General features: G+C 45.7%; 5 protein-coding genes across 9 annotated transcripts; 2 read left to right on the plus strand and 3 right to left on the minus strand.

Annotated features, from left to right (window-relative positions):
• Nucleotides 1–13,747: 13,747 nt before the first annotated feature.
• On the minus strand, nucleotides 13,748–55,855 carry Faf2 (Fas associated factor family member 2). Of its 3 annotated transcripts, none has more exons than XM_075969578.1 (11): nucleotides 55,731–55,855; nucleotides 35,727–35,795; nucleotides 31,683–31,760; nucleotides 27,067–27,143; nucleotides 24,165–24,303; nucleotides 22,353–22,438; nucleotides 22,162–22,253; nucleotides 20,127–20,304; nucleotides 18,381–18,552; nucleotides 17,449–17,592; nucleotides 13,748–14,519 (listed from the first exon to the last, which is right to left on the minus strand). In XM_075969578.1, the coding sequence occupies exons 1-11, from the start codon at nucleotides 55,791–55,793 to the stop codon at nucleotides 14,337–14,339; spliced, it is 1,281 nt and encodes a 426-aa protein (XP_075825693.1). In that variant the 5' UTR covers nucleotides 55,794–55,855; the 3' UTR covers nucleotides 13,748–14,336. The 3 variants fall into 3 exon arrangements, with proteins under 3 accessions (XP_075825693.1, XP_075825692.1, XP_075825694.1); XM_075969577.1 differs by having other exon boundaries at nucleotides 31,626–31,760; XM_075969579.1 differs by lacking the exon at nucleotides 55,731–55,855 and adding an exon at nucleotides 48,091–48,209 and having other exon boundaries at nucleotides 31,626–31,760.
• Nucleotides 55,856–68,709: 12,854 nt separating this feature from the next.
• Cltb (clathrin light chain B) lies at nucleotides 68,710–89,492 on the plus strand. Of its 2 annotated transcripts, XM_075969580.1 has the most exons (6): nucleotides 68,710–69,001; nucleotides 73,427–73,473; nucleotides 83,518–83,635; nucleotides 83,840–83,951; nucleotides 85,613–85,666; nucleotides 89,038–89,492. In XM_075969580.1, exons 1-6 carry the CDS (start codon nucleotides 68,815–68,817, stop codon nucleotides 89,207–89,209), a joined length of 690 nt encoding a protein of 229 aa, XP_075825695.1. In that variant the 5' UTR covers nucleotides 68,710–68,814; the 3' UTR covers nucleotides 89,210–89,492. The 2 variants fall into 2 exon arrangements, with proteins under 2 accessions (XP_075825695.1, XP_075825697.1); XM_075969582.1 differs by lacking the exon at nucleotides 85,613–85,666 and having other exon boundaries at nucleotides 68,711–69,001.
• A 2,363-nt stretch (nucleotides 89,493–91,855) lies between these two features.
• Higd2a (HIG1 hypoxia inducible domain family member 2A) lies at nucleotides 91,856–92,817 on the minus strand. Its single transcript, XM_075969585.1, has 2 exons — nucleotides 92,596–92,817; nucleotides 91,856–92,281 (listed from the first exon to the last, which is right to left on the minus strand). The coding sequence occupies exons 1-2, from the start codon at nucleotides 92,747–92,749 to the stop codon at nucleotides 92,115–92,117; spliced, it is 321 nt and encodes a 106-aa protein (XP_075825700.1). The 5' UTR covers nucleotides 92,750–92,817; the 3' UTR covers nucleotides 91,856–92,114.
• A 112-nt stretch (nucleotides 92,818–92,929) lies between these two features.
• Nop16 (NOP16 nucleolar protein) lies at nucleotides 92,930–100,324 on the plus strand. Of its 2 annotated transcripts, none has more exons than XM_075969584.1 (5): nucleotides 92,930–93,156; nucleotides 93,247–93,355; nucleotides 94,467–94,536; nucleotides 96,899–97,005; nucleotides 99,844–100,019. In XM_075969584.1, exons 1-5 carry the CDS (start codon nucleotides 93,050–93,052, stop codon nucleotides 99,955–99,957), a joined length of 507 nt encoding a protein of 168 aa, XP_075825699.1. In that variant the 5' UTR covers nucleotides 92,930–93,049; the 3' UTR covers nucleotides 99,958–100,019. The 2 variants fall into 2 exon arrangements, with proteins under 2 accessions (XP_075825699.1, XP_075825698.1); XM_075969583.1 differs by having other exon boundaries at nucleotides 92,935–93,156; nucleotides 99,753–100,324.
• A 2,131-nt stretch (nucleotides 100,325–102,455) lies between these two features.
• Nucleotides 102,456–111,295, minus strand: Arl10 (ARF like GTPase 10). Its single transcript, XM_075969586.1, has 4 exons — nucleotides 111,057–111,295; nucleotides 110,436–110,634; nucleotides 106,805–106,980; nucleotides 102,456–104,431 (listed from the first exon to the last, which is right to left on the minus strand). The coding sequence occupies exons 1-4, from the start codon at nucleotides 111,237–111,239 to the stop codon at nucleotides 104,258–104,260; spliced, it is 732 nt and encodes a 243-aa protein (XP_075825701.1). The 5' UTR covers nucleotides 111,240–111,295; the 3' UTR covers nucleotides 102,456–104,257.
• Nucleotides 111,296–118,929: the final 7,634 nt, after the last annotated feature.

Genomic DNA, 118,929 nt, shown 5'->3' on the forward strand with positions numbered 1-118,929 from the left:
AAAAACAGTTCACCTCTCATGAACAAAACCAAAAAAGCTCAACTAGTCATAAGAAACGTTAGCAAGGGGGCTGGAGAGATGGCTCAGTGGTTAAGAGCATTGCGTGCTCTTCCAAAGGACCCGAGTTTGATTCCCAGCAATCACATGGTGGCTCACAATCATCTGTAATGAGGTCTGGTGTCCTCTTCTGGCCTACAGACATACGCAAACAGAATAGTGTGTCCATAATAAATAAATAGCCGGGCGGTGGTGGCGCATGCCTTTAATCCCAGCACTCGGGAGGCAGAGGCAGGCGGATCTCTGTGAGTTCGAGACCAGCCTGGTCTACAAGAGCTAGTTCCAGGACAGGCTCCAAAACCACAGAGAAACCCTGTCTCGAAAAACAAAAACAAAAAAAACATAATAAATAAATATTTAAAAAAAGAAAGAAAAACGTCAGCAAAAGACTCAGCTAAATCTCACTTAACAAAAGCCTGGGTGCTTCAAGAATCTATCACACTACTAAACAGCAACAGGAAGCCCAGGGAATTGGACAAGAAAGGGGGACATCCTGGACTTGTAGCCCAGCTAATGAAAAAACTGAAAAAACCCATGCTGAGAAACAAGGTCAGCACAACTGGAACGTGAGTGGTGCTCTGTGCCTGGAGTTGAAGCCACTCTGGGGACTGACAATGATACCGATTAGGATATAAAACCAAAAAGAGGAAGGGAAAGAAGAGGGGGAAAAAGTGTTTCTAGAAGCTAACAAATACATGAAAGGAAAAAATATATATATCCTAGGCCAGCCTCCAGCTTGCTAGATAGAGGTTGAGCTTAAACTTTTAATCCTCCTGCCTCTGGAGGGCCAGTACCAAAGGCATGTCATCTGTGTGGTGCTTCGATTATGCTGGGCACTCAACTGAGCCAACCAGCCCAACCTGGACACATGAGAATATAATGGGAAATACCACTTCTAACCAGTCAAAAATGTGGGCCTGTAAAGATGACTCAGCAGTTGAGAGTGTTCCTCTTCCAGAGGACAAGAGTTTGATTCCCACGCAAGGGGTTCAAAACTGCCTGTCACTCTAGCCTCGAAGGCCCCGTGCCTCTGGCCTCCACAAGCATCCATACACACAAATTTTTTTTTTTTTTTTTTTTGGTTTTTCAAGACAGGGTTTCTCTGTGGCTTTGGAGCCTGTCCTGGAACTAGCTCTTGTAGACCAGGCTGGTCTCGAACTCACAGAGATCCGCCTGCCTCTGCCGCCCGAGTGCTGGGATTAAAGGCGTGCACCACCATCGCCCAGCCCATACACACAAAATTTAAAGGAAAATCTAAGACTTATATGTTGGGAACCATAAAAACTGATGTATAGACAAGCACATAGCTGCTTATACACAAATCACACCCAAATAAATGAAAAGTATTCTTGGAATCCAACAGTCGGCTTCATACAATGTTGCGCTCCTCAAATCGATCTGTTTAGTGCAACTTAACCAAAATTTCAGGAAATTTTTTGGCCTTTTCTGAAATAGGAAAATAAGAAAGGGCCTAGAAAACAGCAGAAACAACTTTGCAGAACAAAAGTGGGTAGAGTCTGCCCAATGCACCACTGCATGCCAGGCTGCATCCACCAGGACCATGTAATTGGTCCTGCAAGATGGCCCCTCAAGTGAAGCCTGGCGACCTATGCTTGATCCTCAGGACTCAAAGTGGAAAGAGAGAACTCTTGAGTTCTCTGACCTCCACATTGTGTCATGTCACACATACACGTAAAAAAGCAACATTATTACAGATTACACAACAAAAGGATCCAGAAGCTGGGGCTGGAGTGATGGCTCCGTCTTCTAGAGTACAGGCTGCTCTTACAACGGGCACAGGTTTGATTCCCAGCACCCATATGGTGAGACTGAAACACCAGTCCCATAGGGATAGAACACCCTCTTCTGGCCTCTGCAGGTACCAACCAGATGTGCACATCATGGCAGCCAGACATAACCACAGTCAAAACCAAACACTTTTGCTTGTTTTTAGGCAGTCCCATTGTGTTGCCCTGGCTGTCCTGTTACCATGTAGCCCGAGCTGGCCTCAAGTTCACAGAGGTCCATTTGTTTCTGCCTCTGGACTGCAGGGTTTAAAGGCTTGCACCACCAAATTAGCTTAAAATTGAAGCAAAAAGCCACCCATAAGTCGGTCTACACAACTACAGTTGGCTTTACTAACAACAACGTTCCTCTTTGTACAGCAATAACACAGAGCAGATCATACATCTCAAGGGGAAACCAAAAAGCTAGAAAACTTTTAGCCCTAGATCTAGGGCTAAACAAAGTAGTTTTGGTTGTTACATCAAACTCAGTTATTAATATAAGACAGTAATTGGATAGCATCAAAATGGAAAAAAAAACCAAAAAACAACTTGCAAACTATATATCTGACAAAAGGACTCATTTCTCATATATAAAAGCAAAAGTTTGCCAGGCGGTAGTGACTCACACCTTTAATCCCAGCACTTGGGAGGCAGAGGCAGGCATATCTCTGAGTTCAAGGCCAGCCTGGTTTACAGAGTGAGTTCCAGGACAGCCAGGGGTACATAGAGAAGCCCTGAAAAAGAGAGAAACCAAGTTAGTGGACTTATCAAAGGGTATTTTATATGCATATGAAAAAATGTTCAATCCCATCAGCCATTACGGAAATTCAAATTAAAACATTACACTTACAAAAACAATGAAAACTAAAGGTTTCTGTCTCAAGTCAACCCCCAGAACTTCACCAGACGCTGCAGCAGGAAAACTCAACAGAAATTTGTGGCCACTCTGGAAACCTGACAGCTGTAACACACTAATAGTTAACCACCCCCCACCCCACCACCCCCGTGCTACCCAGAGCTCAGATCTGTTCTGTTTGAGTTACTCCCTTGTGCAGACCAGCTTTTCCTGTTTACAGGTGTTTACCCTGTTGAAGGTCAGTAACCCCAGTTAATAAGGTACCTGACTTGTACTTTCTTGTCTGCCAACTTCGTTCTTGGAGAGAGCCAAACAAGAACCTGGGTGAAGACAGGAGAATGGCCTTCACTGACTACTGAAGCCAATCACAAGGATTACAAGATTCATTCTGTTTATCTAGCATTACAAAACAGAGATAGCATCAGAGAAACAGCAAACAAATTAGTACAGTGTGGGGTTCGGAGTAGGAAAGAGCAGCGTGTGGAAGGCCTTCGTGGTGGCAGAATGGTTCTGTGTCTCTGTGTGGATCTACGTGGGACAAAGGGGAAAGAGTCACGAGGATGTGCATGTGTGCTGTGCACAGGGGCTCATATAAAACCTTTGAAAACTGCTGGGCAGTGGTGGCGCATGCCTTTATTCCCAGCACGCGGGAGGCAGAGGCAGGCAATTCTCTGCAAGTTCCAGACCAGTCTAGTATGCAGAGTGAGTTCCAAGACAACCAGGGCTACACAGAGAAACCCTGTTTTGAAAAACCAAAAACACTGGGACTCAAACATAAGCTTCTTGCATTTTAACGCTCCCCCAGCAGGCCTAGAGCATCCCTGGCCGCTCAGCCTGCCAGGTTCCATCAGAGAGAAGCTAGGCACACATCAGATACTTTTGATGCAATCCCTAGAACCCTGAAGTTATTTTGAAATAAGAAGCTGAGGACAGCTGAGCATGGTGGTCCAGTCTCACAGTCACCCATTTGGAAAGGTAACCCGGGAAGACTGCAGTGGGTTTGAGGCCAGGCTGGGCAGGATGAGTTCGGTCTCAAAGCCAAACAGCCTGTGAGAAACTATAAAGGCCCAGGGCAACAGGGCAAACTGGAATTACCACTTTAAGGTATGACATGGGCTTTTGGTTGCTACCTCTCAGAAGCTCTGCCTGCTTAGCAACTCCAGTTGTATCTGGCCCATGGTGAGAGCATTGTTTGTCCTGTGAGCTCATCCTGTACCTTGGCAGGAAAAACATTCGGAGTTCTTAGGTCATAAGGATCATATAAAGGCCCAGGCATTCTCTAGGGGAACTTTGATTACCCTAACTCCTGAGGGAGTCTACTGAGCACTTGGCATATCATTTGTGTCAAATAAATGTATCCAACAAAACTAGATGACTTCTGCTTCAAGCCAACCGAGGCACAAAATCCTTACCTCTAGAAGCCAGGTTCCGAAGCAGAGGTTAAAATACACAGGCAGCCGGGTGGTGGCGTCACCACACCTTAATCCCAGCACTCGGGAGGCAGACGCAGGTGGATCTCTGTGAGTTCGAGGCCAGCCTGGTCTTCAGAGTGAGTTCCAGGATAGCCAGGGCTACACAAAAACAACCCTGTCTGGAAAAACTAAAGCGCATGCACCCTTTCCCAAGTCCTGTTCCAATGGCCTCTCCTCCGTCCACTGGCTCTCACAGCACACCTGCAGAGGGCTGTCCTGTCACCTTGGCTCCTGCTGACAAGTGCCTGCCTTAGAGCTAGGCACCATAATCTCAGACCTCTAGCAAATGGGTCCAAAAAGGACAGTGTAGACATTTTCAGAACACATGGATTGAATAAACAAGCATTTTAAATGAGCCAACTACTAACCTGCCTTTAATCCCAGCACTCCGGAGGCAGAGATAGGTAGGTGGATCTCTGTGAGTTCGAGGCCAACCTGGTCTACAAGAGCTAGTTCCAGGTCAGGCTCCAAAAGTACAGAGAAACAGTTTTTTTTTAAAAAAAAAAAAAAAAACAAAAAAAACAAAAGAAAAAAACCCTGTTTTTGTTTTATTTGTTAAAAAAAAAAAAAAAAAAAAACAACCAAAACCGAGTGAACTGCTCAGAGAGAATGCACATGGGAAAGTTGACCTAGTCAGTTCCGGGGCCCCAGGGCCTTGGCCTCCTCTGTGGCTCAGGTGAAATGAGCAGTTACTTACCCATGACAATTATTACTGTTGTTTATTTGGGGTGTGATAATGTGGCAACCTGAGATAAATCTGATTGGCTGTTTCTATCCCAGATAAGAGCTCTGGTAGCAAAGTGCATTCTGGGACAGACCCTCAAAAGAAGCCAGCTCATTCCTGGGTGCTCATTCTGCACAACGACAGCACCCACATGCAGCTTACTGTATGTTACTACATTGGCTGAACAAGAACACTTATTTTTGCACACGTATAAATGCTTTCTGTGATATTTAACCACGGCATATTCGCAGGGAAAAAAACTGAATGTAGGGATGTAACTCAGAGAGCTTCCTGGTAGTAGAGTCTTGAGTTCAATTCACATACAATGTTAAAAAAAAAAAAGGCGGACCGCACACACCTTGTCCTCATAAGACCAGCCCGGGATACGCTCATAGCTGACCGGAAACGGGACATTAGAGAGGGAGTCTATGGGAAGTTTGAAAAGCAAGGTTGAAGCATTGTAAGGGAGAAAACAACAGTCCTTTCTAGAGAGAAGAGAGTTGGTTCAGAATGTCAGCTTCACATGTCCTGGAGATGTCTGGGAAGAGGGAATCTTGGCTAAAAACTTTCCTCCGTCAGCACCCTGTGACCATATCCGTGAGAGATTGTCTTGACAGTTGCTGTGGGAGGACCCAGCCCACTGTGGGCAGCACTACCGCTGGGCAGGTGAACCGGAAAAGTATAAGAAAAGCAGCTGGAGCCAGGCAGTGGTGGTGCGAGCTCTGAGTTCAAGGCCAGCTTGGTCTACAGAGTGAGTTCCAGTACAGCCAGGGCTACACAAAGTAACCCTGTCTTGGACCCCCCCAATTTAGCTAATACAGTTATTATATTGTCATTTCCATAGAAGTAGTTTTGGAAGCCGGGCGGTGGTGGCGCACGCCTTTAATCCCAGCACTCGGGAGGCAGAGGCAGGTGGATCTCTGTGAGTTCGAGACCAGCCTGGTCTACAGAGCTAGTTCCAGGACAGGCTCCAAAGCCACAGAGAAACCCTGTCTCGAAAAAAAAAAAAAGAAGTAGTTTTGGAGCAAGAGCCCACAGAAAACCAAGTCCTGAAAATTCTTCTCTGTCTTTTGTGTGTACACTTTGGCACAAGCATGTACACACACACACACACACACACACACACACACACACACACACTACAATAGAAATAAATGCTGGGGCTGGGGCTCAGAGGTTAAGAGCACTGGCTGCTCTTCCAGAGGAGCCAGCTCAATTCCCAGCACCCACAAAGTGGCTCCCAACCCCCTGTAGCTGCAGGCCCAGGGCAGCTGACCCCCTCTTCTGACCTCCACAGGCACCAGACACACGTGCAGGCAAAACACTCATGGGCTTAAAATAATAAATCTTTAAAAACTTAAAAGAATGAATGTAGTAAGAAATGTTTTGGGGCTGGAGATATGGCTCAGTGGTTAAGAGCATTGCCTGCTCTTCCAGAGGTCCTGAGTTCAATTCCCAGCAACCACATGGTGGCTCACAACCATCTGTAATGAGATCTGGCGCTCTCTTCTGGCCTGCAGGCATACATGGAGGCAGAATGTCATGTATACATAGCAAATAAATAAACTTAAAAAAAAAAAGAAATGTTTTGTTTTATTGTGTAGCACTGGCTGTCCTGGAACTAGAAATACTTTTTAAAGTCCTGGTTTTCTATGTTTTTGGTACTGGGATGGAACCCTGGCCCTTGTGCACGCCACTACTGAGCACTCTGCCACTCAGCTATAGCCTCAGCCTAAAAAAAGATTTTATGAGCAGTAAACAATTCACACAAATTATCCTCTGAGCTCCACCCACATAGTGTGGCATGATCCTCTCCATACACAAAGTAAATTAATAAATAAAATGTAATAAAATTGACTAGAATATTAACAGCAGGCATCTCTGGTGAGTATGGGCATGGTATTATTTATTTTTATTTTATGTGTATTGGTATTTTGCCTGCAAGCAGAGTGTGGATGTTTTGTTTATTTGTTTGGATTTTTGAGACAGTGTTTCTCTGTACAGACTTGGCTGTACTGAAACTCACTCTGTGAAACAGGTTGGCCTCGAACTCAGAGATCTGCCTGTCACTGCCTCCTGAATGCTGGGCTTAAAGGCATTCACAACCACATCTGGGCTTTTTTTTTTTAAGATTAATTTATTTATTATGTATACAACCTTCCTTCCATGTATGCTTGCATGCCAGAAGAGGGCACCAGATCTCATTACAGATGGTTGTGAGCCACCATGTGGTTGCTGGGAATTAAACTCAGGACCTCTGAAAGAGCAGTCAGTGCTCTTAACCTCTGAGCCATCTCTCCAGCCCCCTGGGCGCTTTATTTATTTATTTATTTTGGCCAGGCTCTATGTAGCCTAGACTGGTTTCAAATTGCCTCTGCCTCAGTCTCCCCAGTGGTGTGGTTGCACACGTATGCCATTATCTCTGACTCTCTTGTTTTTGTGTACTTCCTGAATTTAGCCATCATTAAAAAAAAGAACTAACGTGGATCTACGTTTGCCAGGCAGTGGTGGCACACACCTTTAATCCCAGCACTCGGGAGCCAGAGGCAGGAGGATCTCTGTGAGTTCAAGGCCAGTCAGGACGGCGAGGGCTACACAGAGAAACCCTGCCTGGAAAAACCAAAATAAACAAATAAATAAACGAACAAACTAAAAAACCATAATTAGAAAAACAACAATCTCTTCCTTTCCCACCTCTCCCACAGAGGCTGATAATTGTCCTGAAGGCTGAGGATGGAGTGCAATGGTACCATCACATCACAGGTTCCAAATTCAGTCATCATCAACAACACACACCACTCAAAAGCAAACAAACCAAGAGCCCACACCACTGCCTACAGAAAAAGGCAGAGTGTGGTCCTCTCTCCTATGGTGAAAAGCAGTGTGGTCTTCCCTCCTACGGTGAAAGGCAGAGTGTGGTCCTCCCTCCTATGGCGAAAGGCAGAGTGTGGTCCTCCCTCCTACGGTGAAAGGCAGAGTGTGGTCCTCCCTCCTACGGTGAAAGGCAGAGTGTGGTCCTCCCTCCTACGGTGAAAGGCAGAGTGTGGTCCTCCCTCCTACGGTGAAAGGCAGAGTGTGGTCCTCCCTCCTACGGTGAAAGGCAGAGTGTGGTCCTCCCTCCTACGGTGAAAGGCAGAGTGTGGTCCTCCCTCCTACGGTGAAAGGCAGAGTGTGGTCCTCCTTCCTACGGTGAAAGGCAGAGTGTGGTCCTCCCTCCTATGGTGAAAGGCAGAGTGTGGTCCTCCCTCCTACGGTGAAAGGCAGAGTGTGGTCCTCCTTCCTACGGTGAAAGGCAGAGTGTGGTCCTCCCTCCTATGGTGAAAGGCAGAGTGTGGTCCTCCCTCCTATGGTGAAAGGCAGAGGGAGGTCCTCTCCTAAGAGGCTACTAAGGAGCTGTACTCAAATAACATTGAGGTGACTGAAGTCCTCTAAATCTCCATTTTGGGCATATGCATCAACCTTTGTGCGGACTTAAAAATCTGGGTATTTATGCAAAGTATGTCTTATTAAAAAAATAGCCAAGGGCTGAATATTGTTTGACAGTTAAGGAGTGTTTACTATTCTTGTGTAGGACCTGGGTTTGAATCCTAGCACCCACACAGTGGCTCACAACTACCTATAATGCCTATAATTCCAGCTCCAGGTGATCTGATGTCCTCTTCTGATGTCCACAGGCTCCTGCATAAATCTTTACATACACTTTCACTCATACACACATAATACATAAAAATAAAATTATCAGGCTGGAGAGATGGCTCAGAGGTTAAGAGCACTGACTGCTCTACCAGAGGTCCTGAGTTCGATTCCCCGCAACCACATGGTGGCTCACAGCCATCTGGAATGAGGTCTGGTGCCCTCCTCTGGCACGCAAGCATACTTGGAAGGAATGTTGTATACATAATAAATAAATAAAATTAAAAAAAAAGAACATGGATTCGAATATGGATCCTCTTTGGTTTAAATATCTTAAAAAAATAAAAATAAAAAATAAAATGATCAAAAATACCAGCCAGGCATGATGCTGCATGCCTTCAATTCCAGAACTTGGGAGACTGAGGCAGAAGGATCTCTGTGAGTGTGAGGCCAGCCTGACCTACATAGGGAGCTCCAGGACAGCCTGAGCTACATAATAGAAAGCTCTTATCTCAAACAAACAAAACAACGGAAATGCCATACCTACAAGGCCTAGTATGCTTCCTTAGGTTTGATTCCCAGCATCACAAGAAGAAAAGTCATGTGCTGAAGTGATGAATCTGTGCATAGGAGCACTGGCTGCTCTAAGAGAGGACCCAGATTTGCTCTTAGCACCCACCACCCATATAGGTGAACTGTCCATAACTCCAGTTCCAAAGCACCCAACACCCTCTTGCCTTTGAGGATATCAGGCACAGAAGTAGTGCACACACCAACATGCAGGCAAACATACATACACAATCTTTAAAAAAAAAAAAGAAGCAAGAGCAAAAATTTTAGGGAGAATGGCGGGTAACAGTCAGATGGGGACAAAGTGATTCAAGTAGATGGCACGTGCCTCAGCCTTGTACTTCAGGACCATCCGTCAGATGACAGAACAGATCCTGATTCCTGCTGACCGGTCATAGGGAACCAGGAGGCTTTTAAGACAGACAGCCTGTTTCTTGAGGGTCTGTGTAGCCCAGGGTGGGCTTACCTAAACCTTCCTGCCTCAGCCTTGAAAGTGCGGGTACTGGAGAGATGGCCATGCCCAGCTTCCTACATGCAGGCTTCCTCTTACAGGGAAAGCAAGCCTAAATTGTTTATGGGGGGTGGGTTTGAGACAGGGTTTCTCTGTGTAGCCTTGGCTGTCCTGGAACTCCCTCTGTAGACCAAACTGGCCTCGAACTCAGAGATAAACTGCCTCTGCCTACTGAGTGCTGGGATTAAAGGCGTGTGCCGCCACCTCCCAGCTGCAAACCTCCATTTACAGAAAAGAAACTTGGGGGTTGTGGAGTGTTACCCTGAGTTAGCAAAAGGGATATATAAAGTATTCGGGTTGTGAAGGTTCATCAGGCATGGCAGCTGAGCTTCTAGGTGTGGAACGGGCTTCAGCAGGGCCAGGGACCTGGCTCAGCAGGTAGAGGTGCTTGCTGCCAGCCCTGACATCAGTCAATCCCTAGTATTCACATGGGAGGAGAGAACTGACTCCTTCCTTCTGCCCCTTGACCACTTTATTCCCCAAATAAATGAAAATCTAACTTGTCTGGGTTTTTTTTGTTTTTAAATATTTATTTATTATTTATACAATAGTCTATCTGTGTGTATGCCAGAAGAGGGCACCAGACCTTATTTCAGATGGTTGTGAGCCATCATGTGGTTTCTGGGAATTGAACTCAGGACCTTTGGAAGAGCAGGCAATGCTCTTAACCACTGAGCCATCTCTCCAGCCCTTGTCTTTGTTTTGAACAAACAAAGTTTGTTCAAACAGGAGTTTCAAAGGTGCTGCAAAGGAGCTATGTCAGAACCAGGCACTACCTGCCAACAAGCAAAGTCCCACTTTGCCCCAACCCCTTATTCATACTTGGTTGAGTCTCTGTCTCTATGAAGAAACCTCAGACCTCCATGCACACCGTGCCATTGTCTGCTACTGAGCTGTACTCCAGCCCACCCCAGAAAACTTTCACTGAGCAAACTACACATGCAGAAAACATTAGGGCTCTTAGCAAACACCTTCTGTACAGTATGTAGAAACTCACTCGTCAAGCTAAAATGCTACCGCCAGGCCAGGCGTGGTGGTGCAGCCTTTAATACCTGACTTGTTGATCTGAGTTCAAGGTCAGGGTTCCAGGTCAGCCAGGTGGTACACAGGGAGACCCTGTCTCAAGAAACAAAGTGCTACAGCCAGTCCACTTCATCATAGCTGCTGAAACCTCGGCCTGAGATCATATGACCAGAATTATCGCCAAAGCCAGGACTTTAAACCACTTATGTCTGGCATCAGAGTTTAAATAGTCTGTTTCTGTTATTGCCACAATTTTTATAGGCAAACTTTCAATAAATTGTGAAATGTCCATTTTTAGTATCTTCTGGCCTTAGGTGAATAAAGTCTTGCCGTCTTAGTCTGGGCACAGGTTAAATTTATACTTACCATGTACTTTAAAAAGATGGAGCCGTACACACATGTGATGCAGATATAAATGCAGGTAAAACACCCATACACATAAAAATTTTAAAGGCTAGAGAAATAAACCAACCCATCTTTGGAGGCAGAAAGGTGACAAGGATCCTGGAATTCTCGGATGAGTTCCCTGCTCCAGCAAAAGGGCAAGGAAGAGAAAGGCTGAGGCTTCAATGACAGCAGAAGCAAAAGTTGCCCCTGGAGGAGATTCTTTGCTAGACATTTCTGTGAGCAAAGCTCTGCTGGACAGGAACAGATAGCTACTCTTGCATGACAAAGCCCCTTCAAAATCCCTTCCTGTGGGACAGGGGAGCAAACATTTTTTTTTCATTTACTCTTCAAACTTCTCCCAAGGCAAGAGTCGTTAGTTTCAGATACAACTGGGGAAACTAAAGCTGCCTTTTGTCCCAGAGTTGGTAAGGAACAGCTGAAATCTGACGCAGCCCCTCTTCCTCCATTCGCTGTTCTTCACAGGGATACAGTGTATCCGTGTAAGGTCTCCCTTGATTCTTTTCCACATTGCCTTTCCCCCTTCCCTTCACACGGGAAAGTTTCTAGACGGAAAGACCCACAGCTGGTTACATATTTTTTTTTGTTATAAAACCTTTAATGTTAACTTACAATACAATGTAAACCTTTATGAAAAAAATTTAAAGTACACTAGATTTCTTCAGGAAACTACTGTTAACTACGCAGGTGCAGTACAGGACGGGGCACTGCATCTTTTGTGGACAGATTTTCTGTTGCTGTGTTCTCAAGTCAAACCCTCCCCCCGTCAAACAGAAAAAAACCCACCTAGCTGTAAGGTGGAAGTTCCCTGTTCAGCACCAGGCGACACCCTCTGATTTTGTGTTCTGGGAGTTACTTCTCAGTTTCTGAAACTCCTTTGTTGGCCTTGGCACCATTAGCAATATTCATAATAGCTGATAAGTTGGAAATTCTATACTTTTTTTTATAGACAAGAGTTCTCCTGCCATCTCTTTCTCTACTATCTTTTGGTGGAAGCAAGGAGAAAAAACAAAAACAACCCTATTTGCTGCAGACAACTCTTCAGAAGACCAGACTGGACCCACTGGGACTGCAGAATTTCAGCTCACTCAGGCATCGCTGCTTGGTCACCCCCATGGTCATTCAGCTGAGGCTACTTCCGTGGGGAGTAAGGGACAGAACTTGAAACAAGTGCTTCTATCATCCATAACTTGCCCAGAAGCAATTTAAACAAAAACAAAAGCTTGCCAGTCTCTTCAAGCTCACAGGTCTTAGGGAGTCAAAGATTCTACAGCCATGAGGGACAAAAGTCAAATTTATATTTCTTATAGAAAGGGGGGAAATGGCACCCAGACAGAACTAGGAGCAGCAAGAAAATGAACCGTCTTACAGATACCATAGAGCCACAGACCTGGGGTGGTGGTACTCACCCACTGTTTGAGAGCGTGAAGCAGGAAGGGCCCTTGCTTTAGTACTCTGGCACCTAGTTATCATTTTGTAGTTTTCAAAAGGCAAGAAGCATAGAATATATACATTACAGAATGAGATTAAGGGGGAAAATCGGAGCATCCTCAAGCAGGTGTGAGCAAGAGACTTCCACAGAACAGCTGCCTGTGTGCCAGGCAGACAGACAGTGACTACAAACTGAGAGGGAGGCCGCTCCAGGTGGAAAAGTCCCTCTGCATAGCTGTCACCAAGACAGACTTCATCTGAGGGCCATCCAGTCCCATCACTGCAGTTCTGGCATCAGGGGCGGTTTCTCACCTGCTATGGCAGACAGCAAACGGAGCTAATGTTTCCTAAGGTAGAATGTAGAGCCCTGTGCTAAGGCCACAGGACATTCTAGGGTTTTCCAGGGACTCCGCAAGCCATCCTCACCACGCCTACTCTAACAGTGGAAGCCACGGAGGGCCGTTGCTCTAGTTAGGAGGGCCTTCTGGAGGTGACAACACAAGCCATGCTTTCCCTTGACTGGAATGCCTTGTCTCGTGGTATATAACGACCACGGGGACTCCACGGGGGCTGCAGTGTGTCAGCCTGTTACCAGTGTAGCTAGCCCGCACTTAGGAATCCTTGTCAGTGCACACTGGCATGTGTTAATGCACAGCTTCACTATGTACCCACTACCACAGATGAGATGTTTAGAAGGGGGAAAAAGCTCCTGTTGCTTCACCATAGCAAAGGAGGAAGGCTAGGAGCTGCCTCTGGTAAGCAGCCTCATCAGAAAGTGAATGTGCCCTTCTTCCCACGGCTCACACAGGCTGGGAAGTCCCATTTCCCCTGTGGAGACAGGGTTTCACTTTGTAGCTCTGGCTGGACTGAAACTCAGAGATCCACCTGCCTCTGCCTCCCAGAGCTGCAGTGTTTAAATCATCACTATCACACTTGCACTGAACAGGGCGGGTGGATGCGGGTGAATGGTGGCCCGAGGATGGGTCCCACTAGTCCTTTGGAAAGGCACCAAGCTTGGTGAGTTAGGAAAACTGGGAAAGAGCAGCATGTGTCAAGGGAACCAGACCCCTCACCACCACCTGGTACAGATGCCAAAGAAGAACTGCAGTTCTGTGTAAAGGTGAGTACACACCCCACACACAGGTGTAAACGGTACACACACAGCCTCTGTGTGGGTCACAAACCCAGAATTCCTCTCATTGTTCGAAACAGGATACACAAGTGGCAGAACTGTACCAAATGACCTCTCTGGGAACATGAGAGGAGCAATGGCAGAAGTAAGCGCAAGGTAGCCCTGGGCACCTTTATTACACTACCTTGGGCTAAGGAACCCAGGGCATTGGCTCTTTACCAAATAAATTCAAGGAAAAAAAATACACCTAAGTCAGCCTCATTCCTTTGGTCATTATCATTACAAAACAAACAGAAACAGAGTTATTCATAAACTGTGGGCAGTCTGTTCCATCCTCGCTTCCCCTCGTCCTCAGGAGATGCTGCTGTAACTGGTTGGTGGAGGTTTCCATCTGTGTTTTCTATAAAAGCAAGAATGAATGAGAGGCCGTGGGAATGTCTCCTTCCCCACTCGGGACAATGGATGGGTTGAGGGAGAAGTCTCTTCTCTGGAAGGTGTGTGGTGAGGCTGCGGGAAGGCGAGTCTGCCAAGCAGGTATGTTCACTGCTGACCTTGCACACGCACACAGGTTGTGACTTTTGCAGGCAGCATGGTTTCTGATCCTTCCTTAGGATGCAGCAGTTTTCTTAAAAAAAATATTGTATTATAATAATAATATTATGAATTTATCTCTTGTTCTCTTTGTTTTTCCATTTCTTTTAGGGATTGGGGTGGGAGGGAGGAGGCATAAAAGTGTCATTCGTCTGTCAGGTCCTGAACAAAGAGAACTTCTGTGTGGCCAAGTCCTGCCTCCTGCAGTGTGGGAGGGGTGGGCCATTCCTCTGAAGGGACACACGGCAGGACCCGTCTTGGGAAATTGGCTTCAATCTGAAACTTCTCAGGGCTTTCCTTCAAGGAGAATAAGAAGTCATGGATGACCTGCAGATGCCACACAGAAAACAAGGCAGTGAGAAGACACAGTGTCAAGTCACATGTCCCCAACCTTCCCCAGATGACCCAGCCCACAGCACCGTCAAGTCACAGGTCCCCCCACCTTCCCAGGATGACCCAGCACACAGCAGTCATATCACAATGGGATTCTACTGCAAGTAGGTTTAGTTCCCTGGAAAAATATGTGATAGCTCTTTTTAAGAATTCACCAGGCCAGGTGGTGGTGGCGCACACCTTTAATCCCAGCACTCCAGAAACAGAGGCGGGCGGATCTCTGTGAGTTTGTAGCTAGCCTGGTCTACAAGAGCTAGTTCCAGGACAACAAGAGAAAACCTGTCTTGAAAAAACAAAAAGAGAGGGAGAAAGAGAGAGAGAGAGAAAGGCAAAATTCATCCAGTAATTCTATATATAGATGGCTGTATCTATAAACACTGCATTGTTATTATTTTATTATTATCTAGATTTTTATTATTTAATTTTATATCCATATTATTATATTTTGTATTATATATTTATATCATGTTATTTATTTTACTTATATATTAATTACTATTATTTTATTCATTGTTTTATTATGTTATTATTTGGGCCCCACCCAAACTGGTTTTGTTTTTCTAGGTAAACTGGTCTATGGTAGAATTGTATCGATATTTCAGTCTTGTCCCTTGAGTCTCCTTTAGCCTGGAAGCAACTCTGTTACTCTGTGGAGTTCAGAGTCAGGCATCTCTGCAGAACGTCAAGCAGATAAAGGGCATCACTCAGGGCACCCATTTGGGCGGGGCAACCTTCCCTTTGTTCTACTGTTTATGATATTCACTCTGATCATGTGACTCAGGAGGTGCCTGCCTGGTACCCCTCTATAGGCATTCTCTAGCTGGTAGTGCTTCACAGGGAAGTACTCTGAAAATGCCAAGGCATGTGGTTTTTCAGTCTTTTAAATGTGTTTATACTAATACAGGTTCCTCACTTCATATTTTAGCAAAAAAACCAGTGAGAATAGGCTGAGTAGCAGCTGGGTCTCCATGTTTGAAAGGGAGTCAAATGTTTTTGTTTTTTTAATTAATTTTATTTTTTTCTTTAATTTTTTTTTTTTTACTATGCATTGGTGTTTGACCTGCATGTCTGTGTGAGAGAAATCATATCCACTGGAACTTGTGTTATAGACAGTTGTGAGTTGCCTTGTGAGTGCTGCGAATTGAACCCAGGTCCTCTGGAAGAGCAGTCAGTGCTCTAACTGCTGAGCCATCTCTCCAGAACCCAGTCAACTGCTTTAAGAAAACAAAATCTATTTTTTAAATATTTATTTATTTATTTATTATGTATATAATATTCTGTTTTGCGTGTATGCCTGCAGGCCAGAAGAGGGCACCAGACCTCATTACAGATGGTTGTGAGCCACCATGTGGTTGCTGGGAATTGAACTCAGGACCTTTGGAAGAGCAGGCAATGCTCTTAACCTCTGAGCCATCTCTCCAGCGCCCAACAAAATCTATTTTAAAAACCACAGAGAGGGGCTGGAGAGATGGCTCAGTGGTTAAGAGCATTGCCTGCTCTTCCAAAGGTCCTGAGTTCAATTCCCAGCAACCACATGGTGGCTCACAACCATCTGTAATGGGGTCTGGTGCCCTCTCTGGCCTGCAGACATACACACAGACAGAATATTGTATACATAATAAATAAAAAAAAAAAAAAAAAAACCACAGAGAAACCCTGTCTCGAAAAACCAAAAAAAAAAAAAAAAAAACTATTTTAAAATGATGTGTATCTATGGTTGTCAGGGGGAGGGGTGGGAATACTGGATGGGTATATGCACATGAGAGCAAGGCCATGGAAGGCGAGCGCTTGAGTCACAGGTGGTTGTGAACCAAACTCAGGTCCTCTGGATGAGAAACAAGTGCTTATAATAACTGACCAGCCTCAACTGCTTTGTGACCACCCATAGGATCTAGGGATGACTTTCCCCTGTGGTTAGCCTTTTTATTTCTTTATGATAGGGTCTCATTGTGTTGGGACTGGCCTAGAATTCACCACATAGACCATGTAGATCTCAAACTCATAGAGATCAGCCTGCTTCTGGGAGGCACATTTATGTTACCTAATTAAAAATTCTAGGGCTAGAGAGATGACTTAGTAGTTAAAAGAACTGGCTGCTTCTGAGGTCTTGAGTTCAATTCCCAGCACCCACATGGTGGCTCACAACTATCTATGACTGTAGTCTCATGTAATTCTCATGGAATCTGATGTCCTCTTCTGATGTGTAAATGTACATGCAGATAAAACATACATTAATCCCAGCACTGGGAAGGCAGAGACAGGCTGATCTCTGAGTTCAAGGCCAGTCTAGTCTATAAAGTGAGTTCTAGGACAGCCAAGCCTACAGAGAAACCCTGTCTCGAAAAAACAAAACAAACACACATATACATAAAATACATTAATCTTATTTTGGAGATTAACGGCTAGAGTTGTAGCTCAATGTTGGAATGCCTGCTAGCATATGGGAGACCCTTAACTCCATCCCCAGCACTGAAAAAACACCCCCCCCAAAATGCTCTCCTCTCAATATAAATAAACACATAAATTGAGCTATTTCTTCTCTTCCAAGCCACCACCTCATTTTCACTCTGTTCTAGTCCTTTGGGTCTTGTTTTCTGTACTAACCACTTGTGTGTCTAGTTCCAAACACAATGTATAAAGTTTAAAGTTAAAGGGGTGGCTAGGCACCGTATCTAAGAGCTCAGCAGGTAAAGGTCCTTTTTCCCAAGCCAGAAGATTCCAACCCAAGAACCTACAGAGAGGAAGGGGATTGGACTCCCATAATGTGTCCTTTGATCTTCACCTGCACACCATAGCACACATGCAACAAACACACATCTACAGCCTAAAACTGCATATATCATCTGGCTTAGGTGATCCTTACTGTTAGAGACTGTGAAAAATGGAACCGTCTCTCTACTCTGGTATCATTGGGTAACTTGAAAATGATCTTGACACTTTCAGGGTCATCTGGGGATGGCTCAGGAGGCAGGCATTCCAACTTTCTTTCCTTTTCCTCCTGTAAGTTCTAGAGAAACACAAAACAAAGGTAAGGTTATGGCTTAAGTAGGGAAACAAGAAACCAGGAATACAATGGCTATGTAAGTTTACTGCACATAAGAAGAAAATCTAATGAACAATAAATGTAGGGAACTCTCCCGGGGGCTGGCAAGAGAGCTCAGCAGATAAAGGTGTGTGGGCCCTGAAGGTAGGAGCCTAAAAAGAGAGACCAAGTTCCATCCTCAGAAACTGTGTTATGGGTGGAAGGAGAGAATGACTCTCCAAAGTTGTCTTTTGACCTTCACAGAAGCACTGTGGCACTGTGTGCCAGCACTCACACATCACATATACACACCTAGACAAAATCTCATTGATTGACTGACTGACTGAAGCAGGTTCTCATGTAGCCTTGTCTGGCTTCAAACTGACAAAGATCCATCTGCTTTTGATTTCCAAGTGATGGAATTGAAGGAGTGTACCCACTACACCTGTGGATAAAAATCATAAAAGCAACCATTCCCTCTCCCCACAAAACCAACTTGGCAAGAAATGTGGAACAACGTTACTGTGCTCCCTGTATTGCTGACTGTGTCTATGCATTTCAGTATTTGGAGGGAAAAGGATCCTGGCTGTAAGCAAACGACTATACACACTAAAAACACTGTGAACGAAATGCCAGTCTGCTAACACTGATATTGAGAACAAGTATGGGAAACAATTACCCATAATGCCAACTCAACTCTGCCTTCACACACAAAGCCATGGGTGACAAAGTCTGGGCATGCTGGGAATGACAAGAACAGAGACATGGCTCACCTGCCGCCTCCTCTCCTCTGCCAGCTTCTGCTGCTGCACCTCCTCCTCCTTTCGGCGTTTCCTCTCTCGTTCCTCTCTCTTTTTCCTTTCTTTCTCCTGGTCTGCCCTGAGAGAAGCCAGGTAGGCTTCATCTTGTTGTTGTCTCAGCACTTGGGTCTGGTTCCTTTCTTCCCTATGGACAGATCAAAAACACCAAACACAACCCTTATTTGATAACTGTTTTAGTAACAAGTCTTCCTCCTCCCTCACTCCTGTCCCCCTAGGCAAGTATAGTTCTTGACTGTGTTCCTCCCACTTCCATCTTGAAGGCTAGCTGCTAGCTTGAGATCCTCCTGCTTCAACTTTTCAAGTACTGAGATTAGAGACATGCCCACATGTTTTTATTTAATTAAAAAAAATTTTTTTTTTCCTGAGACAGTGTCCTGGTTGCTACTATTTATTTACCTGTCAATTTGACTCAAGCTGGAGTTACCTGAGAAGAGGAAGACACAACTGAGAGAATGCCTGGCTTATAGGAACTCAGGAGGCAGAGGCAGGCAGATCTCTGTGAGTTTGAAGCCAGCCTGGTCTACAGAGCAAGTGCCAGGACTCCACAAAGAAACCCTGTCTCAAAAAAAAAAAAAAAGTAGGTGTGTGTGTGTGTGTGTGTGTGTGTGTGTGAGAGAGAGAGAGAGAGAGAGAGAGAGAGAGAGAGAGAGAGAGAGAGAGAGAGAGAGAGAGAACACAGGTGCCCTTGAAGGTGTTTGATCTCCTAGAGCTGCAGTCCAGTCATGAGCTGACTGGACTTAAGAGCTGGGAATTGAAATGGGGTCCTCTGTGAAACAAGTACATGTTTTTAACCGCTGAGCCATCTCTTAGCCCCTACCTTATTTCTTCTTCTTCTTTTTTTTTTTTTGTTTGTTTTTCAAGACAGGGTTTCTCTGTGTAGCCATGGCTGTCCGGTAACTTGCTCTGTAGACCAGGCTGGCCTTGAACTCACAAAGACCTGCCTGCCTCTGCCCCTCAAGGGCTGGGATTATTTATGTCTTTATCATGCTCCTGGGATGAAGTCTGCACTAGATCCTGAAAGGTCACAATTTAAACAATCTCTCTAGAGTTCAAACAAGTGAAGCTGAGTGCTTCCCCGGGTTTGCTGAACTGCGCGAGTAAATGAATCAACGTGCAAGCTCTGGGAGCCTTGAGAGACGGCTCTTAAAATACACGCGAAAGAAGGCAGGAGTCGCAATTGGAGTCTAAAGTGAAAAGGGGACAGCCTTGGAGCTTGCACTCTCAACAAAAGGGTCAGAATTGAATTGATTAGGCAGCTGTAGGTAGCTGCTGAAGAACTAAGTGCTAGTCTGGCGTGTGGGCAAAACCACTTACACATTGGGTACCAGAAGTGATCTGTTTTGAGGATGGCCAGATAAGCAGACCCTTTGTTTGTTTTCTATTATAAGGCAGACAGAGGTGTGGACAGGTGTCTACAAAATTAAAAGTACTCTAGAACTATGACTGTTTTCAATTTCCTTGACTTCCCCATTACAAATTTTCTATAATTACTGTACAAAATTCAAGCAATGGGGGAGAAGCTATAACCAGTCCACCTTTTCACATTAAATCCTTTCTATAATGTTCAGCCTTCTAAACTATTCATCAACGTGAAGCAAAAGCTTAAAGTATGTAAAACAAGGCAAAGAAGTTTGTGGAGCTCAGGTCAGTCCTTCAAACACAATATCTGTCTCCTTTTAGAAAGGAACTCCCTGATACCTTTCTAGGCGTTCTGACACCAGGTAAGTCTGGTTTGCATCCATTATGAATGTCAGCTGGTTGATGAGGTCATCAGGTTGAATGAGGCCTTCTAGCCGTCCCACCACAGTCATACGGCGATCTTTCAACATAATCATAGCCAGGAAAGGGTAGGTATTCTCTCGTAAAGCCTGTGAAACTGACAAAAAGACCCAAGGGTAAGACGTGGGGATGAAACAGATCAACCACAGACTTTGCATACTGACAGAATGCCTTAATGTTGGCTGGAGTAAAAGGTGGGTGTCATTTCTTCTCTGCCTAATTTTTTTCCTACTGGTTTCTTCTTAAAATTTTTGTAACTGCTAAAAAACACTTAAAGATTTATTTCTATTTTATGTAAAGCAGTGTTTTGTCTCCATGGATTAAAGGTGTGCACCACCATCACGCAGCTATTGGTCAGGATTTCTACACACACATATGCTGTCTTTTTGTCCTCATCTAATTTCTTCCTTACCTCATTTTCCTAACCTTTTTTCTCCCCTTAACAAGGCTAGTTTTTCTACTCCAATAGAATAAGAAGGTTGGTCTTTAAAGAACCAAGGATGTAGTATAATGCAGCTGCACCTCTGTCCTAATGTTAGAAAGAAGACATTTTATAACTTTCTACAAGTATCCTTTGTGCCATCTATCTACGAGTCCCACCGAGCTAGAGTAGAATGGTAAAACACAAGCTGCAGAACATGCCAAATGTTCACAGAACATTTAGGAGTAAAGATTTAGAATCAAGATGCAAGACCAGGTGGTGATGGCACAAAAGTCCAGCACTTGGGAAGCAGAGGCAGGTGGATCTCTGAGTTCAAAGTCAGCCTGGTTTACAGAGTGAATTTCAGAACTGTTACCCAGAGAAACCCTGTCTCAAAAAAAACCAACCAACAAACAAACAAATAGAAGAAGGGGGAAAGCACTAAGATGCAGGAGAAGCAGCTGCAGCACATTTGAACACTAGTCACAATCCTAAGGAAAAAGGTTACAGCTGGGCGGTGGTGGCGCTCGCCTTTAATCCCAGCACTCAGGAGGCAGAGGCAGGGGGATCTCTGGGAGTTCGAGGCCAGCCTGGTCTACAAGAGCTAGTTCCGGGACAGGCACCAAAGCTACAGAGAAACCCTGTCTCGAAAAACCAAAAAAAAAAAAAAAAAGGTTACAAAAGGACTGAGCTCTTTGTCTCTTCTGATGATTTCTATTTGGTTTTGTTTGTTTTTCGAGACAAGGTTTCTCTGTGTAACAATGCTGACTGTCTTGGAACTCACTCTGTAGACTAGGCTGGCCTCAAATTCACAGAGATCCCGTCTGTCTCTGCCTCTTGAGCGCTGGTATTAAAAGTGTACACCAAAAGCCAGGCAGTGGTGGCGCACATATTTAATCCCAGCACTCGAGAGGCAGAGGCAGGTGGATCTCTGTGAGTTTGAGGCCAACCTGGTCTATAAAAGCTAGTTCCAGGACAGGCTCCAAACAAACAAACAAAAAAGCGTGCACCACCACAGCTGGCTGGCTTTCTTCAGACAGTTTTTAAGAAATATTTATCTTTATTAAGAATTACTGTCAGAAAGAGCTGAACTGCCTGCATCCATGGTCAGCACTCCAGCACTCAAACAAGACTCAAGAGTGCTGAAACCACAAAGAAGACAAATGTGCAGTAAAAGGACCGCTAGGATTAGAGGTGAGCTGCTGGGCAGGACTGATTTAAAATGAAAGTGTCTGGTGATGGTTAACTGTAAAGAATGGGCCTTAAAGTCTGTTAAATCCTGATCATGCTTCAGAATGTGCTAACTGTATGTTCTTGGAACTGTATGCTAGTCTCTGAAACTGTTTCATAAAATCAAAAAAACAATACAACCTTCATCTCTTAGGACTACTGACAAAATTAAGATATAAATAAGAACTACAACCAGCATTGTATCTACCACAGAACAAACATCCAAGAAATGGCATGGCCCATTTTTCCAGACTTCCCCCAGGGTATTCTGATACTGTCAATGAGGCAAAAAACACCACTTACCCCTGTACCCCTCAGGTTTGTTTGTAGAACAAGCCCAAAAAAGCATCCTGCTGTTTATTAGTGAGACCACTTCAGGTGCACAGAGCGTGTTGCTATGGAACAGGATGAAAACAACATAAGAACATCTCACCAACTAGAAAGTGTCAGAAAAAAAGAAGGCAGAAAAGAAAGAAAATAACTCATCTACTTACCGGCAGAACTCATCGGAGTCCTGGTGATCATCTCCATGAAGATAAACCAAAAGAAACCGAAGTTCCCGCTTGGCATCATTAAGTGCCTGCGACAGACAGAAGATCACCACTCACTATTAAGATCCTGACTTTTATTTAGGTTAAACGTCCAAATGGATATAACTATGTATTAATCAACAATGGCGACCAGAAAGCTGGGGAGGGAAATGGGGGGAAAGAAAAGCAAGAGACTGAGTACTTCTCAGGCTTCTACCTTTACACCCACCCCTGGCATTTTCTCCCTATGAAAAGTCCAAGTCAACAAATTTTACTGAAAAAGGTTTTAGTGTTGTTAGATTTGCACTGCACCAGGCACAAGAGAGCAGACAAGGCAACACAGACAAGTCAGAGAAAGTCAGCTGTTTTAGGCTTAAAGATAAAAACAGGAGACTGTGACTATGTAAAAGATACTTTGCAGCTATAAAGTTCTTGTTAATAATAATAAAAAAAAAGCTGCAAAAATCATTTGGATCCAACAGGAATGCAAGCAAGAATGAAGGACCAGGGCACCAAAGGCATTCGAGAGAGTGCAGGGTTTAGAAGATCTAAGACAAAGCCAGTGTCCACGAATCTTGTGCCATACATGGTATACGCTTGAGTCCTTCCATTCCAATCTCCATTTTCTGAAGGGCTGATGGTAGTCTACCTCAAGATGATATAAAGAAGCACTTCTCCCCCTCATCCCTAAGCCCTAAGCCTGTACAACAGGTATGTAATGTTTACTGAGTGGGAGAGCAGCAGCCACCAAGAATACAAACTGTGAGAAAAAGCAGAAGCAGGGGAAAAAAAAACAGAAACAAAGTGAACCCCTTATCCTGGTAAGAATCAGAAATCCTGGACACTACTGAATAGTGTGAACTTTGAACTATGTCCACAGTGTTGATTATTTTTCTCTGACAAATTATATACACCTATCACCCAGTTTTCCTCCCTGAAAGGTTTCTGTGGCTTAGTTTGAATGAAATGAGCCACTTTAAGCCTATGGTCTACTTTTTTTTTTAAAGATTTATTTATTTATTATGTATACATCATTCTCTCTGTGTGTATGTCTGCACACCAGAAGAGGGCACCAGATCTCATTACAGATGGTTGTGAGCCACCATGTGGTGGCTGGGAATTGAACTCAGGACCTTTGGAAGAGCAGCCAGTGCTCTTAACCTCTGAGCCATCTCTCCAGCCCCCAAGCCTATGGTCTAAATTCTATTCAATTCTATAAAGGATCGAAACAAATTCAGGTTTTTTCCTTCAAGCTGCATACTGTCTAATAACAGAGCAAAGACGTGAACACAAACCACTATAAGGAGGAATGTAAAAGTGCTGCAAATTTCAAAGTAGAGGGATGGAAAACAAAGGGAAGGTCAGTACTTTAGAAAGCAAGGTAGGGCAAGACAGGGACAATGGAATGATTAGGAGAGGAAGGGCTGGTCTGAAGTGGGCGGACCCATTAGTCATGGTGTTAGAAGGACACTCCAGGTGACAGGAACGATTTGCGAGGCACTGAGGCAGGGAAGTGTTCAGGGAAGGGTGTGGTTGGAACCCAGGGCGTGGGGAAACAAGTTATGCAAAAAGACATCAAAGAAGATTGGGATTAGATCAAGGAGGGCCTAGATAAAAGGTCTGGTCCTGTCCTTTAAAAAAAATTTCTCCTATAACCAATGAAGAGTTATGTAAGTCTTTTAATATCAGAGCGACATGATCAGAGCTACACTACACTTTCCTTTGAGAACAGAATCATAGTGTTAGGTTGGCATCTATTTGGTTTGTGGCACTGACCTGGCTGTACGTTCCCTGGTAGAAGACAGGGTGTGCCCTCCCATATTTCTCTTCAAAAGAGTGCATAAATGAAACAATGTCCCCAACAGGGTCAGTGACCCGGCTGCGAGGGTCAGGCCGTATAAAACGAAGAGCAAACCTGGGGAGGAAGGAATAAATATCACATGAATTGGCTTCCTGCAGTGCATATGGAGTGGGCCAGTTTGTACAGACGTTTATCACAGAGCCAGAGCCGTGGTAGCAAAGGGACGTGAATGGTCAGTGAGTGGGCCATCAGACCTGAGGGTAGACCTGGCTCACAGCCACAAAGCTGCCAAGTGTTCCACTAACTGCTCAAGAAGAATGCACACACTAGGACTATAACATTCTAACACTGGCCTAACCCACTGTGAGTGTTTTCTGCAGAAGGGCTGGGGAAGGAAGATCACAACCTTTGATACTGTCTAACATAGCAGCCACTAACTATTTATTTATGGCTATTATATATTTAAATACACTAAATTAAATATAGGTAAGCTCAGTGCCTCAGTTACACCTCCGTGTTTCAAGTGCTCAACAGACATATGTGGTTAGTCATTTCCATTCTCAACAACAGAGACAGATAATTTGTCTTAGTCAAAAAAAGTGCACGGGACAAACATTGCTCTAAAGTAGACGCCTCTTTCTGCATCTTCCTACTTGCAGCTTCCTCTCCTTTATGTTCTTCTGGGAGTCTGATTTTCTTAACTTACACTCTCAAGTTATCAACAGGGACTTCAAATCTAAACTCAGAACTTATTTGTTCTTCAAAGGAGCAGGTAAATTTGTTTCATGTGTCTGCACTAATGGCATCCATGGAAGAAGTCCTAAAACTGATACACATGTGGGTACTTTAGATTTAGGGATGCACAGCCTAATGGGCCTATACATCTATTCCTAAAAAGCCTAAGCTATCATACTGTACCTTACCCTTTCTTTATGCTTTGGGTTCCCACAGAAGGTAGTAGGGTGGAGGATGAAGTGGTACATTTCACATTAAGTTGCCTGAATGACACCATTGCATTAAAATTAGTAAAAACATGCCATGCATATTTTTCTAAGGAAAGCAAACAATATTCATTTACTTAAATTTTTAGCAAGAAAAAATTTTTTTGTCTATTCTTGATAATTTAACAAATTCTCCATAATTTTTCCTAAGTCATCAAACCAAATTCATCAATATAAACATTCCAAGAAAATTAAAGACATAAAATGTAATTACTTCTATATATAAGGAAAAGTTACCAGTGCTTCAGAAGGCTGGTAGTTTGACTGTTTTTCTGGAAAGATTACTTTGGGTTGTTTCTTTTTAAGTATCCAAATTCTAGGAAGGGTAAAGGCTTTAAGTCTACTGTTTCTCAGCCAGGCGGTGGTGGTGCACGCCTTTAATCCCAGCACTCGGGAGGCAGAGACAGGTGGATCTTTGTGAGTTCGAGGCCTGCCTGGTCTACAAGACCTAGTTCCAGGACAGGTTCCAAAGCTACAGAGAAGTCCTATCTCCAAAAAACAAAAGAAAGGAAGAAATATTGTCCCGAGAAAGTCTACTGTTTCTCAATACAATGTATTTCCACAGCTAATGTATTTAAGACATATGTGTCAACTCAGTTTTTATTGTGACTTTATCATTCCATATGCCCATTCCTGAATAAAACAGAGATGGGAAAACTACAAAGCAGGCAGTCACGAAGTTTGCATCAGCCGGGTGGTGGCACAAGTCTTTAATCCCAGCACTCAGGAGGCAGAGGCAGGTGGGTCTTTGAGTTCAAGGCCAGCTGGTCTATAGGGAGAGTTCCAGGATGGAGCTACACAGAAGGGCCAAAAAAAATAAAAACAAGAAAAAAAAAAACAAAACACCTTTGCTATAGAAAGGATCTCATTAAATGAGAGACCAAGGGGAAACTATTATTCATTCCCTGAACATCTGCAGTGGCTAGGTCCTTATTTCCAGCCTCTGCTACTCAGAACAGAGCAAAGCCACTGAATTTGGAAAGAGGCACTTTGTATACATTGTATTTCTAGCTCCATTTGTGGGCCTACATGTCATGCTCATTCATTCATACTCTCCCCATCCCTTCCCAAACTCAAAATCCTCTTGCCTCATTTTCATCAGGAGTATAGGTACATGCTACCTCGCCCAGCCTCCAGTGAACATTTGGTCTCTCACAAAGTCTGGGCATAGCTCTAGACCATGTTCTGTGCTAAGTTTGATCTGCCAGAAGTCAGGTCACACTCAACATTTCCTAGCTCTGAACACACTATAGCTTCCCATGCTAAGTCCTATGTATGGTACACAGAGAAAACTTGCTAGTGAAGGTATGAAACAAACTGGGTGTATACACGAAAGGGTGCCAGTGTTAACAACCTAAGCATTGCCAAAAGGGCAGAGGGAAATGTACAAAACACTGCCTAGAAAGATGCCAAAAACCTATGGCAAAGTGGGTAGTCTCAGAGTAAGAAAATCTTCTGGGGCTGTGAACAGTCAGGTGGAGGAGAGGTGGTTTAGGGTAAAAGTTCCTGAGTATGAAGTTAGGAGATAGATAATGGTGGTTAGAAAGGAAAGGGCATGGTGATTAACTCAGGAATGTAGCGGTGACAAACATGGTGAGGGGAGGGAAAAGACCAACAAACACAGGCAGATTGATTTGATTCTTACAAACAATAGCCAGGACTAATTTAAAGTGATTTATAATACCTTCCACTATGCAACAATTTAAAACATTTTTTTTTACTATAGAAAAAGAGTATAGGAAGAATATTTAATCTGATAACAAACTGGCTAGTCAAAAATGATTGAGCATCAAGCTTACTCTAGTCTAAGTGGGCCTTAGACTAGACTTCAAAGCCTAGACTATGGCTAATAGCATATAAACACAGAGGTACATACCTAAATATATCAAGTATCGTGTAATAGGTAAACCGGAATGGAAGCATTATCAAGTAATAACCCCATCCGAGCAGCCCCTGAAATTCCAAAAACAAAGTTAGAGACCCCATTCTCTTCATGTCCAATACTTCAGAAAATGGCTAGTTCATATTTCCATGCCCCTCTCCCCACTATGGTGACCCTCTCTCAATAACACAGCGTCCTCTTCCTGGCAATCTCATCCTTAAATGCTACTGCTTTTGGTACTATTTCACCTAAGACTTTTGTTTTTTCCACAGAATTTCTGTTTTTAATTTCCATAACATTCTCCAGCAACTACTTACTTATACTTAACTGTCAACTTCAAGTTTCTCCCCACACAACACAATTCATTCTTTCCATCTTATATTTAAACATCGATATATGGCACACAGAAATATCAAGAGAGATAATTACTCTGGACATTTGTATACAACAGTAAGTCTATTACCACAAGGGCAAATCCTTATAGCTACTAATCTTTGTAATAACACTAGTTAATCTTATCTTATTGCTGTTATACACAGGCAGGGCTTACTGTCAGACTGTGTTAACATGTCCTATGTAATCATCGGAGTGAGATATAAACTGAACAGGGATCAGGGTCTCAATCACGAGGTGGGGCCAGTTCATGCTGAGGAAACATGGGGTATATAGAGAACTACTCCTTGAGTTATGTATTGTTCTAGGAAATCTGGAAGGGTTTTTGTTGTTGTTGTTTTGGGTTTTTTATTTGTTTGTTTTGGGACAGGGTGTCTCTATGTAGTCCTGGCTATCCCAGAACTCACTATGTAGCCCAGGCTGGCCTGCTTCAGGCAGTTGAATGCTAGTATTTCAAGCGGGTATCTTTACCTAGGAGGTCTGAGGGCTCATCTAATTTAGTCTTCCCTTTATCTATAGCTTTGTTTTCTGTAGTTTCAGTTATACTTAGACAACCGGGGTCTGAAAATATTAAAGGAAAATTCAAAAACTAAATACTTTGTAAGTTTTAAACTGCAAATTGAGCAGTGTGGTAACAGTGTGCCACGCTGTCCAGTCCCCTCAGGAAGTCTCTTCATCGTGATCTACACATGACACCTGCCTATCAGTCTCTTAGGAGCCACTCTGGTTAGATGTGTCAGGGTGTACTTGTGTTCAAGTAATCTTTATTTTACTTAAAAAGTGGCCTCTGCTAGGCATGGTGGTGCACACTTTAAAGGCCTGCACTGGAGAGGCAGAGGCAGGTGGATCTTTGGTGTACATAGCAAGGGCAGGTAGGGCTATATAGCGAGATCCTGCCTCAAAATGACAACAAAATGGCCCCAAAGTGATGATGCTGGAACTGATACGGAAAAGGGAGCCATGAAGTGATCGGCTTCAGTGAAAAGGTAAGTGAGACTGAAGCCACGGAATCATATGATGCAGTTGCTAAGATCTACAATAACAACCAATCTTTAATTCATAAAACTGTGAAAGAAGGGCTGGAGAGATGGCTCAGAGGTTAAGAGCACCGGCTGCCCTTCCAGAGGTCCTGAGTTCAATTCCCAGCAACCACATGGTGGCTCACAGCCATCTGTACTGAGATCTGGCACCCTCCTCTGGCGTGCGGGCATACATGGAGGCAGAATGTTGTATACATAATAAATAAATCTAAAAAAAATAAAATAAAATAAATAAAACTGTGAAAGAAGAGAAGTCTTTGGTGGCTCTGCTGCTGCACCTTGAACAGCAAAAGTGACAGCAAATGCTTGATGAAGATGGAAAAAGCATGAAATAATCAGGCTCAGAAGTACTGGGAGTTTGGGGGATCTACTGAAGACATTGCAAGGGTATCCTCTATGGAAAAGTATAAATTAAACTTCACATTTATCTGGAAACATAGTTGTACTACATTGCTCAGGCTGGCCTCAAAGCTTGTGATCCTCCTGCCTCAGCAATCTTTTTCTGTGTGCCAGGGACTTGTGGAGGCTGGAAGAGGGCACTGGATACCCTGGGACTGGAGCTACAGACAGTTGTGAGTTACCACATGGGTGAAGGAATCCAAGCCAAGTCCTCTGGAAGAGCAGCCAACTGCTCTTGACTGCTGAGCCATCTCAGTAGTGCAGTATTTTTTCCCTCTGAGACAATGACTCATAAATAGAGCTAGGCAGTACTTGAACTAGACATCCTCCTACCTCAGCCTCCCAAGGGCTAGGATTACAGGCATGCAGCACCATCTAAAGTAATTTTTGAAACGTTAAGTACTCCATACACACACATACAAAAGTATAATAATGGAGTAATAGTAATTGCTCTAAAATTGAAGTGTTTAAAAAGGTTTATTATTTTTATTTTGTTCTTTTGTTTGTTTTTTTTTTAATTCTAAATGCATGTTCAAGAGGGTGAGTGTCATCACTGAAGGATAAGAAGGATAAGCTCCAGAAAGTTCTCTGGAGTTCATGATCAGTTATGTATCTAATTCCCTTAACAGACCATGAGAAATTGAACTGTAAATAGGAAAGCTAAGATGAAAGGATTCAGAGTTTGATGATAACCTGGACTACATAGTGAGATCCTGCCTCAAGACAAGACAAAACAAAAAACACCAAAAAGGGAGGGAGGGAGGGAGGGAGGGAGGGAGGGAGGGAGGGAGGGAGGGAGAAAGGAAGGAAGGAAGGAAGGAAGGAAGGAAGGAAGGAAGGAAGGAAGGAAGGAAGGAAGGAAGGAAGGATGGATCAATAGGCAGAGGTACCTGCTGCCAAGCCTGACGACCTGAGTTGGATCTTTGTGACCCACAGTAGAAGGAGAGAACTGACTTTGCAAGCTGTCCTCTGACCTTCACGTACACAAAATAAATAAAATGCAATAAAACAATGTTTATAAAAAAAAAAAAGGAACAAAAAAGGAAAGGGAGGGGAGGCACAGGCAGTGAAGGAAAGGAAGGCAGGGAAAGAATGAAAGAGGGAGGGAATGAATGGAAAGGGGCCTGCTATGGGATGTCTTGCCCTATGTTATGAATGTGTGTTGCTCTCATTGGTTGATAAATAAAGCTGCTTTGGCCTATGTCAAAGCAGGACAGAGCCAGGCAGAAAATCCAAGCAGAGATACAGGAGATGCCAGTCAGCCGCCAAGGAAGAAAGACATATAGAAAATGAGGTAATGCCACATTCACGTGGCAATACTTAGATTAATAGAAATGAATTAATTTAAATGTAAGAGCTAGCTAGTAATAAACCTGAGCCATTGGCCAAATATTTATAATTATTATTAAGCCTCTGGGTGATTATTTGGAGATGGCTGTTGGATGGGGCAGGACAGAGAAAAACCTCTAGTACAGATTAGGAAAGGAGGAACTGAATAGTAAATGAGTTCTTTCTTAACCTCTATACATCTTAGTGGCAGTCAACTGGAGCATTTTGAAACGCCCAAGAAACCTAAGTGAACTACCTCTTTGCTACCAGTCCTTCAGGATCATTTTCAAAACAATGACACAGAATTACCAAGGATTCTAAGCAGTTCCTTAAAAGTAGCTGAAGTCAAGCAAACTCAAGTTACAAGTTATCAGATTTTAATTTAATGGTGGGAAGTTGCCAGCTATGGTAGGTTGTTGATGCAACAATTCCAGAACGCAAAGGAAGGCCAAGGCAGGAAGAATGTCCAAGGTTTGTGGCAGCCTGTCCTACACAGTGAGTTCCAATTCAGCCTGGGCTACAGTGAGCTGCCAATCAGTCTGAGTTATTTAGTGAGCTCCTGTCCACATGAGGCTATATAATTAATGATTTCTAGTCCAGCCTGGGCTATACTGAGTCAACAGTCTGAGCCACAGAGTAAAATCATGTCTCCAAACAAAACACACACACACACACACACACACACAGACACAGACAGAAAGAGACGGAGAGAAGGAGGGAGGGAGGGAAGGAGGGAGGAAGAGAGGGAGGGAGACAGAGAGGGAGGGAGGGATGGAGGAAGGGAGGGAGAAAGCGGGACTGAAGAGATGACTCAGTAGTCAAGAGCACTTACTGCTCTTACAAAGGACCCAGGTTTGGTTCCCAACACCCACATGGTGGCTCACAACAGCCCATCTCCAGTTCCCAGGAATGCAGAGCCTCTTCAGGCTTCCATGGGCTCCTGTAGGCATGTGGGCACAGACACAGGCTCAGAAGCAGCTCTATTCAGGCTGCAGCAAACATTTCAAAAGGAAGCTACTCAAAACAAGTAAAGAACAGAAAAATAGTTCCTATAAAAAGAATCCAGAAGCCGGGCGATGGTGGCGCACGCCTTTAATCCCAGCACTCGGGAGGCAGAGGCAGGCGGATCTCTGTGAGTTCAAGACCAGCCTGGTCTACAGAGCTAGTTCTAGGACAGGCTCCAAAGCCACTGAGAAACCCTGTCTCAAAAAAAAAAAAAAAAAAAAAAATCAGAGAAACTGATGAACCCAGTAAGTCTGCCAAGGGCCCATAGCTAACAAGTTTAGACTGTCAACATTTCTTTTGCTCTATCACACAAAGATAACAAAACCAAATGGGTGAAATCATTTTTTAAAAAAAAGAAGGGGGGGATATTCTAGCTATAAAACTTGCCCTTGGTTGTGGTCTTGAGACAACATAGCTGTAGATCCTGTGATCAGCTGTATTAACCTGTAGGGGTCGGGATGGAGGTGGATTGAAAACACTCGGTACACCCTCTTGCTCATTCAGTCTGTCCTGGACTGCAGCCTGAGACGGAAAACAGAAAAGAATACAGAATGTCAATAATGCTCAAATCCACCCAAGAGGAAACTACTGCTTGGTGACTCAAAAAAAGGGTGAACATTACATGAAGGTCACTTGATGAATACATGCCAAGAGACCTTTATCCTGCTATGCTACGGGACAATAAGAATTCTCACATGGTGTTACAGGCAACTTGTCTTGAAGCCACATTTACATAGCAAGCACATTATTACTATTAATATGTGTTATTCAGAAGGGCTGAACTATAATGTGTTTTACCTACTATCCCAGGAAAAGCAGTACACAGAATACAGTGTGGACAGCACCTCCAGAGCTGTGCAGTGGGCAGTACTGACTGTTAGTATCTAATAGTATTGGCAAAGAGTATATAGTCTGCAGCTCCACAGCCCAGAAAGAAACTAACTTATATGCTTTACATGTTTTCTCCCACCATGACCACATTCCCTCCTCTTTGGTCTCCACCCAGGAAAGGGCGGGTCTTCCATGAATATCAATAAACACAAGCTTTAGATTCTTTATGTGCAAAATTGAAGGAAACTTAATGCTTGGAATTTTTATTAAGAAAAGGATGCTTAAAAAAAAGTATAAAAGTCTCCAAAGTGGGAGGAATTTGAAAGGAGGGTCAGCTTAATCTGAAAATCTGAATATTTAGGGCTTGGGATGAAGCCCAGCTGACTGAGTGTTTGCTTACATGTATGAGGCAGAAACCATTGCTTTAATTCCAGAACTCAGGAGGTAGAGAACGGGGATCAAAAGTTTGTGGTCATCTTGGGCTATGTAAGGAGAATGAGTCTAGCTGTGGCTAGAGACTCTGTCTCAAAAACAGAACAAAACAAAATCACCAAGGGAAAAAAAATCTGAATATTTAGGCTTTTTTTAAAAACAAAACAAACTTTCATTCTCTAAATTCTGTCTCTGAAAACAGTTTTCTGTCCCAGTTTTGTGACAAATTGGCCACACATAAAGATATCTGGTTCCCCTCTCAATGCTCTACTCAGACTGATGGGAGGACCCCCTTTGTTACTATCAGTGGGCTGGCTCCACCTAACAGTCTTAGGGGAAAATGTGACAATGCCAGAGACCAGCTGTGTGACTTAGGGTTGGTACTTTGGATAACTGGGTGTTTGTCAACTTGGAGGCTGCATTTGACCATATGGGCAGCCAATCAAATCAATTATGTCTAGATTAAAAAAAAAACCCAAACCAAACCAAACAAACAAAAAAACCAAAAACCAAAACCAAAGCCAAAAATAAACCCCCAAAGTCGGGTGGCTATGGCACACGCCTTTAATCCCAGCACTCTGGAGACAGAGGCAGGCGGATCTTTGTGAGTTCGAGGCCAGTCTAGTCTACAAGAGCTAGTTTGGAACCGGACAGGTTCCAAAGCTAGGGATGCCCTGTCTCAAAAAACAAAAACAAACCAAAACAAAAAACCGACAAATCAAAAAACAAAAGAAAAAACTCAACAAAACCACAAGAAAAAAAAAAAACCTAAAAAACCAAAACCCAATCTGGACACTTCGTTAAGGCATGTATGTGCCTCACACAATCACCCATATGTACAAGAAAGGTGTGCATTCTGATTTCACAGAAGATGGATACACACATTTCTTATGTGGGAAACCTTTGAGACCCTATTCCAAGTCTTTAGCTAGTATCTTATCAGAAACTATTATGAGAAGTATGAAACCTTTCCAGTGTGTCTCTAGTGAACATTAAGCCTGAAGGTCACTGTAAAATGCCTTTGAACTCACAGCTAGTGTTGAAGAAAGAGTGGTCTTTGGGAGGGCTGTGCTGTCTTCTAAACCTGAGACCTGGATTTAACCTTTTGTTTGATTAATTCCAGGCAGTCAAATCACACTCAGTGGGAAAAAATAACCTTTCCAGTCTGGCAAAGTTGGCTCAGTGGGTTTCTTAATTAGCTTTTTTATCAACTTGATTCAAGCTAGGGTCATCTGTGAAGAGGGAACCTCTATTGAGAAAACGCCTCCATGAGACAAGTCTGAGGTGCATTTTCTTGATTAATGATTGATGTGAGTGGGCCCAACTTACTCACCCCTGGGTAGGTGGTTCTGGATAATATAGGAAAGTAGGCAGAGCAAGTAATGAGGAGCAAGCCAGTGACCAGCACTCCTTCACAGCCTCTACCTCAGTTCGGCCTTGAGTTCTCGGTCAACTTCCCTCAGTGACAGATTGTGATGTGGCACTGTAGAGCGAAATGATTTTTTTCTTCCAAATTGCTTTGCTGATGGTATTTTTATCACAGCAACAGAAACTCTAACTAAGCCAGTAAGTAAAAGAGCTTGCTGCCAAGCTTCACTTTTCTGGGTTTGATCACCAGGACTCATGTGGGAGAAGGTAAAACAGAGAAAAAGAAGAAAGTCTGGAAGGACACACACTAAAGCACTGTGCTTTTTCTAGAAAGTGTAAGAATTTTGAATTTAAACTTTTATAGACATATTTTATTTCTGTAATTGGAAAAAGACAGAGAGTACCATTAGGAAGTAAATCTTTCCAGCCACATTTAAGCTATACAAAGTAATCTCACCAAATAAGCAGGAATAAAAAAAAGGGGGTGTAAATCTTTAGCTCACAAAATATTCACTCTTTGGAGAGCACATACCTGTCAACAGCGGTTACCCCTAGGAAAGAAGGAAATAGGGAACAAGATAGGACATGCAAGCAACTTACAAACTGTTTTATTCACATCTGAGGAGCAGAAATTTGAAGCTGTATTACAGAACACTTCAGGGTTAGGAGTTGGGTGGGAGGTCCAGGACTGCCCTATTTTCTTCCTCCTTCCCTCCCTCTGAGACAAACAGGGCTTGAACTGATCTTCCTGCCTTAGCCTCCCCAGCGTTGGTATCTAGGTGTCGCCATGCCTAGTTTATCCCTCCCCCAAGTATATTTATTTTTCTTCAAGATTTATTTATTTAGTTTACAGTATTCTGTCTGCATGTATGCCTACAGGCCAGAAGAGGGCACCAGATTTTCTTACAGATGGTTGTGAGCCACCATGTGGTTGCTGAGAATTAAACTCAGAACCTCTGGAAGAACAATCAGTGCTCTTAACCTCTGAGCCATCTCTCCAGCCCTTAAAGTATCTTTATTGTTAAGATGTCAGCAGAAAATTATTAAAAAGACCCAGATACCTAAATGACTAATATGAAAAGGATAAACAAAATTATGCCAAAGAAAAAAATAAAACTTTTAATTGTGTGTGTGTGTGGACACGCTCGTGTGCATGCTGAAGTCAGCGACGACCTCCATGTCATCCTGCAGCGCTTTCCATTGTTTGAGAGGATCTCTTTTAGCCAGTATATATAAGCTGCTAATATGCTAGAAGTAGTAAGCAGATATCTATTTCTTACTAATCTACTTCTTTATTTTGAGACAGGGTTTCTCTGTGTAGTCCTGGCCATCCTGGAATTTGCTTGGTGGACCAGGCTGGTCTCAAACTCAGATCCACTGACCTCTGCCTCCCAATTGCTGGGATCAAAGGTGTGCGCCACCACAGCCTAGCATCAAGAATATAAAGGTGGGGGTGGGGTGGCGCATGCCTTTAACACCCCCCCCACACACACACACTCAGGAAGCAAAGGCAGGAGGATACCTGTGAGTTCAAGGCCAGCCTGGTCTACAGAGTGAATTCTAGGACAGGCTCTAAAGCTACAGAAAAACCCTGTCTTGAAGAAAAACAAAACAAACAACCCTGTCTTCAAAAAAGAAGTATAATGAATCTCATAGGCATGGTGGAGAGAGCACTTGCTGCCAGGATGACATAAGGAGAGGCAATAGATGAATGGAATTATTTTCATAGTTTCTATGTGTGTATTTTAAATACAAAGAAGCTATACTTCTAATATCAAAATAAACACCAGCAGACCCTCCTATAGGGAGAAGGGCGCTGTAGCAGCGGGACTGTTTTGAGGGAGTGGGTGCCCATACCTCCATATTCCAGTTATGCTGCTCCAAAGCAAGGCGACACTGCTCCATGGACTCTATGCCAGTCAGATCCTGAAGGGAAGGTGAAGCACAGGTTACTATGGGGCTGAGTAGAGTGCTTGTCTAGTTTAGCATGAAGAAACCAGGTATGGCAGCACACGCATGTACTAGCACCTGGAAGGTGCAGGAAGAAGGGTCACTGTTGGCCACAAGGGATGCTGCTGAGATAGACCATTTAGTAACACGTTTGCCCTGCACATACAAGGACGTGAGCCTATGCACCCGTGGACCACGGAGCACCAGAAAGTGCCTCTGTACAGGGAGCATACCTGGCTTTCTAAGTTCCTTTCTCACTACTTCCCTTCAGGGATCCAATACGCAGCAGTTCACATATGCACACCAAAAGCCTGAAAGTCCCACAGTGGTAAGCCCTTCAACACGCTACATACAGAAGCCACATCCCCCTTCTTCGTAGACCTTTCTTTCAGTCAACAGATGCTTTACGTCAGAGGTCCATAAAGATGAGGTAAGGTAGAATTCCTAATTAATGCAAGCACAGAGACAGTGATTTATCTCAACCAGAATGATAAGTCAAAACAAAGTTTCTTGCCTTGACTGTGTACTCTGTACCCAAGAACAAAATGTTTAATTCTAGAATTTAGTTTCCTTTATGTACAATGTTTAATCTGGATTTAATCTGGATTAGATATCCTTTCCAGACTTTTGTGTGTTTGAGTGTTCTGCCTGCATTTTGTGCAATACATGTGCAACTGTGCCCTTGGAGGCTGGAAACAGTGGAGCCATCATGTGGTGCTGGGAATCTAACTTGGCTCCTCTGGGAAAGCAGGCAGTGCTTCTAACCCGTCACCTCTCCAGTCCCCTTTCCAAATGTAACAAACGAAACTCCAAAACTTTGTTCATCCCTTTTACCTTTATTTTTTAAGACAAGTCTCAATGACCTTGAAGTGCACAGGTTGCGAGGCTCCCCCCAGCACTGCAGTTACAGGGGTTACATTAAAAGCCACCCTCTGGCTTTTACTATGGAGTTCGGGATCTGAACTCAGATTCTCATGCTTGTGCAGCAGGCATTAAGCCACCTGAGCCATCTCATCACAACCATCTGAAATACCGTATAATAGCTTCACTGGCCTAGGAAGTTATGTCTGAAGACCGCCTGGGCTATCTAACAAGTCTCCCCCCCAACACACACACAAATCTTAAACTACAGACATTTCCCCCTCAGGCAGAAGCAATGGCTAAATGGTTAAGAAGCATTTACTGCTCTTGCAGAGAACCTTAGTTCAGCTCCCAGCACCCATAAAGGTGGCAATCACCTGTAACTCCAGCCAGCTTCAGGGAGATTCAATGCCTCTGCCCTCCATGGATACTTACATTCACATGCATCTACACATTATCAAAAACAAAAATAATCTTTAAAAAGTATATATACAAGCCGGGCACAGTAGTGCACACCTTTAATCTCTGCCTCTGGAGGCAGAGGCAAGTAAATTTCTGTGAGTTCAAGGCCAGCCTGGTCTACAAAGTGAAACATGTTTCTAATAATAATATTATATTTGTGTGCACACAAATGAAATCTTATTTTTTCTTTTTGAGACAAGGTTTCTTCGTGTAGTCCTGATTGTCCTAAACTCACTCTGCCAACCAGGCTGTCCTCGAACTCAGAGATCCACCTATCTCTGCCTTCCAAGTGCTGGGATTAAAGGTGTGCACCACCACACCATGTTCAAATTAAATCTTTTAAATATATCATTATAATTAACTGTGATAAATATACCACATTAAGACTGTTAAACAGTAAACACTGTGTAGAGAACATGGGAATTTTATGTATTATCAGTGTAATTTTGTTTTTTTGTTGGTTTTTTGAGACAGGGTTTCTCTGTGGTTTTGGAGCCTGTCCTGGAACTAGCTCTTGTAGACCAGGCTGGTCTCGAACTCACAGAGATCCGCCTGCCTCTGTCTCCCGAGTGCTAGATCAGTGTAATTTTGTATAAATTTAAGTGTATTTAAAGGTAAAAGGGCTGGCAATGTAGGTCAGTGGTAGAGCACCGCCTTGGTAAGCTCAAGACCCTGGGATCACCCTAGGATGAGCTTGCAAGTTGGCAAACAAAGCAGGCATAGCAGGGTCATCTAAGGGCAGTTTTCTCAGTCTTACCCACCTTTAAGAAGCATTTTTTTGTGTTATGCTGGGGAAAGAACCCAAGAGACAAGGCTAGATAGACCACATTCCCAAAACTCAAGAGACTTTTTAAACCTACAGATGCCTAGACCTCCCACTCCAGGCAGTTTAATCAAATTCTCTGAAGGTGAGGCATAGGCAAAGGCTTCATTCATTCATTTACTCACTCATTCATTTATTTAGGAGGCGGGTCCAGTTATCCTAGAACTCACACTGTAGACCAGCCTAGCCTCAAACTCAGAGATCCATCTGTCTCTGCCTCCTAAGTGCTGGGGTTAAAGATGTGTGAGACCACTGCCAGGCTGCTTATTTATTTACTTACATGCATTTATTTATTCATTCATTTATTTATTTATGGGCAGTCTTTGTAGTCTTGTCTGACCTGTAGCTCGCTTTGTAGACCAAGATGGCCTTGAACTCCCATAGCGCCTTCCTCTGGTTGTTTTACTGTAGAGGTGGGGAGTTTCCACTAGATTCTACTGCAAAATTACTGAGAATCACTAACTCCAAAGCTTTCAATTCAGAATGCTGAGCTGGGCATAGTGGAACATGCCTTTAATCCCAGCACCCAGGAGGCAGAGGCAGGTGGATCTCTGAATTCAAGGCCAGCCTGGTCCATTGTTCCAGGACAGCTAGGGCTACATAGTTAGACCCTGTCTCGAAACAAAACAAGCAAAAACCAAAAAGCAACCCCCTTCATCTAAATGCTGTGGGTATGACGATTATATGTGCCTATGTACACCATTTAAAATTATTCTGGGGCTGGGCATGCAGCTCAGTAGAGTGCCTGCCTCATACAAAATATAAAAACCAGGTGGCACAGCTGGCAATGGCACAGCTTTTAATCCCAGCATTGGGGAGGCAGAAACAGGTGGAACTCTGTGAGTTCAAAGGTAGCACTGTCTACAGAGTGAATTCCAGTACAGTCAGGGTTACACAGAGAAACCTGTCTGAGGAGGGGGGTAACCAACCCAACCCAAACAAACAAAACAGTACTCAAATCTGGGCATAGTGGTTTAAGATTGCAAATTTAGGGCCAGACTAGGCCACTGGGTGAATTCTAGGACAACTTTAGCTACACTGTGAGACCCGATCATAAACATTTTGATCATCAGCTCTCACCCTGTGGGTCGAGGACCCCTTTGGGGAGGGAGGGTGTCAAATGATCCTTTCACAAGGGTCGCCTAAGACCATCAGAAAACACAGATATTTACATTACAATTCATAACAGCAGCAAAATTACAGTTATGAAGTAGCAACAAAAATAATTTTATAGGGGGGCTGGAGAGATGGCTCAGTGGTTAAGAGCATTGCCTCGTCTTCCAAAGGGCCTGAGTTCAATTTCCAGCAACCATATGGTGGCTCACAACCATCTGTAATGAGGTCTGGTGCCCTCTTCTGGCCTGTAGGCATACATGCAGACAGAATATTGTATACATAATAAATAAACAAATAAATATTAAAAAATAATAATAATTTAATAGTTGGGGGTCACCATAACATGAAGAACTATTATCAAAGTGTTGCAGCATTAAGAAGGTTGAGAACTCCTGACCTTGACAAGCTTTCTGCTTTTTTTCCCCTTTAGGAATATGCACATTCTAAAACCTTGAGGGATATTTCCAAAGCCAATATGAAGGCTTCATAAAGACTATTTCAGTTTACACGGTAAAGCTGGTTTCCAGGGCAAGTCAAAAGTTACCTTATTCCCATTTACTGTCAACAAGTATTTTCCAATGCCAGAGGGGAGGAGAGTTTTCCCAGAAGAGACCCCTTGGTTTTGATACCACATGTGCTGTCTTGGCAGAAACAAGCTTGGCTATCATGCATGTCATGGCCCACAGTTTGATGGTGCAGTCCATCACGGCATGAACGTGGAGAGAACAGTGTCGAGCAGCTACTCATCACATGGCAAGCACTACCAGGAAGCAGAGAGGAAGATGAACTCTCCTGCTCACCGGTCCTTCTCCTTATCCAGCCAGGACTCCAGCCCACAGGATGGTGCTGGTCACTTCTAGGGCGGGCCTTCCCATGATAATTAACCCAATCTAGATAAACCCTCACATACAAGCCCAGAAATCTGGTTCCATGGTGATTCTAAAGCTCATCAAGATGACAGTCAAGAAAACCATCACAGAAGTGAAACAGAAATAAGTAATGCTAGACTTAATAGCCTCAGAGATTTCCAGTTCCTTTCAAAGTAAATTTAAAACAAGATTATAATTTAATCTTCTAAAAAGATTTATTTTTGTCTATGTGCATGTGTCTGTAGACTCCATTTGTGTGATGGACAGAAGAGGGTGTCAGATTCCCCTGGAAGGAAGTGACAAATGGCTAGGAACTAATCTCAGGTCTTCTAGAAGAGAAGCAAGTGCCCTTAACCACTGAATCATTTCTCCAGCCCAACCTATCATTTTTGTTTTTTAAAGCAATTATTTTTTTTTAGTGATGGGGGGTTGAATCCAGGACCTCACACAGGCTCACTGTACCCTCAGCCCTGCAGTGTTTGGTGGTTGAATCCAGGACCTCACACAGGCTCACTGTACCCTCAGCCCTGCAGTGTTGGGGGGTTGAATCCAGGACCTCACACAGGCTCACTGTACCCTCAGCCCTGCAGTGTTGGGGGGTTGAATCCAGGACCTCACACAGGCTCACTGTACCCTCAGCCCTGCTTGCAGTGTAAAGTCATTCTTTAGAAAATGAATGACTCAGCCCTGTAGTAGCAGCGGAGGCAGCAGCAGCATTCATACCTTTAATCCCAACACTCACAAGATAGAGGCAGGTGGATCTCTGAGTTTAACGTCAGTCTAGTCTACAGAATGAGTTCCAGGACAGCCAGGGCTACACAGAGAAACCCTGTCTCAAAAAGCAAAAAATCAAACAAAAAGGCCAGGCAATGGTTGGTACACATCTTTAATCCCAGCACTGGGGAAGCAAAAGCAGATGGATTGTTGTAAATTCAAGGCCAGCCTGCTCTATAGAGCTAATTCCAGGACAGCCAGGATTACAAAGAGAAATCTTGTCTCGAAAAAAAAAAAACCAAAAAAAAATTAAAAAAAGGAAATAAAATTAATGACTTTTATACTACCCTGACAGCTTTCATTTCTTTTTTTCCTATTCTCATTCTCTCTGCTCATATATAGGTGTGTGTGTGTGTGTCCGTGGGAGGGGGGGCGCAGGACGAACCTAAGTATTTTCCTCAGTAGTCACTCACCTTATTTATTTGGTTGCTTTTTTGAAACAGGGTGCTAGAATTAAAGGCACGTGCCACTACAGCAAGGCTTCCTCGTTTCTTTTTTTTTTAATATTTATTTATTATGTATACAATGTTCTGTGTATGCCTGAAGGCCAGAAGAGGGCACCAGGCCTCGTTACAGATGGTTGTGAGCCACCATGTGGTTGCTGGGAATTGAACTCAGGACCTTTGGAAGAGCAGGCAATGCTCTTAACCACTGTGCCATCTCTCCAGCCCGGCTTCGTTTCTTATACATCATTCTTAATAGTTTTGTTTCTACTGTGTCAGAAACTATTTTGGCTATCTTTACTATACTGAATAATTCTATGAGAAAAATAATACCATCATGCCATGGCCACCGTGAGTTAAAAGATCTGCATATGGAGTCAGTGAACGATAGAAGCAAAATCTGCAAGTTCCTAACTGGTCTGCTCCTCAGAGTGAACCTGGCTAACATTCAGATGCACTGACATCCATGTGACTTGAGACCACACTGGAAGGAACAGGGTGCAATTGGAACAAAGGCTAATTTACATTTTTTTGTTTGTGTGCCTAGCATTTAATGGCTGAGCCACCTCTCCAGCCCACAAAGGCTAACTTTATCACTATGGTTCCTTCTCCCACTAATCTCTTGCCATAAGGCGAATGTCAGCAATTGTTGCCACACCCCTTGAGGCCGGCCCATCTGAGTATGTCTTACTCCCCTACTTCTCAGACGCAATACTCTTCCATGAAGTGACCTCCCAATGATTTAGGAGAGGCATTCAAATAGAGTAAATTTACACAAAAGCGTAACAGATGACAGCATTAGAGAGAGATGGGTAATATTTATTGTTGGGAACCCTACTACATTCCAATCACAAGTACTGTGTAGAGGGACATTAGAAGAGTGTGAACTTCTTTCCTCCATCCAACCCTATGCTAAATTCTATCTAGTCAGAAGTTAAAGGGATGCTGATCACTTGGAAAACAAATACTTATGATTGCTGATCTAGCTCTTAGAGTATAATTCAAGGAGGAAATCACAACAGGCTGAGCGTGTAACAATTTAACCAGGTGTCTTAATGAACTATTTGGATTGGATTGAGAAATCAACTGGCCTTCCTGTTTTGCTTTCCACATCGCAAGTGTTGGTAATAACACACTCAGCATCTAAGTGCTCTATGCTCCAACTGGCTTGCTAAAGCTTATATTTTAAGCTATTCCGAGAGTAAAACTTGGCAAACAAAACAAAACAAACTACTACAACAACAACCAAAACCAGGTAACCTTGGTTTTCTCCTTCCCACCAGACAAGGCAGGTTTGCTTACTTGTAATTTAAAGTGATGGCTACTAGGCTGAGCTGTAACTAAAGCTCCTAAGAGATCTATTGCCTACATTTAATTCTCATCTCCTAAATTAAACAGCAGCAATTGCCATTTACTAAGCACGGACATTAGGTGATAAGTAAACACTGTGTACGTGAAAGCCCTCATTTTTAGCAATGAGAAAGCCAAGTATCCAAAGGTCACTGACTGGTCAACAGTCCTTGATAGCAGTGAAAGCTAGAACCAACTTCCAATGTCCAGGTTCTCTTATGCAACAGTGTCTCCTAGTATTAGATTCTCATGTTTGAAAACAAGTTCCCAATTCTTAATTCAAAAAATTTAAATGTTAATTGAAAATAAAGTTTGGCTGAGTGGTGGTGGGGAAAGCCTTTAATCTCAGCAAAGGCAGAGACAGGTAGGTCTCTGAGTTCTACAAACAAGTTCCAGGACAGTTAGCACTGTTACACGGAGAAACCCTGTCTCAAAAACAACAATAACTACAAAAAAGTGTTCTTAACTGCTGAGCCACTTAACTGCTCTGCCTCTGGAGGCAGAGATCCACCTGCCTCTGCCTCCTGAGTGCTGGGACTAAACCACTGCCTGACTAAAAAACCTTTTTTAAAAAGAACACTATTAGCCAGTCATGATGGCACACACCTTTAATCCTAGAACTCAGAAGACAGAGGCAGGCAGATCTCTTGAATTGTAGGCCAGCCATAGTAATACAGTGAGATTGTGCCTCAAAAAAAAAAAACAAAAAACAAAAAACAAATCAACAACAACAACAAAACCACCATTAACATCCTCTAAGTTTTTTTTTTTTAGAATCAGATTGGAAATCACCAGTTAGTCCTTTTGATGTTAAGCCAAATGCCAAATGTCAATCAAGAAACAATTGTATGTATTCATAGTGGCTTCTTAAATATATGAGCCCAGTGGCAGCAGACACAGGTGGATCTCAATGAGTTCAAGGCCAGCTGGGTCTACAAAGCAAGTTCCAGGACAGCCAAGGACTGTTACACAGAGAAACCCCATCTCGAAAAACAAAACAAACAAAAAACAACAACAAAAATGAAGGGGCTGGGAAAATGGCTCAGCAAATGAGAACACTATCTGCTCTCAATTCTAGAGGACCCGAGTTCAATTCCCAGCACTCACACAGTGGCTCACACCTGTCTGTCCAGTTCCAGGGCTTCTGACACCCTCATAGAGACATACATGCAGGCAAAACACTAATGAGATCAAATAAAAACAATTTTTAAAAAATACTACATGAATACTGGGAGTATTGCTCAGTGTTCACTTAGCATGTATATTTCTCTCTCTCACACACACACATGCATGCACGTACATATCCAGAAATAAATCTACTCCACTCTTAATACTAGGCAGAATAAATGGTTGAACTTGTTTAGAAAGTCTGAGGACACTGGAGTCCTCAACACTTCCAACCATTTCATAGATTGGTAATTGTAGCCATCTTTTTTTATTTTTTTATTTATTTTTTAAAAAATATTTATTTATTACGTATACAATATTCTGTCAGTGTGTATGCCTGCAGGCCAGAAGAGGGCACCAGACCTCATTACAGATGGTTGTGAGCCACCATGTGGTTGCCAGGAATTGAACTCAGGACCTTTGGAAGATCAGGCAATGCTCTTAACCGCTGAGCCATCTCTCCAGCCCCTGTAGCCATCTTTTTTTAGGTTCAGCTTTCTCACTGGCAACAGATCAACAAAAAGAGACTCATCTCTGGGCTCAGAGTATAGATCAACTCAACAGTTTGAGATGGCAAAGATGTAGCATAAAGGCATTCTAAGTGTGGGGAGAGGGGCCTGGACTTGCTTAGGATGCAAGTGCTGCACACCATTTTGGGGAAAGTCAAAATTATCTTTCGCTTAATTCCTACTCTAGTATCCTTTCATTTTAGGTATTTTACCAAAATGAAAAGCAAATGCACAGTGATCTTGGCCCAATTCCTCTAAATATGGGTCTTCCGTTCAGAATCAAAAGTAACCCCAGAGCCTAGCCTACCCTACTTTCAACCTCTGCTTCTGCGAAAATATGCTTCTATGTGTTTCAAAATAAGCTTTTAAAATTAAAGTGAAAAAAACTTTTTAACCTTTAAGTAAACAGGTGTTTTGACTGCATGCCTGTCTGTGCACCATGTCTATGCAAGGCCCACAAGGGCTATAAGGTCTCAAATCCCTAGGGACAGATGGCTGTGAGCTACCTTATGGGTGCTGGGAATTAAACCCAGGTCTTCTGGAAGGCATCAGTGTTCATACCATCTCTCCTGATCCAAAACATTAATATTTAATAATGAATACTTTTAATCCTAAAACTGGGTTTAATTCTATACATGCAACAAGTATCAGCTACACCTTTGTGTTACATTCTTGTTGCTGTGACCAAACACCAGACAAAAAAACAAGGGAGTTTAATGTGTCTCATGGTTTGGTTTTTTTTTTTTTTGTCTTTTTTTTTTTTCCGAGACAGGGTTTCTCTGTGGTTTTGGAGCCTGTCCTGGAACTAGCTCTTGTAGACCAGGTTGGTCTCGAACTCACAGAGATCTGCCTGCCTCTGCCTCCCGAGTGCTGGGATTAAAGGCGTGCGCCACCACCGCCCAGCTATGTGTCTCATGGTTTGAGGGGACACAGCCCATCACGGCAAAGTCACATTGCATTGGTAGTCAGGAGAGACAAATTGATGCGCAGCTGGCTTCCTCTCTCTCTTTTCATTCGGCCTGGGACCCGTGCTATGACCCTTTCCTTCTCAGTTAAACCTCCCTGGAAATGCCTCAAGGACAAACTTTGGAGGTGTGTTTCCTAGATGATCCCAAATATAGTCAAACTGATCATAAACAGTAAGAATCACAACAGTCCATCTTTTGTCAACTTGACAGTCAAACACATCGCTTTAAATAATAATAACACTCTACTTCAGTCCCTACAGTTCATGCTTGCCTCTAATGCAAAATGCGCTTAAGAGGCTGGAGGGACGGCCCAACAGTTAAAAGCCCTCACTGTTCTCGCAGAGGACCTGAGCTCCATTACCCACAAACACATGGCAGCTCTCAATCCTGTAACTCCAGTTTTCAGAGGATCCAATGCCCTCTTCTGACCTCCATGGGCACCATGTTATGCCATAAGATGACACAATGTACAGGCTCCAGGTAGTACAGGTCTTACAAACTTGGACTTCTCAACCCTTAGGACTATAAGAAACAAATCTTTGTTCCTTATAAATAACCCATCTTGAGTATTCTGTTGTAGAACAAAATGTACTGATGCATGGTACAGTCTCAGCCTCTCTAGGGTAGCAACATCCTCTTTTATCCTTGACTTGTCTGAATATTTTCTTCACCTTCCTGGTCTAACTAAACTTTCCTTATCCAAGGACACTCATTCCTTGGAGCCTTTCTCCCACATTTTCTCTACCCTGTGGACGTGGAAATGAGACAACGGTGTTCTTTGTTATTCTTTTCTCCTCTCTTTATAAGTCTATCTTCAGGAACTTCACATGTAGGATTAGAACTCTGCTGTATTTTCTGTCTTTAAACTGCTACACAGGGATAGGGTAGCTCAGCGATGGAGCACTTGCCTGGAATGTTTAAGCCCCTGCTTCTCTATTCAGCATTGGAAGGACAAGAACACCACCCAAAACACCAAAACCCAACTTGCCACATAGCTATTTCTAACAGCCCTACTTGCCCGCAGTTTAAAACAAATAAATAGGAGCCAGAAAAGCGGTGCCAGTGACGAGCGAGCAGGATCAGAGCTAGACTCCAGGTCAAACCTCAATTACAGTTGGCTAAGTCATCTATGGAGCCTGGTCAACTAACCAACAACAGAACTTACCTCATTTGTTTAACTGGAACCTTGGTCAAAGTAAATTTAATAATGTTCAAGCAACATCATATTATACTTTTAAATCTCAAGATGTAATCAGAACATTAGTCAATTCCCTTCCATAAACTGTTGTTTACTCCAAATCATTGTCTCTAATTCTCCAAAATTTTAGATCACAGATCTCTATCACTATCTCCAACTCTATTGCTGTAATGGGATTTTTACTATTTACATAATTATTCTAATATAGTCTGTATTCTATATCTACAAGTTCAATTAGATCAAAACATTTAGGAGCCAAATATAATGGCATGTGCCTATAATCCCAGCAATCTGTGCCTGGGAAGCAGAAGCAGAAATTCTGCCAGCTAGAAGCCACCCTAGGCTACAAAGCAAGACCTTGTTACAGGAGTGAGGTGTTGCAGAATATTTGTTTAACTAAATAAAGATGTGTTGCCATTTTACATTGCTTGCCTAAGGCATCTGATTGGTCTAATAAAAAGCTGAATGGCCAATAGTGAGGAAGGAAGTATAGGCAGAACTTCTGGGCAGGGAGAGTAAGCAGGAAAAGAAATTTAGGCTCCAAGGAAGAAAGAAAAGAGACATCAGGAGCAGCCAGATAGAGGAAGCAGGAAAGTAGGACACACAGAATGAGAGGTAAAAAGCCCCAAGGCCAAACAGATGAACAGAAACAGGTTAAGTTAGGCTATAAGCACTAGTGGGACAAGACGAAGCTAAGGCCAAGCATTCACAATTGATAGTAAGTCTGTCTTCACTTGGGAGCTGGTTGGCAATCCAAAGAAAATACCAACTTCAGTGAGGGGCTGACCCCCAACACTGCACCTCCCCCCAAAAAGAAAAAAAAAACCAAACATGTACATGTAAACATTTTTGGCTCGTTATTTCTTAAACAATACAACTATCTTTGTAACATTTATTATTATATTATAGAGTATATAAGGTGTGTTTAGATTATATACCAACACTACCGTTTTATATAAGAAACTTGAGCAACTTTAGAATTTGGGGCCAGTGGGAACTCCTGAGAGCAGCCCACCTCAGGCACTAACAGACACCTGCCTATAAGGCCTCCATCCACCTCTGGGTAAGCGATCAGCTAAATTCATTTCGGGCAAGTCACAATCCTCAGCATACAATAGCCGCAAAGCTCTTCACAGTCTAGGGACTTTTACCCAAGTGAGAAATTCCCTTAAGTGAAAGCCCTCCCTCCAAGTTCCCAAATTTCTCCATTGTGCTAAACACCTAACGTTCCTCACATTTCATTTGCTGACTCCAGCAGTCTCTTCCCGGGAGGGAGGAGGGAGGATGGGGTGCCAGCAGGACTAGCACTGTGCTGACTGTGCTACTGTATCCAGTGCCTGCGACTATGGCTGTGTGCACAAGGATACATTGCAGCATTACTTGTGGTAACGGTGTGTGTGTGTGTGTGTGTGTGTGTATGTGTGATGGAGACATAATTGTCCATGTCATGTGGCACACGAAGCACTGGGAGGTGGTAGCAGGTGGCTCTCTCTAAGTCCAGGCCAGTATAGAATATACAGCCAAGTTCCAGGTCAGCCAGCTACTCTATAACATGCCGAGACCTTGTCTCAAATTGATTAATAAATTAAAAATAATGCTTAACATTCAGGTATTTAATATTTGCCAATACTTCAGCTATATTAACATTTAAATATTAAAGCAACCCTGTGAGGTGGATACATTAATCCACAAAGAACCTATGCCACAGAGACAAATTAAATGATAACTTGCCCAGAGCTGAAGGTTAGTAACTGGAGAAGGTAGAACTTGAATCCAGGCAGCCTTATTCCAGAATCAGTCCTCAAAAGAATCATTTACACACTGCTGACTGTCACAGTACACACATGTCCCTGTAAGAGAAAGACACTCTTTCGCCCAATGAGAATGGGAACTATAACCAGTCAGTTAACTGCAAGCCCACTGAACGAATCAAACATCCCATACATTGTTGTACTTCATCTTAACAAGCACACACACCCAGGCAGCAATCTTCTGATCAACAGAACAAGCCCACTGGCATTCTTGGACTTTTCCAGCAAAAGCATATTGTATTTATTTTAAGAAGAATGCAACCTTAAACATCTGGCAAACAATCAGTATATAATCCCTTATCTCAGTCACTTCCCTCATGTCATTTAGTTATTTTGTCTAAAACTAACTGAATAACAATTTTTACCTGGTAACTTGTCCCCGTAAACTTTAAAAAAGAGGGGTGCATTTTTAAAATCTATACTTGAACTGGGGAGACAGTGCCACAGTTAAAGCACTGTCATGCAAATGAGGACTGGAGCTTGGATCCCCAGAAACCTACATAAATGCCAGGTGGACACAGAGGTCACTTGTAGTTCTAGCCCCAGAAAGCATAGACAAGGACTCCCAGAGCAAGCAGCATAGCAAGACCAGCCTTATCATTGAGCTGTGAGTTTCACTGAGAGACCCTGCAACAAGGAGTTAGGTATAACAGCAACTGATAATGATTTCCAGGATCAATCAATCTCAGACCTCCACACGCATGCACACCCCCCACACACACAGGAAAAGAAAAGTATGCAATTACATGTACACACAATTAGAGAGAAAAACAAACTGGGCTGGAGCGGTGCCTTATCTACTAAGAGCATTTGTTCTCGCAGAGGACCTGGTGTGGATTTGCAGCATGCACAATTATCTATCACTCCAGTTCCAAAATACAAGAGTGAGACACGCATGTGAGCAAAACACTCATACACATAAAGTAAAATTTAAAAAGATCTAAAGAACACTTTTTTAAAAAATAGATAAGAACTAGACCTCAGAAAAGAGGCTATCTCTCACACTCAGTGAAGTGAAGAGTAAGGTAAGATCGTTTCTAAATTAAGTATTTGTATATATAAAAGGAAAAGGGACATAAAGATATACAACAATCCCCAACGTTTTATTTGATGACATGCATACTGTCTAGGATATTCCATACATTGCTTGGTAGGTTTGTTTTTTTTAAGTAAAAGTAAATCAAGTTTGGAAGGCAGAGGCAGACAGATTGCTCCAAGTTCAAGGCCTGCTTGGTGCCAGACAGGGTCTCATAGTGAGACCCAGACTCAAAAATAAAACAAAACAAGCCAGGTGGTGGTGGTGCACGCCTTTAATCCCAGCACTCAGGAAGGCAGAGACAGGTGGATCTCTGTGAGTTTGAGGCCAGATTGGTCTACAAAGTGAGTTCCAGGACAGCCACAACTACACAGAGAAACCATCTCAAAAAAAACAAACCAAAACAAAAAAACAGAAGTCCATACAACAAGTTAAATGTGGTGGTGCACGCCTATAATCCCAGCTCACTGTAGGCAGAGGCAGGATGAGTTCAAAGATGATCTGGACTATACTGTGAGACCTATCCCAAAAAGAAAATGGGGAGGTAAGGGTGGAGTGGAGGAGGGCTAAACAAAACTAAGGATGTATACAAAGTCCTTATGGAAACTCACTAGTTTATTAAGCAAACTAAAAAAATAAAATTAAAGGGGGAGGGGAAGGAGAAGAGATAGTTTCACAATTAAGATCATATACACTGCTCTTGCAGAGATCCAAAATTCAGTTCCCAGTAGCCACATCAGTCTGCTCACAACCAAGGAACTAGAGCTACAGGCAGTTGTTTTTTGTTGCCCACCAAAACTAGATAGCAAGATCCTATTGCCAAAAACACAACACGCTTTGATTACAGGACAGAGAAATAAAACTGGATTGTGGTCAGAAAACGTCCTCCTTACTGCCTATCCCCGGTGCCAGAAGATGCTATGCAGGTCACTGGGGGGTGGGGGTGGGTGGAGTGGAGTGGTCTTAACTCAGTGCTGAACTTTGTGTGCTACAATGCTAACTTGCCAGGCAGGCAAGGTATGACCACTGATGCAACAGAGGCACGACTGTTTGACGGTATCCAACTACTTCCTAATTGAGTCTGAGACCTACCCCACAGGAGGAAGGCCATCCCTGGTACTGCAAATCTGCCCAAAGCCCGCTTCAGATCACTCGCTTGAGCAGGGACCCTACTACTGTCGTTCCACTAAATGGCATGCTGTCCAACTGCCTTTAAATGTCTGTTTATATCTATAGATTGGTGCAGCTCTCAGCCCTGGCCAGGGAAGCTTCTTTCTGAAATGGGCTGGAGTTCATACAGAGACCCATAACTGTCAAAGGGTCGAGAATAATTGACTATTGAGTGCTCAGCTCTAAATAGGACATTCATATCAACTCCCCCACAGGGCTCAGGGAACACTACAGAAGGAGCTTCCACAAGGAATGTTAAGAGCTGAAGAGTGGGGGCTGGAGAGATGGCTCAGAGGTTAAGAGCACCGGCTGCTCTTCCAGAGGTTCTGAGTTCAATTCCTAGCAACCACATGGTGGCTCACAACCATCTGTAATGAGATCTGGCGCCCTCCTCTGGCGTGCGAGCATACATTGAGGCAGAATATTGCATACATAATAAATAAATCTAAAAAAAAAAAGAGCTGAAGAGTGGTGTCGTCTGGATATGACGTGGCCTTTGCACTCATAAGCTCACTTCATCTATGACTACCAGCACAAAATCAAGTTCAGCTATGTTGCTATTACAGCCAGCAGTGATAACTGAGCTTAGTGGGTTCTCACCACCAAGAAAGGGCATCAAGCTGGGAAGGGAATGTGTTTGGAGATATCTGGTTGAGATACACCCTATAGGCTAGGCAAGGTGGTACACACCTTTAATACCAGCACTCAGGAGGCAGAGGCCCTGGGATATCTGAGTTTGAGACCAGACTGTTCTACACAGTACCGAACAACCAGTGCTACATAGAGAACTTGGCTTAAAAAAAAAAAGATATTGTATACATGTATAAAACTGTCAAAGATTTTTTTAAAAAATATTTATTATGTATACAATAGTCTGTCTGTATGTCTGCAGGCCAGAAGAGGGCACCAGACTTCATTACAGATGGTTGTGAGCCACCATGTGGTTGCCAGGAATTGAACTCAGGACCTTTGGAAGAGCAGGCAATGCTCTTAACCACTGAGCCATCTCTCCAGCCCCCTCAAAGATTTTTTTTTAAAAAAATGGATACTGTACATCAGATAATATAGGGTTCCCATTTCTCCAAACACACACACTTAATGTGAGAACTCACCCAAGAGAGTAAATCTCACTAGCAGCTTCCTTGGCCACGGTTAGATGAAGGGAGAAATCACAAAAATAGATCACTATTACTTTTTGTTAAGTGGATGAATGAAAATTATCACGTACTCACCACAACCCCAATTTCCAAATGGAAATTCCTAAAAATGACCTATAAATTTGTTTCTACAGCTCAGAGTCCAGGCTTTGATCTAAATAACTTAAAGAGAATGTGAGTTATATCCTGTTATCCACTTAGTTTTTTTTTTTTTCAGCCAGGTGTGGTGGTCACCTGTCATCTCTATCCCCAAGTGGCAGCTGAGGTAAGCCTGGGCTACATAGGATACCCAGAGAAACCCTCTCTGAGAAACAAACAGGACTAAAGAGATGGCTCCGTGAGTAAACGCATTGTCTGACAAGCCTGATGACCTGGGGTCAATTCTTGGAACACAGATGGCAAAAGGTTCAAACTGCCTCTCCCAAACTGTCTTTAGACTTCCACGTTGTGTGTCATGTATGTGTAGCTCCACACTCACACAATTTAAATAAATAAAACATGACGAGTTCTTTAATTAAACAAAAAAGGGAGAAATGTTACATTCCTGTGCAAACAGAAAGGGATCACTTCCTCCTATAGGAAATGGTACATCTCCACCTTTCCTTCTGACCAGGCCATTCCTGCCTCAGTGCTAAAACACCAGCCCAGAGGCAGTAAACTAAAGCACTGGAGAAGTCTGCACATTTGGAAATTTGGGGACACTGACTTCAATAAAAGTTATTTTCAACATACCTGCATTTGCTCTTTAAGTTTATACACCTATTATTTTCCAATATAAATAACTCAAAACAGATGCCCACAGTATTTACTCAGCTGCCTCCAAAATAAACCAGAGCCATGAGAATTATACACACATACAAAACTTAAAAAAGATCAAAGGGACTGAGAAATATGATAAAATAGCCATAGAAAATTCTAATCCGGGGCTGGAGAGATGGCTCAAAGGTTAAGAGCACTGGCTGCTCTTCCAGAGGTCCTGAGTTCAATTCCCAGCAACCACATGGTGGCTCACAACCATGTACAATCTACAATGAGATCTGGTGCCCTCTTCTGGCCTGCAGGCATATATACAGACAGAACATTGTATATATAATAAATAAACCTTTAAAAAAAAAAAGAAAATTCTAATCCGATCATATGTCATACACACACAAAACCAAACATAAGAAATCTCAGATTTCCTGAAATGTTTTATTTTTACTAATTCATTTATTTAGGCTTTTTAAGATCTCACCTGTAGGATAACCTGAAACTCACTACGTAGCCCAGGCTGGCCCTGAACCTACAGCAATCCTCTTTTTTTGGGGGGGAGGGGAGGGGGTGTTCAAGATAGGGTTTCTCTGTGTATCCCTGACTTACTAGAACTCGCTCTGTAGACCAGGCTGGCCTTCAACTCAGAGATCCAAGTGCCTCTGCCTCTCGGTGCTGGGACTAAAGTGTGTGCCACCACTGCCCAGCCTATAGCAATCCTCTTAACTTCTCAAGTGCTGGCACTGGGATTACAGGTGTGAACCACCATGCCTGGCACAACTGTAATAAGTGAAATGTGAGCAAATGCTGAGAACTAGCTGTCAGCAGTGCCAACCTGTTCTACTCTGATGCCTGTGGAGACTCTAAGCACATGACCTATATTGCTAGAGAAGCAAACCCAAATCTGTGCTGTTACTCTCCCTGTTTGCAGAACTGAGCACAGTATTGATGGGTCTCCAAAATGGCTCTAGTTTACCTTTCATTCTGGAGTCTATGTATTACAACAGACACAGCCACGCTTTCCCAAATCCACATGAGCAGCCCATTTCCTCAGCTGTGAACGTTCTCCTGCCCACTAGCTGCTGGAATTCTATTCAATGCTGCAAGGCACTGTGCTAAGAGCTCACCCTGTCAGTCGAGAGCTAGACCCACCAGAGTTCCACTAACGACTTCAGTCTTGAGCAAGTAATCAACAAATCTGTCTCTACCAGATACGACAGACACACCACCATTTGTATCTATGCTCTGTGTGGATTAAACATAACGGTTAATAGTAGGTAATGGCACAGTAGGAAACAAATCTTTCCTTCAACACCAATAAGTTAACTCTTCCCTAAACTCCAATAACAAAGACACAGACAGATAGACAGACAGACACAGACATAGCTCAGAGAGCTTTCTGGGAACTCCCATTATTCATGCTATGTATCTTGACTGCAAGAATAGGATACAAACATGATACTTATGAATGAGAATTTTTTAACATATGCAAGGCATTATTTGTGAAAATTACCTGGCCTCTCACATCTATTTTCTTCAGTAATAAAAGAGCAGGAGTTAACCCCTTACAGTCCTCTGAAGAAGTTTAAGGCTGTGTCTGACATGTACAAATGTCAAGCAATAGTTAAGAGCATTTAAAATGATAAATCTGATCCAGGCTTGCTTATGGAAATACACAAAATACAAAATTCATTTTCTGAATAAATTCAACTTCATAAACCTTGACATAAACTTAATCTTACAACAATATTATTAACCTGCTAGCCACCTCTCTTCTGACGATGTCCACTGAAGACCAGGAGTTCCTTACGCATTTTATCTCACAAACACTGCCATATATTCACACACATACTGTATAACTCACATCCCATTTCACGTGGGGCTTACTCCTAAGAGGTGTGAAGTGTAATCTGCCCGAGTTTTTATAAAAACCTGAAAGGAGTGAAAGCTGGTTCTTCATTCTTTAATCTACTGTCATCAATCTCTCTATTATAAGCTCCAGTCAAATGTCAACGATGCCTATGATAGTATTTTACCATTTATACACACCCAACACATTGCTTTACACCCACACCCACACACAAGATAAAACATCACAGCAGTTAGAGCCCACAGCACACTCTAATGCAGGCTGTACAGCAGAGACTTCAAAAGCCCACGAAAGGCTCAGAAAGCCCGTGCTTCTGTGACACCACCATTTATTAGCTGTGTGGCCTAGGCATGCTGTTTCCTTTTGTTTGGGAAATGGCTGGCCTCAAACTCGGAATCCTCCTGTTCCCACCTCCTGTCCGAAGAGATTAGTCTCAGGCCACATCCTGGTGTTACTTCTTACAATCCATACCCATGCTATGAGACAGGGACTGCCACAGCACGAACACCGTATGCTGGGTGTTAGACAAGGTGACATGCTAAGTGTTAGCTAAAGTCCCACAGCATCATATTTAGGGGGTAGTATTCTAACTAGCCGTGTCTGGCACTAAGATTTTTCATTTAAAAAAAAAAACTGCTCAAAATAAATTTTTGGCACATATCCTATTAGGAAACAAGTTCTATAAACTTCAGTTCTACCTGAAGTTAAATGTTGATTAATAGCAACTGTTCAGGCGCATTTTACTGTTTACAGAGTCCTTTTAATACCTTGTAACATCCATACACTCCAGTTTACTTCCAAAACAGCCTCGAGGGAACAGACATTCTGAAGTCTGTTTAAGAACTCAGGCAACTGGCCAATAGTGCCATGGTTACCACTACGGTGGTCTCCTTCGACCAGACCCTCCACCTCGGTTAAGGGTTTAGTGCCTTTTTAAAAAAAAAAAAAAAATAACATCCACTAATTGGAAGCCGAGTCCTGCAAGTTGCCACCCTCCTCAAGCATAGTCAGCAGTTCAGGAGAAAGCCGAAGGTAACAAATCCAGTCAGCAGCCATCGATGAGACTCAATGTTGCCGTGTTTTCCGCATGTGGCGTCCTCCCACATTCTAGGGCAGGTGCCAGGTCTGTGTGTAGGAGCTTCCTTCCCTATCACAGCCCTCAACACAAGATCTAGTAACCAAGAGACCCTTGGCAAACGTCTGTGAATAGCACCGGACGATGGTCGGCGGTCCAGACCCGAGAGCCGACGCCGACTCTGCGCTGGGGATTTAGGATCTCGATGGGCGGAGAGGGTCTGGCGGGTGAGCCAGGCTGGCAAGGGCTGCGGACCCGCGCCGCTAAGGGAAACTACGGCAGCTGACCCACAGCGGGCGAGCCTGACTGGCAGCGGTGGCTGGAAGGTTGGGTACTGACAGAGCTCGGGGGCCGGGAAAATCCGGGCAGTTGGCGTCTGGGGGGAGGGGGCCGCCCGCTCTGAAAATGGGCCCAACCCCAACCTGAGGGTGATTGTGCGCTCCTCTAGGGCCCCACTCCCCATCCCGCGGCGGCCTTTGCTGCACCGAGAACTCGCTGCTACCTGAAACTGCAGCAGCTTCTCGGTCTGCTCCTGAGTTAGATCCTGCTCCTCAGGCGCCGCCATTTTGCCGCCGCCTCTACGCTCCTGACCCGTCCGCACCGTCACCCGCCGGAAGTGATCTCAGGTGCAACCACTTCCGGTCCGAACCGCCGCCGGTACTCAACTGCGTCTGCGCGCGCTGGCTCCCATGCCCCTTCCCAATCCTGCCGCCAGGGGGCGACATTCTCGAGGCTATGCCGAATGATTCCGGAAACTGCCGAGGTAGTGAATCTAGCAAAGATCTGAGATCGCTGAAAAGATGTCAGAGACCAAAGGGTCCCAATGTATCTCCAGTATCTCCGAAAAGTCCCGCAGTCTGGCTGCTTCTTAAACGGTTTCCAACCATTTCGGATATTCTTGAAGATTTCTCACGAAACTATTGCTCCGATTAAATAAAAAGGTTTGATGATTAATCCTCTTCTAAATCTGGCTGCGTTAGCAGGGAAAACTGGGGAGGTTGCGGGGTCACTTGCTAGGAGTACTTGTGACCGGGCTAATGGTCCTCCCAGACCCTCGGGTGGGAGCTTTGGCCTCAACCGCAGGGCCTAGGCCACTCGCCCTTCATCCCTTTGACAGACCAAAGATAGATACTTGGACTAGGTCCCGGAGACTTGACTGTAAGTATATTTGACACCTTTGCAAATGACAGACATCCTGGAGCAACCTACCTGGAACTCCGGGTTACTTTTTGTTGAATGTGATTAATTTACATCCCCATTATGCCTCCAGGGCCAAACAGACACACTCTCATAACTCCAGCACTTGAGAGGCTAAGGCAGAAGGATCTCGAATTCAAGGCCAACCTGGCTACATAATGAGAAATGAGATCCTGTATTAAAACAACAATAACCATGGACTGGAGAGGATGGTTCAGAGGTTAAGAGCACTGACTGTTCTTACAGAGGTCCGAGTTCAATTCCCAGCAACTACATGGTGGCTCACAACCATCTATAATGAGATCTGATGCCAGCACTATATACATAATTAATAAATAAATAAATAACAACTAAACGAACAATACCCAACCTCTGCTTCCATTTTTTCTAACCTTTAGAGCCTTCTAGAGTAATATACTGTCCAATAAAAAAATATGTGGACCACACATGCAATTTAAAACAGTAATCACTCTAGGGAGAAGTGAAATCCAGCTGATGGGAACATAAATTATTAATCATTCACTATGGAAATCCGTTGAAAGATTCCGCTCAAAATTAAAACTAGAAGTATTACATAATCCAGCCACACTAGTTCTGGTATATATCTGCAAGAATCCAAGTTAGCTTACTATAGAAATGCCCATATTCTCTGGGCAGTGGTGGTGCACACCTTTAATCCTAGCAGAGACAGGCAGATCTCTGTGAGTTCAAGGCCAGCCTCGTCTACAAGAGCTAGTTCCAGAACAGGCTCCAAAGCTACAGAGAAACCCTGTCTCGAAAAACCAAAAAAAAGAAAAAAAAAGAAGAAATGCCCATATTCCCATATTTACTGATGCACAATAAATTATGAATCAGCCATTCATCTATATACCAATATCAATTCATTTCAATATTTATCTATTGGTGGATAGATGAGTGAATAAAGCAAATTCTGTATATAGCTGGGCATGGTGGTTAACACTTTTAATCCCAGTACTTGGTTGGCAGAGGCAGGTGGATCCCTGAGTTCTGGGCCAACCTGGTCTACAGAGCAAGTTTCAGAACAGTCAGGGCTACACAGAGAAACACTGTCTCAAAAAAAAAAAAATCTGTTTTGTTTTGGTTTTTTTTTTGGTTTTCGAGACAGGGTTTCTCTGTGGCTTTGGAGCCTGTCCTGGTACTAGCTCTGTAGACCAGGCTGAAAAAATCTGTTTATATGTGTAAAATGGAATTTTATTCAGCTGTAAAGAAGAATGCACTTAAGTTGTCTGCAGGGAGAAGTGAAGGAAGCCATTTTCACAAAGTATCCTATATTTTCTGTCATATGTAGAACCTAAAGCTGAAAGGAAAAGGAAGATTAGCAGGGATGAAGGCCAGAATGTGGGGGAGGCCTTGCCAGCACTTATTCCCAGCACTTGGGAGGCAGAGGCAGTTATATCTGTGAGTTTGCAGCCAGTATGATCTACAGAGTGAGTTCCAGGACATTCAGGGCTACACAGAGAAACCTTGCCAGAAAAAGGAGGAGGGGGAAGAAGAAGGAAAAAAAAGAAAGAAAGAAAGAAAGAAAGAAAGAAAGAAAGAAAGAAAGAAAGGAGATATGGAGGGAGGGAAAAGGAAGGGAAGGAGGGAGGGAGGAAGAGAGAGAGAGAGAGAGGAAGGAAGGAAGGATGGAAGAAAGGAAGGAAGGAAGGAAGGAAGGAAGGAAGGAAGGAAGGAAGAGTACAGGCCCCACAGTGTTGGCCTGTAATACTAGCACTGAAAGGCAGAGACAGGCAGATCCCTGGAACTCATTGACCAACCAGCCTAGCCAAATTGTCTCAAATCTGGGACATAGCCCCATCAGCCTGTCCCAAAAAAAGTAAGGTAGAAGGGCTGAAGAGCTGGCTCAGTAGTTAAGAGCCTTGCTGCTCTTGCAGAGGACCAGTGTTTGGTTCCCAGCACCTACATCAGACAACTCATGAACTCTGTAACTCTGGTTTCAGGTGATCTGATGCCCTCTGGCCTGCTGCTTGGGATTACACTTCCCTTCCATGATGGACTCTTGTCCCCCAGGAACCACAAGTCAAATACACTTCTTCCTTCTGTGTGTTGCCTTGGGCATGGTATTTTATCACAGCAATGAGAACGTAACCAACATACATTTGTTAACCATGTTATTCTATAGATATTAGGAACTCATCCAAGAAATCAAGAAATAATTAGTGTTTGCTTTGAGGACAGACGTCATCAAAGGTAAATGGTGCATAGCTATTATCCTCCAAAAACACACAGATAAATAGGAAATTAAATGGATTTCATCAACTCTCTAGAACTATTTGTGGGGGGGGTGGAGAGAGAGAGACGCAGGTGTCATTACATCCTTGGTTCCAGTCCTGCCTATGCCATACCAAGTCTTGTGAATTTCGTTTGTATTTGTTTGTCTAGTAACAAGGTTTGCCAATGCCTTGCAACTTTGCTTAGTTAGTCAGTTTTGTGTGTATGGGTGTTCTGCCTGCATGTGTGTGCCGCACCACTTTCATACCCGGTGCCCTCAGAGACCAGAAGAGGATATCACACACACTGCAGTTCAATCGCAGAAGGCTATGTGCCCATACTGGGGTGCTGGGAATCAAACCAAGGTCCTCTGGAAGAGCAGCTAGTACTCTTAACTGCAGAGCCATCTCTCCAGCCTCCTGTTTTAATGTTTATGTCTTAATCTTGTGCTATCGATTTTTTACTTATTTATTTTATCTGTGCGGGTGTTTTGCCTGCATGAACGCATGTGCAGCATATTCATGCCTGGTGCTTGGGAGATCAGAAGAGGGCATCGGATTCTCTGGAGTGATGGGCGGTTACGAGTCACCACGTGGGTGCTGAGAATTGAAGCTAGATCCTCTGCAAGAGCAATGCATGTTCTTTTTTATTTTTATTTTGTTTATCAAGACAGGGTTTATCTGTGGGGCAGTCTGGGAACTTACTTTGTAGACCAGGCTGGCCTTGAACTTACTGAGAGCCAGCCATCTGCCTCTGGCTCCCAAGTGCTGGGATTAAAGGTGTTCACTACCATGCCTGGCACAATAACACATGTTCTTAAATGCTGAGCCCACCTCTCCAATCTTACTATTTGGTTCCTGATGAAGAACAAATTCTGTCCCATATAGACATGGAAATCCTAAGATAAGTCCTCATTTTTTGAGTAGCTAGAACATATGATATTTTGTATTAGGTGAGAACACAGCACTTTGACTGTTGAATACAACACATGGTGAAACGTGTGTTGTTGTGAATAACTGTGCTCCACATAGACTCGAGGAGAATGGCACCATTAGGAGGTGTGGCTGGAGGAAGTGTGACACCATGGGGGTGGGCTTTGAGGTCTCAGGAGTGCAAGTCGTTCTTTTCCCTGCTACCTGCAGACCAAGATGTAGACCGTTCAGCTCCTTCTCCAGCACTGAGTCTGCCTGCACTCCATGGTGATAATGGACTAAACCTCTGAACTGTAAGACAGCCCCAATTAAATGTTTTTCTTTGTAAGAGGTGCCATGGTCATGGTATCTCTTCACAGAACTAGAAACCCTAACTAAGACACCATGTCAGCAATAGTTTTAATTGGCTGTATGTTGAAGATCCTTAGGCTTCTGAGAAGGCTATCAGGATTGATAGAACAAATAAGGCTTGGAGGCTGAGTTCTGCTTTACGGAGGTCACAAAATCTATCTCATGATCTTCAAGAAGATCTGAGTACAAATATTGATGTCAGTCAGGTGTGGTGGCGCACACCTTTAATCCCAGGACTCTGGAGGCAGAGGCGGGAGGATCTCTGTGAGTCTGAAGCCAGCCTGATCTACACGATGAGTTCCAGGACAAACAGGGCTATGTGGAGATACTCTGTCTTAACCCCACCCACACCCACACACAGATGTCATCATTGCTTGACAGTGTGACTACAGCCAGGTAGCCAATTCCTCTAAGCCTCGGTTTGCTCACCTTCGCCTATAAGTACACTGATATTATACCTGTCACGCAAGTCTGTGACAATGCTTAAATCGGAAGGCATCTGAAGTGGCATTGGTGAGTGGGCGGGCAGATACCACACCATGCTGCTGTCACTACACATGCCACCTTTGCAGGGGTTGGCTCTGTGCCACACCAGGGAGAGGCATTGTCAAAAGGCCTTCATTACAACACCTCAGTTGCAGAAGCTGTTTCTATGGTGACCGAGGTAGGGCAGATGATGGATCCACCTTTGCAATCCTTCACTTACAGGCAGGAATTTGCTGTTCTAGCGTTTGCTCTATCCATGCCTGAGACCAAAATCTTTTATTTTTTTTTATTTTATTTTTTTTAAAGATTTATTTATTTATACAACATTCTGCCTCGATGTATGCCCGCACGTAAGAACATGGCACCAGATCTCAGTACAGATGGTTGTGAGCCACCATGTGGTTGCTGGGAATTGAACTCAGGACCTCTGGAAAGAGCATCCAGTGCTCTTAACCTCTGAGCCATCTCTCCAGCCCCTGAGACCAAAATCTACTGGAAACATTTGCTCAGGTTGTTTCTGCTATAGCTGCCGGCTCTAAGCTTCAGGTGACTTTTAACGTAATGGGAACAGGAGTAATGGGCATCAGCTGTTCAGCCTGCTCTACAAGAAAGGAAAGCCCTTGAGCCTGTTGTCTCAACCCCGCAGGAGAGTCTTTATCAAGTTATATGGAGAATGGGGACTCGGACAAGGTAGGGCATAAAAATCCTCTGTCCGAGGGATCCCCAAGAATACCTGTAGCTCCTTTATATTTACAGACATAGACTTTTGTAGAACATTTTCATTTATGATACCAACATGGTTGGGTGTCATGCATTTCTTACCAGACCATAATGCTTTGGAGAACTTTGCAGCTGTGCCTGCCTTTTCTCCACATTCCCTTAGTGCATCAGTATCTTTTAGAAGCTTTTCTAACCCATGAAATAGATGTTAACGTTGCCATCTATGTAATGAAATCTTTTTGTAGAAGTGAGCAGGAAAACATAGTCTTGAGCCAGCATCCACGGCAAACAGAGGGACCGTGACGGTGGTGACCATTCCTAATGAACGCAGACTGGTCCTGGCATCCATAGTCCTGAACCAGTATCCATGGCAACAGAGGGACCGTGACGGTGGTGACCATTCCTAATGAACGCAGACTGGTCCTGGCATCCATAGTCCTGAACCAGCATCCATGGCAACAGAGGGACCGTGACGGTGGTGACTTCCTGATGAACGCAGACTGGTCCTGGGATCCGGGAGCTAAGCAATGGTTAAAAGCACTTGTTGCTCTTGCAGAGAACTTGAATTTTGTTCCTGGCACCTGCATAGTGGCTCACAATCATCTGGAATTCCACTGCCAGGTGATTCAGTACCCTCTTCTAGTCTCCGTGGGCACCAGTCACACATGTGGTGCACATACATACTTGTGAGCAAATAATCATATATCTAAAAATAATAAATAAAATCTATTAATAAAAAAATAGCCCAGGCAGGGGTGACACACGCCTTTAATCCCAGCACTGAGGAGGCAGAGGTAGGCAGATCGCTGAGTTTGAGGCCAGCCTGGTCTATAAAGTTAGGTCTAGGACAGCCAGAGCTACACAGAGAAACCCTGTCTCAAAAAAACCAAAATAATAACAATAATATAAGGGAAGCCAGGCGGTGGTGGCACATGCCTTTAATTCCAGCACTCGTGAGGCAGAGGCAGAAGGATCTCTGTGAGTTTGAGGTCAGTCTGGTCTACCAGAGCTAGTTCTAGGATAGGCTTCAAAGCTACAGCAAAACCCTGTCTTGAAAAACCAAAATAATAATAATAATAATAATAATGGGAATATCAATAAAGCACCAGGAAGTTCTGCTCCAGCTTAGAAAGACCTGGGCCCACGAGTTGTTTGTGTCAGATGAGCAAGGTTGGGCTCAGTGCAATGGGGAGGACGACACTTGACGCTGCCTTATCTGCTCTCTGCACTCCACAGCCATTCTCTAGGTTTGGGCTGCGAGAAGAATCTCCAACTTTGCTGATGCCTTGATGGTGTCTGTTGCTCTGTCACAGCCCCCAGGCACTGTACTGTGTGAGGCTCTCAGGAGACCAAGGTGAGACGACAGCCTCAGGTTCCCAGCCATTTTGCCTATTTTATGCTCTACTATTCAGTGACATTCGGCAAACTGATATCCAGCTGTCTCTACTGACCTACTTAGTTTCCATTGTCAATTTGACACAACCTTGAGTTGCTTGAAAAGGGAGTCTCAGCTCTCAGGGACAGCCCAGATCAGATTGGCCTGTGGGTATAGCCAGTGGAAACTGTCTCTGTAGTTAATTGATAAGGAGGGCCCAGCACGTCGTGGTTAGCCCTGAGCTGTATAAGAAAGCCAGCCAGGCGGTGGTGGCGCACACCTTTAATCCCAGCACTTGGGAGGCAGAGGCTGGTGGATCTCAATGAGTTCAAGGCCAGCCTGGTCTACAAGAGCTAGTCAGGTCCCAAAGCTACAGAGAAACCCTGTCTTGAAGGGGGTAAAAAATCCTACTGTCTGGTCATCCCGAATGTAAGCCTTTTTTTTTTACAAGTTACTCACCATTTCCTGCTTTCTTAGTCATCAGGAAACATTAACTGACACTCTGTCTCTGTGAATCTGCCTATCCTGGATACTTGATATAAGTGGAATAATGCAATATGCTGGCTTTGTGCATTGCTTCTTTTACTTAACAAAATGTTTTCAAAGTTCAACTATATTGATGCATATGTCATAGCTTTTACAACTGAACAGTATTGTACTGTATGGTGGGGTCACTGTTTTCACCCGTTAATCAGTTAATGGAATCTTAACTGATTTTCATATTTGAATTACTTTGTTGTGTTTTGTTTTCTTCTTCTCTGACACAGGGGTCTTTATTGTGATAAACCAGTCTATCTTCAAACTCCTGATCCTTTAAACTCAGACCTCGGCATGCCGGCTGCACGGGTGCATGCCATGATGCCTGGCTCACTCTTGCCTATCATTAATAGCCCTCCTGCGGATATTTGGATTTAACTTTGTTTGGAATAGTTGTTTCGATTCTTGTGCAGATTTGCCCAGGACTGAAGTTGCTGGGTCATCTGGTAATTCTATTTTTAACGTTTTGAAGAGACATCAGCTACATTTTTACATTCTACAGCCTGTAGTGGATCCAAGCTTTTGGTGTCCTTGTTAACACTTTTCCCTTAAAAAACAAAATATGTGCTATCGGAAGAGTGTGAAGTGGGATCTAATTGGGGTTTTGATTTGCATTTTCTGTAATGACTAATGATGCCGGGTTTCGCTTCATGTGACTGCTGGCCATTTGCACATTTTCCTTGTTTTGATTTTAAGACAAGGTCACACCATGTGGTCCAGGCTGGTCTTCAGTTTGTTCCCACACTGCCTTTGTTCCTGGTGCGATTATAGCTACATACTTCTATGCCAACCTCATTTGTATATATCTTTTGAGAGAAAAGATGAAATCTTTTAAAATTTAATTTTAAAAAGATTTAAAATATTTTTTTTTGGGTGGAGGAGAAGCAGGGGAGTGGTGGCGCACGCCTTTAATGCCAGCACTTGGGAGGCAGAGACAGGTGGATCTCTGTGAGTTAAAGGCTTGTCTGGTCTATAGAGCAAGTTCCAGGACAGCAAGACTACAGAGAAAAGCCATGTCTTGAGAAACTAAAAATAAGTAAGTAAATAAATAAATAAATCTTTTCTTTTGGTGGGGATGACAGAATCTTGATATGTTAGCTGGTTTGGACCTCCCACAATCAAACAATCCTCCTACTTAGACTTTTGGGTAGCTGGCACTTTAGGCTCAGCCATCTCACTTAAATGCCTACTAGTTCTTATTTTGGTGATACTGTGAACCAAATTCAGGGCCTTGGACAAACCATGCAAGTGTCAAACTCTCTTAGGGTTTCTATTACTGTGAAGAGTAACAGCAACCCTTATAAAGGAAAACTTTTAATTGGGTGGCTAACAGTTTCAGAATTTAGTACATAATCATCGTGGTGTGATATGGTGGTGGCAGGCAGACATGGTGCTGGAGAAGAAGCTGGAAGTGGAGAAGGAACTACATCTTGATCCCACAGACAACAGGAAGTGATCTGAACTAGGTGTAACTTGAGCATAGGACACCTCAAAGTGTTCTGCTTGCATGTATGCCTGCATACCAGAAGAGGGCACCAGATCTCATTATAGATGGTTGTGAGTCACATGTAATTGCTGGAAATTACACGCCCCCATAGTGACACACTTCCTCCAACAAGGGCACACCTACTTTAATAAGGCCACACCTCCTAATAGTACCACTTCCTATGAGCTTACTGTGTGTGTATGTGTGGAAGGTGACAATTACATTCAAACTACCCACCAACACTGAACTGCACCCCCAGCCTTTGCCTCAAACATCTGAAGATATTGAAGAGTAGAGAAAGTTCCCTGCTTAACTCACTCATGTGTTCAGTAACCAAATACATAACAACAAAATAATAAAACTCTTGAGCCCAGCATGGTGTTACACATCTTTAACTCCAGCACTTGGGAAGCAGAGGCAGGCAGATCCCTGTGAATTTAAGGCCAATCAGAGCTACCTAGTAAGGCCTTGTTTCAATCAACTAGTGAATTCAATAAGAAATAAAATCATTTTAAATTAGAAAATAAAACCCTAGACCAATATCCCTTATTAAAATCAACGCGAGCTGGGCATAGTGGCATATGCCTTTAATCCTGGCACTCAGGAAGGCAGATCTGTATGAGTTCAAGGCCAGCTTGGTTTATATAATAAGTTCTAGGCCAACTAAGACTATGTAGTGAGATCTTGTCTCAAAACACAAAAATAATAAATAAAATCAACACAAAAAAAATCCTCCACAAAAACCCCATTTAACCAAGTTTAGCAGAACAACAAAAGGATTATACACCAGAAACAGGTGGGGGCTGCTCCTGGAATTCAAAGATGGCCCAATACATAAAAATCAACCAAGAAGTCAGGCAGAGTGGTGCACACTGGGAACCCTAGTGCTCAGAAGCCTGAAGCAGGACAGCCATGAGTTCAAATCAGACGGGACCTCACGGTGAGCACTAGACTGGTCTGGACAGAAAAGGTAAATAATGCGAATGGGTGTCTTGTCCTGACCAGAATGCTCCTCTCTGTCCCTCTGCCCCCTGCCCACCATGAAGTGACCTTTGCCACACACTCTCTGCCATGATGGTGATGTTCTATCTCATGGGCAGAGGCTCAAAAGCAATGGAGTCATGACTGAAACCACAATGGTAGTAGTTTTCTGAGTATATTATCACAGTGGCAGAAAGGAATCAAGAGAGCAGTGAAAACTTGTGCGGTGACAACCAAAAGTGATCAAGAGAGAGCTGGAGAGTTGCGCGGTGACAACCAAAAATCACTATTGATGGGAACCTCAGATCAGTGAGAGACCCTGCTTCAAAGGAGTAGACAGAGGGTACATATGAAAACACACACACACACACACACACACACGAGTGAATGCACACACATGAACGTGCACACATGCAAATAAATAATGGTTCTTTTCCCAATGGTTTTTCAAGACAGGGTTTCTCTGTAGCCTGTCCTGGAACTCGCTCTGTAGACCAGAGATCCATCTGTCTCTGCCTCGCAAGTGCTGGCATTAAAGGCGTACACCACTACTGCCCAGCTAAATAATGCTGTTTAAGTTTTGTTTTGTTTTTTTTGTTTTTCAAGATAGTGTTTCTCAGTGTAGCCTTGGCTGTTCTGGAACTCACTCTGTAGACCAGGCTGGCTTCAAACTCACAGAGATCCACCTTCCTCTGCCTCCTGAGTGCTGGGATTAAAGATGTGTGTCACCACCACGCTGCTGTTTAAAACCTTTTTTGTAGATGCTGGAGAGATGGCTCAGAGTTTAAGTGCACTGGCTGCTCTTCCAGAGGACCTAAATTCAATTTCCAGCAATTACATGGTGGCTCATGACCATCTACAATAAGATCTGGTGCCCTCTTCTGGTATGCAGGAATACATGCAGGCAGAACACTGTATACAGAACAAATAAATAAATCCATTTGTTTGTTTTGTGGGTTTTTGTTTTGTTTTTTTGAGATAGGGTTTCTCTGTGTAGCTTTGGACCCTGTCGTGGAACTCACTTCATAGACCAGGCTGGCCTGGAACTCACAGAGATCCGCCTGCCTTTGCCTCCCAAGTGCTGGGATTAAAGGTGTGAGCCACCATTATCAGGCAGCACATGCTGCTCTCGCAGGAGACCTGAGTTCAGCTCTCAGCACCCACATCTGACAGTTCCCATCCTCTTGTAACTCCAGCTCCTATGTATCTGGAGCTTATACGTCTGGCCTCTGCAGGTAACCTCCACACATGTGCGCGCACACACATAACTTAAAAAGTAATTTAAAAAAGCATTCAGGAGGCAGAAGTAGGCAGGTTTCTGTGAGTTTGAGGTAGCCTACATACCAGGCTCAAGGCCAGTCAGGGCTGCCTAGTGAGACCCTGACTCAAAGAAAAAAGAAGAAGAGGAGGAGGAGGAGGAGGAGGAGGAGGAGGAGGAGGAGAAGGAGAAGAAGAAGAAGAAGAAGAAGAAGAAGAAGAAGAAGAAGAAGAAGAAGAAGAAGAAGAAGAAGAAGAAGAAGAAGAAGAAGAAGAAAGGAACAAAGGAAGGAAGAGAAATAGTCTCGCTGGTACAATAATGGCATGAAGGCTATCAGGGTAACCAATCGCTTTTGGGTTGGATTTGAGGCCTGTCCGCAGGACAGAATTCATACCTGGTAGTGTAAACTGGTCAAGAGTCTCATGGTTCAAGAGGTCACAGGCTCTAGAGGGAATCTGCTACTGTTGTCCAACTGACTTTTAAACATTTATTTTTATAACCATAAATTAGTGTTGCTCTCAATTTTAGCCAGATAATCTTTTCTCTGCAGTAGTCAGCCGTGCATGCAGACTCATAACTAGTCAAAGTGCTGAGAATAGGTGACTGCTGGATGTCCAGCCCTATATGGGACATTTCTATAACATCGGGGCCAGGGACCACTGCAGCAGAGGAGGCAGAAGGAACGCACACACCAGGGGCCAGGGAATGCTGCAGCAGAGGAGGCAGAAGGAATGCACCCTCCAGGGGCAGGGAATGCAGCAGCAGAGGAGGTGGAGAGAAGGCAAGAACCAGAGGATGAGGATGAATGCTGTTTGGGGACTGATATTGACCATGAACTCACTGCAGCTATGATCACCTGCCCAAGATCAATAAGATCAATTAACATTCCATAAGACAGCATTAATTGAACTCAGTGGGCTATTAACACAGAAAGGAGAGGATATAAAGGGGGAGGGAGATGTGTTGGGGGTACCTGGGAGGAGTGAGATATATGAGGGGGGTGCAAATGACCAAGATGCATTATTTACATTATGAAATTATCAAAGAATAAAAAGATAGTCTATTAAAAAATAAAAAAGTCCCAGCCTGGTCTACAAGAGCTAGTTTCCAGGACAGGCTCCAAAACTACAGAGAAACCTTGTCTCGAAAAACCAAAAAAAAAAAAAAAAAAAAAGGCATGATGTGTGCAACATCTGGGAGGATGAGGCAGGAGACCAGCCTCAGCTACATAAGAGTTCGAGGTCAGCCTATGGCTATATTTTAAAAAAAAGATTGAGGTTGGACTTTGAGGCATGACATAGAATCTGCCCAGTCTCAATACATATGTTAACTATCAAGGAAAATAGCAATTTTACTATGGAGAAAGCAGGCTCCACCTTAACAGAGTAATCAACGTGAACCTAATCAATAACGGGACAAATTGGCATTCTACGCTACGAACTCGGGGTCACTATAAATCTGAATAACTATAAAGAAATGTAAGAGCTCAAATCCAGAGACAAAACAACTGGCCCACTTCATGAACACCAGTGTCACCAGACACAGAGAAAGAGGAACCATCCTGATTTCAGGGGACCGTCACGCAGATACGGGATGCGGCCAGATGGGGAGGCAGGATGTCACAGACAGTCCTGGGCCAAGTGAAGGCTCCGCTGCACGGACTGGCATGCAAGCCTTTCCGAGCCTCAGTTCCCTCCTCTCACGCAGGAAGAGGACGGTCGTGTTCCAGAAGAAACTTGTGGTGAATGGACCCGGAGTGGCCTCCGCGCAGCATCATGCCCTGGAGCAGGCGAGGCGGGGGCCGGGGGCGACGGGGGGGGAGGGGGAGACCGGGAAGGCTGCGGGGGCCTGCGGGCGGGGCGACCACCGAGCCTCGCCGGCCCCGCCCTCGGACGCTGACGTCACCACATTCCCGCGGCGGCTCCTCCCGCCGCCCCGCCGCTGCCGCCGCAGTGACAGGCGAGCCGGGCGGGTGACGAGAAGTGCGGGCCGCGGGCGCGGGCGGGAGGTGACAGCAGCCACGCGGGGAAGATGGCTGAGGATTTCGGCTTCTTCTCGTCGTCGGAGAGCGGGGCCCCCGAGGCCGCCGAGGAGGACCCGGCGGCCGCCTTTCTGGCCCAGCAGGAGAGCGAGATTGCTGGCATCGAGAATGACCCTGGTTTCGGGGCACCTGCCGGCAGCCAGGTGGCCTCTGCGCAGCCGGGACTCGCGAGCGGGGGTGAGTCAGCGCAGCGGCCTGGAACCGGGGGCTGAGGCCAGCACCGGGGGCAGGAGGCCCAGGCTCGGTCAGACCCGGCCTGGGTTCCTGCAGTAGTCTGGAGCCTGGCTATCTGGGCTGATCAGAGGCACCCCGGGGGTTGTGTGTCGGTGGGGCCTAGGAAAGCAGGGAGGAGCCAGGGAAATGGAGCCGGGGAAATGAGTTGGAGTCTGGGCTGAGACTGGATCCGCTGACTTTGGGGACAGGAATTTAGTCGTGACATTTTATCCCCAGGCCAGCTCCTCCACTCTCTGGCTTTGGAATCCTCCCCCTGCTCCGTTCTGAGAGTCATTCTCTGTCCCAGTGTCCTAGCTAAGTGGTACAGGTGTGGGACGAACGCAATCCTCCTGATCCAGGGCTTAGCGTTCATTCTGCCGGGAAGCAGGGGACTCTCCAGGAAGTCGCGGCTCTTCCTTGGGGACCGACCACCTGCTGTCCTGCAGCAGTGGAGGAGACATGTTAATTACATTTAATAATTTCACACATGTTACTGAACCCATTTCAGAACTGGCCACTGGGAGCCTCGAAAGGTACACCATTGAAACAGCTAGGAAATAGCAATCAGGAATTAGTCTCCTTCTGTCCTCACCACACAGTCTTCCGTGTAGGGCTGTAAGTCTGGACAGGAGCACAAAGGGCCACGAGTCCTACCCTTCCTGTCTATAACTGTCTGGTTAGTGGATTTACAAAGGTGGCCCAGGACCTTTGTGGATGGCTTCAGACTTAAGGGTTCAGGACCTGTTTCCTGCAAGGTTATGTTTACCATTAATACTTCTGCCTTAAGGAACGATTTTGTATAAATATTTAGTTAAAAAAAAAAAAGGACCTTACTCCTAATAGACACTGTTTCTTATTTCTGGTTGTAGTTTTAGAGCGGTTCAGTGGGCCTGCTGCTAATAAACATATGTATGTGAACACAAGGCTCTCTGACAGACATGTATTTTTCATTCAACATTTTGCTGTGTCGCCATCTCCACTGTGGACACAGAATGAAGGAACCGTATCTATGTATGGCTGAGAGGTTGAATCAATCAACTCCGACATGAGAAAAGTAGTAAGCCTTCTGTAGCATGCAAGGAATTAGGGTTTGCGGGGTTATCAGGGCGGCCCAGTGGGTGATGGTGAATCAGGGAGATGACACACGAGTTTGATTTCTGGAACCCACATATAAGAGAGAACTCACTCCCGCGTGTTCTCAGACCTGACATGTGTGTGCGCACCACAAACATACATACACACACACACACACACACAAATGAGTAAATAATAATAATGGAGAAGAAACCAGAGTTTGAGTGTCTGGCCTAGGGCTCCACAGCTGTGAGAGGTAGGCTTGGTTTCAGGCCTTCTGGATCCATACTGTTACTCCACAGACTAACTGTGTAGGTCTGCCTAGGAGATGCCCGGATGCGGCAAGGAGAAGCAGAGGCCTAACCAAGCCATACAGGTCTGAGGCAGCAGCTCTCAGTTCCTCAGCATGGGCCCTTTATGTTCCTCCGTGGAACTCACTTGTCCAATTACTCCTTGAGAATGCTCTTCCCTCATCATCAGAGGCCCCAGGTCATTAGAAAGTCATGAGAAAGACAGATGACATGCAGGGCATGCATTCAGGCTGAGGACAGCCATGAAGGCCCCGGGGGTTAACAAGCTGTGGTCTTTCCAGGGACTTACAATTGGGACCAGTCACTGACTGGCCCTAGATATGAGACGACCGGGAGACAAGCAGTAGGTGATAATCCTTGGGGAAGCTGCCAGGGACACAGCCCTCTGAGAGTCTTCCAGACTCCTACATGTGGTGTTGCAGGTGCCCAGCACAGAAGTGGAGATCAGAGGGCGTTCAGGCACAAGCAGAATGGACCTGATGCTTTTTTGTTTTTGTTTTTGGAGGCAAGGGGTTTCTTAGTCCTGGCTGTCCTGGAACTAGCTCTTGTAGACCAGGCTGGCCTAGAACTCACAGAGATCCACCTGCCTCTGCCTCCTGAGTGCTAGGATTAAAGGTGTGTGTCACCACTGCCCCTGTGGACCTAATGCTCTTAAGCCTAGCCAGTGCTAGGCAGCCTTCTCCTCTGAGTAGCAGGAGTGGGAGGAGCCTGGTAGTCTGAGGGAAAGGGCCAGGGCCTTCTGGGAGCTGGGAAGAAGCTAGCTCCAACAGCAGCCACCAAGGCACACCTCTGAGTCACCTCCCCTTATACAATGGGGTCTTCTGGCTCCATGTTGAGCTCACTAATGCTGGCTCTTAGGAGGCCCTGGGGAAAGTCCTGTGTGGTGTAGGACTGAGCCCAGAGCCCCACTGAGCCTTTCCTCTGAGCAGATGCCCCGCAGCAGGCTTGAGCCGTGGACACTTTGTTTCCACTTGTCGGCTTTGGGTAGGGCCCAGATGGTCTACTTTTTCACACCCAGTTCTCTGGGCTCTTGGCCTGACTGACTTATGGGCCAACTCTGTGTGATCTGTTGCCCCTGCTGGGCCTCAGTAAGCTCACAGGAATGTTCTGGATTCCCAAATGGGTCAGGCATCTGAGGAGGCCCCACACAGAGCGGCATATCCTTGGGACTTGTATTTACTTTGCTGTATTTGTTCTTGGGCTCTGCTGTAGACTCAGGATCATAAATGTCTAAGAGCCAGAGAACACCGTGGAATAGACACTGGAGATTCTGTGAGTGGGTGTGTATGCCATCCCAAAGAAGCTGACTATGCTCCACCTTTCTGGAGGCTGAGGTGGGCACCAGGAAACTCATGTGGCCTTGCCAAGAGAGGTAGTGCCACTTCTCCAAAGGCTCTTCCCATAGGCACACAGTATCAGGAGTGGACCCTGGCAAGGGAAAGCTAGGTAGAGAAGCTACCCAGAAGCCCTGCTGAGGAGGATGCTCATACCCATTTGGGCTCACCCTCAGTTAGCGAGCAGGCCTCCTGTGCAGTAGAAACCCTGTCTGAGTGGGTGAGGGGAGAGCTATCATAGTAGATCAGGACTAATCACTGCTTGACTCTGTAATGAAGCTAGAATTTATATCAGTGACAGGTGACTGACTGCCCTCCCCCCATGTCCTTTCAGGCTCTGGCAGAAGTACTGCTGTTTTCTCAGCCCTGTCTAACTTGTACAGGGCTAATTGTCCTTCTGTGATGACTGCATACGGCCTGCTGTGGGTCACAGCTAGTAGGCATGACAGGTTCAGAGAGGCCTTGCCAATTACAGTGAGCCCCAAAAAGCAATTGAATTGTCATTTGGCCAGTTGTGTCTGTTCGCCCATTCTATGCAGGAGCCCTTCCTGAGGAAAGGCTTTCAGAGCCTGGTTAGGAGTTTATGCCCCCAGGCATACCAAACCATTGCACAAGAGTGGGACACCCTGTGTAGTGTCATTGCACGAGAGTGGGACACCCTGTGTAGTGTCATTGCACGAGAGTGGGACACCCTGTGTAGTGTCATTGCACGAGAGTGGGACACCCTGTGTAGTGTCATTGCACGAGAGTGGGACACCCTGTGTAGTGTCATTGCACGAGAGTGGGACACCCTGCGTAGTGTTCTACAGTACCCTAGAGATGATACCTTCTTTTAGTGCCTCGGGGAAGTAGAGAAAGTAGACTAAGGCTCCCTGTAGGAGGTGACTTGTACACCATTGAAAAAAAAGAAGTCCTTTGTTTATTCAGCATCTAGTGATAACTTGTACAAAGGCCCAGGTCCCATGCATGGGCATGGCTTTGAAGAACACAGCCATGGGGCTCTTCCGGGTGCTTGCCACTAGCAGGACAGACCAACCAAAGCAGGTGTGTAGGTATGAGATGGGGGGCACAGGGTGGACTGGTATAGGAGCGAGGGAAAGGCAATTTTGAGGGTCACTGTTGCAGCAGAAGCCACAGGTAATTTGTGACTAACTGGATGTTAGACAAAGGAGTTGGGAGGAGTCACTCACTGTGAAGACAAAGTGAAACCTTGGGAGGGGTACAGAGAGAGAGAAATAGGCCAAGTGTTGCCCAGGGGGAGCTGTGAGTCCTGTTCTCCCAGGCAGAGCGGTTGCTCAAGGCTCCACCAGGACGTGCAGAGACACAGACCCTCTCTTCCTCATCCCTGGTGGCCTCTCCCTAAGCCTGCAGTACCCTTGCCTACTTACCGGGTCCCAGCTCCACAGTGTCACGCAGGTAAGGAACAGTGCACTGACTAGGTAATCTTGAGCAATCACAGAAGCCTTTTTGAGTCTCCACTTGAGAATCTGTAAAATGGGTCACTGTTTTATTACAGGGCTGTGGTAAATATTAATTATGACAGCGGGTGCACAGGGAACAGCCAGTTGTTTATATATCTATTATGTGTGTGGGGAGAGTGTCAGTATACCCATGGTTGTATGCACTTGTCAACTGGACGGTGAATGATTCTGTCTCCTTGCTCTTTCCAGCTGCTTCTGAGGACATGGGGACGACAGTCAATGGAGATGTGTTTCAGGTAAGCAAAGATGAGACTGTGCCAGGCTCAGCACCTTTAGTCTCCACTGGAGGTCACTTAGTGCTCACTGTCTGCTGCCTTGACCATTTTCTTGTCATGTTGGGGAGGGAACCATTGAAGGTGGGAGCTGATGAGTTGCTCAGGTTGTCCTCAGGAAGGAGTGGCATGGAACAAAGGAAATTAGAGCTCTGCCCAAGCAGGCACTTCTGGTGGGAGGCTGGCCTGACTGAGTACTTTAGGTGAGCTCTTCCATTGGGAGACTACATTCAGAATTTCTCCGAAAGGGTACCCAGAGTCTCTGCAGCGTGATTCCTAACACATACAAACTAAAACAGTCTGGATGTCCCAAATCAGGGGCCTAAACAGACTGGGAATCAAAGGTCCTGATATGAAGGGCTATCAGAGCTTCCTGCCCTTCCAGTCATACATGCCCTTATTAAAGCGTCCTGCGGAATGAATGACAGAACATCGTGGCACGTCACTTTCATTTTTAAGTGTCTGCATCAAATATTTGGAAAAGGCATTCCAGTTGTGAACGATGATACTGCTGAGAGTGAGGGGCCCTGTCTTCTATTGGCACCACAGGGACTGGAAGGGGGTGGATGAGGGTAGAGGGTGTTGTTGTTAAAGATAGTCTGGGGATGGAGCTCAGTGGAGAAGCTCCAAGTTAAACCCCAGCACTACAAAGACAGAACAGAACAAAAACAGACCGGGAGAGTGCAGACGCCAGTGGCACCCCCAGATCCCCACATAGGAGTGTAGAACCCCAATGTCTAGACGGAGCCTAGTCTTCACTCTGAACTTTGGTAAGACAAGGATATTGGGGCCTGCAGCTTCCTGATCTCCTGAGCCCCACCCTGTGGAGGAGTTGGCCTCTTGAATCCTGGGAGAGTAAACAATACTTTCTTATGTAAGTGGGATGGGCTGGTCCTTACACAGGAAAACTGGCCTAGCCCCATTTCTGGAAAATGACTCAACATCAGGGAGTTAAAACACTGTCTCCCTAGGACCCCTCAGCTCCATGTCCAGTTGCATACAGCAGAGCTAAGGAGTAAGTGTTATTCTTGTACTGTTAGGACTCTTGAGGGGCCACTTCTGGGCTCTAAGAACATTCATGAGGACTTTAATGGCTCAAAAGATCTCTCTGTTCTAAAGTGGCTGTGCTGGAGCAGCACTTGGAACTGCAAGATGATCTAGACCATACTGAGCAGTAGATTTGTACTTTTCAATTGACAGAAGTTTGAGATTTACAGATGTTGGAGGGACTTATATGAAGTCACAGGGTCATATCAACCATTGCTGAAGTTTTCCTCACTTGGATGATCTGGCTGTCCAGGTCTTGAGCCACCCCTAACTACCACCTCCACCCCTCACTCCAACATCACTCTGCATTTGGAGATCTGAAGAGCACAGTCTCAGACGTAGTTATTTTAATTAATTTTTTTTTTTTTTACAAACCAATCCCAGTTCCTCCTCCCTCTTCTCCTCCTGTTCTTCCCCACCTCCCCCCACCCCACCCTCTTCCACTTCTCAGAGATAGTAAGGCTTCCCCTAGGAAGTCAACTAAGTCTGTCCCATCATCTTGTTGAGACAGGATCAAGCACACACACACACACACACACCCACCTCCATGCCTATACCGAGCAAGGTATCTCTCCATAGAGAATGAACAGTCAGTTCATGCACTAGGGTTAGATCCTGGTCTCACTACCAGTAGCTCCATATACTGCCCAAGTGCCACCATTGTCACCTGCCTTCAGGGGGCCTAGTTCAGACCTATGCAGGTTCCCCAGTTGCCAGTTCAGGGTCCGTGGGCTCCCACTACTCTGGGTCAGTTGACTCTGCAGGTTCCCCATCATTATTTTGACCCCCTGTTCTTATGGCTCCTCTCTCTCTTCGATTGTACTCCAGGAGCCCAGTGGTTTGTTGTGGATCTTTGGTTCTGCTTCCATCAGTTTCTGGATGAGGGTTCTATGACGTCAAGTAAGGGAGTCTTCAATCTGATTACAGGGAAGGCCAGTTAAGGCTCCCTCTCCACTATTGCTTAGATTCTTAGCTGGGATCATCCTTGTGGAATCCTGGGAATTTCCCTAGTGCCGGGTTTCTCATTAACCCCATAATGGCTCCTTCTATCAAGATATCTCTTTCCTTGCTCTTCCTCTCTATCCTTCCCCCAACTTGACCTCAGCAGTAATTCTTATTCTCTGCTCTTAGGAGGCTTGCTGATTTGTGAATCACATCACACCCACGGTGCCCTAGAATTCCCCTGGGCAAGGGAGGGTCACAGAAGAGACGATTCCCTTAGTTTAGCAGCATAGCTCCGGCCTACCTGCATGGGCGTACACTCTGCACTGTGCTTCACTCTGTTGCTGGACCCAGAAAACTATCTTTAGGACGATCACAGCAGCATTTGGCATGTACTTTTAGGGGTGGAGACCTAGGATTGTGCAAACCCAGCACATCCAAGAGCCTCTATACCTCAGTCTTTCCTGGTAGACTCTGTGGGTGACAGCTACCAACCTCATCCCACAAACAGTTCGAGGGTTAGTGACCAGCACCTATTCCAGCTCCTCCGGACCCATGGGGACAGGGACAGGGATGGAGGACCCTTGCAGGACTCCTCCTCTCCTCTCCACCCTCCCTTGCATCTCTTCTCTTCTGTGAGCTACTGACAGGACTCAACAGCTCAGCCCAGCTTAGCTTGAGCTGCCCAATCCTGAAGGCGGATATGCCTCATCATCCTGGCCATCCCTGGAGCTTTAGCGTGCTCTTGGCCTGCAAGAAGTCCCTCAGGAGGTGGGTGGGGCAGGAGGCTGGGTGGAGATCAGCTGGCTTGTCTGTGGCCTCTTGCTTTCTGCTCCTGGCCATACCCAGCCCTTTCCTCAATGGAGCTTTGGAGGAGTTCAGAGTACGTCTTCAGCCACTAGTATGGCTATTATAGCCCTGGGCTGCTCACCTTCTGGAAGTGACCCCACCTCCTAGCCGGGAGGCTGAACCTCAGTTGTGGCCTGACACTCACTGGCACAGACAGGAAAATAAATCCAAAGTGACCAGGAGAAAAGCCAGTGAAGTATTTCTCGGACCTGCCAGCCAGCAACGCTGCTGAACTCACGCTGTCTGGTAGTGAGGACCCTAGCCACACGGTGACAGTAAGCCTCAGTAGTCATACTTCCTTACGCGAGTGGGCAGTGATTCCATGGCTGTTGCTTTGTATAAAGCATTACTAGGTTCCTTGAGTGGGATGCTGTCATTCTCCTTTCAGAGTTTGGAAATCAAAGTTGCCTAGGGAAGGGATTTTTCTCGACAGTAATCACCCAGTGCGTGGCAGAACAGGCACTTTAAGCCAGGCCTCTGATACAATGTTCAGTGTCTTTCCAGGGCCCTCCCCTGGCTTTATAATCAACCATTTGTTCATTCATTTCTCAACTCACATTCTTTGTGGGCCAGGCCTGCGCTGCGGCGGTGGATGTGAAGGCAAAGCCAATGGAATGTTTGTCCCCAAAGCTCATTTCTAATGGAGTACAGAGACCTGGAAAGAAGTCACGATAGCCCAGGAGCTTGGATTTGAGAGTAATGCTGAGACAGGAGGTCATAAGTTCAAGGCTAGCATGGGGCACATTTTGAGGCCTTAAAAAAATCTAACAACTTGAGTGTTTTGTGTCTAAAACCAGCTGAGAGCTTTACAGGGATTAACCTACTTAATCCCAATTCCCCCTTACGCAGCTTCTTTTAATACCCTTTTTCTCTCAAGGAGATTCAATAGCTGTGCTAGTTACATGGCTTCAGTAACTTCAGGAGCTCAAGTCTGGGAGCCCAACAGGGAAGTAACACAAGAAGTGGGTTTCAAGGCCGCCTAGGGAGGCCTTGTGGTCCTGGCTGAGGGAACAGAAGGTAATACGACATTTGGCTTGGGCTCATCCAGAGCGCCTGTGGGGTCTGCTGCATAGAGGAACGTGTCAGGAAAGCCCTTAGAGGCCACAGACCCAGGGCTGATATGACTGCCTAAAGAGGAGTCACACGTAACTCTCAGCCACAGCACGACAGCTGCCTCCTGTGTGGTGTAGGAAGTGGTCCCAGCTTGAGCAGATCTCATATCCTGGCCCTGGAACAAGGCCAGATCTACCTCAAGGTATGGGAGGTGTTTGGAACCGAGACTCATGTGCCCTGGGTGTGTAGGAGAATTCCTCCAAGGGCTGCTCAGGCCTCACACCCAGACCACAGACAGCAGTGGAAGCCAACAATTCATTTTCTGGCTTTTCCCAGCTGGATGACATTAGATTAATAACCTTTCAAGGCCTGGTTTCTCATTTGTAGCCGGTGTCCCCACAGGGTTGTTGGGAAAAGTACTCTGTGACCAAGACAGCGTCTTATAAATTACTGACTTGTCCACTAAGTGAGCTGAGAAGTAGCCCGGAGGTAGCAGTACAGGAGCCACAGAACAGAAGCAGCAGTGTTTCTGTCAGCTGTCTTGTGCCAAGGATGTTCACACCCAGTTATTCAGTTTGAACCTGGCTCTGTCACTTGCTTGCCAAGGGTGACCGTGGCACTTTGGAACTAGAGTTCCCTTACCTATAAAACAAGGGCAATCAAACCTTCTCAGAGGAACTGTAAAGATCAAAGACATCTGTTTAGTTACAAGTGCTCAGGAATCCTAACTTCTTCTTTTTTACATGATTTATTTATTTCTAAGTTATGTGTATTGGTATTCTGCCTGTATGCAAGTCTGTGTCAGGGTGTCAAATTCCCTAGAACTGTAGTTACAGACAGTTGTGAGCTGCCCTGTGCTGCTATGTGGGTGCTGGGGATTGAACCTGGGTCATCTGGAAAAGTAGACAGTGCTTTTAACGGCTGAGCCATCTCTCCAGCCTGGTAGATCATACTTTCTTAGGTGGCTAGAGGGCTGGGGAAGGGCATAAAGTATCCATGTAAACAGCCATTTCAGAAGCAACAAGTGCTCTGCAGACAATAAATACAGCTGTCCCCGGGTTCCAAAAGGAACTGGTCCAGAACCCTGAAAGTATAAAAATCCGTATTGGAATAAAATGGTAAAGTATTGAGGCTGTGGTGTGGCTTAGCAGAACACTTACAAGGCCCCAGGTCCAATCCCAGCAGTGGGTGTGAGGGAAATGGCGTGGTATTTGCACGTAACCCATCCACATCCTCCTGTGCACATTAAATTAGCTCTAGATTAGGTGTGATCCCTAATACAATGTAACTGCTTTGCAAAGAGTTGTCAGAGGATACTATTTAGGAAATAATGACAAGAAACAAAACTGCATATATTTAATTACAGAGGCCACTGTTGTGGAAATAACTTCATAGCTGAGGGTCAGTGACCGATGAGCAGACACAGAAGAGAGGCTGACTGTGGAGAAATTATTTGGAAAGTGGCCACAGCTCGGGGTGGGGCAAGGCCTGTAAACTCAGCTACCTGGGGGCTGAGGCAGGAGGATCAAAAATTCACCGCCAAACTGGGTAACTCAACAAGACCCTGTCTCAAAACAGGAAGGAAGGGAGGGAGGGGAGGAGGGAGAGAGGAAGGAAGGAGCAATATAGCTCACCCATAAGAAGCTTGCTCTCAATCCTGATGACCTGAGTTTGATCCCTGGGACCTGCATGGTGGAAGGAGAGAACTGATTCCTGCAAGTTGTCCTCTGACCTCCATACTTACATGGTGTGTGCATACACACACAATAAATAAATGTAATTTGAAAAGAAAGCAGGAGGGGCAGGCCTGGGATATAGCTCAGTGGATCTGAGTTTATTCTATTACTAAGAAAACAAAACAAACAATGGTCGTCATGGGAGGGCACTGGGTTGAATTAAACAGGAAGAGTGGTGAAGATGGAAGCCCTAGACCTAAGGGAAGAGAGCTCCAGACTAGGACACTTAGGGATGGGGAGGGACAGTGTGTCAAGTGTTCACTGACCACCAAATCAGGGGGCAGGAGAGAGCAGGACACTTGGATTTTTATTCAAATTGCAGTAGAAAGCCTTTGGGTTTGTTGTTGTTGTGTGTGTGTATGTGTGTGTGTTTAAGATTTATTAATTATGTATAGTGTTTCATCTGCATTTCTGCCTGCGGGCCAGAAGAGGGCACCAGATTACATTACGGATGGTTGTGAGACACCATATATATGGTAAATGGGATGGGAATTGAACTCAGGACCCCTGGAAGAGCAGCCAGTGCTCTTAACCACTGAGCCATATCTACAGCCCTGTGTCTAGTCTTTTTTTTTTTTTGGTTTTTTTTTTTTGAGACAGGGTTTCTCTGTGTGGCTCTGGCTGTCCTGGAACACTCTGTAGACCAGGCTGGCCTTGAGCTCAGAGGTCCTCCTGAGTGCTGGGATTAAGGGCGTGCACCATCATGCTCAGCTTTTGGGACATTTTAAAACTGGACAGGACATTATTTTTGTTAGGCTTTGCGTGGGTCACTTTATTTTGCATCTGGGGATTGAATCCAGAACAAAGTCATCAGGGGTTGAAAGGGAAGAAAATGGGAAGTAATCTGATTGGGGACATACCTTAGGAGAGTACCAACAGAGCTTCCAGTTAGACTGAACTTGGGGTAGATAAGGGGAAAAAAATCAAGGACACACACAAGGTTTAGGCTTCAACAGGGCCTGATGAGGTGTGGTTCTGTGTTGGAAAGTGTGTCCTAGGTGCAAGGCTGGGCATGTTTGGACCTGGCATGTGGCCCAGGGCTGGCCCTGCCCTCACTGCTCAGACACCTGCCATGGAGCCCTGCTGCTTCACAGAGTGCTTACCAAGCTCCTCCCCACAGCTGATACTGCCAGCTCTGGGGTCTTGGCTCATTTAGCTACAGCTCACTGAGCACCTATTGTATGGTTGGATTAGTGGTGAGACAGAAGGCTCCCAGATACTGTCCTGTATGGGGGGGGGAGGGGGGAAGACATTAAACAACAGCAATACCTACAATTGTGCAAATGCATGAAGGGGGACAGGGAACCAGGATCTGGGGGAGTATAGAGGGCTGTAATGTAAGGAGGCCCTGCCCTGCCCACTGGGAACTTTGAGTAGATAGGAGAGGTGGAGAAGACTGTGACAGGGCACCTGGGATGGAGATGCCTGGAATGTAAGGGCCTGGAGCATGCTGGGAGGAAGTGGAAATGCCTACGGTGGAGGAAGGAGGCAGGGCACATAGCAGTCAGAGCCCTGGGGGTCAGTGCCCACAGGAAAAGTGGAGGGCAAGGCACCAGCCAGGCACAGTGGCAGGACCTACTGAAGTACACAACCCCCAACACTTCTGTCTCAAGCTCTAGCAACTTTGTCACCAGATCTGAACCCCACTACATCTCCTATCCACTTCTTGGCCTTGGTGTTCTCTTCTGTACAATGGGAATGAAAGATGAAAGTGATGGGCTGGTGAGATGGCAAAGTAGCAAAGACACTTGTTGCCAAGCCTGAGGACCCGGGTTCAATCCCAGAACTCACAGAGTGGAAGGAGAGGACCAACTCCCTTAACCTGCCCCCAGACCTCCACACTTAGGTCCTCTCTCGCACATACCAATAAATAAATAGAATGATTCTACTACAACCCTCTGGGCCACCGTTCTGCGCAGGCACTGTCTGTCTTCCAAAGGGTTCTGAGTGTAGCTCAGTTGGTAGTGCTTGCTTAGCTAGCACAACACTCTGAGTTTCATCCCCAACACTGAATAAAGCTGGAACAGTGGCACAACCTGATTCCTACACTCTGGAGGTGGAGGCAGGATAATCACAAGTTCAAGATTATCTTCATTAGAACAAGTTCTAGGCCATCCTGGGCGACATGAGGCCCTGTCTCTATGCAAAGAAATAAATGTCTTACAAATCCTGTTGTATCAAACCCCAGCACCAAGTCTGAGAGGCCGTCTTACTACGAGTCCCATTCTTAGCGAGGAAAACAGGCTGGATATGTCCAGGAACTCACTCAGCCAAACACACATCTTCCAGCTTTCAGCACTGGGATCGTATGGCTTTAGAGTCCAAGTCTGCCACAGCAAGGTTTTAGTATTTTATGTGTATGGGTATTTTGCTTGTGTCTTAAGTTACTTTCCTATTGCTGTAATAAGACACCACGGCCAAGGCAGCTTAGAGAAGAAAGTTTATTTGGAGATTACTGTTTCAGAGGGTCAGAGTCCACTACCATCATGGTGGGGAGCACGGACGGCAGCAGACGGGCAGGCGTGGTGATGGAGCAGTAGCCGAGAGTTGGCTTCTTGAGCCACTAGCACGAGACAGAGAGAGCTAACTAGCCATGGGTGAGCTCTGAAAGCTCCAAGCCAGCCCCCAGTGACACAGCTCTTCCAACAAGCTACACCTTCTAACCCTTCCTAAACAGTTTTACCAACTGGGGACCAAGCATTTAAATATATAATATAAAGACTGTTCCCATTCAAACTTCCAAAGCCTGCGTGTATGTCTATGCCTGGAGCCTACAGGCTCTATGTCTATGTCAGACCCTCTGGAGCTGAAGTGACAGATGGTTGTGAGCTGCCATGTGGGTGCTGGGAACCACATCTGGGTCCCCTGAAAAAGCAGTCATGCTCTTAACTGTCACAAGTCTTTTTCTGTCCTGCCACCCAACTCCCAAATAATGACACAGAAGCTTCTTATTAATTATGAAAGCTCGGTCTATAGCTTAGGCTTGTTCCTAACTAGCTCTTACAACTTTTATATTAATCTATGTTCTATCACGTGGTGCTATCTCTCTTCCATCTTGCACCTCCTCTTTCCTCTCTGTGTCTCCTGGCTTTTCCTGCACGCCTCAATTTCTCCTCTTCCTTTCTCTCCCTGGAAATCCTGCCCATACTATTGGCCATTCAGCTTTTTATCACACCAATCACAACAAATACACCTTTACCCAGTGACCAAAGATCCCACGACACTTAGCTGCTTAGCCAACTCCCCAGCTGTTCCCACCCCTGCCATGGCAAAGTTTTAGTATGGTGGTTCTGCCTGTCTCTGGGCTGCATGCTCACTCAGCAAATGTCTGTAGTCTCCTGTGTGCCAGGCACTGTGGAGGGCTCTGCACACAAAGTGATGGAACATAACAGACCAGGTCCCTGCTGTTACAAAGGTGACACTCTGATGACAGATGAATACATTAGTAGGCTGTATAAATAAGTTTTACCATGTAATACAACAGTAACAGATTTTAATAATGGTAGCACAAGGGACTCATTGTGTGCAAGACAAATGACGTCTATAGCTTTTTTTGTTTGTTTGTTTTTGAGACAGGGTTTCTTTGTAGCTTTGGAACCTGTCCTGGAACTAGCTCTTGTAGACCAGGCTGGCCTCGAACTCACAGAGATCCACCTGCCTCTGCCTCCTGAGTGACAGCTTTAAAAAAAAAGATTTATTTTATGTGTGTTTTGCTTGTATGTATGTATGTGTACCACCAGCATGCAAATGCCTATAGAGGCCAGAAGAGGGCAACCGATCCCTTAGAACTGGAGTTACAGACAGGTGTGAGCCACCATGTAGGTGCTTGGAACTGAACCCAGGTCCTCTGCAAAAGGAAAAAGCCTCCTTAATGATGGAGTCATCTCTTCAACCCCAAATTTAGTTTTAAAACTCATTTTTTTGTTTGTTTTTTGTTTTTTTCGAGACAGAGTTTCTCTGTAGCTTTTGGAGCCTGTCCTGAAACTAGCTCTTGTAGACCAGGCTGGCCTCAAACTCACAGAGATCTGCCTGCTGAGTGCTGGGATTAAAGGTGTGCACCACCACCGCCTGGCTCAAAATTCACTTCATGTATCAACTCTACGGGAGTGGGTGCTATCACTTATCCTGTTTTCTGATGAACAAAAGGGAGTATAAAAGAGTTGGCTGGGCTTGAGACAATGATCAGGCACAGAGAGGTTGAGTGCCCTGCCTGGGGCCACAGGAGAGCAGAGCTGCTGGCAGAGGGAACACAGAGAGTCAAGTCACTGGGTGGTGGAAATGGGCTGGCTGGCCTGATGGGGGGCGCTATCTTGGTTGCAGTAGAGGAGCACAAACAGCAGGGCAGCCGTGATGGGCCGGGAACACTGTGCTTATGTTGTAGGAGGCTAACGGGCCTGCCGATGGCTATGCTGCAATTGCCCAGGCGGACAGGTTGACTCAGGAGCCTGAGAGCATCCGAAAGTGGAGAGAGGAACAGAAGAAGAGGCTGCAGGAGCTGGGTGAGGGCATAGCTGGGAGAACTGATTCCAGCAGGGATGGCTGGAGCCCGGTGGGTGGGACAAGGTGAGGCAGCCTTGGAGTCTGTACAGGCCCACTTGGCTGAGGGTGGGTGCTGGGGCTGCTGCCTGGGGGCCAAGGGTGGGGCATCCAGGGTGGCTGTTCCCCACGGAAAAGTTGTGCTCATTCTTCCGCTGGGCTCACAGACGCTGCCTCTAAGGTGACTGAACAGGAGTGGCGGGAGAAGGCCAAGAAGGACCTAGAGGAGTGGAACCAGCGCCAAAGCGAGCAGGTTGAGAAGAACAAGATCAACAACAGGTGAGTGACCCTGGGGACCCGAGGGGAGCTGAGGAGACTGAGGGCAGTCATGGCAGCACGAGGGGTGGCTGTGAGGAGATGAGGTGAGCCATGAGCACCTGAGGGGTCTGAGGAGATAATGAAGGCACCATGGAGGCAATGAAGGGCATGGTGGTGTTGGGGGCTGTCTTGAGATAGGTGATGTAGTAAAGACATGGAGGAAAGAGCTGCTGGAAGCCTGGGGTTCCTCAGCACGCCCACTCCTGAGCCCTCTCTGTGACTGACAGGCAGCAGAACGGTGCCACAATGGAGTGTGACTAGACTCTCCAGGACCCTGAGCCCTTTGTAGGTAACTCAGAGAGGCACAGGCCTGGTAGGGAGTATTTGATTTTACTTTTTATAGAAATGACAGTACTTCATCCCAGTGTGGCTAAGGGATGAGCATTAGTGGCCCGTATAAACGAAAAGGCCAGAACAGTGGCATTGGGGCACAAACAAAGTCAGTCAGCAGTCTCCCTGCTGCTCAGCTGAGCTTCCTTCTGCTCTGGGCTTCCTGTTGGACGTACACTGTGTATGGGAGCAGCAGCTTCAGTTTTCTGCTCTACTGGGTTGGCAAGCTCGGTGAAAACAGCAAGCATCTAGCAGCTCCTGCCAGAGTTGGCTCGGGCTATGTGCCCAGGCCAGGCCCCTGACTGTAGACAGGAGGGGGGCACTCCAATGGGACCCAGCCAGGGTGAAAGTCTCATTCACTGGGCTGCACAAGGGGGCCAGTGGACTGCAGGGTGAGCAGCTGATCCTGTAAAGCACAGGCCAAATAGGGGCGTGGGTGCAAACCAGAGAACATGTTTGTGGACATGGATGCTCTCCTGCTTTGGATGCTGTGCCCTTCAAGATACAAGATCTGCCTGGGAGGGAGATATAACCAAAATGCTGCGTGCCAAGTTGGATACTGGGTGTCAGATGAGGACCCTTCTGTGTCCTCTAGGAGTTCAGAGGAGTGAATCACACGTGTGCAGCCAAACTTGGATCTATTGGGACTCTATGCGTGAAGATCATAGAAGCAAAGAAACAATTAGCATGCCAGAGAAGAACCAGTGTCTAGACCAGTGTTTCTCAACCTGTGGGCCACAACACCCCCCTCAGGGTCACTTATCCATATCTCACATATCAGATATTTTCATTATGATTCATAACAGTAGCAAAATTACAGTTGTGAAGTAGCAACAAAATAACTTTATGGTCGAGGGTTAGTACAGCATGAGTGTTAAAGGATCTCTGCATTAGGTTGAGAACCACTGGTCTAGAAACTTGTCTTTGAGGGGTGACAATGGTTCATCAGGAAAAGGATTAATATAAGGAAGAACATTCTAGAGCTGGGAGCATATAGTGTGTTGTTGGTCTACAGGGAGTCAAGGTATAGAGGGAATGGTTTTAGGAAGTAGGTGGCTTATGGGAATGGCATTGGAAGGGTCTTGGGAAGAGACCTCATTGAGCAGTAGGAAGTCATCAAAGGTACAGCACTCCCCACTCTTATGGGTAATTGTTAGCTTTTAAATTGTACTTCCTAACATGTCTCCTATGGAGGTACTAACACATGTTTCTCTTTCTCTTTAACCCTGTGCCTGCCTGTCTTGCTGTCTGTCTTCCCCCACCTAACTCCTTCTCCTAACTTTCTCCTCAAGGATCGCTGACAAAGCGTTCTACCAGCAGCCAGATGCTGATGTCATTGGCTATGTGTACGTGTCTCTGCTCTCTGCAGGCAGCTGTGGAGGGCAGCCCAGCGGTTTTTCAGAGTCTCTTGTCTGTGTGGTATAAATGCATGTGGCTGGGCTCAGAGCAATGACCAGAGCAGCAGGCGAACTCCAGGGCCAGTGCAGCCCTTGCCTTTCACCCTTCCATTTCTGTCCCTCCACCAAACTGGAGGCAGCTTTGCCCATTAGAGTTCCCAAGTGGGGGCGGAGGAGGGCGTGCACTACCTAGCGTCACATGGGAGGGCAGGAGTCACAGCAGCCTAGTTCTTCTCTGAGATGCTTCTTGTGGATGGGTAGGTGAGAAGGGGAGTTTCATTGGACAAACACCAAGCATAGAGTGCTGAAGGCATAAACAGTAAGGGATGTCTTTGTGTCTACCCTGCCCCGACCCAAGCGCACTGACTTGACCGTGATGCCTGGCTCACTCCACAGCAGCCCCTCTCCTGTGTATCTGAGTTTGGAATCTGGCTGGCACTGTGCTGCTCTGGATTTGGAATGGCAAGCGGGTTTTCTCTCATACCAGCCCCAGGCGTAGGCAGTGCGCTCTGGACAGCAGTGCTGTTTACTCATTTCACACATGTCTTTACTGTTCCTGCTGGAGCCAGGCCTGCTGAACCACATGCCACTGCAGCCTCTGCTGCCATCTGCACTGTTCCTCCCTTACACAGCATGGGCACAGCAGGTAGCAGCCTTCCTTTCCTTCTGCCCACCCCCTCCTTCGCCCATCTGGCCCTTACCTGCTGGTACTAATCCCATGCCAGTCACTGGTCAAACACAGAGAAGAGACACATAGCCCTCACTCTGCGAGTTGCTCATGGATGGGAACACATTTATATTATGAGCTCTGGAAGCCGCCCTCTCTGCTGGGGACCCAGTGCTTCAGGCTCATGACTCTTGGCTGCACCTTAAGATTTAAAGATGAACTGTTGGGTAGTAAGGGTTGAGAAGGGCACTCTAGATGGGAGAAGCAGCTGGGGCAGAGGCCTGGAGAGGACTGAGGGGTGGGGCTTATGGGGATGGATGAACACTGAGGCTAGGAGGTCCCGGCAGGACTCTCTGTTGTGCTAGGCTAAGAAACGTAGATTTAACCTCAAGGCAGTGGTGAGCCATGGAGGCTTCTAACAGGGAAAGGGACACCTGGCAGGAGTGGGTGCTGTAGAACACTGCTGGATTCAGTGCTCCTCATGGACCCAGGGAAATGGTCCAGAGGACCCAAGGAGGCTACGAAGGAGACAGAATTGGAATCAAGACTTCTCAGCCTTCTACCTGCCCACGCATTTCCAAGGGAACTTGAGCAAAGCAGATTCTGGTTCTGCAGGACTGAGGTGAGCTCAGCCTGTTTCTAATAAGCTCCATGGGGATGCCCATGCTGCCGGCCATGGCCCACAGATCAGCAGTAAAGACAGAGGGCAACCTCTTGACCCTGATGGGCAGCTCCAAGGATAAATCCTTCATCACACCCGCTGTCCAGCCACACACAGCATAGACCCGTCACCATGGCTGCTCAGGTCAGAGAACAGCTCAGAAGAGTGGAAACCATGCTTCTCCCTGCACAGGTTAGCCGAGTACACTGCAGAAAGACAAGATCATGACAGACGGCCACGTCATTGAACCTGGGCCAGCTCTTCTAGTAGGTGTAACACAGTGGGGTCACCTGGAGAGCTCTGCTAACATCCAGGCCCACTTCCCAACTGCCCCCCAACTTTGTATCCTTTCTTCCCCCTCCCAAATAACTGAGTCCAATTGGTGCTGTTCATCAACTCCTCAGTATGGACCTATGGGGAGCCACACCAATAAACAAAACTGACTTCCCCTCCCCCAGAAGCCATAGGCTGTCTATACAGCTCCTCAGTTACGGGTGAGGGCTCGTGAACCCTTCCCACTCCATGCTAGAATGCTGACTGGTTTGCTCTTGTACAGGTAATGAGCTCCTGTGAGTTCATGCCTGCCAGTGTCCTGTCATGACAGAAGACACTTGCTCTCCATCCCTCTTGACCGCTGGCTCTATAAGATCTTTCTGTCCCCTTTCCACTATGGTCACTGAACCCTGGTGTGTGTTACAATTACAGCTGAGCACTCTAAGTCAGTGACTTTCAAAACTATCAACCAGAAATTCTGAAGTGTGGTAGAGTTCTTGCCTGTCATACCTACAGACAGAAATTCAACACCCGGCACCATCTAAACAAGCAGAGACTCCTGAAGCAGAGATCACCCCAGTTTTTATTCTAGCATGATTCCAACTGGAGCAAAGTTTCCAATAGAGCCTTCCCCAGGCTGTGACTCCATTCACACAGAACTTTCGAGCTCAGGTTTCTGTAGTCAGATATGCTTGGAGGCAATCCTACAGCCATTACATAGTTGGTTAGGGGGTTAGTCAGTGTTCTCTCTTGGTGAAGGTCTTGGAGGTGTTGCAAACAGTTGAGGTAGAGGTAGAGACATAGCTTAGTGGTAGACTTACCCAAAATATCTGAGGCCCAGGTTCAATCCCTAGTACTGAAAAAGAAGGACAGAAAGGCAGGGGGAAGCTGGTGGCTTTTACCAGGAACCCCAGTGCGGGAACTAATATGGAAAGATACTGAGTGAGCCCGGTGTGATGGCACACACTGAGCTCTCAGCAAGGTCAGGAGTTCAAGGTCAGTCTTGGCCATGCACCTAGCCTGGCCTATGTGAGACCCATGTAAACAAAGACAAACAAAAAGGAAGGGGTAGGAAGGGAGAGACAGAAAACAGAATACCCAGACTAGGAAGGCCTTTCTGAGGAGGTGAAGCCCACCCTGGGAATGAAATGTTAAGCAATGTGCTAGCCGGGTGCAGTGGTACACACCTGTAATCTCAGTACTGGGGAGCTAAGGCAAGAGGACCCCCTGAGCTCAAGAGTGAAAGAGCAGGGCTGGAGAGATGGCTCAGAGGTTAAGAGCATTGTCTGCTCTTCCAAAGGTCCTGAGTTCAATTCCCAGCAACCACATGGTGGCTCACAACCATCTGTAATGAGATCTGGTGCCCTCTTCTGGCCTGCACACAGACAGAATATTGTATACCTAGTAAATAAATAAATATTTGAAAAAAAAGAGTGAAAGAGCAGCTTGGGCTCTAACAAAAAGCAATAGGCATGAGCCAGTGAAAAACCCTCTCAGAAGGAGGTGACAGTAAGTTCAAAAGCCCTAGTCTAGATGATTTAGGCTTCCACACTTAGGCCTAGGTTTTTTTCCAGATGGCTGAAATCATAGGGCGCAGGGCCGGGGAGACTTCTGGCTAATGCCCCAGAGTAGGCTGCACACCACAGACTGATGGGAGCAGAACATTAGTTACCCAGGAGAAGACAACCATGAAAACGCCTGTCCTTTCTCCACCTTCAGGGCATCCGAAGAGGCCTTTGTGAAGGAATCCAAGGAGGAGACCCCAGGCACGGAGTGGGAGAAGGTAGCCCAGCTGTGTGACTTCAACCCCAAGAGCAGCAAGCAGTGCAAAGATGTGTCCCGCCTGCGCTCGGTGCTCATGTCCCTGAAGCAGACACCACTGTCCCGCTAGGTGCCTGCCGTTAAGAATGGCCACAGAGCATGGGCCTTGCTGGGGCAGAGGAGCAGCTGCTTCAGCCAGGGTGGAACTTCCTCTGGCAGCTGCCACACACATCCTGTTCTGTTCCTCTGCTTCTCTGGGAGCTGGGAAGTGGGACCCTTACCCCTTTGAACCCCCACTCCCTCCTGGCCCCATGTTCCAGCCCCTCAAGACTCCTGAGTTCACTCAATTGTGACTGTCCCTCCTGATGTATTTTTTCTTGGCTTAAAGGGTATGTTAACTCTTTTTACACTTATTTATTATTATCCTCTTTCTCTGGAAGCTGCAACTGGTGTCAGGGCTCGGTTTGTGCTTACAACTTTCCCAGCTTCATGCCCTCAAGAGGTGAGGATGTACTCTTGAAGACTCAGGAGCTGCCAACTGGAAGCAGGAACCCCAAACTCTGTGTGCTGTCTCCCCCAACAAGAGGAAAGACAAGCTTTCACAGAACACTTTTGCAACCTTGCCCTTTATGATTCTTTAACAAGCCTGAAGGTAGGGTCTCTGCTAAGAAAACTATGGCTCCCAGAGCAGAATCAGCTTGCAGTGTAGAAAGCAGGTGAGGCCAGTGACCTCTGTGGTGTCTGAGACTGAGCACATCAACTGCCAGACCTTCTTTCTTGGGAGTGACCGGGACCCTCTAAGATGTGGCAGGCCTGCTGCACCTCCTCTCCTCAGTTGTTCCCGCCTGTGGACCTGGGGTAAACAACAGTGACCACACCTCCTTCCCTTCAGCTGAGGCTGTAAACAGGACATTTAAGCCATTATTCTCTCCATGTGTTTAAAAAGATCTGAGTAATTGCCAACAGTATTTGTGCCCTAAGACTGCTATAACAAAGTGCTAAAACCTGGGTGTCATAGAGCATCAGATATTTGTTCTCACAGTTCTGGAGGCTAAATTCCCAAATCAGAGACCCATGAAGCCACTCCCTTTGTAGCTGCTAAGGCAAGATCTGTGCCTCTTTCTAAGTTCCAGCAGCTCAGGCATCCCTTGGCTTGCAGAAACAGCCCAACCCTCTGGTTTTGCCTACACCCTCATACGGCTGTCTTCATCCTCCTCCCATATATGTCTTGTCCATATGGAACAATGGGCATAATTGTCCAAGTTTTGTTAAAAATATGGATACTAGTCTTACTGGACCAAAGTCTACCTTAAAGACTTTAATTATTGCCGGGCGATGGTGGCGCACGCCTTTAATCCCAGCACTCGGGAGGCAGAGGCAGGTGGATCTCTGTGAGTTCGAGACCAGACTGGTCTACAAGAGCTAGTTGCAGGACAGGCTCCAAAGCCACAGAGAAACCCTGTCTCAAAAAACCAAAAAAAAAAAAAAAAAAAATACTTTAATTATTAATGACTATAAAGTTTCTGTTGCTAAAATAATACCTAAAGAATTGAGAGTTGGAATCCAACTCTCCCGTGTATTTTAGGGGGTGGGCATCGTAACAGGAACACAGTGGACATGACCTTGAAAAGGAGTGCCATCTTCAGTTCTTTATGCTCTGCCCTTGCATCTTGCACTGGGCTTCACAATGCAGTGTTCAACGCTGGCAATCTGCCTCCCAGCTAAGACCATGAAGGAGGTGCAAACGCCTGGCTCTAGTCATGGACCTTCCACTCAGATCTAAGTCATGTCAAGCACAAGAAATGTACCTTCACTTTTGTCCCATTTCCCAGCTTGAAGCAGGTGTTGAGAGGGTAAGAGTCACACATGAGAGGAGCTCAGCTCCTCAAGTCAACACAGTGCTGACCACAGACCCACAAATGCCTGCTGAGACTTTTGCGTCAAAAGCTGGGTGGTATAGATCAGCAGAGCCTGTGGGCCTCTGAAGAGACAGAACAGGAGTAAAAGAAGTAGACAAAGGATGGTGGTGGTGTGGGTGTTGGACATCCCAACTCAAACAGGACTATGATAGGCCTCATCTAAAGGCTATAGAAACTTGAAGATTGGGGCTGGAGAGATGGCTCAGCGGTTAAGAGCATTGCCTGCTCTTCCAAAGGTCCTAAGTTCAATTCCCAGCAACCACATGGTGGCTCACAACCATCTGTAATGGGGTCTGGTGCCCTCTTCTGGCCTGCAGGCATACACACAGACAGAATATTGTATACATAACAAATAAATAAATACATATAATAAAAAGAAACTTGAAGATTGCTGGCAAAGTTCCCCCTATTCCACCAAAAGGAACAAATTTTGGCCCACTGAACTAGAATCCTAAGGATGAACATTTGGGACACTCTACTTTTAACTAATGGCCAAGTGACTTGACAGTTACCAGGAAAGTTCGGGTGGCACTAGGATCTATGTTTCTCTCTCATGACTGGAGGTTGAACATAGGGCCTCACAAGGACCACATGCTGTACAACTGAGTTGTATCCCCAGACCATTTAAAATTTTGATATTAGGTCTCACTAAGTTACTCCTCTAGCTGATCTTGAACTCTTGAAATTACAGGTGAGAGTCTTCTCCCTCAATCCGCAGAGTAGTTGAGGCTATAGGCACTATCAGGCCCCACTGATTTCTACAGGCCAATCCTACCAACAGCCTCCTGTTCCTTCCTAAAAACATGGACCAAAAATCAGGGCTTTGACCATAGGTATGAGACTAAGAATTTATCACATTACCAGTGTATTAAGGCTTTATTAAGTAAGTAGTTAAGGGGACGCATCACAGATTTTTAGTGTGCAACCCAGCTGAAGTGAACCTGGGATTTCGGGGGAGAGGAGGACAGACATCAGTCACAAAAACCGGTCACTTCCTCATCCAAATGATGACAACAGAGTACAGTCAGAAACGGAGGGAATACGTCTGACAGGACTGTTTGTAGCTCCTGGCTTTTACAATGATTTCCATGGAGCTCTCAAGGCTCGGCCAGACACTCAGGGTCGAGACTTCATAGCAGATGCCGCTAACCCCAACAAGATGGCTACGACCGTGAAACCCTGGGCAGCGATCCGGGTGCGCATCATTATCTGGGAGCGGTGGCTCTGGCCGCGGTGGAAGCAGTAAAGGCCATAGGAGAGGGCAGCCGCCGTACCCAGACAGCCTGGGGAGAGGACAACACAAACAGGGGGCAGCAGGTTGGGTCCTGCACATTCTTTGAGGATGTAGCCCACCTCCACTCTCCCAGAGCCTCGTTTTGTAGACGACAACAGGAGGGCGAGAGTGGGTAGGTCTAGAGTTCTCTTCTTCAAGCCCGCAACACGCTCCGGTCCGTTTCAGTTCTCCCCGCCCTACCCTTTCGTCACATCTTCCGCACACTCCCTTTCCCTCACCCAAGGCGTACCTGGTCCGCCCCTATTTCATTCCCCAAGGAAATCTCTGACGCCTCGGTCTTCGGTTCCTAAAGCACACACTTACCTATGGGGACCATTGGGTTCTCACGGGTCTTGCGAATAAATTTCTCCTTGAAGCTCTCTGGGTTGCTGTAGACCGTGGGACTGAAGCCCTCGATGACTGGAGCCTGGGACGGATCGAAGGGCGCCTCTGAACTGACAGGACGGGGAGCCGCCATAGCCACAGGCACAGAAACAGGTAGGACAAAAATCCGGACGCCGAACCCCGCCTTCTGATGAGGTCACCACGAGGGCGGGGAAAGAACCTGCTGAGGGTAGTACGCAGGCGCTATTGCCAACTTTATTCTGGGAGTTGTAGTAAATCAATGTGGAGGCGCTACTAGAAAGACTACATTTCCCGAGAATCCCTGCGCGCTTGCTTGCGCGCAGAGCCTGTTAACACGCGGTTCTGGTAGTGTGGTCAAGAGTTAGAGCTGCTGCTTCTGAGTTTGAGCTCCTGGTGCGGCAGTCTGCAAGAGATGCCCAAGGCCAAGGGAAAAACTCGGAGGCAGAAATTCGGTTACAATGTCAACCGAAAGCGTCTGAACCGGAATGCTCGTCGGAAGGCAGCTCCACGGATCGAGTGGTGAGGGGCCAGTTCGGAGGCAGGCAGGGGCCTCGGCTGGGATCGACGGCGAGGTGACAAGAGTCTCCATCTCTCTTTCTTTGCCGTTAGCTCTCACATTCGACATGCCTGGGACCACACCAAATCCGTGCGGCAGAACCTGGCGGAGATGGGGTTGGCCATGGACCCCAACAAGGCGGTTCCCCTCCGAAAGAGAAAGGTACTGATAAAGCAAGGTTCAGGAATGTTCCTCATCTCCACCCTAGCCCTTCCCTATTTTTCTTCATCACCTTCCATCATTGAGCTGAGTTTCAGAATTTGATCTCCCCGTACATCCTTCCCATAATTTCCACAAAGTCATTTGCTTGCACTAATTCTGGCCAAAGCCCCTTAACGACTCACACTTCCTCCTCAGGACACGTAGGGGCTTGGTTTGTAGTGTCATTCCTCCTCCGCCTACCATTTCTTCTCGGGCCTGTTTGGGAGTTCAGTGGAATTTTCTAGACTATGTCTTTTTTCTGTCCTTGACTGTCCAGAGCTTGAGACTGCCTTCCGTTATCCTTCACGTGAGGTATCTAGTTATTTCCCAACAAATCTATCAGGATTACCCTTTGAGCCTTTCAAAAATAGCACCCCACTTTGCCCAATATCCTCTTTCCTGCTTTAATTCACAGTAATTGTAAGCACGTAATGGTATGTTATTCATTTGCACATCTGTATATTCAATGTGCATCTTCATCCCTTAACATAATCTTGAGTTTTGTTCTCTACTAAATTCTCAGGAAGCTAAGTTGTGACAGGTTAGTTAACCTAATAAATGGGCTTGCTGAGTGAATTTGGTGCATTGACTTTAGGCAAGTTTCTCTCTGTTCCTTCAGGCAAGTGAAAATGGCACAGCGGTTCTTTAAAGCAAACCTTAAGGTGTAACTGACATGAAGAAGCGATCCAACATTGCTACCTGTGCAGTGTTTCACCGGGTTACCACACAGCAGAGTAGGAAAGATGAAGGGCTTGCTAAATTGCTTGAGTGTGGGCGTGAGCCTTCGGTGGGGCTTAGCGGGTCAGAGGTCAGCTTTCAGGAGTTGGTTCTCTTTCCATTTCGGGTTTTAGGGATTGAACTCTGGTGGGCCATCTTGATAGCCCTGCTTGTGTTTCTCTTGATAACTTTGCTGGGACTTCAGGGGTTAGTCTGTTATCTAGTTCTGCCTGACCTCAGGCAGGGATTTTCTTACACTATAGTTGTGTTGTGGACAGTATCCTTGCTTAGTCCTATCAGACTTTCTCTGATCAAAGGTGCCTGTTTGTTGGTCTCACAGGCTTTGTTCTTACAGGTAAAGGGCATGGAGGTAGACATGGAGGAGAGACCCAAGGACCTTGTACGGAAGCCCTACGTGGTAAATGGTGAGTGTGGGCTGTGTTCTAGGCCACCATCCTGCCTGTCAAAGGTGGAGAGGCACTCGGTCCCTTTACTACGGTGGGAGACGACGCTGTCTGATCGAGGGCTCGGAAATAGCACTATGTCATAGCTGAGACGTTTTCCGGCTAAGATAGATGAGATTTAAATGTATGAACTCAGGTAAGACAGAGACATTAACAGAAGAGAAAATTGGGTATGAAAGGATGAAGAAGAAACCAATAAGTCTCAGGTTTGTTCCCAGTTTTACACGAACTTAAGATGAGCTGATTTGTAGAGAGTCTGCTATTGTTTAATCTTTCCAGTGACAAATCTAAATTCCCTGTGAGTTTGACCCTGCAGGAAAGAAAGAATATTCTGGAATTCTTACCTACTTACCCTTGCCTATTGTGGGTTTATTTTTAACTTTGTATTTGGGAGTTGAACACAGGGCCTCATAAATGCCAAGTATACATTCAACCTTTTTTTTTTTTTTTTTTTGGAGCCTGTTCTGGAACTAGCTCTTGTAGACCAGGCTGGCCTTGAACTCACAAATATCCACCCGCCTCTGCCTCCCGAGTGCTGTACCACCACCACCCCAGGCTCAACCTTTTAACTATACCTCCATTCAGGTGGTTTTTTTGTTTGTTTTTCTTACCATATCTTCTGATTTGAATCTCCTGACTTGAATTGACAGATGTTTGATATGAAATTACCTGAGTCTTATCTTTAGCTTATCTTTGTGATTCACAGGAGAATTTTTTACACTGTTCAGGGGCTGGAGACGTGACTCAGAGGTTAAAAGCACTAGCTGCTCTTCCAGAGGTTCTGAGTTCCAGCAACTACATGATGGCTCACAACCTTCTGCAATGAGATCTGGAGCCATTTTCTGGCCTGCAGGCATGCATGCAGACAGAACACTGCATAGTAAATAAGTCTTTTAAAAAAAATAGTTCATTTAAAAAAAATTTACACAGTTCATTGTGGGTGTGGGGAGAATTACTACACCTGACTGTATATACAAAGCTACATATACTTAATGTAGTAATAAAATTTATTTATTTTTCTCCAGACAGGGTCTGTGTTGCCCTGGTTGGCCTTGAACTCACAGAGATCCACCTTCATCTGTTTTCTAAATTCTGGAATTAAAGACATAAGCCACCGTGTCCTATAAGAATTTTTTTTTTTTTTAAGTTTTAAATTGTCGCTAAAAATGTTACATTTAATCCCAGCTCTCGGAAGGCAGATGCAGGTGGATCTCTGTGAGTTCAAGGCCAGCCTGATCTACAACGAAAGCTAGCTCTGGGACAGGCCCCAAAGCTACAGAGAAACCCTGTCTCGAAAAAACAAAACAAAACAAACACATAAATTTACCTTCTTGGTCTTTTAAAAACGTACGGTTAAGCTGGGCAGTGGTGGCGCACGCCTTTAATCCTAGCACTTGGGAGGCAGAGATAGGTGGATTTCTGAGTTCGAAGCCATCCTGGTTTACAGAGTGAGTTCCAGGACAGCCAGCGCTACACAGGAGACCCTGTCTTGAAAAACCAAAAAGTAAACAAACAAATACAATGTACAGTTCAGTTATGTTGAATGTATTCATACTGCTATAAACCAGCTCTCCTGAACTTTGGTTTTGCAAAGCCGGGGTTGCCTTTGACAACCAGGTCAAAGATGATTTTGACGTAAGAAATTTTAGTGCCTCACACTTAGATCAGATTGGACTACATTGTTTCTATAGTTTGCCCATTTGCCTCACATTTTTTTCCTACTTGCTGTGCTGAGATTGGATCCAGGGTCTTATTTGTGCTGGGAAAGCATGCTCCGCTACTATCTGCAGTGTGTCTGGCTTTTATTTGTGGCTTTTGTTTGCTTGGACAGAGTTTTGCTATATATGAGGCTAGCTATGAATTTGAGATTGTTTTGCTTTAGCCTCCTAAGTGATTGGCTCCGTGGTCCCTATTTTCCCTTCATATGGTGCAGCAAGGGATAGGGTTCAGCAATTCAGACCTTCCCATTTCAGACACTGGCGTAATACACCAGGAAGAGCTCTTCCGGTGATAGTAGCGCTGGAAGGGAGCCCAGCTTTGCATCTTTCTGCCCTGGGGCCTGGGACTGGTTAAGACTGGTGAGCTTATTGTATTTCATTTTAAATCATAAATTGGGAATTGCTTTCCAGGGAGTTGCCACCCTGATGGACGAGCAGTGGTGGAAGGCTGACTTTGGGATTCTAGGGCCTGAAGAAGGGAGCTCTGGCTCTGATTTTGGGACTGTGCTGTTCTTGTGTCCTGGGGTTGGGTGGAGGGGTGTTTGGGCAGCTCAAGTAGTGCGGAAGGTAATGCCTTACTCCATTTCTGGCTTCTTTTACCCCAGACCTGGAAGCAGAAGCCAGCCTCCCAGAAAAGAAAGGAAATACCTTGTCTCGGGACCTCATTGAATATGTTCATTACATGGTGGAAAATCATGGGGAAGACTATAAGGTGAGGCCTCCTGGGAAGAACCACTTGGGCTTACTGGGAAAATACACTGGGCTGTTTCAGCCTGATCTGAGATGGAATAGAATGAAAGAGGAGTCTACAGAGGAAAGCATCCCGGTATTTAAAGATTCTTATGTGTAGGAGTGCTTTGCCCCTGTGTGTGTGTATTACATGTATGCCTGGTACCCGTGGGGGTCAGAAGAAGGTACTGGATCCTTTGTAACTAAAGTTAAAATTATGAGCTGCCATGTGAATGGGAACTCTTCACTGCTGAGCTTTTCCTTCTGCCTCCCAGCACACTGTGAGGTTACAGATGCACACCAGTGCATTTGATTTTTTATACAGGTTCTGGGGTGCGAACTTAACACCAGGCTTAGACAATGTGCTGGCTAGGTTCATGTCAACTTGACACAAGCTGGAGTCATTGGAGAGGAGGAAGCCTCAGCTGAGAAAATGTCTCTATATACTTAGACTGTAGGCAAATCTATAGGTCATTCTCTTCTCTCTTTCTCTCTCTGTATCTCTCTCACACACTCTTTTGTTTTTCAGACAGGCTTTCTTTCTTTCTTTCTGTAGCCCTGGTTGTCCTAGAATTTCCTCTGTAGACCAGGCTGGCCTCGAACTTGCAGAGATCCATCTACTTCTGCCTCCCAAGTGCTAGGATTAAAGGCATGCACCACCACACCAGGATAGGGCTTTTCTTTTTTATTTTCTTTCCTTTTTGTTTTTTGTTTGTTTGTTTTGTTTTGATTTGATTTTTAGAGACGGATTTCTCCGTGTAGCCCTAGCTGTTCTGGAACAAACCAGGTTGGCCTTGATCTCAGATCTGCCTGCCTTTGCCTCTCAAGTCCTGGGATTAAAGGTGCGTGCCACAACACCTGGATTGCATTTTCTTAGTGATTGAGTTGCGGAGGACCAGCCCACTACTGCCCTCGGTTCTATAAGAAAGCAGGTTGAACAAGCCAGTAAGCAGCACTTCTGTGGCTTCTGCATCAGCTCCTGCCTCCAAGGACCATGACTGAGGATATATAAGCCAAGTAGTCTCTTTCCTCCCCGAGTTGCTTTTTTTTTCCTTTTCTTTCTTTCTTTCTTTCTTTCTTTCTTTTTTTTGTTAGCTGTTGCTTCATTTTGCAATCAAATTCATTTGATTGAATTCCAGCCTTTTGTACAAAAGCACGTGTTAGGAATTTCCCTGATTTTTTAAAAAAGATCTGGTTACCCAGCCTGCTAGCACACATTTGTTTATTTTTTGAGACAGGGTTTTGCTGTGTAACAGTCTTGGTTATCCTGGAACTTGCTCTGTAGACCAGGTTGGCCTCAAACTCAGAGACCTGTCTGCCTCTGCCTCTCAAATGTTGGGATTAAAGGCGTGTGCCAGAACAGCCAGGGCTGTTAGAGAGACCCTGTCTCAAAAATAAATAGATAAATGAATGAATGAATGATCTGGTTATGCTGGATCTGAACTTATATGGAAGTAATTATGATGGTCCCAGTTTTTTTTTAATTAATTAATTCATTCATTCATTATGTATGCAGTGTTCCGCGTGTGTGTACACCTGCACTGCAGGCCAGAAGGGGGCACCAGATATTATTATAGGTTGTGAGCCACCGTGTGGTTGCTGTGAGTTGAATTCAGGACTGCTGGAAAAGCAGCCAGTGCTCTTAACCTCTGAGCCATCTCTCCAGCCCCTGGACCCAGTTTCTTAAAGGCCCACTGCTCTTTCAGGCTTGTCTGGTCCCTTCCCTAAGGAGGGTATCCTTTTCCCAGCCTTTTTATGCAGAAAGACATGTCTCTGACTGTTTTTGGTTTAATTTTAGAGAGGGTCTATGTAGCCCTGGCTGGCCTGGAACTCAAAATGTAGACCTAGAAATCTGTCTTCCACTGGGCAGTGGTGGCGAATGCCATTAATTCCAGCACTCGGGAGGCAGAGGCAGGCCGGGTCTCTGTGAGTTTAAGGCCACCTGGTCTACAAAAGCTAGTTCCAGGGCAAGCTCCAAAACTATAGAGAAACCCTGTCTCGAACACCCTCCCCCCCCCAAAAGGAAGAGGAAATCTGTCTTCCTTTGCGTCCTTTTCTCTTTATTATTTGATGTGTGTGAGTGTTTTACCTGCATGGATGTATGTGCACCACATGTATGCCTGGTGCCTATGAAGGTCAGAAAGAGCACTGGATGGGTCCTCTCTACGAGCAGCCAGTGCTCTTAACCACTGCACCAACTCTCCAGCCCTCTAAAGACTTTTTTTTAAAAATATTTATTTATTTATTATGGATACAATATTCTGTTTGCATATATGCCTACAGGCTAGAAGAGGGCACCAGACCCCATTACAGATGGTTGTGAGCCACCATGTGGTTGCTGGGAATCGAACTCAGGTCCTTTGGAAGAGCACGCAATGCTCTTAACCGCTGAGCCATCTCTCCAGCTCCTCTAATGACTTTTGAGGTGAGAAATTTGGACCTCAAGGATCGGAGTGGCAGGCTGGAGAGATGGCTCAGAGGTTAAGATCACTGACTGCATTCCAAAGGTCCTGAGTTCAATTCCCAGCAACCACATGATGGCTCACAACTATCTGTAATGAGATCTGATGCCCTCTTCTGGCCTGCAGGTGTCCATGCAGGCAGAACACTGTACACATAATAAAATAATAAAACATTAAAAAAGAAAAAAGGATAGGAGTGGCATGCACAATTTAGGCAAAACTAGGATTTAGATTTGACCTTCCTCATGTTGTCTTTCTTTCTTTATAGGCTATGGCCCGGGATGAAAAGAATTACTATCAAGATACCCCAAAACAGATTCGGAATAAGATCAATGTCTATAAGCGTTTTTACCCAACAGAGTGGCAATCCTTCGTTGATTCTTTGCAGAATAAGAAGATGGAGGTTGACTGAGTGGTGTGCATCCCCAGACAAGGAGTGTATTGTTTCAGACGATGCTGGCAAGGTGCCATAGAATCAGCTTTTACACACATACTCACTCTCTCCTTCATCAGAAGGAACTATTTTTCTTTTTTATTTCTTTTCTCTTTTTTATTTTATTTTTGAGGGGGGTATCTCTCTAATAGCCTTAGATGTCCTGGAACTTAGCTTTATAGACCAGGCTGGCTTCAGACCCACAGAGCTCCACCTACCTCTGCCCTGAGTTCTGGGATTAAAGGGGAAGGTGTGCGCCCCCACACCTGGCTAGAGAAGGAACTCTTTAGAGGCTATGGTTTATACTTTCTTGGGGGCTCACAGAAAAGCCAGGACTGGCTCTTTGTGTCCAGAGGTGATGCTTTATTTGAATGTGATCTGTACATAATAAAAGCATTTTACCTGTGTGATGGGGTTTTTGTTGTTTTGAGACAGGGTTTCTGTGTAGCACTGGCTGGGATTAAAGGCATGAAATGGTTTTGTGTTTCCTATGCCCAGCTAAACTCTGTTCCAGGGAAAACTAACTTTATTAGGGCAGATTGCTCTTTAAGCTTGACAAGCACTGCAGTCATGGGTGCTTATGGGCACTGGCTTCCTCTTGAGTGCTCTCAGCCTTGGTTTCCTGGGAACTTGCCTGGAAGCCTGGGCTGCCTGTAGAAGGGTAAGGAGCAGGTCCTGTTTGTTCACCTTTGATTGCTTTTGTTGGCCATGGCTTAAAGAAAATATCAGAGAGCCTGGCAGTGGTGGTGTACGCCTTTAATCCCAGCACTCGGGAGGCAGAGGCCAGCCCACCGTCTGGGACTGGCAGATCACTAGGTACCACTCCAGTGTGCCACCCACTGGGCTTTCCGTGGTGTGTCCATCCTCTGGTGCCAGGACTGCTGTATGCTTTGGCCTGAGAAGGTGATGCCTGTTTTGCAACAGGATCATGGGAAAGGGGTGAGGTGGGCATTTTAAGACACAACTGCCCCTAACTATGAATCATGTGAAAACCTTTTAAATTGCCAGACGCTCTTGGGAGCACCTAGTCTGTAACATGCTCGGAAAGCATATCCTTCATACATTGCCTATGACATTTGGAAGATGTATTTTTTTAATAATTTATATTTTATGAATGTTCTACATCTACACCTGCACACCAGAAGAAGGCTTCAGATCCTATTTTAAATGGTTGTGAACAACAATATGGTTGCTGGGAATTGAACTCCGGACCTCTGAAGAGCAACCAGTGCTCTTAACCTCTGAGCCATCTCTCCGGCCTCCTGAATGCTAGGATTAAAGGCACCACCACTGCCTGGCTAAGATGCACTTTTATCTTTGTTATAGGGAAGACAACAGGTCAGAGGTATGCAAAGTGGGGGTGGGGTGTGACATCAAATCTGTTCTGGAGCCGGGCGGTGATGGCGCACACCTTTAATTCCAGCACTTGGGAGGCAGAGGCAGGTGGATCTCTGTGAGTTCGAGACCAGCCTGGTCTACAAGAGCGAGTTCCAGGACAGGTTCCAAAGCCACAGAGAAACCCTGTCTCGAAAAACCAAAAAAAAAAAAAAAAAATCTGTTCTGAAGGCAGCAGCCCATCTTTCCCACAGTATTGAGGGCCCTAGAATCTCATTAGTCCTTAGGATCTAGAGTATACAAGAAGCTCCTGTCTTTTGATTTTGCATCTTCTGGCCTCTACAGAATTCAGATTTTGTGTCATTGACTATAGGGTCTCCTTAACTGTATGTAGTTTGGGTGCCAGCTTCCAGAAGCCACCTCTGCTATGTTCCTTGTTCCCAGGGCGTGTAAGCTTCCTGTGTCCTTTTAGCTGTTTCTAACACCCTCACTCTGGTCCCTTCAGGTAGATTCCTTTCCAAGGGTTAGAAGGCTTTGGGTCACTCACTGTTCCAAAGGTAAGGGGTAAGGGACTGGAACTCTAAGCACTCAGCAGACTCCTCCCTCAGGATGAGGACTCATTGAATATACCCATTTTGGCATTGTATACCTCAGAAAGCTGACACTCCTGTTTACGCAGTTGCATCTGGGTACATGGGGTGGACAGACTCCACACATTGAAGAACTGCACCCCCGTCCCTTGATGGTCATCTTCCAGGTGTAACAGTGGGGGAGGTTGGAGAGTCCTTCTCCATAGCACCTAGAAAGGACTCTGCCCTCTGAGGCTGGAAGGTAGTGTCTGCTCTGCCTGAATCTGGTCTGAGGTCTGGACCCATGGCAGGGGGATGCCATAGACAGTCCGCAGATGGCTTCTGATGCTGGCCAATTCTTCCCAACCTATTAAGTACAGAATGCCCAGAAAGTGGTTACCTGGTTTTTTCCCTAGTACTGAGGATTTGAACCAAGTATGTGCTAAGCAAGGACTCTACCAAACTTAGGTCATCAGCAGGTTTCCATGGCAAGCTACCCACCGTAGCATCTCACAGGCCTTTTACCTTGAGTCAAGGTCTCAGCTAATTGTCCAGCTGTCCTTGAACTCACTGTAAATGAGGCAGACTGATGCCATGTAGCTGGGATCACACACCAATAGGCCTGGTCTCAGGTAAATCTGCTTCAATAGACACAGTGAAACTCTTTATTCTGAAATTGATCCCTCCACCTGGGGGAATATGACAATTGAACACAATGATACTCATTAGACAAAGAACTTGAAAGTCAAGAAAAAGGGTCCCTCTCATCAAGTCTGGTTCCAAGGTAAGCTTTAAGCACTGGAGAAGAAGGTGGGATTCTTAAAACAATGACAAAGTTTCTTACCTTCCTAATGATAAGATGAAGAGTTGCCAACAAAGTTTCAAATACTGGAAAATCCAAGTCATTCCTTAAGTATTTAATACAAAAGCAGAAAGATCACTTCTGGTGAGATTGCGGTAATTTCGTTCTCATGGGCAAGAGGAGTCCAAGGGCACAGTGGGCCCCTCTTCTGATGACTGTGCTCACTTCAACTTGGAAGCTTTCCATTTCCCAGGCTGTATGTTGGGCAACTGGCAAACAGCACACAGCCTATTTTCAAAAAGCAAACTGGAAGCCAGGCATGATGGCCCAATGTTTCCTGCAATCCCAGCAGGAAGGACAACTGTCATGAATTCAAGGCCACCCTGGGCTAGAGTAATACCTCATCTCACTCAGCAGTCCTGGCAAAGCTCCTTTGCTTGTGCCTAATGAAGACTGGCTGTGCATCGCTTGATCACCACAGTCATGGATTGTTCATTGCAGCTTTCTGGTGAATAAATGGTCCCAGAAGGCTTGATGCACCCAGGGCCACTCTGTTGGTTCTTCTACTGGTCCTGTCCTGTGTCCTGGGCCACAAGGCAGAATCTAAGTACTAGATTCCCTTTAAGTATTTATCTCCAATTATGGTCTCAAGGCCAGGCTGCGGGAGGGGGAAGCTATAGTTCTGTCTCCACTGACACTCATAGGTTACCTCAATGTCCGTCATGATTCCAGATAGTTCTCAAAGCTTCAAATTTTCTTTGACAATCTAGGGTTTCAATTACAGCACCTAGAAACAGAACTTTGAACTTTGGCCTATTCCTTTGATAAATACATAAATAAATAAATAAAATGCTCCTCCCCCCCAACTTCAGGCTTGTTCCAGTACTCAGGTTCCTTCCTTCTGTAGACTTATGTAAACATGGGCATTGGCACAGTTAGTGCAAAAGCGGCAGGCGGTCTCCAGACCTGGGAAAACCGTCCTTCACCTGTGTGGTGAACTGCACTTTGTGTGGGCAATAAAGGCTGGCAGGCCAGGCCTTAAGAGCAGGGAGGTGGTCAGAGCATTCTATGCTAAAGTCTTCAGGTTGATCCTCATTTGGCATTGCCAAGGCTGGCATTTAGGAAAAACTAGAAAATCACCTCCTCCCTTTAAAAATGATGGTCCTGGGGCCAGAAAGGCAGAAACACAAGGCCACAGACGAAGCAAGGATATACTGTGCTCCCCCCAGACCCTTCCCACATGGAAAACGTATGACATCACCCAGAGTGAACAGTCAAACGTGAGACCTGAAGGCTCAGGAGTACCTGTGATACCCACACTGGTTCTTCAACCAGTGGGACCTGCAGGGAGAGAGCACAAGTCCGTGGAGCATTGCACTGTGTAGGAAGGCAAGGAGAGATGGAGCTACACTATGGTCTCAGGTGAGGCAATCACCGTCTCCCCTCTGCCTTACACCCTCCTGCCCCAGGTCCACCTCATCAGGAAGGCTTCTGCGTGGTTCTGGCCTTGCTCTCGAGGGGACAAAGAAGGTGCTGCTATGATGATCCTGCCCAAGGCTTAGGCCGGCAATGAAGATGCAGGAAGAAGCAGAACTGTGGTCTCCAACGCTGGGCAGCAAGCAGGTGGCTCCAGCTTAGGAGAGAAGCTCCAAGAGCAGTTTCCAGATGCGAACAGTGCCGGGTTCCTGGAAGCCAGATCCTACAGGGGCAATGCTGGCTGCCAAGAGGAAAACCTCCCTCTGGTTGTTGCTAGCAAGCAGGCCCAGCTCCTGCTGCAGCTCCACCATACTCATGGCCCCGCTCAGGTCCTGCAGTGAACACAAGCCAGTGACACATGGCTGTCAGACAATGCTTGCAGTGTGACCCCACCCTTGTCAACTATGAAAGACAGAAATGTTCAGCTACTGTAACGCTGGGAAAAGCAGAATCCTATATCCCATGAGGTACCTCTAGACCCTACAGAACAAACTCAGTGCCCTCCTCCATCCTGACTTAACTTTGTGGCTCTCTCTTTTCACGACACTTTTCACTAGTGTGGTAAGAAACAGCCCTTCCTACTGTTAGGCACCATGAAGGCATCTGCCTACCAAGTTTCTGATTGACAACCCACTGAAGTGATGAGGAAATTGGTTCAGTGAAGTCACTTAGCTCCAGTAACAGAGATAATGGCAGAGCTAGGTTCCAAAGGCATGTTGATGGCCAAACTTTTTGAACTTTTTGGAATCCCTACTCCCCCTCCTCACACACACACTTTTTTTTTTATAGACAAGATTTCTCTGTGTAGCCCTGACTGTCCCAGAACTCACTCTGTAAATCAGGCTGGCCTTGAACTCAGTGATCTCCACGCCTCTGTCTCCTGAGTGCTGGGACTCCAGGCGTGTATCACCAGTACCCACTACACATATCTACTATGTAAGACCATAGAGAGGGGTAAGTTCCAGACAGTCTAGCTTGGGTGGAGGTAAGGGAAAAGGCTATGGTTGGCGATGGTCTCTATAAGTTTCATCACTGGCTCAAGATTCTCGGAGCAATCGTACACAGGAGGTCCTCCCTCTCCTGTGGTTCGAAATTGCTCCCACAGGCTCCAGGCTCGTATATTTGAATGCTTGGAGCGAGGCTAGCAGAATGGTTTGGGAAGGATGAGGAGGTGTGCTCTGAAGGAGAAGTGTGACGATGGTGGTCTTCAAGGCTTCAGAAGTGAAACTGTAAGCAAGCCCCAGTACATTCTTAAGTCACCTTGATCATGGTGTCACTTCACAGACCCAGGGAAGGAATCTAAGACACCTCCAGTTGGTTCAAAATGCTAGAATTTTTTTTTTTGAAAGAAAATAAAGGGGCTGGAGAGGTGGCTCAGTGGTTAAGAGCATTGCCTGCTCTTCCAAAGGTCATGAGTTCAATTCCCGGCAACCACATGGTGGCTCACAACCATCTGTAATGAGGTCTGCTGCCCTCTTCTGGTCTGCAGACACACACAGACAGAATATTGTATACATAATAAATAAATAAATATTTAAAAAAAAAAAGAAAATAAAGTATTTCTAAGGCTCCAAGACACCATTAATAGTGGCAATAGGGCTGGGCTTGGTGGCACACGCCTTTAATCCCAGCACTCAGGAGACAGGCTGGTGGATCTCCATAGTTTGAGACCAGCCTGGTCTACATATCAAGCTCCAGGACAGCCAAGGCTATCTCAAAAAAGTGAAAACATACAAAAAGGTAGAGCAGAACAGGCATAAATGGGAACTGTCCCAGGTAGGTCAGGAAAAAATGGTAGTCAGATTTAAAATAATTATCAAGAGTCCTCTGATAGGCAGGGCAAATCTGACATCAAAGAGACAAGTTAGAAACGTTGGCACAAGCCTCAAGGCACTCTGATTGTGGCGGTCGTCCTGGAGTTGAGGATGCCACATAAAATCTGTCTGTCTGTGATCCTGAGGGCTGCTGAACCTGAGACAGCCCAATAGACCCAGGAAAAGGGGTTGTGGAGGCTGGGACTTCAGAACCTAGGGCCTCATGCATACTAAACAAGCAACCTACCACTGAGTTCCATTCTAGCTAAACAACAGACTCTGAGGAAGATTGTTAGTGACAGCAGGGCCTGTCATGGGGTATAGCCAGACTGAAGAGGGGTGATGGCTGCCAGGTGTCCACACTGAGCCCCAACACAATGCATTCATATTATTACTTAATTCATAGAATTACTTAATATATTGCTTGTTACTTTTCAGCTTAGTGTAGGAGCAGGATGGTTCTAGAAACAGGCAGGCATTCCAGACCACCGCCCTGTATGTCCCTATGGAGATTACCATCCTGCACCTCCACCCCACCCCCAGCAGCAGGTGTAGTGGCGCGCAACTACAATTCCACTACTCAGGAAGAGACAGGCTTATGAATCCCAGGCCAGCCTGGGCTGCACAGTACACCTATCTGAGTGCTCAAGACCCTGTCTCGAAATCAAAATCTTCAAAACTACACCTGCCATATAGTAAGTACTTAATAACCGTTCCTTCACCTCTCCTGGGTTACGAGAAGAGGGAGACGAGAGAAGACACCAGTTAGGGTGGAAACATGACGGGGAAGAGGGGCAGTATTTCAGGCTCTCTCTGGACATATGCACCCCCATCATGCCCAGGAATGTACGAGAATTCCCTCTGACCTCAGCCCACCTCTCATAATCTCACCTGCTTGTTGGCCACCACCACAACAGGCAGATCAGGGTCCTTGTCCAGCAGTTTCTGTAGTTCTTGCCGAGCCCAGGGCAACCGCAGCCGATCAGTTGAGTCCACCATGAACACCAGCACGTCCACCTCATTCACAAACTCCTTCCAGTAGAAGCGCAGGTTCTGGCTGCCACCAACTGAAGAGAGGCCAAAGGACAGGTCAGAGCCCAGAGCTCCCTGTGGCCTGGCCAGACCCCCACCCCATCTCCAGCTCCTAAGGTTCCACTAGCCAGGGGCAAAGAAAGCACCATAGTCTAGAGCCAGGCAGCCCTCTTAAGAGAGGTCACTGCAGGGCTGGAGAGATGGCTCAGAGGTTAAGAGCATTGCCTGCTCTTTCAAAAGGTCCTGAGTTCAATTCCCAGCAACCACATGGTGGCTCACAACCATCTGTAATGGGGTCTGGTGCCCTCTTCTGGCCTGCAGGCATATACACAGACACAATACATAATAAATAAATAAATATTTAAAAAAAAAAAAAAGAGAGGTCACTGCACTGCCAGACTCTTCTTACTGAGTGAAGAAGTTTCAGCAGACCCCACAGGGACTGTCTGTGACAGCCACACAGCACTAGACAAGTGATAGTCTTAGGCCACCTCGCCTCTTTACCAGGTCCTAGCTTCCTCCCTGTCAGAAGTCGGGGTCCCAATGCCAGAAAAGCCAGCGCAATGCCACTCTCGACTCCGTCCCCACGCACTCTTGTTGCTCCTTCCTCTTCCTCTGGAAACACTGTACGGAGTCATGCTGAACAAGGTTACGGACATAGTGCCTGCACCTGGAGCTGCCCTTCTCTTCCTTTTTGCCCCTCTGCTCAGTTCCCCTTGGTTACCCTGCATCACCCCGTTCTGGTTCTGGTTCTGGTTCTATTAACTGTTCACTCTAAATCCCCCCAAAGCCCCAGCACAATGCCTTGGCACACAGCAGGCACTCATCAAGTATTTACTGAGTGCCTACCAGGTGCCAAGCACTGATCTGGGTGCTGGGGATGCAGACACACGGGCTGGAGTCCTGCTCTCAAGGGACCCCCTCCCTGACCCAATGCCAAGCACTCACTGATCTGAGTGCTGGGGATGCAGAAATGAGCAAGCTGGAGTCCTGCTCTCAAGGGACCCCCTCCCTGACCGAATGGACCAGGCAATTACAAAAGGCATATTCTAGAAAGCAAGGAATCAGAACACAGGGAAGTGGCTAGGGGCTGTGGATGGTCTTGGACTGGGTGGTCTGGGAATGTCTCTTCAAAGAGGCTGGATGTGAAGTGAGTAGAGCCGTGGAAGAAGCAAAAGAAAGCATTCCAGTCACAGCAAAGAACAAATTCCATCTATCTGAGAAAGAGAAAGCAATGTGGTAAGGGACCTCGAGAAAGCAAGAGGAGAAGGGACAGAAGCTGGCCCTTTAAAGGTCTAGAATCTGTTTCTCAAAGGTACTAGCAGCTGACTGTGGACAGAAGTAGGAAGATCTATAAGGAAGCAGTTGTAGTCCTGGTGGGGGAGGCGAAAGCGGCTTGGACCAGGCAGCAACAGAGGGAGTAGGAGAGAGACAGTCTATCCAAGCACACAGCTGACAGAACCAATACCCAGACTTCACAGTGAGTTCAGCAAAGTGTCACCAGTATTGAATTTGTCCCCCTACCAACTCTGCTCAAACCATGCACTCTCAGTTGGACACAGGCCAGAATGCTGAGACCATGTGAGGGATGAGAACTCTAGGACTTAATTGGAAATTTGGGATTTTTTGCTGATGTTGAATTTTTTGAAACTGTGGCAATCTTCCTGCCATGGCCTCCTGAGTGCTGGAATTAGAGGTGTGACCCACCTTGCCTGACAGCAATCTGGGTTCGACTCCTAGATGAGGGAAGCCCTGAGCCTGGACTCAACACAGGCACATGGAAATACCTTTTCATATGGATGGGGAAAAGAAATGCTATTTCTGTCAGATAATACCCTCACTCAACACGTGTCCTTGGCACAAGAAAAGACAGAGGGGCTGGGGAGATGGCTCAGTGGTTAAGAGCACTGGCTGCTCTTCCAGAGGTCCTGAGCTCGATTCCCAGTAACCACATGGTGGCTCACACCATCTATGGTGTGATCTGATGCCCTCTATCTGAGGCATACATTCAGATAGAGCACTCGTATATATAAAATAAATAAAATCTTTTTTAAAAAAGAGAAAAAAATCAAAATCAAAAACAAACAAAAAATAAAAGCAAGAAGAAACAGAGAAAACTTGATGGGAGGTCCAAAATCTCAAGTAAGCATCAATGTTGTCTGCTACAACCAGGGAGAAGAGGTATGGCCAGGTTTGGCCATACCACAGTGCCTAGGCCAGAAGAATGAAGTCCCCTCAGGCCCAGAGTTAGGTTCTCAAAGCTCAATTTTATCACCCAGTACTTAATAAAACACATCTAGGCCTCAAGGTTTTAGTCCTGTGGCTGAAAGTGCCCCCCTGCTTCCTCAAAGACTGGGATAGACCCAGGCTGACAAGAACTGCTACCTTCTCCATATTCTGGAAGCCCTTCCAACATCCCAAGAGGTTAGGACTGAGGGTAGGCTCCTCAGTTCCCTTCTGATTACTCACTCAGTAAGTCCTCCCAGATACCTGTGACGGTCTAAGCCTTAGGTCAGAGTGGAGGACATCAGTCTGTGACCAGGATGCTCGCAGCTCCATCAGGGACAGAGGGTGACGCGACAAACAGGGCAGCAGAAGGGGTGCAGAACCAGGAAGGAGTCAGGGAAAGCGTCAAAGGAGTCACTCACAAACTACAACTGAGAACTGGTCATGGTGGCAGGGACCTGTAACCCCAACACTCACAAGGCAGAGAGAGGGAGGGAGAGAGAGAGAGAGAGAAAGAGAGAGAGAGAGAGAGAGAGAGAGAGAGAGAGAAAGTTCAAAAGTTCATGAGATCATCTCAAAACACTCAGGAGGCAGAGACAGGTGGATTGCTGTGAGTTCGAGGGCAGCTTCCAGGAAAGCCCTACAGAGTGAGTTTCAGGAAAGCCAGGGCTAATACAGAGAAATCCTGTCTCAAAAAATCAAAACCAACCAAAGAATGTCTAACAATAGTTATTAAGCATTCCAACAACAACAAAACTAAAACAAACAAACAAAAAACCCTAAAGAATGGAAAAAAGGGAACCACAGTTTAAAGAAAGAGTAGTAGCGGTTAATCAAGCGTTCCAGTGCATGCCAAGAAGAGAAGGTAAGAAACTAGTGCCCTTCCTAAAGGCCTAGAGGAGGGCCTCCTGCATTAGGGCACCGGGAAGCTGGGCACTTGTCATGAGTCACCCGTTCCTACAATTATCTACCAAGCAGATTAACTGGTTATAGTTTTATGGTGTTGTCTGGGGTATGTTATCAGCAATGACTGTCAAGCGCTTGGCATATGAACCCTTAGCTGTCTGTCTGTGTAAGGCATGTGTGGTGAAGGGTAGGAGGACCATTTGGAGAAACCGGATAGGGAAGAACCCTAAATGCCAGAATGTTCTGTATCTTGTGTCCTGGAGACTGAGCAGAAAGGATTTCCTAAAGCGGAATTCCTGTTTAGATATGCGTTTATAGAATCTAGGCCCGGGCAGCAGTGAAGGGGTCCCTCGCTCACTCTCTAACAGGTCCACCTCGAAATTCTTGGTGGGCAGCCGCACAGAGTTGAAGCCCCAGGTGGGGACATGGCCTTCCAGCGGTGGCTTCCCAGACAGCATGCGCAGGAACGTGCTTTTCCCGGAGCCATCTAACCCCAGCACCAGCACTTCGCGCTGCTCCAGTTCCTCCAAAGCCGGCTCATCTTCCTCATCCTCGGGCTGCGGGACAGACATCAAGGCTGCAGTCTCCAACATCCCTCCCGTTCCCTCCTTCCCTAGGGACAACGAAGGGGCGGCGGTACCCACGCACGCCTTCCATGCACCCCAGGACAGGCAGGTGTACTCTGGAACAGCGGGGCAGGAGCTGCCTTTCGAGTCCTGAACTGAAAAACCTCACTTTTCTGTTTGACTCCCAGCGATCTCGGGCACATTCTTCCCCATCGCAGATCCTTGGCTTCCTCAGTCTGTTACCCCAAGCCATTCCCAAGACCTCAGGGTCAGGCACACCCGGCTTGACGGCTCTACCCAGCTGGCTCCTGCCGCGCCCTCGGGGAATCCCGAACCCGACGCCCGTCTGGCGTGGCCCAGGCCCTAGCACGAGCTCTCCGCGCTCCCAGCACGCGCAGGCTTGCCACACTCACCTCCCATTCGTCCCACTGAGGGAGGCGGGCGGTATCCGCGCCCCACCAGGCCTCTCCCCGGTCCCAGCGCCGCTCCTGGCTGCGGCCGAAGTAGGCTTTCCAAAGAATAAAGAGCACTGAGCCCAGTACGGCCGCGGCGCCACCCAGAACCAGCACCAACGGGCCCAGTGGCCGCGGCGCCATTTGGCCAGTCGCTGGGATCGGCGAAAACCGACCAGACCAGCCGCGCCCACCCGCCCGACCCCGCCACACTACAAGCCCCACAATGCACCGCTTTATGCGACGGCCACGCGCTTCTTGCGGCGGGGATAGGGGGGCTCGGTGGGGCTGGCCTTCCGGGTAGGGGGCGCATGGTCTGGTCTTTCAGTTAGTGGTTTCGATCTTGGGTGGATTTTCCGCTCCGTTTGCCCAGTGTGGGAGGCCCTAGTCTGTGCGGACCGTTGCGACCCCTCAGAACTTCAGAGAAAGGAACATTGAGACTTAGGAGGTGTTAAGGACGCACCGTAGTACAGTGGTCTAATTTTGCATTCAAACCCAAGTTATTAGCAATCACTTAGGTATTTCTCAGAATCAAAAAGAGAAAAATCGAAGCTATTCATATGGGATCATACACCAGTGGAGTGGCAGAAGGGAACAGAACTGGAGTTCCCTATTCGAAGCAGCCTCTAACCCTCCTTTGGCTGCCTCCCAGAGACCAAAGCGGTGATGAAGTATGTGGAGTCAGAAAGTTTAGAGCAGCCACTTCCAGAGACTGCGAGATCTCCAGGTTCCCCGTTAGAAAGAGAAACAGGGGCGGGGCTGGAGATGGCTCAGTGGTTAAGAGCCCTAGCTACTATTCCAGATCAGAGAAACTGGGTTCATTTCCCGGCACCCACAAGGCAGTTCATAACTGCCAGTAATTCCAGTTTTGGGAATCTACCACCTTCATACCAATGCACATGAAGTAAAGTTAAATAAGTAATTTTTAAAAAGGGAGGAACAGAAAAATGATTCAAGCAACAGCAGTCCCTTGGTCCTTCACTGTGGCTGCAGGATAATGGAAAAGAGCTATTGACTCCCAGTGTCCAGGTGTGCCCCCTCCTTACAGTACAACTTCTCTGTGTCCCAGACTCTGTCCTAGTTGGATCCCCTTTCCTTTTGGCTATGTATCTATGCTGCTCCCCTTCTACCTTTTTTATTTTTAATTTATTATTTCTTATATGCTTTAGTGTGAAGGCGTCAGATCCTCGCTTACAGACAGATAGGTGTGAGCTGCCATGTGGGTGCTGAGAATTGGACCTGGAACCTCTGGAAGGGTGGCCAGAGCTCTTAATCACTGAGTCATCTTTCCAGCCCTGCTCCTTTTCTATCTTTTATTTTTCAAAAACATTTCTATAGGGCTTAGAGAGATGACTTACTGGTTAAGAGTGTAGGCTGCTCTTCAGAGGACCTGAGTTCTGTTCTTAGGACCCACAGTTGCTTACAACTGTAACTCCAGTTTTAGGGGATCCAACACCCTTATCTGTCTTCTGTGAACACCATGGACACACGTGCTCATGCCCAGACATACAAGCAGGGAAAACACCTATATAAAACAAACAGCCGGGCGGTGGTGGCACATGCCTTTAATCCCAGCACTTTGGGAGGCAGAGGCAGGCGGATCTCTGTGAGTTCAAGCCAGCCTGTTCTACAAGAACTAGTTCCAGGACAGACTCCAAAAGCTACAGAGAAACCCTATCTCGAAAAACCAAACAAAACAAAGCAAAGCAAAGCAAAACAAACAAACAAAAACAACCCATCTCCATATCAACACCTTTGTGGGAGAGCAGTTCATGTAGCTTATTTGAGATTGATGTCTGGATGCTGTAGAATAGTCCTTTTATACACTGTGAATATGTATTTCTCTCCTTGGTTTAATAAAGAACCAACTGGCCAGTAGTGAAGCAGGAAGAGGTTAAGCAGGAGAGGTAGACCAAAAGAATGCTGGGAAGTGTTAAATGGAGACTGCGCGTTTGTTTTCCGACTGCTCAGACCCAAATAATCACACAGAAACTATATTAATTGCAACACTGTTTGGCCAATGACTCTAGTCTAGCATATTCCTAGATAGCTCTTTCTTTTTTAATTTTATAATGTATACAGTGTTCTGTCTGCATGCATGCCCACCAGAAGAGGGCACCAGATCTCATTACAGATGGTTGTGAGCCACCATGTAGTTGCTGGGGATTGAACTCAGGACCTCTAGAAGAGCAGCCAGTACTCTTAACCTCTGAGCCATCTCTTAGCCCTCCTAGCTAGCTCTTACACCTTAAACCTTAAATTATCCCATTTCTATCAGTCTTTGTACTGCCACAAGGCTGTGGCCTACCTGTATGGTTCCTAAGGGTCTACAATGTGTCTTTTACCTTTGGCCGCTACATGGCATCTCCTTGACTCTGCCTATTCTTTCTATATCTCTGTTCAGATTTCCCACCTGGCTTTGTTCTGCTAAGCCATTGGCTGAAACAGCTTTATTGATCAACCAATAAAAGCAACACATATACAGAAGAACATCCCACACCAGGGAAGAAAAAAGACAGAGTTGCCAGCAAGACACAAAGGAAGCAGGAGATGATCATGCCATGCCGAAAAGAGGTTCCACCATGAGATAAAGTGTAGATTAAAAATATGGGTTAATTTACGTCTAAGAGCTAGTTAGTAACAAGCCTAAATTATTAACCGAGCATTTAAAATTAATAATAAATCTGTGTGATTATTTGGGAACTGGCTGGTAGGACAGAAAACTGCCTACTTCTGGGGGTAGCAGAAAGAAATAAGAGTATAAAAAGGTTTTACTCACAGTGATTCACAGCCTTCCTGTGACCCTCTAATACAGTTCCTCATGTTGTGGTGACCCCCAACCATAAAAGTATTTTTGTTGCTACTTCACAACTGCAATTTTGCTACTATTATGAATTGTAATGTAAATATTTGATATAGGACCTCTCTCGTGACCCACAGGTTGAGAACCACTGCTTTACTGTTTGCCTAACAGGAAAGAAGATATTTACTTCTTCTTCTTCTTTTTTTTTTTAGGTTTAGAGTGTGAGTGTTTGCCTACATGCATGTATGCTACCTGAGTGTCTGATACCTCCCGAGGTCAGAAGAGGATGGTGTAGCTCCTGGAGCTGGAGTTAATGGATCATTGTGTTGGGTTCTAGGAACTGAATCTGAGTTCTCTGCAAGGTACCCTAAAGTGCTGAACTGCCTCTCCAGCCCTCAGGGAAGAAGGCATTTCAATACATCCTTCCCTTTGGCTATTAGACTATTGACACAATAGATCCCAAGAGATTGAAATTTACCCCACTCTCCAGGAATTGACTCGGGAGGCAGAGGCAGGCGGATCTCTGTGAGTTCGAAACTAGCCTGGTCTACAAGAGCTAGTGCCAGGACAGGCTCCAAAACTACAGAGAAACCCTGTCTCGAAAAACCAAAAAAAAAAAAAAAAAAAAAAAAGAAGAAGCAGAAGATGGGGAAGTTAAGGCGGTTAAAGACTGGCCCCAGTAAGACCGGACTCCAGCAAGCTGTCCAGGTTCTCTTCACTTGGACTGGAAATAGCCCACAGGCCAGGCAGTGGTGGCACTTGGGAGGCAGAGGCAGGTGGGTCTCAGTGAGTTCAAGGCCAGCCTGGTCTACCAAACAAGGTCCAGGACAGCTAGGATTGTTACACAGAGAAACCCTGTCTTGAAAACTAAAAAAAGAAAGTAGCCCATGGATCAAAGCCCCTCTTCTCGATGACCGTTAGGCAGTCATGGGAGAGCGTTGGTCTGGGTGGGGGTGGGATCATCATTTTGTACACCAGGAAAAGACAAGTTATCTTTTTACCTCTTATTCACTATTGTTTATTTGTTCTGTAGTCGTTTTAAAACACCTAATCCTTGCCACTTGAACCATGCCCCCTCATGAAACCCCTTCTCTTTTGATGAAAGTTTCTCTTTTTTTAAAAAATAAAAATTATGGGGGTAGGAAAGATGACTGAGCAGTTAAGAGCACTAGTTGCTCTTCCAGAGGACCCAGGTTCAATTTTCAGCACCCCCATGGCAGTTCATAACTGCCTGTAACTCCAGTTTCAGGGATCCAACACACAGACATACATGTAGGCAAAACATGAATGCATATGAAATAAAAATAAATATTTTTTTAAATTATCACATTTATTTTTAAATTTTATTTTATGTGTATGTATGTTTTGTTGACATGCATATCTCTATATCACATGCATGTCTGGTGTCTGCAAAAAGCAGAACAGGGTATGGAAACTGGAGTGACAGAGACCTGTGAGCTGCCATGTGCATGCGTCACTGGATACTGAACCCATGTCCTCTGGAAAAGGACTTCTAACCCTGAGCCATCTCTCTAGTCTCTATTTCTCTTTCTAATAGGTGATGTTAAAGCACTCGCCTTTGACTCATTCCTCCTCTACAGGCCAATATCCTGGAGTCAGCAGCTTACAGCTGTAATCACTGCAGCCTCCCCTCCCCTGGAACCCAGGCTCATGTTCAGAGAAGGAAAGGTTGAAACTAGGTGCTAAAAGCTTGTAACCTTTCAGACGCCTCAGAGGAGATACTGTAGCCAAAATGAAGGTTCACTGATGGGTGGGACTGTACCATGACCAGACTGTTTTCCCTTTTCTCTTTGTTTTTTAGAGTCAAGGTCTTACTCTAAAGCCTTGATTGGTCTGGAGCTTGCTTGCTCTGTAGACCAGGTTCTTCTCAAACTCACAAAGATATTCCTGCCTCTGCCTCGTTGGTGCTGGGATTAAAGACATGCACCATCAAGCCTGCCAGCTTGCCTATTATTTAAACAAACATCTTTCCAGGACCTGAAGATGCACTCCAGGAGGTCATTATAAAGACCTGGGCAGGGCTCTTCCAGAGGTCCTGAGTTCAATTCCCAGCAACCACATGGTGGCTTACAGCCATCTATAATGAGCTCTGATGCCCTCTTCTGGAATGTAGGCAGACATGGAAACTAACACTGTATACAAAATAAATAAATAAATATTAAAAAAAAAAAGACCTGGAGTAGCCGGACGGTGGTGTACACCTTTAATACCAGCGCTTGGGAGGCAGGAGGATCTCTGTGAGTTTGAGGCCAGCCTTATCTACAAGAGCTAGTTCTAAGATAGGCAGGCTCCAAAGCTACAGAGAAACCCTGTCTCAAAAAACAAAGGAAGGAAGGAAGGAAGACCTGGAGTTATGAAGGTTTGTAAGCTGCCATCTCAGGACCAGAATCTGAGCTGAAGCCTGACCCCAGCACTGGCTGCCCTTCCAGAGGACCCAGATTCGATTCCCAGTACCCCCATGGCACCTCACAACTGCTTGTACTCCAGTTCCAGGGGATCCAGTGCCCCCTATGGCCTCTTGGGACACCAGAGACTCATGTGCTACACATACATACATACATGCAGACACTCACACATACAAATAAAATAAAAATAAAGCTGGGTGTGATGGTGCATTTCTCTAACCCAGCAGCTGGGAGTCAAAGCCAGCAGATCTCTGAGTTGGACGCCAGCTTAGTCTACACAGAGAGTTCTAGGCCAGCCAGGGCTACATAGTAAGACACTGTCTCAGAAAAATGTTTGTAATATTTTTAAAAAATTATGTGTATGTGTATATGGATATGTGCGCATGAATGCAGGTACCTGTAATATCCAGATGAGGACATCAGATCCTCTGGAGCTAGAGTTTGCAGGTGGTAATCAGCCTGATGTGGGTGCTGGGAACCAAACTCGGTCCTCTGAGCGAGAGCGGTATACTCTGAGCTGCTTTATCTCCAGTCTCTTTGAAGTTTCTATTAAAATCTAAAGTTCATGTCAGAGCCCCATAGATGACCCTGGTGCTCAGACTTTGGTAAGTGGCTACACTAAGCAGGTTTTCCACATCTTACTACTGTCTCTTTCAACTGTGTTTGGGTGAGTGACTGAGCGTAGATTATTGGGGTCGTGAAAGCCAGGACTTTTGCTTTAAATTTTCGTGGCAGTGTCTTTTTTTTTTTTTTTTTTTTTAATTCTCAGTATTCTGGCTGCATGTATACCTGCAGGCCAGAAGAGGGCACCAGATGGTTGTGAGCCACCATGTGGTTTCTGGGAATTGAATTTAGGACCTTTGGAAGAGCAGGCTATGCTCTTAACTATTGAGCCATCTCTCCAGCCCTTGCTTTGAATTTTCTTTTGCAGTATGAACTAAATGGAACCAACACTAACTTGAGGCTTTCAGTGTATGTGAGCACCAACTTATAAACCAATTTGGTACCATATACAGGACATGGCAAACTTGAGCACATATGTAGACAGTGCTTAAACACCTGCAGACGACATGAAGTTGGACCAAGGGATTTTTGTAGCCTTTCATTTAGTTTTCATTTGTTAATGTTAAGTTATTTCTGTTAATCTGATTATTTTCTCCATAGCATTAAGTAATACTTATTTTAAAATCTGCATATCCAAAGATCTGACTATTAGAGATACAGTAGATTTTAGGACATTTTAAAGTTAAAAAAGTTTTATTTTTTAAATGTGTGTGGGTGTTTTTCCTGAATGTACGCCGTTTGCATGCCGAGGCCATAGAAGGCATTGGATCCCTTGATTGGGAGTTACAGACAGTTGAGAGCTGCCATGTGGGTGCTGGGAATTGAACCTGGGTCCTCTGGAAGGACTTTGAATCCCCGAGCCTCTCCCCAGTGTCCATTTTCACATTGTAAATTGTGATAGAATGAAAAAAGGAAAAGTCTGCTCCTAGGTCTGGTGGAGAGGGTTGAGTGTAGATCAAAGGGAGAGCATAGGTAGAGGCAGGGAGGTCTGGGAGAGTCAGGCTGAGCTGGGCCATGTGGGGAGAAGGGGAGGGGAAATGAGAAAGGAGAGGGGAACCAGGTGTAGCAGTTAGGAGGCCAAAGGTAAAAAAAGGGTGGGTAACTAAAATGTCTGGACTCTAAAGAGTCTCTGTGGGAAGGGCAGCCCAGCCCCTGGGTTAGAGAGCTCCAGGTAGAGGCCAGCCACACCCTCTAACAGGTAGGGACTGAGGGATGATGGGAGAACCTAGAGGCTTGGTCCGCTGTGTTGTGTTAAAGAGGCACCTTGGGCTCTTGTTTGAAACTTAAGAGATGTGTACTCCTCCCTAGCAGTAGAAGGGGTAAGAGTTAAGACATTTACAAAAGTTAAGAAAACTTGGCATATTTTTTTTTAAAAAGTCATTCTGTAACCCAATTGTGCTATCCATGAGCCAAGTAAAGAATCAACAGATGACATTGATTTCTGGTGCACTCAAGGTCCTAACAGAAGGCAGGCGAAGTCAAATCCCGAACTCTGCACTTAAGATTCTGCTCCTTTCTGCCGGCCTGGCGGTGGTGGCACAGGCCTTTAATCCCAGCAGGTGGATCTCAATGAGTTCATAGGCCAGCCTAGGCTACAAAGGGGCTTCCAGGCCAGTCAGGCCAGGCCAGACAGGACTTAAACGGATAAACTCTGTCTCACACAGAGAAGCCCTGTCTTGAAAAACTAACCAACCAGCCAACCAATCAACCAACCAAACAAAAAGATGGCCCTCCTTTGAACACCTGAGGTGATTGCAAACCTTGGACTTGGAGTAGAATTGAAGGTAGGTGTTTTCAACCTTTTCTCAGCAGAAGAGTTGTGTTTTTTTTCTTGACACCTGTATGGCTACCTCTCCAGCTCCATTTTCCTCAGTTATTCTCACCTGCGCTGGGGAGGCTAGGCTGTGGTATGCTCCTGTATTTGGTCAGTTCTAGTGTGGAGACTGCCCGTTTCAGATACTTCTGAAAGACAGTTTGCTCACTCCATTGCTTGTTAACTGAAGTGATTAACTCTATTGGATCCATTGTGTGTATGTGTGTA

This window comes from Microtus pennsylvanicus, chromosome 4 (assembly GCF_037038515.1).
Source record: "Microtus pennsylvanicus isolate mMicPen1 chromosome 4, mMicPen1.hap1, whole genome shotgun sequence".
Lineage (NCBI taxonomy): Eukaryota > Metazoa > Chordata > Mammalia > Rodentia > Cricetidae > Microtus > Microtus pennsylvanicus.

Coding starts and splice junctions, on each gene's coding strand:
- Nop16 (XM_075969583.1), top strand. CDS start 93,050: ATGCCCAAGGCCAAGGGAAAAACTCGGAGGCAGAAATTCGGTTACAAT. Junction 93,356..94,466: donor TTCCCCTCCGAAAGAGAAAG/GTACTGATAAAG, acceptor TTGTTCTTACAG/GTAAAGGGCATGGAGGTAGA. Junction 97,006..99,752: donor ATCATGGGGAAGACTATAAG/GTGAGGCCTCCT, acceptor CTTTCTTTATAG/GCTATGGCCCGGGATGAAAA.
- Cltb (XM_075969580.1), top strand. CDS start 68,815: ATGGCTGAGGATTTCGGCTTCTTCTCGTCGTCGGAGAGCGGGGCCCCC. Junction 83,952..85,612: donor AAGAACAAGATCAACAACAG/GTGAGTGACCCT, acceptor TTTCTCCTCAAG/GATCGCTGACAAAGCGTTCT. Junction 85,667..89,037: donor GCTGATGTCATTGGCTATGT/GTACGTGTCTCT, acceptor CTCCACCTTCAG/GGCATCCGAAGAGGCCTTTG.
- Faf2 (XM_075969577.1), bottom strand. CDS start 55,793: ATGGCGGCGCCTGAGGAGCAGGATCTAACTCAGGAGCAGACCGAGAAG. Junction 24,304..27,066: donor ACGATACTTGATATATTTAG/GTATGTACCTCT, acceptor CTTCCTCCCCAG/GTTTGCTCTTCGTTTTATAC. Junction 22,439..24,164: donor ACCAGGGAACGTACAGCCAG/GTCAGTGCCACA, acceptor TGTCTGTCGCAG/GCACTTAATGATGCCAAGCG.
- Higd2a (XM_075969585.1), bottom strand. CDS start 92,749: ATGGCGGCTCCCCGTCCTGTCAGTTCAGAGGCGCCCTTCGATCCGTCC. Junction 92,282..92,595: donor GAACCCAATGGTCCCCATAG/GTAAGTGTGTGC, acceptor TCCTCTCCCCAG/GCTGTCTGGGTACGGCGGCT.
- Arl10 (XM_075969586.1), bottom strand. CDS start 111,239: ATGGCGCCGCGGCCACTGGGCCCGTTGGTGCTGGTTCTGGGTGGCGCC. Junction 110,635..111,056: donor CTCAGTGGGACGAATGGGAG/GTGAGTGTGGCA, acceptor TCTGTCCCGCAG/CCCGAGGATGAGGAAGATGA. Junction 104,432..106,804: donor TGGTGGTGGCCAACAAGCAG/GTGAGATTATGA, acceptor TGTTCACTGCAG/GACCTGAGCGGGGCCATGAG.